This window comes from Oryctolagus cuniculus, chromosome 18 (assembly GCF_051225735.1).
Source record: "Oryctolagus cuniculus isolate XC-2025 breed Fujian yellow rabbit chromosome 18, ASM5122573v1, whole genome shotgun sequence".
Lineage (NCBI taxonomy): Eukaryota > Metazoa > Chordata > Mammalia > Lagomorpha > Leporidae > Oryctolagus > Oryctolagus cuniculus.
This window is the reverse complement of record NC_142884.1, coordinates 2,796,793-2,914,949: the sequence shown is the minus strand read 5'-3', so window position 1 is coordinate 2,914,949 and position 118,157 is coordinate 2,796,793. Positions and strand designations below refer to the sequence as shown.

Below are 118,157 nucleotides of genomic sequence, written 5' to 3'. Positions count from 1 at the left end.
CAAGTTCCCAGGAGTGCCCTGGAGGGAACCGGAGGCTTAGGGAGTGTCCTCTTCAGTGTGGGTTTCCCTGGAGGGCTCAACAGGAGGCCTGGCTGAGAATCCCTTGGTGAGATTATCCCCTGCTAGGGAGTCTTTTATTTATTTATTTAAGATTTATTTAGGGAGTCTTTCTTTATTTAAGATTTATTTATTTGAAAGGCAGAGTTAGCGAGAGAGAGATCTTCAATCCACTGGTTCACTCTCCAAATGGCCACAATGGCCAGGGCTGGGCCAGGAGCCAGGAGCTTCTTTTGGGTATCCCAAGTGGGTGCAGGAGCCCAAGCACTTGGGCCATCTTGTGCTGCTTTCCCTGGCCATAGCAGAGAGCTGGATCGAAAGAGGAGCAGCCAGGACTCGAACCGGTGCCCATATGGGATGCCTGCGCTGCAGACTGGGGCTTTAACTTGCTGTGCCACAGCGCAGGCCCCAAGAGTAGATTCTAAATTCTCAGCACAAAACAAGATAAACAGCTGAGGTGATGGACATGTCAATCAACTTTATGTAATCACTACACAATGTATGCATATAAAAAACCATACCAGTGTATGCCTTAAATATTTACAATTTGTATCTGTCAATTTAAAAAATAATTTTTACATCTTTAACATATATTATTTTAAAAATGATTTATTTATTTATTTATTTTATTTTATTTTTTTGACAGGCAGAGTGGACAGTGAGAGAGAGAGACAGAGAGAAAGGTCTTCCTTTGCCGTTGGTTCACCCTCCAATGGCCGCCGCGGCCGGCGCGCTGCGGCCGGCGCACCGCGCTGATCCGATGGCAGGAGCCAGGAGCCAGGTGCTTTTCCTGGTCTCCCATGGGGTGCAGGGCCCAAGCACTTGGGCCATCCTCCACTGCACTCCCGGGCCACAGCAGAGAGCTGGCCTGGAAGAGGGGCAACCGGGACAGAATCCGGCGCCCCGACCGGGACTAGAACCCGGTGTGCCGGCGCCGCTAGGCGGAGGATTAGCCTAGTGAGCCGCGGCGCCGGCCTGATTTATTTATTTTTATTTGAAAGAGCAACAGCTAGAGTAACAGACAGCAAAACTAGAGATAGAGATGGAGGTAGAGAAAGAGAGAGAATTCCGCTGGTCCATTCCCCCAAAGGCCTGCAACACCAAGGGCTGGGTCAGGCTGAAGCTAGGAGCCAGAACTCTATCAGGGTCTTCCATGTGGGCGGCAGGGACCAAGCACTTGAGCCATCACCTGCTGCCCGCAAGGTGCCCGCTAACAAGATCGGAAGCCCAAAAACAGGATGCGGTGTCCCGAGGCAGCTTAGCCACGGCAGCACCGCTGCCCACCGCAGTATATGATTTCTATTTGTCAGGGACACGCCAGTGAAGCGGCAGAGAAGGTACACTTGGAAGGTTCTGAGTCGTATAACAGCTGGCGCCTTCCAGATCGACCAGCAAGCCTGGGTGTGTGAAGGGTTTACCCTGGGACAGAACCGGGGCTCCGAGTTTCCTTGGCCTTTTTGTAACTCGGGCATTTTCAGCTGAACGGAGGGCCCAGAGCAAATCGGTGACGAAGGCTGGGAGCAAGGGAGAGGTGGGTGGGCCCACAATACCTCAGGCAGATGCCTGCTAATCCTGTTAATAAACTCATCAACTCCCGCTCTTTGTTAGCACCACAGCTGTCAAGAGGGAAAACAGCAGAAGCCTCAGAAGAATCACAAAAAAAAATCTTCACTACTGTTTTGCCAACAAACACACACCCTGAGGTCGGGCCTGTCGCCTTGCCTTGCCTTGCCTTGCCTTGCCTTTCTCTCTCTCTCTCTCTCTCTCTCTCTCTCTCTCTCTTTCGACAGGCAGAGTTAGTGAGAGAGACACAGAGAAAGGTCTTCCTTTTCCGTTGGTTTACTCCCCTATGGCTGCTATGGCAGGCGTGCTGCGCTGACCCGAAGCCAGGAGCCAGGTACTTCCTCCTGGTCTCCCATGTGGGTGCAGGGCCCAAGCACTTGGGCCATCCTCCACTGCACTCCCGGGCCACAGCAGAGAGCTGGACTGGAAGAGGGGCAACTGGGGCAAAATCTGGCGCCCCAACCGGGACTAGAACCCGGGGTGCCGGCGCCGCAGACGGAGGATTAGTCAAGTGAGCTGCAGCGCCAGCCTTCTTTATTTTATTTTAAACACCATATATATTTAAACAGAAATACAGATCATTAAAAGTGTATAAACATAGAACACAAAATGTAGTTTTTACTTAAACAGTTACATGAATGAAGCTGTTTTTAAGTTTCTTCATTTTATTTTATTTTATTTCATTTTAGAAAGCCTTTATTTAATGAATACAATTTTCATAGGTACAGCTTTAGGAATATAATGGTTCTTCCTCCCATACCCGTCCTCCCACTCCCACTCCCACTCCCATCCCACCTCCTCATTAAGATTCATTTTTAAGTAACTTTATATACAGGAGACCAACTCTCTACTAAGTAAAAATTTCAACAATTTGCACCCCACACAGACACACAAAGTATAAAGTACTGTTTGAAGACAAATTTTATAGTTAATTCACATAGTACAACTCATTAAGGACAAAGGTCCTACATGGGGAGTAAGTGCACAGTGACCCCTGTTGTTGACACTCTTATTTATGACATCAGTGACCACTCGAGGCTCTTGACATGAGCTGCCAAGGCTATGGAAACCTCTTGAGTCCACAAACTCCATTAGTATTTAGACAGAGCCATAAGAAAAGTGGAAATTCTCTCTTCCCTTCAGAGAAAAGTGCCTGTTTCTTTGATGGTCCCTTCTTTCCACTGGGGTCTTAATTCACAGAGACCCTTCACGTAGAACAGTTTTTTGCCACCATGTCTTGGCTCTATACCTGAAATGCTCTCCTGGGCTTTTCAGCCAGATCTGAATGCCTTAAGAGCTGATTCTGAGGTCAGAGTGCTGTTTAGAGAGTGTCTCAGTAAGCTAGTTTTTTTTCTTATTCTTCACTAACAAGTCCAAATACAGTATGCAATGCTTGTGTATTTTATAAGCACTTTATTAAATAGATTAAAGGATCAAATGCATCTGAAATACCCTAGTGGGTAAAATATGAACAAGAAGTGACACTAAGAGTGTTCTGAGACGACCCTTTTCCTAAGTAGCACAGCTATGGGATTCATAACGAACACAGATGAGATGATGCTTGAGCCTGCTGTTCTTCAGCTCCGGTTGTAAGAGTGGACGCATGCAGCGCAGAGAAGAGGAGCAGGATTCCAGGAGGAAGATCTGGACTTTGAAGAAACACTTGGGTTTGGAAGCCTCGAAGGCCAAATGGCTCACACTGCTTGTAAGCACCTGCATCATTTTCATCCCTTAAGGAGTGCAAATCTTCATTTCATTTCTAATTTCATCCAGAAATAAGGACCCAATTCACTACGTAAAGTATCTTATCAGTTTGTTTTCAAGTATTCAAGTAATGCAAACCCAAGTGTTTTCTTCTGTGGCAACAACACACTTCGGGACCGAGCTTTCAAAGCAGAGAAAAGTTCATCTAAAATAACTGAAACACTCGTCTGCCCAAAGACATAAGAACTGAGACTTGACACTGACATCACACAAATGGTATGTAGTAAGAGAAGGAAAAAGGTGGTCACTATCACCCATTTGTGGCTGGGTCCCCAGCAGCAGGATAGTCTGAAATCCGAGGAACCACAGAAGAGAAACCAGAGGAAGTTCAGTTTCCCTGCGCTTCTTCCATAAATGTTCCTCCTGTTTACTTTGGATTTCCTTTGTACTTTTACTGGAGATTTTCTGTCTTCAGCTTCTTTCACAGTGATGACCAAGTTTCTGTACGTAACACATCCTTGAGGCTGAACAAGTGGAGACAAATTCTTTCAACTTCTGTTTGTTATGGAAGCTCTTTATTTCTCCCTCATTCATACGTGAGAGTTGAGTGTTTTTTTTTTTTTCTCTTAAGACTTGGACTATATCTCACCATTCTCTCCTAGCCTGTAGGGTTTCTGATAAAAGTCAGAATCAGTCTAAAACCAGCCACCTTCCAGCACATCTGGAATGCTAAAACAGGAAAATTTACTCTGAAGTTAAAACAAACGTGCCACTGCTGTGTTTGAATGGACTTGGTGTGTCATTTGGTTGTCACAGGAGCTTCCAAAACTGCAATCTAATTATGGCCAATCCCGAGTTATTTTCCCCCACATTTTACACAGTGAAGTCCACACCCAGCCTCAGGGCCCTCAGTCCGGGGGGTCCAGCATCAAATCAGGAACTTACTCCTGTTTGAGCAAAGCTTTTGACATAGCAGTTGCAAGATGCTGGAAAAAAATTTGAAATATCACTAATACTCATTCTGTGTCAGTAACTGTACAAAATTATTGATGCCCTGGAGGCAGTATGCTGTAGGCGGGCTAAGCTGGATTAGAGCGCTGATTGGATAAAACCAGCCCACTCTGAACACAGTCCTTCCTAAGACACTCACGTCTTTGGCTTCTTGACAAAAACTGACTTCACAGAGCCACACTCCTCTGCTGTGGACGACCTCTTTTTCTCTCTTTCCTTTCTCATTTGTTGCCATTAAAAAAAAATCCCAGCTTTACTGAGACATAATGAATACAACGTGAAAGGCCCTTTGAAATCAGTGTCCAAGTGAGGTGGGCATGGCACAGTGGTTAAGATTCTGCTTGGGGCCGGCGCCGCGGCTCACTAGGCTAATCCTCCGCCTTGCGGCGCCGGCACACGAGGTTCTAGTCCCGGTCGGGGCGCCGGATTCTGTCCCGGTTGCCCCTCTTCCAGGCCAGCCCTCTGCTGTGGCCAGGGAGTGCAGTGAAGGATGGCCCAAGTGCTTGGGCCCTGCACCCCATGGGAGACCAGGAAAAGCACCTGGCTCCTGGCTCCTGCCATCGGATCAGCGCGGTGCGCCGGCCGCAGCGCGGCGGCCGCGGCGGCCATTGGAGGGTGAACCAACGGCAAAGGAAGACCTTTCTCTCTGTCTCTCTCTCTCCCACTGTCCACTCTGCCTGTCAAAAAAAAAAAAAAAAAAAAAAAAAAAAAAAAAAAAAAGATTCTGCTTGGGGACTGGGGTAAAGCCACTGCCTTCCATGCCAGCATCCCACATGGGTTCTCACTCGAGTTCCAGCCGATCCAGCTCCCTGCTAATGGCCTGGGGAAGCACCAGAAGATGGATCAAGTGCTTGAGCCCCTGCACGCACATGGAGACCCAGATGAAGTTCCTGGCTCCTGGCCCAGCTCCGGCCGTCGCAGCCATCTGGAGTGAACCAGCGGATTTTTCTGGCTTTCCCCCTCTCTCTGTAACTCTGACTTTCAAATAAACAACTCCTTTAAAAAAATGTGCTGCTTGGGACACACACAGTCCCTAATCATGTGGGTAGATTCCAGCGCAACTCCTGCCCTGCTTCTGATTCCAGTTTCTTGCTAATGCACCCTGCAACGGGCCGCTGTTGATGGCTCAGGTACTTGGGTCCCCACCACCCTCACAGAAGACCTAGGTTGAGCTCCTGGCTCCTGGCTTCACCCTGGCTCCCGCGGGTATCTGGGGGAGTGGATGGGAGCTCTCTCTTGTTCTGCCTCTCAAATAAATAAAACCAAGTCAAAAATTTAAAATATATAAATAAATATATAAATATATATATAAAAAATCCTCAGCGCTGTGGTTTTCAGTGTTGAGAGACAGAGGTGAAAACAGTGCAGATTTTTCCCTGTTCTCATGCACTCCACACAACGCAGACGCCTTCCATGGCCGCTGGTCACCAACATGAGAGGGGACTTCTCTCCCAGCAATCTCACGGCAGACCCCAGCTGGGAGTCCTCCCGTTCAGGTCCATTCTGACACAACCTGGAGATGGCCTCAGATCCCACAGGCCAAGGCCTCAGTTCCCACTGTGGACATCATCTGGGCAATAGGGAAGCCACTGGGGAACATTCTAGGAACGCGCAACAGGGGCTCCCCGAGCCAGCAGCAGTCTGCCTCAGACGGACACCTCCTAGGTCACAGTCCACGCTGCAGCAGTGGACGGCTAACAGCGGCTGCTCGCCCACGGCCCCTTGCAGCGGGCTTTAATAAACTCAACTCTGCTGCTCTGCTGAATTCTCACCACCAGTGAGGCACCCAGGGCTGCCCCTCAGCCAGTCGTGGGCTTGGGTTCCCACCACCCGCCACTGGAGGTTTGGATTTCTGAGAGCGGCTCAGAGGACTCAGGGCAGCACTTAAAGTTTGGGTTTGGGGGCTGGCGCTGTGGTGCAGCTGGTTAAAGCCCCCGGCCTGAGGCACCAGCATCCCATATAGGCGCCAGTTCTAGTTCCAGCTGCTCTTCCAATCCAGCTCTCTGCTAGGGCCTGGGAAAGCAGTAGAAGATGGCCCAAGTTCTTGGGCCCCTGCACCCACGTGGGAGACCCAGAAGAAGCTCCTGGCTCCTGGCTTTGGATCAGCGCAGCTCTGGCCGTTGTGGCCATCTGGGGAGTGAACCAGCAGATGGAAGACCTCTCTCTTGCTCTCTCTCTCTGTGTCTCTACCTCTCTCTATAACTTTGTCTTTCAAATAAATAAAAATAAATCTTAAAATAAAACAAAACAACAAATAAGAAATCCAATACTATTTCCAAAATATGCATATTCAGCAAATTAAATTTTCTCTTGATGGATGGGATCTCATTGGGAACGCCAGCCAATCAGCACTTCTTAAAAAAAAAATCTGCCCTCAAGCCAAATCATGGACCAATTAGGTAACAAAGGGAGGGGCTTGGAGCTCTATAAATAAGGAGAGATTTTTGCAGCTCAAGGCTCATTTGAGTGTGGATCCCAGACGGAAGGAGGTGGAAGCCCGGAGTCGGCAGGCAGGTGAGCTAACAGCAATATCTGGGAGGGACCTGGGGTCAGTGTGCATGGAGCGGGGGCTGGTTTCAGAAACATCGCAATTGGTCTGCATCACGCATTGGCTCCTAGGGCTGGCGGAAGAAAGTGGCTCCTCTGTAACTCATTGTTAGCTCAGACTTGTTTAACTCACCTATAATATGAGGGAACTTAAACATAATCATGGTTTGTGGCAAAAAAATTTTACTTTAAATGTTGAAAAACAGTCCAGTCTGGTGAATCTAAACCTAAACTGGTCTAAAAATTCCTGCCTGTTTCCTAAAAAAATAAATAAATAAAAATAAAAAACAAGCAAGTTTATGGTAAAAACAAAATTAAATCTTAAGTTTGTTTGGTGCAAAAAATTTTGAAAACCAAATTTTTTTTTCACAATCTATATTTTTTCACAATTCTTTGACAACCCTCATATGCATGGGCTTCAAAATTTTTAATTTGCATTTCTCTGATCATTAGTGATGACGAATGTTTTCCCATATACCCTTTGGCCACTGATATGTCTCCTTAAAAAAATCTCTATTCAGGGAGAGCCTCAGCGCCGGCTGTAGCGGCCATTTGGGGAGTGAACCAACGGAAGGAAGACCTTTCTCTGTCTCTCTCTCTCACTGTCTATAACTCTACCTGCCACAAAAACAAAAACAAAAAAAGCTGGTGCCATGGGTCACTAGGCTAATTCTCCGCCTGCGGCTTCGGCACCCCGGGGTTCTAGTCCCAGTTGGGGCGCCAGATTCTGTCCCAGTTGCCCCTCTTCCAGGCCAGCTCTCTGCTGTGGCCTGGGAAGTGCTTGGGCCCTGCACCCCATGGGAGACCAGGAGAAGCACCTGGCTCCTGGCTTCGGATCAGTGCAGCGCGTCGGCCGTAGCAGCCACTTGGGGGGTGAACCAACGGAAGGAAGACCTTTCTCTCCGTCTCTCTCTCTCTCTCTAACTCTGCCTGTAAAAAAAAAAAAAAAAAAAAAAAAAACACCAAAAACTCTATTCAGGCCCTTTACCTAGTTTTTAGTCTTTTTTTTTTTTTTTTAAAGATTTATTTATTTATTTGAAAGTCAGAGTTTCTTACACAGAAAGAGGAGAGGCAGAGAAAGAGAGAGAGGTCTTCTATCTGCTGGTTCACTCCCCAGTTGGCTGCAACGGCCAGAGCTGTGCCTATCTGAAGCCAGGAGCCAGGAGCTTCCTCCGGGTCTCCCACATGGGTGCAGGGGCCCAAGGACTTGGGGCATCTTCCACTGCTTTCCCAGGCCATGGCAGAGAGCTGGACTGGAAGAGGAGCAGCCAGGATTTGAACCAGAGCCCATATGGGATGCCGGCGCTTCAGGCCAGGGCCTTACCCGCTACGCCGCAGCACTGGCCCCAGGAGCTTAGTTTTCTTAGGGCTCCTTTGAGTTTTCTCTTCCCTGAAGCAAACAGGCATTCTGTGACCAACAAGGAAATGTGTTGGGAAATTGTTAGGTTAATAGTTCCAGTGTTGAGCACACCACATGAAATTCTTAGGTTACAGGCGTTTTTTTTTTCTCTGTACTTGTGCATAAGTATGACTAAAAATTTGCCTTGTCGTCTTGTCTTAATGGGAAGATAACAGGAATGTGCATTTTATGGCAACAGATTTTCTAGAACTTCACATAATCCTGTTATTGTTATTGTTATTGTTAAGAGCATGGGCCCTGTTTTCTGATGGGATGACTGCTTTCACATTTGCATCAGTGGGTGGTGTCTGGCATTAGCATGAATGGATTTGGAAGGGAGGGGAGGGTGGGGTAGGGAGTCAGACTGATCCGGTTCGTTCTTTTTTTCCTCCTTAGTATTCTGAACAGTGAGTCTATTACTCAAGAAACCAGAATAGACCTGTTGATAGGTGTCCATCAGACAACCATCTTCCAGGAGGCCTTTCTCAGAGCTGATTGCAAAGTGCGTCATTAAATATGGCCACAGAGCACACTTTTTCTTTGGATGGTGAGCAACCCTATGATAGCTCTGGCCCAGAGCTGCTGTCCGTCATGCCATCAGAAAACACTCCCCTTAATGGGCAAGGCGGCGACACGGAGGAATGGCATACCAGATTCAGAGCCTTCAGCGGCTCAGACTGTTCAGACCCCATCCAGGATCTGCGGACACTTGTCGAGCTGTGTCACAGATGGCTGAGGCCAGATCTCCACACGAAGGAGCAGATCATGGACCTGCTGGTGCTGGAACAGTTCATGATCTCCATGCCCCAGGACCTCCAGGTCTTAGTCAAGGAAAGCGGCGTGAGGAGCTGCAGGCAGCTGGAAGCGGTGCTGAGACGCCACAGGGAGCCCAAGCAGTGGGTGAGTGAGACCTCCACACTTGGCAAAGGGTGGGGAGGGGCAGGGGCTGCACGGTGCCTTCAGACCCGAGGTTTGTTCTCAGAGGAGAGCTTGCCTCTTAGGGAACCCCGGGCAGTATCTGGCGACTTCCTCTCACTCCAGGAGTGAGAGGAGATGGCTCCTGGCACCTGGGAAGTGGAGTCACTGCTACACACCCCGCAGTGCCCAGGACAGCTCCACAGAGGGACCTAATCCCAAATGTTAACCAGCCTGGGGCTGCAAAACACCAGTCCAGGTCCACCCACTGGGCAAAGCCATCCTTAAAGTCGTCCACGTAACACATTTCAACAGCAGATGGGTCCAACGGTGTTTGATTTTCCAATGCATGGCATAGTCCTGACATACTCATGGTGAAGTGGCTGATGCCAACAGCGTCTCTGCCCCTGGTGACGGCTGAAGAAATGGGTCTCAGGGTTGAAGACCACTCTCCAGGCAAAGCTGAGACCAGAGAGACCGCACATTTGGATACAATAAGGGACACAGGCAAGGACATTTGTCTGCAGATGAGGGGACGGACATAGAAGTGGATGTCCGGTGTCCCAGCCTTTCACAAAGGACCTGGATAAAGTCCAGAGGACAATTCCCCATTCCCTTAGGGAGCACCAGTGTTCAGCAGCCACTGACTGGCAGCTGAGGAGTGGAGTAGGCTTTGGACTAGTTCGGGATGTATCACGCTTGGTACCAGTGATGTTTGGGGGGGTGAGTTATTCTTGGCGGGCCCTGGGCCATAGTGTGGGCTGTTGAATGGCATTCGTGGTCTCTACCCCTGGATGCCAGGGGCACCTTCCAGCTGCAACAGCCAAAAATATCTCCGGACATCGCCAGTTGTCCCAGGGGCAACATCTCTCCCAGTGGAGAACTGTTAGATTAGGTGGGGTTTAAGTTGGGGGAGGGGGTGTTTCCTTTTCTTCCTGGTGATTTCAGTGTCTGAATGCTTTGAAGAGAGAGTTAAGAAAGGGAGAGGGAAGAGACAGGCAGATTTATCTGCCACCTCCCAGTGTCTGCATTGGCAGGAAGCTGGAAATGAGCAGAGCCAGAAAGCAAACCCAGGTACGCCAATGTAGGGCGCGAGTGTCTTCCAATAGGGCACTGGTTTCTTATATTTTAGTTTTTATACAATTTTTTTAAAGATTTATTTATTTATTTGAAAGTCAGAGTTACACAGGGAGAGAGGCAGAGAGAGAAAGAGAGAGAGAGAGTCTTCCATCCGCTGGTTCACTCCAAAATTGGCCACAACGGCCGGAGCTGCGCTGACCCGAAGCCAGGAGCCAGGAGCTTCTTCCAGGTCTCCCACGCGGGTGCAGGGGTCCAAGGACTTGGACCATCTTCTACTGCTATCCCAGGCCACAGCAGAGAGCTGGATCGGAAGTGGAGCAGCCGAGTCTTGAACTGGCGCCCATATGGGATGCTGGCGCTTATGGCCAGGGCGTTAACTTGCTGCGCCACAGCGCCGGCCCCAGTTTTTATACAATTTTTAAAAAGATTTTATTTATTTGAGAGTTAGTGTTACAGTGAGAGGGAGAGACAGAGAGAAAGCTCTTCCCTCCGTTGGTTCACTCTCTAAATGGCCGCTACGGCCGGTGCACTGCGCCGATCCGAAGCCAGGAGCCAGGCACTTCTTCCTGGTCTCCCATGTGGGTGCAGGGGCCCAAGAACTTGGGCCATCTTCTACTTCTTTCCCAGGCCATAGCAGAGAGCTGGATTGGAAGAGGGGCAGCCAGGACTAGAACCTGCACCCATATGGGATGCCGGCACCGCAGGCAGAGGATTAACCTACTGCGCCACGGCACCAGCCCCTTGTTATATTTTCAATCCTTGCTTGGTTGAATCTGTGTAAGGTGATCTTGATTTACTAGGAGGGTTTTTCTCCTCTTTGGATTTGGAGACCAGTTCTTCCAAATAACGCCAGATTGAGGGAGCTTTGAAAAGGCCTTGGACATGGGGCAGCTGCTGGAGATCAGAGAGCAAAACGTTTCAGCTGGGGTTTCTGTAGCTGCAGAGCTAATTCTGTGCCAAGAATTTTAAGCTAGCTTGAGCAATATGGCAGAACACATATGCGGAGTATGAAAACTACCCTCAGGTTTTCTTTTTTAAATTACTTTTATTTAATTGAAAAGCAGAGTGCAGCGCCGTGGCTCACTAGGCTAATCCTCCGCCTTGCGGCGCCGGCACACCGGATTCTAGTCCCGGTTGGGGCGCCGGATTCTGTCCCGGTTGCCCCTCTTCCAGGCCAGCTCTCTGCTGTGGCCAGGGAGTGCAGTGGAGGATGGCCCAAGTGCTTGGGCCCTGCACCCCATGGGAGACCAGGAGAAGCACCTGGCTCCTGCCATCGGATCAGCACGGTGTGCCGGCTGCAGCGCGTCAGCCGTGGCGGCCATTGGAGGGTGAACCAACGGCAAAGGAAGACCTTTCTCTCTATTTCTCTCTCTCACTGTCCACTCTGCCTGTCCAAAAAAAAAAAAAAAAAAAAAAAAAACCAGAAGCAGAGAGAAAGAGAGAAAGGAGATCTTCCATTTCCTGGTTCACTCCCCCCAAATGACCAGCTAGGGCTGGTTCAGACCAAATCCAGGAGCCTGGAACTCCATATGGACTCCAGGTAGGTGCTGGGGGCTCAAATACTTGGGCCGCCATCTGCTGCTTTCCCTGGGCACATTAGCAGGGAGCTGGATTGGAAGTGGAGCAGTCAGAATTCCAATGAGCGCTCTGATATGTGATGCAGGTGTCACAAATAGTGGCTTATGCCACACCCTGGCCAGTATACTCAGCTTCTCTCAGGGTGTCTGATGGTGTTTTCCCTTCTCTCCCCCAGACTGTGGTCGTCTTGAATGGACAGAAATTTCTTCAGCGGAATTCCGATGTGCAGATGGTCGAAGTAGAGCCCAGCGATATGAATGATGCGATCGACTTAACTCTCCAGCACCCATCCTCTGTGAGCAAGGTCCATCCCGAGGGAAGCCAGCAGATGAACCAAACTGTGCAGGACCCAACGAGGGGACCGGTGAGTGGGCTGCCCTGGTCTCTGGGGCGAGGTGGAGAAGGCACAAAAGGAAACCTGGTGTAGCTGATGCCAGATTGAGGGAGCTTTGAAAAGGCCTTGGGCATGGGGCAGCTGCTGGAGATTAGAGAGCAAAACGTTTCAGCTGGGGTTTCTGTAGCTGCAGAGCTAATTCTGTGCCAAGAATTTTAAGCTAGCTTGAGCAATATGGCAGAACACATATGCGGAGTATGAAAACTACCCTCAGGTTTTCTTTTTTAAATTACTTTTATTTAATTGAAAAGCAGAGTGAAAGAGAGAGAAAGGAGAGCTTCATTTTCCTGGTTCACTCTCCCCAAATGACCAGCTAGGGCTGGTTCAGACCAAATCCAGGAGCCTGGAACTCTATATGGACTCCAGGTAGGTGCTGGGGGCTCAAATACTTGGGCCGCCATCTGCTGCTTTCCCTGGGCTCATTAGCAGGGAGCTGGATTGGAAGTGGAGCAGTCAGAATTCCAATGAGCGCTCTGATATGTGAGGCAGGTGTCACAAATGGTGGCTTATGCCACACCCTGGCCAGTATACTCAGCTTCTCTCAGGGTGTCTGATGGTGCTTTCCCTTCTCTCCCCCAGACTGTGGTCGTCTTGAATGGACAGGAATTTCTTCAGCGGAATTCCGATGTGCAGATGGTCGAAGTGGAGCCCAGCGATATGAATGATGTGATCGACTTAACTCTCCAGCACCCGTCTTCTGTGAGCGAGATCCATCCCGAGGGAAGCCAGCAGATGAACCAAACTGTGCAGGACCCAACGAGGGGACCGGTGAGTGGGCTGCCCTGGTCTCTGGGGCGAGGTGGAGAAGGCACAAAAGGAAATCTGGTGTAGCTGTAGAGTGAGTCAGACAGGACTGTACCCATGGACCATGCACATGTCACATCCCTACACGCTTCTGAGCCATGTGGGGGCCTAAGAGGAATTGGCTTTGTCCCTCAACCACTAAGTATTTATTTATTTATTTAGACAGGCAGAGTTAGACAGTGAGAGAGAGAGACAGAGAGAAAGCTCTTCCGCAGGTTCATCTCCCAAATGGCCGCTACGGCCGGTGCACTGCGCAGATCCGAAGCCAGGAGCCAAGTGCTTCTTCCTGGTCTCCCAAGCAGATGCAGGCACCCAAGCACGTGGGGCATCCTCCACTGCCTTCCCGGGCCACAGCAGAGAGCTGGACTGGAAGAGGAGCAACCGGGACTAGAACCGGAAGTACCAGCGCCGCTGGCGGAGGATTAGTCTAGTGAGCCGCGGCGCCAGCCGACCACTAAGTCTTTTAGCATTAAGGGTGCGGAGAAAGCAGGAAAGTAGCCTTCAGGGTGCAGATGAACGAGGCCTGGGTCAACTTGCCACACAGATGGGTGAGCCACCAGTAACTCCCCCACAGCCAGTTTCCTCAAAGATACTTCAAGAATTGATTGACTAGAGGACTAATTTTCTAAAAATTGTCCCTTCCTTAATTAAGGGTGCTGCTCAGTTCTGGTGAGTGTTACCTTCCAAGGGACATTTGACAAGTTTTGGGTTTATTCTAGGTGGCAGTGGTGTGTGTGTGAGGGGAGGAGTGTTAACTGCATATGGTTGGTGGATCCAGGGAGCTTTCTCTGTACACTGCAATGTATCGGCCAGTCCCCACCAGAAAGGATTATCCAGCCCCAAATGTCAACCTTGGCCTGGAGTCATTTTGCTTCCAGAGTTCAGGGCAGGGGAAGTTGGATGATGGGAGAAATATGAGGATACTTCAAAAAGCTCATGGAAAAGTGAATTAATTGATACATTTAGGCGTGGGTATTGTGGCGTAGTTGGTTAAGCCATAGCTTACGAAGCCCTCATCCCCTGCTGGCGTGCCAGTTTGAATCCCAGCACCTCCACTTCTGATCCAGCTTCCTGGTAATGTGCCCTGGGAGGCAGCAGGGGATGGCGTAAGTGCTTGGGCCCCTGTCAAACACACGGGAGACCTAGATGGAGTTCTGGGATCCTGGCTTCCACCTGGCTGTTACAGGCATTTGGAGGAGTGAACCAGTAGATGGAAGATCTCTCTCCTCTCCTTTTCCCACTTGGCTCTGCCTTTCAGATAGACAGAAATATGTATTTTTAAAAGATACGGTTATTTTGGTGCAAAAATTTTTTTGAAGACCAAGAATAGTTTTTCTAATAATGGTTTTCCACGAACTTTTTGAAGACCACGTAAAGAAAGGAAGGGGTGGAAAGCATGGGGCTTGGTGTAGCGGTTGTTACAGGTTGGTGTGGAGACTGGGTGAGGTGCTCACGTGGGGCGATGGGTGGCCCACTGGAAGTCTGGACATATCCACAAAACTCTGTCCTTAGGAAGGCCGGGTCCCAAAAGGAAGGAAGGTTTCCGAGCTCCATGCAGCTCGGATGTATGAGTGCTTCTGCTTGGTTGCCTTTCCCAGGGAGAGGAAGCCCTGCCAGCGATCGTTCCTGTAAGCAGAGACCCACAGGGGCTGAGCCCCAAGCCAGACTTTCAAGAGGAGGACGTGAGGGCAGACAGACAAGAGGCGACAGCAGTGGAACCGGCAGAGCTGTACCTTCCGGAGGGTCCCGGTGAGTGTGGAGACTGAGGACCCCTGGAGAGTTGGCTGCGCTCTTCCTTTTCTGTGTTGGCGGGTGGGGTGGGGTACGTCCCTGGGGAGTTGGCCATCTGTGGCCAGACCTGACTGTCCAGGGCCCTACCGTCCATCTTGTAGGCTTCTGAGGTCGACGGGCAGTTCTCAGCCAACATCACTGTGTGGTTTGAGTGACTCTCGTTGCAAACGCTCTGTACTAAATGCCATGTGTGGAATTCCTTCTTCCAGCAGATTTTGGTTGTGCAGAGGATGGGGAGAGCCCCCAAGAAGAACTTCCTGTTGAAAACACGCACGCCGACCCATCTTCCACCCCAGTTTTGGAGGGAGAAGCTTCAACACCACGTCCAAGACATTCCAGAAAGCGACGGAACAGCAGCCCCACCTCGTCAAGGGAGCAAGGAGGAGCCACCCAGTCTGAAAGCGGAGAAATCCCAAGACAGGTTGGAGTGAATCCATCTGATGCACCCAGCGCTACAAAACCAGTCAGTTCTGCTCGCCAAAATGCAGCACTGTATCAGTGCTCTGACTGCCCCAAGAGCTTTAACTACAGGTCTCAGTTTGTCATACACCAGAGGACACACACGGGAGAGAGGCCTTACCAGTGTGAGTCCTGTAAGAAGGGCTTCATGCAGGCCTCAGACCTTCGAGTCCACCAGCGGATCCACAGCGGCGAGAAGCCCTACATGTGTGAAGTCTGCAGCCACAGGTTCACTCACGAGGCCAGCCTGCTCACTCACAGGCGGATCCACACCAACGAGCGGCCGTACAAGTGTCAGTACTGCGACAAGTGCTTCAGCCACAAGGGGAACCTGAACGTCCACCAACGCATCCACACCAACACGAAGCCCTACCGGTGTGACACGTGTGGCCACACCTTCCGGCAGCTGGGGACTTTCAAGCGCCACACGAAGATCCATTTGAAAGCAGAGTCCCAGGAATCCGGTCTTGGGCCTCAAAGCCAATGATAAAATGGTGTGATGTGAGCTTATGGCACACAGCAGAAGCTGTGTGAAGTGTTAGTCTCAGGCCGGCGCCGCGGCTCACTAGGCTAATCCTCCGCCTTGCGGCGCCGGCACACCGGGTTCTAGTCCCGGTTGGGGCGCCGGATTCTGTCCCGGTTGCCCCTCTTCCAGGCCAGCTCTCTGCTGTGGCCCGGGAGTGCAGTGGAGGATGGCCTAAGTGCTTGGGTCCTGCACCCCATGGGAGACCAGAATAAGTACCTGGCTCCTGCCATCGGATTAGTGCGGTGCGCTGGCCACAGCGCGCCAGCCGCGGCAGCCATTGGAGGGTGAACCAATGGCAAAAAGGAAGACCTTTCTCTCTGTCTCTCTCTCTCACTGTCCACTCTGCCTGTCCAAAAAATAAAAAAAGAAAATCTTGATGTGAACGGAATGGGAGAGGGAGTGGGAGATGGGAGAGGGAGTGGGAGATGGGAGGGGTGGGAGATGGGAAGAGTGGGAGATGGGAGGGGTGGGAGTGGGAGGGAAGTTATGGGGGGGAAAGCCATTGTAATCCATAAACTGTACTTTGGAAATTTTTATTTACTAAATAAAAGTTAAAAAAGAAAAATTCTCTTTCTTACCCTCCCTGCCCCCCACCAATAAATTTTAAGAAAAAAAAAAAGACATAGCTCACCTAGCAAGATGGAAGATTCCCCACACAGGAATGGTGGCTTGGTGCTTTTCACACCCACAGGATCAGAGGAGAACTCGCCAAAGAAGCCTGTGCTCCAGATAAGAACCAACAGGAAAGTCCCAGCGGGCCTGTCTGTGCGCCCCCGTGGACATGATTCAGCTGCCCCCTCATCGTGGGCTGGCAAGACAACATTGAGAGGGAATTGCAATGTTACGTGGGCCTGTGGCTAAGTTTTTAAATTATGGAGGGAGAACACAATGAGGCCTCATGGTGAGAAATTGTCTTGTGCTATGCACAGTGGAGAAAAACTTCCGACAGTGAGAGGTGTGCATCCTGGCTAGGCGTGAGGCTTGGAGACGCTCAGAGATGCAGATCTGTACAGCCCAGCAGATGGCAGCAGAGGGCCAGCTGCAGAGGTGTGGGTGGGCCACTGCGCGGCCACTTGATCTGAGTTTGAAACATCTGATGCTGCCAAGGTTCTTCCCACAGACCAGTGAGTGAGCATCTTTTTATGAAAAGGAGGCCTGCTGGCCGTGTGAGGTTAAAGGTGATGCTCTGTAGGTAGTGCAGTCTGCCTGCCTTTTTTCCTTTTATTACATCATGGAATATTACTGCACAAGCCACTTAATAGCCTTAACTATTACAGAAATAAAGTATTACCGTACCAGGACTTTCCAAGTACATTATAGCCAATTTAACCTTTAAGCAATTTTATGAGGATAAAATTCGTATACACATTTCAACTGTGACGAGTTCCAGAGTAAAATGCTGAAGCTGTGTCATCTCTCCTACTGTCAAAAGGTGTTGAGTGACAGAATCCTTTATATTCCGGGCATTGACCCGAATAGGACATGGTTCATTGATAATAAATTTTCTCCTACTTCATAGATTGCCTTCTCCTTGTATTGATTAAGTCTCTCCGTGGAAAAATTAAGAAGTTTCAGGGCTAGGCATTTGGCACAGCAGACGAGCTGCTCGGGACACCTGCATCCCACAACACAGTGCCCGCGTTCGAGTCAAGGCTCTGCTCCCAATCCCAACACCTACTGATGTGCACCCTGGGAGACAGCCGATGGCTCAGCACTTGGGTCCCTGTCCCTGATGTGGGAGACCCGGATGGAGTTTCAAGACTCCAAATGTAGGCCTGGCTGTTGGAGGTGTTTAGGAAGTGAACCAACAGATGGGAGAGAGCTCTATCTCTGCTTTTCTCCAGCATTCTCCTAGAATTTTACTTGAGTACCTAAGCCACAGGGACCTGCACTGTCTTTTGTGACGTGTCCCACATGTGTTGGTCTATGAATCCGCCTGCACAATCCTTCCCATCCTTCCCTGTGCCCAGGAAGCCACTGGCCTGCTTTCTGTCGCCACACACGCCTTGGCATGTTAGGATTTTCAATCCTTGGACTCACACAGTCTGTCCTCTCTCGATGTGGTTCCTTTCTCGCCCCTATGGCTCCCGGTTTCACTGATTTGTCCATTCTGTTGCAGAGTAGTTCCTGCTCACACAGACGTGACACACTCTCTGGCAGTAAGGTGTGACTTTATTATGCAGGAAGATGCCCTGTGTGTGTGCGTGTTGGGGGGGAGGGTTCACCTGTTCTGATGGTCTGCTCCATTCTCCTCACTGTTCTCACTGTTCATTCTTTTTCTAACTTCTAAAAGAGGTTTTATTGGGATATACACTTTCTCTTCTAAGTGAATTTAAGAACTCACTTAAACTCATATATCCCTTTAAAAATCTTTAGAATGTCTTTTTCTAAAAAAAAATTTTTTTTTTAATTTATTTAACTGAAAGGCAAAGTTACCGAGAGAGAGAGGGAGAGAGAGAGAGATCATGCTGCTGGTTCACTCCCCAAATAGCTGCAACAGCCAAGGCTGGGTCAGGCCAAAGCTAAGAGCTTCATCTGGGTCTCCCACACAGCTTCAGGGCCCAAGGACTTGGGCCATCTGCTGCTGCTTTCCCAGGCCATGGCAGAGAGCTGGATGGGAAGTGGAGCAGCCGGGACTCGAACCGGCACCCATATGGGATGCTGGCACTGCAGGTGGGGGCTTTACCTCTGCGCCACCCGGCCCCTGCCTTTCTTTACCACTGTGTGTCTCTGTGTTGCCTGACTGTAACACTTCTTTTTCACAACTGTACTGCACGGTGCCCTGCACCCCACAATACATGCTGAAGAGTGGCTAACTCTATGGTACATGCATATATTGAAGAGTATGTTGCCTTCAAGAAAGGAGTTCTGTGGGCCTGGCACGGTGGCTCAGCAGGGTAAGCCACAGCCTGTGACACTGGCATCTCATATGGGCACTGGTTTGAGTCCCGGCTGCTCCACTTCCAATCCAGCTCCCTGCAAATGGCCTGGGTGGGAAAGCAGGGGAAGAGAGGCCCCTGCCACCCACGTGGGAGACCCGGATGGAGCTCCAGGCTCCTGGGCTAAGGCCTGGCCCAGCCCTGACCATCACAGCCAGTGTGTGCATCTGTACATGTGTGCATGTCAAGGTCTGTGGCAAACTGGAGGCAGCGTTCCTGTGAGCAGAGGAGAACCCAGGGAGAGAACTACTGGGAGATGTGAATGATAAAATGCTTATATCATACTTAAGAATCGGTAAGTGAGTATTTAGATACCAAGAAAACCACAGCTGCGTCTCATCTGCAATTCTAAGCCCGAGTGTGGGCAGGAGCCAGCTGAGCCCTGGGGTTGGGAGGAAGCCAAGGTTCTGACCCCATGGGAGTGGGGGTGGGGGCCACAGAGAACAGGAGACTCCGGCAGCCGGCAGCAGGCAAAAGAACAACAAAACCAGCCCCAGCACAGCTCTCCGCCCGCTCCCCGGAGCTCAGTTCAGACCGATTGATTCCCAGGCGGCTCCTGCAGGCCCAGTGCTGCTTTCCCCTGTTGTCTTCACCTCCCCACCGGAGGTGAGGTCACTTTTTCTGGCCAGCGCGGAGGGAGCTGGATAAAGTGCTGGCAATTACGCGGCCTGCAAGTAGAGAGGTTCCAGGAGGGGCCATTAGCGCCGAAGCTGATGAGGCCCCGAGCCAGCACCAGGCCCCGCTCTGCTAAATTGGCTGCGGAAAGTTAACTCAGAGCACCTGGGAGACAGGGTTTGTTAATTGCTGGCCTCCAGGGTGGCTGGTTTGCTTCTGTGCTCACTTGAAAAACAGCAACGATTGCGTGTTTCTGATCATAAAGGTAATACCCGTGTGTTCCTGGCACACATCTGGGAGCAGAGGGACGATGGAGACTATTACCCATAATCCCACCATGTGGAGGCAATGTTAATACTTTCTGATTTTTCATGTGTGTGTGTTAGTCCCTCACCATCCCTCAGGGGCTGGTTCCAGGACCCCAGCAGGTACCATAAACCCTTGTATAGAACAGCGGTAGTATTTGCACAGAACCTAAAAAGGTGCAAATGCTATGTAAATCGCTTTGAGAGTGTGTCACTAAGGAACAATGACAAGGAAAGAAGTCTGGACACGTTTAGGACGCATTTTTTTTCTTTGAAGATTTTCAGTCCAGGATTGGTTGACTCTAAGGATGCAGAACACAAGTATCTACACACAAATATATACACACAGTATGTAGGTATATGTACATTATATGTGTAATACATAGTATAATGTACTTTAAAATGTGTGTATTATACATTTAAATGTATATTATACATTTTAAAGTCAGAACAATTGGGAGGACATGGAAGAGATTAGCACATACGAGTGACATTACCCCAGTTTCCCTAACGAGTCCATTGGACGGCAAATGTTTGGAGTGATGGGGGCCTACATGCTCTGCTCTGACCATGACACCATTGTGGCATCAACGCCACCCCATCCCCCCATGCATGTGTGCAGTTCTTATGTGCCAATGAGAAGCAGAGGTGCGTCAGCCTGGCCGTGAGTAGGCAGGCAGCTGTGGGAGGGCCTGGGGCAGGGACCCACAGGGAAGATGTCCTCCAGGACGTGGCCCAGGCGTGTGACGACGGGGCCAGGGGTGGGGCAGAGAGAAGCTTGCGGGCGCTAAAAAGGTGGGAAGCGCAGGCTGGGGTGGGGCTTGCGCTGCAGATGGGGGTGGAGAAAAGCCAGATGGGGGTCCCCTCCCAGGCGAAGCGGAGAAGAGGGAACTGAGCTCAGGTCTGGGGGCGCCCAGAGGGACACTGAGAGCCCACGGAGAGCGTGGAGGAGAGTGCTATGTGTGGCGTCAGGCACCAGGCGGATGGGTATGTGGCAGGCCAGGAGGACGGACGTGAGTGCCCAGGTAGGACAGCGCCACGTGGAGCGGAGAGCAGAGGCAAGAGAGCTGCTCAGGAGTTGGAGACCCAGGACCCATGTGACTGCTCAGGGCTGAGAGGACAGAGCGGGCAGCGGGGCAGACCCTGAAGTCTGGCCGCCCTGTTCCTGGGGATGTGAGCGAGGACACAGAGCACCTGTGCGTGCACCTGGACACGGTCTGCAGCGTCCCCTCTGCCACGCGGGTCACTGAGACGCGGAAACTGGGTGCCCTGTGTCCTCACCTGACTGGGCTGGCTGCCTCCCACACCTGTCTCTTGCCTGACCGCAGCGTGACCTGACAGCCCTGGGAAGGCTCTGCCAGCCGGGGCACGTGTCCAGACTTGGTCCTCACCTGCTCCTTGCTGCTGTCCCTAGGGAGTGATGGGTGCAGTGTCAGGACACCCAAGCCCACCTTTCTGTGGGCCTCCTCTGTGCCACCTGCAGAACTTTCCATATCACAGAACACCCACTGTGTGCTGGGTCGTCTGCAGGCCCCGGGGTTACTGAGAGAAAAGAGCGACGGCGCCCTCGAAGATCTCCCAGACATAGCACAGCTGCTGCAGCTCCCGAAGACGGTTATACCCTTTTTTATAGGCAGAGTTAGACAGTGAGTGAGAGAGAGAGAGAGAAAGGTCTTCCTTCCTTTGGTTCACCCCCCAAATGGCCGCTGCGCCGATCCGAAACCAGGATCCAGGTGCTTCCTCCTGATCTCCTGTGCGGGTGCAGGGCCCAGGCACTTGGGCCATCCTCCACTGCACTCCCGGGCCACAGCAAGAGGAGCAACCAGGACAGAATCCGGCGCCCCAACCTGGATTAGAACCTGGGGTGCCGGCACCGGAGGCAGAGGATCAGCCCAGTGAGCCGCGGCACCGGCCAGCATGGCAGTTTAAAACTTCCCCATCCATTAGCACATGCAGATATTCAAATGAGTTAGAATTAAGTCAAAGTGAAATGTTTCCTCAGTTACTCTACCTTCAAGGGTTCCACAGCCACGTGTGGCTGGTGGCTCATGTTGGGCAGGGCACTCCTCTGACATCCGTCTCACTGCAGAGGGTTCCACAGCCACGTGTGGCTGGTGGCTCATGTTGGGCAGGGCACTCCTCTGACTCCGTCTCACTGCAGAGGGTCCAACAGCCACGTGTGGCTGGTGGCTCCACGTTGGGCAGGGCACTCCTTGGACATCCGTCTCACTGCAGAGGCCCACTGGACAGCAGTGCCTGGGTTTGAGTCCTGGCTCCAGCCCTGATTCCAGCTTCCTGCTACTGCACACAGGCGATGGCTCAAGTGACTGGGTCCCTGCCACCCGTGTGGGAGACCCAGACTGAATTCTTGGCTCCTTCTTTGGTGTGGCCCAGCCCTGGCTGTTGCATTATTTGAGGAGTGAACCAACGGATGAGAGGTCTCTGTGTCTGTTTGTCTCTGTCCTTCAAATAAATACTTTAAAAAGCATTAGCGGTTGTTACGAGATTTTCATCTTTACTCCTTGAGAAACTGAGGTCCAAAGAGGAGAATTCATTTGTCCAGGTTCACGAATCCAGGGGATGGAGGAGCCCCCTTACCCCATTGCTTTCTGAGCTCAGAGCTGGGCTCATTCCCATGATATACTGCAGGCAAACACCTGAAACCCCTGATCATTGATCCTGCCTCTGTTCAGGGGTTTCAGGAGGCCACAAGGGCGCCTCCATCCGGGATAGGTGTGCAGGAACTGACGAGAGAGCCCCAGGACTAGGCTAGGACCCCCTGGGGGCTGCATGAAGAGGGAGGCCAGGCAGCCACGCTCAGGGCAGCACGGCTGAAGCCGGCAGATCGTGCCAGCTGAGCCAGGACCTTGCGTGGGTGCTGCCTTGTGGGAGCGATGGCTCCCGGACTGGGACAGGACGCATCCCTCCCACCAGGATCCAGCCCTGGGGTTGCCCCAGGGCCTGCACAGAGCTCTGGCCATTGGCCTCCCTGTGGACGGCTAAGCTGCTGTTGCTATGGGCTTAACGTTCACGTTTGATCAGCTTAGGTATGGTCATTGCGTTGGTACTTTTTTTTTTGTTCTGTATTGGAAACACATGATTTTATAATTGTTATTTTTAAAAACTTTTTTTCCATACTAAAAAATGTTAGATCGAAGTCAAATTCACATAACCATTTGTAAGCGTCCAATTCCGTGGCATTCGGCACACTTGCCATGCAGTTCAGGATCACCGGGGCCTGGTTCTGAACCGTCCTCGTTCCCCCCAGGCAGACGCCGCTGTCCTCTTTTTTTTTTTTTTTTTTTTTTGACAGGCAGAGTGGACAGTGAGAGAGAGCGACAGAGAGAAAGGTCTTCCTTTGCCGTTGGTTCACCCTCCAATGGCCGCCGCGGCTGGCGCGCTGCGGCCGGCGCACCGCGCTGATCCGATGGCAGGAGCCAGGAGCCAGGTGCTTTTCCTGGTCTCCCATGGGGTGCAGGGCCCAAGCACCTGGGCCATCCTCCACTGCACTCCCTGGCCACAGCAGAGGGCTGGCCTGGAAGAGGGGCAACCGGGATAGAATCCGGCACCCCGACCGGGACTAGAACCCGGTGTGCCGGCGCCGCTAGGTGGAGGATTAGCCTAGTGAGCCGCGGCGCCGGCCCGTTGCTCCTCTTTCCTTCCCTGCCATAGTCTCTGGAGGCCACCGGCGTCCCTTCTGTCTCCTCCAGGCTCCACACCTCCCTCAGCTCCACACAGACGTGCAAGAACCTCACATACATAATGCTGAGTGGGAAAAGCAAGTTGTGGGAGAAACATTCAGTAAAATACCACGCCTAAGAAATGTGATCTCCTCTCCGTAACTTCTTCCAAATAAATAAAATACATATTTTTTTAAAAAAAGAAACTTAAATTGTTTGTATTCAATTTTCATTTTATTTGAAAAACTGAGGTTAGGGAGTGTGTGTGGAGGGGAGATATTGAAGTCGGAGGCAGAGAAAAGAGATCTTGCATCAACTGATTCACTCCCCAAATTCCCAAATGTCTGCAACAGCCAGGGCTGGGCCAGGCTGAAGCTGGGAGCCGAGAACCCAAGCTGGGCCTTCCACACGGGTGGCAATGACCCAAGCCTCTGAGTCACCTGTGGCCTCCCAGGGTGCACAACGACAGGGAGCTGGACTCCGAAGCAGAGCCAAGACCTGACCCAGACAATCTCACGTGGGATGCAGGTACCCCAAGCAGCAGCTTAATCACTGTCCCAGATGCCCATATCTCAGAAGAGATTTGAAAGCACACAAAATAACTTTACACAAGTGTACTGGAGCTAGCTCATCATGAGGCCAATTGTTAAATTTTCAGGAATTTTGCAAACAGTTCAATAATAAAACCTAAATTAAATAGACTTCAAATTAAGTTTGGTCAGGTGTCACGTAACAATGGAGTTCGGAGAAATGGATCATGAGACCATTTCATTATTGTGTGACCACCCAAACTAAGATGGATACAATGTCCCTGAGGGACACAATCTACAGGGCTACTGTTTTATGTTGTGCTCCTCTGTCGGCTGAAATGCTGCTATGTGGTGCATGGCATGACTGTAAATTGTTAAAAATAAAGTGCTAAGTACTACAAACTCATCACTTCCTAATTGTAGTGGGAATTTTGGTCCCCCTGACCTGTGGTCCCTGGTGATGGCCCTGTGGCTCTGCTACCCTATGTGGGAAAAGAGACTTCACAGATAGATGTAACTACGGTTGCTAATTGACTTTAAAAGAAGGAACTTGATCTGGGTGATTCAGGTGGGCCCAATGTGATCCTACGAGCCATTAAAAATGGAAGAGGAAGCTAGAGTTGATCAGTGAAATCTGGCCCGAGAAGCACTCCGCTCGCCATTACTGGGCTTGACGATGGAGGAGGGGTCATCAGCCAAGGAGTGTGGGGGCGTCTGGAAGCTGAGACCAGCACCCATCTTGCAGCCAGAAATGAACAGCAGCCTCACTCCCACGGCCACGTGGAACTGAATTCTGTTTACCAGAACGAGCCTGACTAGTTAACGATGCTCTAACGAGTGTGTGCTGCTATGGAAAGGTAACAGGCCACAGTGGGTGAAGGTTGGGGGGTAGTATGGGGTGGGTAGAGAGAATTGCTCAGCGTTTCACTGAGATGCTCAGGGGGTCCCGGGGAAACCACGTGGAAGCCCTGGTGGCAGCCCGAGAGCCTGGATCAGACCCACTGCACGGCCCACGCGTCTTCAGCAGTGGTGAGAGTGACCCGGAAACAAAAGGCTTCCGGTGAAGCATCCACCACCACCACCCAGCCTTCAGTGCCCGTCCGCCCTCAGAGTAAATGCGACACCTTCACGACCTCAAGACATTTCAGTTCTGTCAACACTGCCCACTCCGTCTCTCCCGGCTGAGGGAGTCCAGCTGCGGCATTTGTACTGGAACCCGGATGGCTTCTCACAGCTCGCAGAACGCACTGACTGCTTCATGCCTCCAGGCCTCTGCACTTGCTGGCCCGTTTCCGGGCCTGCCCTTCCTGTCTTGACCTTGCTAACCCCAGAACCCTGAAACACCAACTTGGCCATCAGTTCCTCTGGAAAACCTTCCTGAGGGGCCTCCCATATAGTGCCCTTGCCACTCCATGTATCGCAAGGCTCCCAGTCTCCTCGTCTGCTTCTGTATTTTTTTTAAATATTTATTTGATTTATTTGAAAGGCAGAGTGTGATATAATTGTCATTTTTAGCCTTTCTTTATACTCCTGTGGGAACTGTGGTGTTTCTACTTTTTAATTGTCAAATATTAGTGTCAAAAACTAGTGCTGAATTAAGCCTGTGATATTAGAGCGGATTAAAATTATATCTTTGCGGCCGGCGCCGCGGCTCACCAGGCTAATCCTCCACCTTGCGGCGCCGGCACACGGGGTTCTAGTCCCGGTCGGGGCACCGGATTCTGTCCCGGTTGCCCCTCTTCCAGGCCAGCTCTCTGCTGTGGCCCGGGAGTGCAGTGGAGGATGGCCCAAGTGCTTGGGCCCTACACCCCATGGGAGACCAGGAGAAGCACCTGGCTCCTGCCTTTGGATCAGCGCGGTGCACCAGCTGCAGCGGCCGTTGGAGGGTGAACCAACAGCAAAGGAAGACCTTTCTCTCTGTCTCTCTCTCACTGTCCACTCTGCCTGGCAAAAAATAAAAAAAAAAATTATATCTTTGCAAAAATGAATGAAAAGAAGAGAGGGAAGGAGGAGTATTGGGAGCGGCAAAGGAGGAGGGAGAGAAGTATGGTTATCTTCTCAGAACTGTACCTATGAAATACATGAATCTGTTTTCTTTATATTAATAAAAATAAAATAAATTATTTTTCTAACTTGAAAGGCAGAGTGACAGAGAGAGGTGAGGAGAGAGAGATTGACTGATCTTCCATCTGCTGATTCACTCCCTGGCTGGGGCTGCCGACAGCCAGGCCCAAAGCCAGGAGCCTGGGGTTCCAGCTGGTTCTCCCATGTGGGTGCAGGGACCAAAGTACGTGGGACAGTTTCTGCTGCCTTCCCAGGGGCATTAACAGGAGCTGAATTGGAACTCAAATTAGCACTCTGACATCGGATGCTGGTATTGCAAAGGGCTGCTTAGCCCTCTGCACCACAATGCCGGCCCCATTTCTGAGTTTTTCTGCCCCAACAGTTGTGCACTGGTGGCTGTTCTGTCCTCCAGGGGACATCTGGAAATGTCTGAAGCATTCTGTGGTAACTCGGGAGCAGGGGTGCTGCTGTCCAGCAGTTGGATCCCAGCAATGCTGCTGTTCAGTGCCCTGTGGTGGAAAAGGACAAGATGGCCACTGATAATGGAGCCTGCCTGGCAGCAGGCAGTCCACAGCAACAGTGTCCTATAAAGAAAAGCTCGTGAGAGAGTGTGTTGGGAGAAAGAGTCTCCCATGGAGGGACACGTGGTCTTGCTGAGAAAACGACCGGAGGACAAGGCCTTGGAATTGGACTCCCTGAGGGCCAAGGAGGAGTCGAGCTCTGGCCCTCCAGTGTAACAGGAGGGGTAAGGCTACTGCGTAGATGCCATGAGGATATGCTCAGTTAAGCACCAGCGGCTGTGCAGTTGCTTAGCAAATGGCAGGGACAACAACAGGGATGGGGCAGGCATCCGGCCGAATGAGTCAGCCCCTGGCTGGGACGCCCTTATCCCACACCAGAGTGCCTCCATTTGATTCCCAGACCCAGCTCCCAACTGTGAGAAGCAGCAGATGGAGCTGGTCACCTCAGGACCAGGAGCCAGACAGCCTGAGTGTAAATCCCAGCTCCAGCTCTATTTATTTTTTTTTAAGATTTTATTTATTTATTTGGGAGGCAGAATTACAGAGAGAGGGAGAGACAGACAGAGAGGTCTTCCATCTGCTGGTTCACTCCCCAGATGGCTGCAATGGCCAGAGTTGGGCTGATGCGAAGCCAGGAGCCAGGAGCTTCCTCTGGGTCTCCCACGCAGGTGCACGGGCCCAAGGACTTGTCACCCTCCACCACTCTCCCGGGCCACAGTCAGAGAGCTGGATCAGAAGCCAAGCGGCTGGGACACAAATCGGTGCCTATACGGGATGCTGGTGCTGGGTGGAGGCCTAGCCCACTATGCCAAGTGCCGGCCCCCCGCTCTGGCTCTTGAACGAGTTTCTTTGTTACCCTGTGCCCCGGTTCACTCGTCTGTAAATGGGGCAGTGCAGTGGCCTGTGGTGCCCTCCTCATGAGACTGTGGTGATGGGAGAGTGAGCTCCTCGTGCTGAGCTTAGAGCTGTGCCTGGCCCGTGAGTGCCCAGCACATGAGGCTGTTCTCCCATCGTCCGTGCAATGTGATGCCACGCTGCCGCTAAGACACAATGACAAGACGACACAGTGCAAAACAGCATCTCTGGTGTCACCCCATTTGGAAACACTTTAAAAAGCATACCTAAGCATAGAAAGGACTGGAAGAAAACGCACCACAGCTGGCGCGGCAGTGGTCCCTGGTTCTTTGGCTGGTTTTAGTCTTTTTCTCTGTGCCCTCCATTTCCTACAGTGAATAGCTTTCTTGTTAAGAAATTAATAAACTTTTTTTTTAAGATAAGTTTTATAGCTTTAAGTCAAAGTTGAAGAGGAAGTACAGAGAATTCTCATACACCCTCTCCATGCAACTCTCCCCTATTCTTTTGCGAACTGTGTTAATGTGGAACATCTGGTACAACTGACGGGTGAATACTGATATGATGCTATCAGGTAAAGCCGCAGTTTAAGTTGGAGCTCAGTCTTGTGCTGTATCCACCACCACAGCATCACACCGAAGTTTCACTGCTCTACAACCTTTGCGCTACACTTACTTGTAAGAAGCTTCACTTTAATAATAAAAAATTAAGGGGCCGGCGCCGGGGCTCACTAGGCTAATCCTCCGCCTTGCAGCGCCGGCACACCGGGTTCTAGTCCCGGTCGGGGTGCCGGATTCTTTCCCAGTTGTCCCTCTTCCAGGCCAGCTCTCTGCTGTGGGCCGGGAAGGCAGTGGAGGATGGCCCAAGTGCTTGGGCCCTGCACCCCATGGGAGACCAGGAGAAGCACCTGGCTCCTGCCTTCAGATCAGCGCGGTGCGCCGGCCGCAGCGCGCCAGCTGTGGTGGCCATTGGAGGGTGAACCAACCGCAAAAAGAAAGACCTTTCTCTCTGTCTCTCTCACTATCCACTCTGCCTGTCAAAAAATAATAAAAATAAAAATAAAAAATTAAGGTAGGCTTACAAAACCTTGTGGTTATTGAATATATGAAGTCTTGGAGAAATGTTTGGTAGCCACCATGTGCAAATGATAAAGCAGTTCAAATACTTGATGCATGAGATGATGTCTCGAGGTGTGTATGCATGTTAGGTACCAAGTGTGTATATAACGTGCAGGTATTGCCTATATATTGTCTCCAAAAAGTTCATGGAAAACGTGACTTATAAAAAAACTGCGCATGGATTTTAAACATTTCTTGCACCAAAATAAATTTACATTTTAATTCTATTTCCATGGACTTTTGAGGCCTCTCATACGTATATTAAGTGTATTAAGTTTATGTGTATGTGTGACATATATCTGTTTCATTCTGTTTGTTTATACACACTTGGAGAATATATATATTGTTGTATGTGCTTTGCCGATAGGCACATACTGCCTCTTTTCGACAACTCTAGGAGGGAAATACCATTATTCGCATTTCCTAGACAAGGAAACCCGGGTGCAAAGTGATTAAATCACTTTCTAAGAGCACACAGATGGCAAGTGCTCCCTGTGGGCATCTGTGGAAGGGAATACATGCAAAAATGAGGCAATAACATTAGTCTGCAAGTAGAAGTATGACAGGCATTGTTTTGCTGCTTTTTTGAAATTTACAGTTTTTCTAGGATAGGGATCCACAAACTTTCTGTAAAGGGCCAGACAGTCAATATTTCAGGCTTTGTGGGCCAGATCATCTCTGCCCGAATGCACAACCCTGCCATTGTAACATGCAGGCCGTAAATACATAAATGTTTGGACATGGCTGTGACCCAGTAAGACTTCATCTACAGTAGGCACTGGACTTCACATCATATGGAACTTGTACATCATGTCTTTTTTATTTATTTATTTGACAGATAGAGTTATACACAGTGAGAGAGAGAGAGACAGAAAGGTCTTCCTTCCGTTGGTTCACCCCCCCAAATGGCCATCACGACCGAAACTACACCGATCCGAAGCCAGGAGCCAGGTGCTTCTCCTGGTCTCTCATGGGGTGCAGGGCCCAAGCACCTGGGCCTTCCTCCACTGCACTCCCGGGCCACAGCAGAGAGCTGGCCTGGAAGAGGGGCAACCGCAACTAGAACCTGGCGCCCATATGGCATGCCGGCACCACAGGCGGAGGATTAGCCTAGTGAGCCACGGCACCGGCCCCAGAGCTTGTACAGAGCCTCCGTCTGTGGAGCTGACATCCCATATGGGCGCCAGTTAAGTCCCAGCTGCACCTATTCCAACCCAGCTCTCTGCTATGGCCTGGGAAAGCAGCAGAGGACGGCCCAAGTGCTTGGGCCCCTGCACCTGCAGAGGAGCCTCGGATGAAGCTCCTGGCTCCTGGCTTCAGATTGGCCCAGTTCTGGCCGTTGCAGCCACTGGGGAGCGAAACAGCAGATGGAAAACCTTTCTCTCTGTCTCTCCCTCACTCTGGCTGTAACTCCACCTCTCAAATAAATACATCTAAAAAATGCAGAAGTCCCTTTTAACTCATGGTCCCTCCACAGACGAGAGACTGGCTGGATTTGGCCTGTGGGTTGTAGGATGACAAGCATTGTGCACAGCATGAAATTGTTCTAAAGGTTTCTTTCAGATACCGCAGCAGGTGCCAGTGGGAAGGAGCAGTTCTTTGGCTGGCAGCCGGCAGTGTGGGCACAGGTCTGGACACCCGCCAGTCCCAGGCACGCTCCGGGGCATGTGTGGGCAGTTAGTCTTGCCCTTGGAGTCTGGGAGGGTGGTAGGTAATCAGAGTCCCGTTTGCCCTGAAAGGAGCAGGTGCATCTCAAATCCTAGCCCCACTATGTGCCGACCGCTGCCGTTTCTGAGGATGTCCCTGGTCATCCTGGTGTTCCTGGGGTTGGCAGAAGCCTGCATTCCTCGGCAAGGTAATGCTTGCACCCACCCCTCATCTCCCCCGCGCTGCTCCTTAGGTTGGGGAGACACCTGTGGGTGCATTCAGAGGGCACCTATTGAATTTTGCAGTTTCTTGCTACAGGGTTAGACATTCTCATTGCCCTTGGCGGAGATGCTGGGGTGGCTGAGTCCCTATCCTTGGAGACAGACAGGCATACGTCTGCATGCCTCTTTGTGACTTTGGGGGAGAGGCACTGCCTGTGTCAGCCCTGCCGTCCTCACCTGGCCAATGAGGGTCACAAGAATCCCCAGCTCCAAGTCAATGAGGCCGTGTGTGAACAGTGCCTGAGAGTCCACATTTCACTATCACTGGAGAGTTCTAGCGAGACCCCAGACCTTGCAATGCAGACACCAGGAAGTACATTGGGAAGGGCACTTGAGTTCTGTCACAAAGCTGATGAAGACTGGACTCTTCTCCCCCACTTACTTATTCAAGTATTTATTTATATCCATATGATCTTATGGATTGTTACTTCATTAACAGACATTTTTTTGGTGAGTGGAATAACGGCCACACATTTCCCTTTGGACACACTCAATCTGAAGTGTCCCTGTAACATCGACAGGGACATCGACAGGTTGCAAGTTCCATGAGAACAGGGCTTGGAATGCCTTTTTACTCCTGTGCTAGCATCTGTCTTTCTAGTCAGCACTGTAGATGCATTCAGAGCAGAGCTTGGATCTGTTTACCTGCATCTTCAGCACCAAGTGCAGGCCAGTGCCCAGAACAGTACCAGGGGAATACTGGGTGGATGGGTAGAAGGATGAGTGGATGGGTGCATGGATACATGGATGTATGGACAGGTGGTCGAGTGGGTGAGTAGGTGGGCAGCTGGGTAGATGGACAGACGGAAGGGTGGGGGATGGATGGGCTAATCTAAGTAGTTTTGCTGATACAAAAATTGGGTGGCTTAGCTGTCCTCCGGTCCCATGTACAGCTCGGGTCCCCTTGTTTTTTGCAGTGATCTGAATCTAACACTGAATTCTCCCCCTTTTTCTCTGCCCCCTCATCCTGTCGTGAACTGGATGGCTGACGCTTTTGCCCTCCCAGTCGTTATTGAAGAAAAAAGTAAGAACTGTGGAACCCCCATGCTTGTATTCCCCTCCGGATCTTACACACTTCTGGGAATCCTGGGGAGGGGAGGGGACCTTGACTGGGTGCTGACTTCGCCCTGGGGTCGGGGTATAACTAGTAAAGATAAGTCACTGCCATCTGTGTCTAATATTGAGGTACACAATGAAAAGAAGCTTCCCTCCTCCTCTCATTTTTCTGGGGAAAGGAGGCTGAGAGGGAAGAAAGGTGGCGGGTATCCGTATCCCCTGCAGTGACACCTTGACTCACTGTCCCTTTAGCTGGGGGCTCACAAACTTCAGGATCTCAGGACCCCAGGGAGCCTTTTCCTTTCCAATGTGAATAATCTGCCTATGTATTTATCTTATTATAAATTAAACACAAATGGCCAACCGGTACACAAAAAGACATTCACCTTCATTAGTCATCAGGAACGCGCAAGTCAAAATCACAATGAGATGTCATCTCACACTCACTGGGACAGTTATATTCCAAAGATAGATGATATCAAGTGTGGACCAGAATGTGGCAAAGCCAGAGCCTCATCTACCGTCGCTGGCGATGGAAAATGGCACTGCTGCTTTGGAAGAGTCTAGAAGTCCCTCAGAAACTTTGTGCTGCCAAGCAGTTTCACTCTTGGGTATACGCCCAAGAGAAATTAAGACAGAAACAGAAAAAGTGATACTCACAGCAGGACTATTCAAAAGAGCCAGAAAGTGGAAATAATGCAAGCACCCATTGACAGATGAATGATAAACAAGATGTTACCTATGCCTGTAACAGAATATTATTCAGCCATAAAAGAACCCTCATGGCCAGCTCTCTGCTGTGGCCAGGGAGTGCAGTGGAGGATGGCCCAGGTGCTTGGGCCCTGCACCCCATGGGAGACCAGGAGAAGCACCTGGCTCCTGGCTCCTGCCATCGGATCAGTGCGGTGCGCCGGCCGCAGCGCGCCGGCCCCGGCGGCCATTGGAGGGTGAACCAACGGCAAAAGGAAGACCTTTCTCTCTGTCTCTCTCTCTCACTGTCCACTCTGCCTGTCAAAAAAAAAAAAAAAAAACCCTCATGGACGCCAAAATCCAAGGGTGCTCAAGTCCCTTCTATAAAATGTTGAGGTAGTTTCATATAACCTAGGCATATCCTCCCAAATACTTTAAATCAACTGTAGGTTATTTGTGATGCCTAACACACTATAAATGCTATGGAAGCAGTTGTTATATGCTATTGTTTATATTATAATGACAAGAATAAAAGCCTGAACATGTTCAATATAGATGTAAATTTTTAAAAAATTTTTTTGACAGGTAGAGTTTACAGACAGAGAGAGAGAGAGAGAGAGAGAGGGAGAGAGAGAGAGAAAGAGAGAGAGAGAGAGAGAGAGAGAGAGAGAGAGAGAGAAGTCTTCCTTCCATTGGTTTAGTCTCCAAATGGCTGCAATGGCTGGAGCTACGCCAATCTGCAGCCAGGAGCCAGGAGTCTCTTCCTGGTCTCCCATGCAGGTGCAGAGGCCCAAGGACTTGGGCCATCTTCCCCTGCTATCCCAGGCCACAGCAGAGAGCTGGACTGGAAGAGGAGCAACTAGGACTAGAACCCGGCACCCATATGGGATGCTGGTGCTGCAGGCGGAGGATTAACAGTGGCCACTGCACCGGCCCTCAGATGTAATTTTTTAAAAGTATTTTTTTATCCAGTAGTTGGTTGAATCATGACTGTGGAGCCTACAGATATAGAAGACTGAATATGTATGTATTAGGTTGTATCCATATATAGATAGATATCTATTTATTGGACACCTATACAGGATAACTAGATATCTATCCAGATGGGTATGTCTACTTTAGTATCTAGATAAGTAGATATTTATCTGCAAGAATAATTTTTAAAACTAAAATGTTAAAGAAGGGTTCTCAACACCTATGTCAATATAATATTACCACTGTATTGATCTCTGTCAAATTATATGTGCTGAGCTACATAAAAACAATCTCTCATGAAAGTCCCTCCCAATACGGCAACACACAAATCCCATGGAGGAGTGAAGAAAAGCGTGTGGAGCTGGACGGGGCCAGGTCATGTCAGCATTGTCCAACTCTCCTCCTCGTTTTTGTTTTCCATGTGGACTCGCTCACTGACTCCTGGTTCTGTCGCTCCTTCCAGTCAAATGTAAGTCACATCTCTTTCTCTTTAAATCAATGAGGAGCCCAAAGTAGGACCCATCAATCAGAGAAGGAAGGGACTGAGAGAAAAAGGCAAAGCTGCAGAACATCATTCTCAGATTAGAGATGCTCTAGTTTTGCACACGGACTCAAGGCTCAGAATCTTCAAATCACTGGGGTTGGACCTCAAGGAGGCCAACATGATTTTGTAAGCATGTGTAAGATTGGGAATGAAAGAGACAAACAGAACCTGTGTGGTTTCCCGGGTCTATACGTGTGCCTTTGATCAGATTTTCAGTGGGATTAAATGACCCAACATGAGTTGGGTCTGCACAATTTCGTACAATGTATTAGATTGTATTTGTTGGTGGGATTTTTATGAGAAAACCATGATACAGGGTGGATGAGCCTCTTCTTTTCCAAGAACTAACTGTGCTGATCTCCGATTGAGAAGTGGGGATGACATTGAAAATCAATGGCAGAATTCACATGGAGGGTTGAGGGGCTGGATTCTCCGGACAACTGGTACCCCTGGGGTTTCTGACTTCTGAAAAAAGTGTGTATCCAAAGGGGCCTAACACCCTAGGATAGCCCCTCCATCTGGCTCTTCCTCCTACCTCAGGACCTGGTGGGTGCAATGAGATGCAAAGAATGACTTAATTATTTTCATTTTCTCTCTGAATCTTTATTGACACACCATCTCCACTGGCCACATTCGTTCTCTTCTTCCTGCTGCTTGCTCCCGGGCAGTGCTGAAAGGTAAGATTCTCCCTCCATCTCTCCCCCTTGCGGTTCCCATTATCCTTGTACAAAAGGGGTAACTTCTGCTGGCTTTCAACAAGCCTTTTCCTGGCCGTCCAGAGCCAAGTTTCTAATCTAGGAACTAGAATAACTGAGCACTGTAACATCTCCTCTGATGAAAACAAAATATGGTCTTCCTCCTCAGCTCCCCAAACCAAGAAAAGAAATCATTACCTGGAAATACAGTGTGGGTTTTTTTTTTTTTTTTTTTTTTTTTGGTGGTCCAAGCTTCAAGATGGTCCACATATGGCTAAAGGAAACCATCGAGGTCAGAGAGCAGAACCTGGCATTGACTTTTGAATGACTTAAAGTGCTGGCAGAGTATGATTTTGTGACCTGTACAGCACTTTGAATTAACAAATTCAGTAGGATTTCTCAGTCTGCAGGAAGCCTCACCCCAGTTAATAGTCTCACTGTGAGGACCAGTAAATGGAGATTTATAGAGGAAGTTGGAGAGATTGGAGTTTGAATTCTTGCTCTTTCACTTACCAACTGCTTACACCTTAGCAAGTCATGTAATTTCTCAGTTGCACCTGTCCCCATCAGCACTGTGGGAACAGTACTCTGATCTCAGAGGACTGGTGTGAAGTAGATAGAAGGAAAGAGCTTGGCACCTCTTTATAGAGTCAATACAGGGTTGTCTTTTTATCTTTTCCAAGCATGACTGAGAAAGGGTGCATGGCCAAGCCCCTTCCCAGTTCAGTTAAGCTCTCCTCCACATGCAGGGCAAAGGGCACTCAGTAATCACAGGGTCCGGACCTCAGTTCCTAACAGCTCACCGTGGCCCACAGTCTACTTCCCATCCTGGTCGCAGAAACTGAGCTGGTTTCCGGTTTTCTAATTATGGTTTCATCTCCTTATCCCTTGGGCCCAACATTCTGTGCCACATCTGTGACCCTGGCTGCCACCTCAACTCTCCATCTGGATGGACTGCAACCAGGGATCATAGGTAAATATCCTGCCATGTTCGCAAACGACCTTGGACTGGGAGTCTGGGGGGAACCTCCAGCAAGAATGACTCAGCCTCTAGTGTGTGTCTGAACTCACGACTAAGTGATGGCAGCTCAAGAATGGATATGCAGTGCTCGCTCTTTCGAAACTCCTGGTCTGGTGGGGAACAGAGACAAATACAGTCATGCACTCGTAACGACATGTCAAGGACAGACTACACATGTGATGGGGATCCTATGAGATGTTATCCTCTGTAACTTGTAGTATTATGAATTTGCTCATTCTGTGATGTTCACACAATGACAAAGTCACCTAACAATCCGTTTTCACATCAGTAAGCAATGCATGACTGTGAGTAGAAAGCGACTTACATTAGATTCAGGGATGCCTGCTGTGACGGAGCTAGGACAAGGGTTTGGTGAGAAACTGAGGAAACCCTGAGTCATGTCTGAGGCAGCACAGCCACACTATGAGTGTTAAGTCTGTTGAGTGGAGAAAACCCCTCAGTTGGGAATACTTCTTTCTGTTGTGTCTGTGCCTCATCAGTTATGTCTCTTCCCCAGGTCTGATGAACAGGCTGTCCCCAGATGGTAAGTGTGGGGTCATCTCACTTGGTCCTGGGCTTTCTCTTGTGTACAGGTAATTAAGCTATTTGTGCTCCTATTTATAGTCTAAAAAGTTTCCAGTATTATCCAATCATATGTTTTGTTCATTTTAATGTAATGAAAATACTTATTACTACATAAGGTTACAGCTGGAATTTTACCTAATAATTGTTAGACTACGGATTTCTTAGGTTTTAAAAATATGTGGACCTGGAAAATACTCATATATGTCTATAACTTTTTGAGTTACAACGTGTGCTTCATCAATAAAATCTGACCTCTTTCCTTCAACTACTTCAGTAATACTCAATTCCTATTGATAATTTAATGAGTCTCTGGTTCATGAATATTTAGGGTTTTTTTCCTAATATAATTTTACTTGCTTTTGTTTGTTTTCATGACATTACAAATATCCTTATAGAATCACTGATTCTTTTTTTTTTTTCAAAGAAATATGTTAAGTTCCTTCAAGGTAAATGGCTGGGTTAAAGGTATCTGCATTTTAAATCTGTATACACTTCAATTCACACGCGCACAAACTGCCCATGAGAATACCTATTGCTCCATCCCTTCAGCAATGCAGGATATTATCAAACTTTTAAATTTTTAATAGTAATGCTTTCAAACGAGCCTCCATGCTTTTTCAAAGATAGACTGCCAGTTGGAGTACTAACAATACTCATGTTTCTATTTTTCTTTTTCTTTTTTTTCTTTTCTTTCTTTTTTGGACAGGCAGAGTGGACAGTGAGAGAGAGAGACAGAGAGAAAGGTCTTCCTTTGCCGTTGGTTCACCCTCCAATGGCCGCCGCGGCTGGCGTGCTGCGGCCGGCGCACCGCGCTGATCCGATGGCAGGAGCCAGGTGCTTCTCCTGGTCTCCCATGGGGTGCAGGGCCCAAGTACTTGGGCCATCCTCCACTGCACTCCCGGGCCACAGCAGAGAGCTGGCCTGGAAGAGGGGCAACCGGGACAGAATGCGGCATCCCGACCGGGACTAGAACCCAGTGTGCCGGCGCCGCAAGGCGGAGAGTTAGCCTACTGAGCCGTGGCACTGGCTCTATTTTTCTTTAAGTGAACTCAGTTTTTTTTTTTTCTTAAATAGATCAACTTGAAAAGCAAACTACTAAGTCACTTAAGTGGAAATCTAGTATCACTTGTCATCAGGAGAAAATTGCAATAAAAATAAATGTAATGGAAACAAAACCTTGCTAAATCCTAACAAGGCACTGTTTTCTGCTGAGTTTTTTCACTGAAGGCGAGTTTCTCTCTTTGGTAGAAGAGAAAGTTGGCAAGTGTTAGTGTCAGTGTTAGAGAGGTGTTAAAGATGAGTCGGCATCATGTCAAGACTTTCTTTCTGACTGAAAGACAAATGGAAAAGGAAAAGCTTTCTCACCATGTGGCACTAAGGAGTTAAAGCTGAATCCAGTCCACCTGAATCTGCTTCCTGGCCATCATGCAAGGTTCATACCCTGTTACTGGAGTTGCCTGGCAGGGTGATCATAAGCTGGGGTCCCAGAAACACAACCCAGCTCCATAGTTTATCATACACATCACCAAGGGAAAGTCCGAACACACTGCACAGGCTGGCCGTGAAAATGCAGGCGTTAGGAAGCTGGTTGAAGCTGGTTCCAATCCCTCGTCTCACTCTTCTGAGGATTCTAAAGTCCAAAGACCTCCTTGAGGTTTCTGCTTCTCCTACAAAGACAGTTCCTCAGTTTTCTTTATTTGGGTGGGTGAACACCTGTGTGCACTATTTTGTCAACCAGGAAGTCTGTTCTTATGTACAATTATTGAGTTCTGATGAAGGTCAGAGCACCAGGAACAGTCACAGCCTTGAGTGGAAGGCTCCCCTCTCACCAGTTCTACTCCTCTCCTTCCTTCTCTCCTTTCCTCCTCTGAGAAGCAAAGGATCCAGCTCCCCCTGACGCCTACCGTCAGCTAACCCACCACACCTAGAAATACCAGAATCTCCCTCCCAGGAAGGCAGCTGGACTTCACAAAATAAACAAAATGTTCTTATTGTACATGTGATGTGCCTGCCATGAAGCCAAAGATCAAGTTCACATGGGCATTATGGTGAGATCTGACGTGACCATCACTAGGCATGACGAGGGGTCTTCCAAAAGTTCGTGGAATTGCATACTATGTAAGAACTGTGCATGGGCCTCAAGACCTTGTGCAGGACAAACTTACCATTGAACTCCATTTTCCCATGAACTTTTTGAAGCCCCTTCCCTTTACATATGATATCGTGCATAATAATAATAATCCCTCGTTAACCTTCTAATACCTGCAGAGTCAGCCTGAGTTGAGAGTGGGGGAGGCAGGTGTCGTAGACCCACAGGCCTGGAGATCATGTGCACAGTACAGATGGGGAAAAGTGAGGCTCACCAGGAAGTGGAGCCTCATCGGCAAAGTGGAAACTAACAAAAACGTCAGTCAGCACCTCAGATGAGCAAGTGTACCTGCAGGTCCTCACGGGCACCACCCTGGTCCAGGGCAGTCCACCTGTCTGCATTTGCCCAGGATTTTTCCAACTTCAGCACTGACATTGAGGCATTCTGGGAGGCACTTCGGCTCCAGGATGATCTCTCAGCTATGGTTCTGATTGTACAAGGAGGAGATTGACATAAAGTTGCTGAAGACCATGGTGCCAGGATCTGAGCACGGGTCCAGATTGCTCAGTGAGGCCCTGCTGTGAAGCCCCACTGTTCTTTCTCTCTCTCTCTCTCTCTTTTTTAAGATTTATTTATTTGAAAGTCAGAGTTACAGGAGAGGCAGAGAGAGAGAGAGAGAGAGAGAGGTCTTCCATCTGATGGTTCACTCTCTAATTGGCTGCAACAGCCAGAGCTGCGCCGGTCGGAAGCCAGGAGCTGGGAGCTTCACCCGGGTCTCCCACGTGGGTGCAGGGGCCCAAGGACTTGGGCCATCTTCCACTGCTTTCCCAGGCCACAGCAGAGAGCTGGATCGGAAGTGGAGCAGCCGGGTCTCGAACCGGCGTCCATATGGGATGCTGGCACTTCAGGCCAGGGCGTTAACCTGCTGCGGCACAGTGCCGGCCCCGAGGGCCCACTGTTCTTAGGATGAATTCTGGAGTCTTTCCGAGTCCCTGTGGGGGCTGTGCACCATTACCTCCTGTACTGTCCAGCTGTGTCTGTGCCATGGTCATCTTAGACCTCTTCCAATCCTTCTGGAGCTCTGGGCTCCTTCCTGCCCATGCCCATGTTGTTCCCCCCACCAGGGGCACTTTTCTCCCTCCTCTCCCAAATTCCTTTACCTGCCTAACCCCTGCTCGTCTTTCAGGTCTCAGACACAACATCACTTCCACCAAGATGCCTACCCTGGTACCCCCACAAGGTCAGCAGCCATCCCCTCCTTACAGATTCCCACTGTACCCTGCAGGTCTACCCAGAACTCTCATCCCATAATCCCCTACTTTGGGATGTCTTTGTTGCCTGCCTCTCTGACTGGACTGTAAGCCCCCTGAGCCCACAGATCTTGTCTGTCACATTCCGTTGCATCCTCCGTACCTCGCTTAATGCCCAGCACACAGCAGATGCTCCAGAAAAGTTGCTAGGAGACCAAGTGACTGCATCAATGCGTCTGTGCCTTCAGCTGTCAAACCCGTGGGTTGTGTTTCCTCATCTCCAGTAGCACTTCCACCTCTGCTCCCCTGATGGGTCGGGGATGCTTTTCTACTGGTGTCTGGGACTCGAGTTTTAATGCCCGTTTTTCCTCTCTACTCCTCTCCTCCCCTGGAACCTGGCTGCCTGCATCTTCGCCCCCAGATAGAACAGAAGAAGAAAGTAAGTACTGACAGTCTGTGTCACTGAAATGAGACTCTCATAAGCCAATCCAGGCTTGACATTCCTTTCCAAAATTTGGGGGTAGGATTGGTCCAGGCCCTGGCACTTGGCCACTAGTTGTTGACTGGGACTACATCAGCACAAACAGAAAATGGTGAAGTCTAAACCTGTGGGAAACATGATTGGCAGCAGTTGTATTTTTTTTTTCAGAAAAAAATATTTATTTGAAAGGCAGAGTTACAATGAGAACAGGGGAGGGAGGAGAGAGAGAGATATCCTCCATCTGCTGGTTCACTCCTCAAATGTCTGCAACAGCTGGGGCTGAGCCAGGCTGAAGCCAAGAGCCTGGAACTGCATCCGGTCTCCCACACGGGTGGCAGGGCCCAGGTAGTTGGGCCATCTGCTGCTGCTTTCCCAGGTGCATTAGCAGGGAGTGGGATGAAAACGGAGCAGCTGGGACTCCAGCTGGCACTCATGGGATGCCAGCATTGCATGCAGCTGCTTAACCTGCACTACAATGGTGGTCCCAGCCACTGTCATCTTCCATGATATAAATACTCTAATCTTGGCTGACTTCATGCTGCTAACGGTTTAAGAGTTGGCATGTAAAATTCCTGCAATTGTAACAATCATCTCTTGCAAGCCATTACCAGCACATCTACAAGTTCAAGTTAGATTTCTTACTATAAGTTGCTGCAATGAGAAGGAGCCCCCCTCATTTTAGCCTTCCAGAAGGAAAAGTGAGAATCTGGAGGCGAGAAAGGAGCTGGACCCTTTAGAGAATGGAGGGAAAATCCCGAGGAAGAAGGATGGTGGAGCTGTGTCCTCGGAAGACAAAGCAGGCTTGCCGACCTTTTAGGTCCATGGCACAGGGTTGGGCAACAGAAATGTTTCTTAAAAGAAAACAATGCCTTTGCAACAACTAATCCACGTTCACATCAAAGGAGTTGAAGAAAACCAATATGGCAGCACCTTCCTTTATAGCTGAACTCTTGCGGCAGCACATGGAAGCCAAGTTCCCCACCCCCACCAAGTTAGCTGAGAATCAAAAACTTTAAAAAATAGATTTCTGTGCCTCACTTGAGCCATCTGCATGAGAGTACCACAGGCTAGGATCTATGACTGTTTTTGGAAAAGTTTCCCAGGTGCTTTTGAGAACTTGGTACAGATGGTTTGAGAACCACTGAGATAGAGCAGGTTTTGCAAACCGGTACTCCTGCTGCCTGATTTGTCAATCAAGCTTCATTTACTCACAGCCACACCCACTGATTCACGTTCTGTCTGTGGGTCACTTCTGTACTGCAAGGGCAGAGCTGAGTGGTTGCAACTGGGACCACATGGACTGCACAGCCTATAGTATTTCCCATCTGGCTCTTTACAGAGAAAGTTTGTTGATGTCTGAGCTACAGCAACACCTCTCAGCGTTTGCTTAAAATCCAGTTCTAGGGTCCCAGCTCAGACCTAAGGAGGAGGACTTATGTGATGGAGCGAGGTGTGCGTTTGTAACACACTTCCTAAGTAATGGTTCCTTCACACACTACCCTGGCCATACAGGCCAGCCAAATTCACCTCGACAGTCCAATGGTCTAGCAGGGGGCACCATCACTTTCCAGGGTGCAGCAGATGAGGAAGGAAACGGTGCTTTCCCCTTGACCTTCCCTCTTTAGCCTCAAGTCCTACTTCAAAAAGTTTGTGCAAAAACCGAGTTAAACAGGCTTTAATGCAAAAATTGAAATCCATAGTTTTTTCATATCACACATTTTCATTGGCTTTTTGAAGATCCTTTGTATTCAAGGACTTAAAAAAATTCCTTGTGCTGAAAGAAACTGATCATTTCATTTTCCATGAGTGTTCGGAAGTTCCCTCATATTCCCAGCCTGCCCTGGAGACAGAGAGGCAGTGATTTAATGGTACCCACCTGTTCTGCTTGAGCCCTTTATTTTTTATTTTTTTTTATTTTATTTATTTTTTGACAGGCAGAGTGGACAGTGAGAGAGAGAGAGACAGAGAGAAAGGTCTTCCTTTGCCGTTGGTTCACCCTCCAATGGCCGCCGCGGCCAGCGCGCTGCGGCCGGCGCACCGCGCTGATCCGATGGCAGGAGCCAGGAGCCAGGAGCCAGGTGCTTCTCCTGGTCTCCCATGGCGTGCAGGGCCCAAGCACCTGGGCCATCCTCCACTGCACTCCACGGCCACAGCAGAGAGCTGGCCTGGAAGAGGGGCAACCGGGACAGAATCCGGCGCCCCGACCGGGACTAGAACCCGGTGTGCCGGCGCCGCTAGGCGGAGGATTAGCCTAGTGAGCCGCGGCGCCGGCCTGCTTGAGCCCTTTAAACCTAAACTCCCTACTACATGCATTTCCCTCCCTTCATTTATAAAGATAATTATTATGTCAATATTTTATAGTAGCCTTCCTTTGACTATCAAATAAATATTTAGTAAAGCATCAAAAACGAGTGCATATAAGACTGGTGAGACCTAGGTAAGGCCTATAGCCCAGGTAGCTGCACTGGGCCGGCACTCGTTTGCTAGTTTTGATAGCATGCTCTGATTCCACCAGGGGCCAACCCTGGGAGAAACTGGGTGATGGGGACACAGGACTCCTCTGTGCTATTCTTCGCCCATGTTCTGTGCATCACTAATACTGCTTAGACGGTAAACTGAGGCACAGTGAGATTACAAGGAGCTTATCTGAGCAAACAATTCATGAGTTGGGAGCTCCAGGCCAAAGTGCTTTGGGAGCTCCATCAGAGTGAGGCCCTCATAGGATGGACCTGGAAGTGAAGCAGAGAAAATGTGTGATGGCCACAGCGATAGAGCTGCCTTATTTGGTTTATACTGTTGGAAAATCCTTAGTTATAGAGGGGTGTTGGCTGCTTCTGATTGGTGAACCTAAGTTCTATTTGTCTTTCATTGTAGGTATTTATAAGAAATAGCCCAAGCTAAGGTTCACTTAAGTTTGCAGATCAAGCAAGGCTGAGGTGATAGGAGGCCTAACTGAATCATTCAGGGTGGGTCTCCATTTTGGTGTGCTTTAATGGTATATTGAAAATAAAGTTTTAAATAATTTTAAAATATTTGATGAATGGATAAAGGAATGGACCAGGGACAGGAGGGGTGCTAATGCTGACCCTGTCTTTTGCTAATTTTTTCATATTGATTCCTTGATGGCTGGTTGGCGGTATGCTCCAGTGAAAAGTAAGTTATTTTTCCTTTTTTTTTTTTTGGAAACTGGAATGTTTCTAGATGTGGGGAAGGAGAGGAAACAAGAAAGAGATCTCCAGGTAGATCTTCTCAATTTAGGACACAGGTTGAGGGAAACCCTCTGTCCATGGCCTCCATCCCTGAAGGAGGCTGGGGACTGGCTGAAGACTCCCTGATCCTGTGATTGCACAGGGAGTTGTGAGATGTGCCCAGGCACATGTGGGTCTGGAGTTGCACCACACCGTGTGGGCAGGAAGGTGAGCCCTTAGCCACTCAAGTCCCCGAGTGTTGAGCAGGGTTTCATAAGGACTCTCAAGGACTGAGGACCAGAACACCAGGAAGGACTGAGGTGGGCACATCTGTGCGGAGGACATGGAATAAGGAGAACCAAGGGCAAGTGGCCCAGTCCCTCCTCAGCTTTCCCCCTCCAGACTTCCTAGGAAGAGACAACAGAGAACAATGGGCATTGGCTAATGCCCCTCTGCTCATCTCCCTAACCTCTGAAGGGCATATCTTAAGGGAACTGGGCACCTGAGGACTCTGCCTGGGGGAAAACAGTGTCTCCAGAGGAGTCAAGTGTCCTGGAAGTTTCCAGAGCCCCCTGCCCATCCCCCAGCCCATTCCGTAAGCCCTGGAAGGCACTGCCATTTCCCCTTTGCCCTGAGGACCAGCAGGGTGGGTGAGCAGGACAGAGGCATTTTGACCCTATCTCTTCCTCCTGACCTGCACGCCTGCTGCTGCCCAATGACTGACCGGATGTCCTCCTGGATGCTCGTGTGTCAACAGTACTGAAACGTAAGATTCTCGGGGCACACGTTGGCCCTTCCACTCACTCCCATTCTTCTCTGCCCCAGATCCTCCCTCAGAATCTGACCACCCTTTTCTGGAAGAATAATAGCTCCATCATTTTCACCTTTGAACAGGTGGGGTGTCTGTTTTTAACTTTTTATTTATTTATTTGAGAGGTAGAGTTACAGTCAGAGGCAGAGAGAGGGAGGTCTTCCATCCACTGCTTCACTCCCCAAATGGCCGCAACAGCTGCAGCTGAGCCGATCGGAAGCCAGGAGCCAGGAGCTTCTTCCGGGTCTCCCACACTGGTGCAGGGGCCCAAGAAGTTGGGCCATCTTCCATTGTTTTCCATAGCAGGGAGGTGGATCAGAAGAAGAGCAGCTGGGACTTGAATGGGCACCCATATGGGACGCCAGCGCTGCAGGTGAAGGATTAACCTCTGTGCCACAGCGCCGGTGCACTTTGCTGGAGGCACAAGGTGGGTGGTGGTGGACACCAGTCTGACGCTATGGCTTAACCATGTGGCTGTGTTGCTCACTGTCCTGTGCACAGCCAGACTCTCCTTCCAGAGTCCAGCTCTGGCTATCTCATGAGGCCATTGCTGAAAAAGGTCACTGTTTGACAAAGAAGTCACATGCTCTCTTTGATTTTTTTGTGGTAAAATATGTAACGTAAAACTTACCACCCACGGCCGGCACTGTGGCATAGTAGGCTAAGCCTCCACATGCAGTGCTGGCATCCCAGGTAGGCACCGGTTCGAGTCTGGCTGCTCCACTTAAAATTTAACTCCCTGCTAATGGCCTGGGAAAAGCAGCAGAAGATGGCCCAAGTGCTTGGGCCCTTGCACTCACGTGGGATACCAGGAGGAAGCTCCTGGCTCCTGGCTTCAGATCGGCACAGCTCCGCCATTGCGGCCATTTGGGGACTGAACCAGCAGATGGAAGACCATTCTGTCTCTCCCCATATGTAACTCTCTCAAATAAATAAATAAAATCTAAAACAAAACAAAACAAAAAAACCCAACCATACCACCTTTGCCACTTTATATGATATGGTAACACATGGCACAATTGCAGTGTTGTGCAACTACCACCCCAATCTAGTGCCAGGACTTCTCTTCACCCCAGAAGGAGGCCCCAAACCCATTAAGCAGCCAGTCCCACTCTCCCCCTTCCCCAGGTCCTTGGCAGCCACTATTTTACTTCCTGTGTCTGAGAAATTGACCACTGTAGGTCCCCCAACGCCACCCACATGATGCTCTGCTCCCGTTCGCTGCTGTAGTCTAACTGCTCGCTAAGATCTGTCCTAAGCCCTGTTCCAGCCACTCCCTGTCCCTCTGCCTTCTGATGGTGTGATTTTGTCTCCTGCTCTGGCCTCTCCTTCCACGGCCCTTGGGACTCAACACTCTGGACCCTGTCTGCATCCTTGACCTGTGCCCACCTCCTGGACCACACTTCCTCTGAATGGATGACATCAGAGATCCTAGGTAAGTACCTCCCTGCACACATGTCTTGGGGCTTGCTCATCAAGAATATATATTTTTTTAATTGCCTAGAATATGACAGGACCATGCAGAGTATGGGGAACCTGGAACCTTAATCTCACCTGCTCATACCTCTCCATAAACTCATAGTCTGATGGAGGAGCAGATGAGTGACAGATCCTTGTGTTATAATCTGATGGAGGAGGTTTACAAGTGACAGATCCTTTATTACATCTGATGGAGACGGCAGAAAAGACAGAACTTTGTATTATAATATAAGCCAATGGCCCGACGGAGAAGAAGTGAGGACAGTGCCAGGGAGACCAGTAGGACCTCTCAGAGTAGCAGCAGCTCTGGGCAAGGTTGCTGAACCCGTTGGTCTGCGGTATTTGTCTCATCGCCTCTTGTTGGGACTCTGTTTGTTTGTTGCTTTCTTTCAGGTTTGCTGAGCCTGCAGGTGTTGAGTGGTGAGTCTGGTGATGGCTACTGGGCCCCGTGATTCTCCCCGACACAGAAATACAGTGCTGTTCACTTTTTTCTTTTTATGTTGGAAGACTTTAAATAACATCAAACCAACCATTGTTGGCAGCAGAAAATGTTAACTTTTTCCATTCGTCCAACAAATATCAATTAATGTTAGCTACTCTATGCTGAGTCTTATTTTAGGTATCAGAGATATAGCAGGAAATAAAACAGACAGAAATATGAGCCTGAATGCAGCTTGCATTCCAATAAGAGAAAGAAAGGAGACAATAAAGAAGCAGGTTACACAGCTGTTGGGTGAGGCAGAGGGGAAGGATGTGGGAGAAGCTGAGATGTTTTTAAAGGACCAGCAGGGAAGGTGACATCTGAGCAGACTTGAAGGAGGTGAGGCAGCCAGATGTGTGTGAGGGGGCAGAGCATTCCAGGCAGAGGGAACAGCATGTGCAAAGGCCCCGAGGCAGGGGAGTGCTGGGACTAAGGAACACCAAGGAGGCCCATAGCATTTCCTTCTTTCCGCGCCCAATGCACCCAAGATCACTGATTACAGTTTCCACCTATTTCATAATTCAGTGAGTATTTTGTTTTTTCTCCCTTCTTCCCTCCCTCCCTCTGCCCCTTATTCCCTCCACCTCTTCCTCTCTTCTTCCCTCCCTGTCTCCTTCTTTCTCCCTCCCTGTCTCCTTCTTCCTCCCTCTCTTCCTCCTCCCCCATCTCTCCCTCCCTGCCTTCTCTTTCTCTCTCCTCTTGCTGCCCCTCCTCCTTCCTTCCCCATTTTAGAAGAAACAAATGACTGCAAGGAAGAAGGTGAGTGCTTGGGGCCCTGCCCTCTCTTTTTCTTTTCTTTTTTAAAAAAGATTTATGGCCAGCGCCATGGCTCACTGGGCTAATCCTCCACCCGCGGCGCTGGCACACCGGGTTCTAGTCCCTGTTGGGGCGCCGGATTCTGTCCCGGTTGCCCCTCTTCCAGGCCAGCTCTCTGCTGTGGCCGGGAGTGCAGTGGAGGATGGCCCAAGTGCTTGGGTCCTGCACCCACAAGGGAGACCAGGAGAAGCACCTGGCTCCTGGCTTCGGATTGGCGTGGTGCGCCGGCCATAGTGGCCATTGGGGGGGGGGTGAACCAACGGCAAAAGGAAGACCTTTCTCCCTGTCTCTCTCTCTCACTGTCCACTCTGCCTGTCAAAAAAAAAATTTTTTTTTATTCATTTGAAAGGCAGAGTTAGGGAGAAACAGTGAGAGAGGTCTTCTATCTGCTGGCTCACTCTTTAAATGGCTACAACAGGCAGGCGCCGTGGCTCACTAGGCTAATCCTCCACCAGTGGTGCTGGCACTCCAGGTTCTAGTCCCGGTTGGGGCGCCGGTTCTGTCCTGGTTGCTCCTCTTCCAGGCCAGCTCTCTGCTGTGGCCCAGGAAGGCAGTGGAGGATGGCCCAAGTGCTTGGGCCCTGCACCCCCATGGGAGACCAGGAGGAAGCACCTGGCTCCTGGCTTCAGATCGGCACTGCGCACCGGCCGTGACAGCCATTTCGGGGGTGAACCAACGGAAGGAAGACCTTTCTCGCTGTCTCTCTCTCTCTCACTGTGTAACTCTGCCTGTAAACAAAACCAAAAACCAAAAACCAAAACAAAACAAAACAAAACAAAACAAAACACCTAAATGGCTACAACAGCCTGGGCAGGGCCAAGCTGAAGCCAGGAGCCAGGAGCCTCCTCTGGGTCTCCCACATGGGTGCAGGGGCCCAAGCACTTTGAGCTGAATGGGAAGTGGAGCAGCTGGGACTTGAGTCAGTGCCCATATAGGATGCTGGCATTGCAGGTGGCAGCTTAACTCTCTACGGCACAACGCAGGCCCCAGGGCCCTGCCTTTTGCACCCAGAGGTGGGGGCTCCTTTGGTCTGGGTTGTGATGGAGACTCCAGAGGAGAGGGTCGCAGGAGGTCCAGGTTAGAGGCCCTGTGTCCAGAGGCTGCTCTCACGAAAGGTACCGCAGCCTGCAGACCGCCCTGTCCCCACGTGTGGCTCTAGGAGAGGAGACCCGACTGAGGTAGGCGGGCCCCACCGTGTGGCTCTGGGATAGGAGACCCGACTGAGGTAGGAGGGGCACATCTTTACTCGTCTCATGTGCTTTCTGCGGACTGCCGGACCCTCTCTTTACCTCTGGCCATTTCCAGAAGTCCTGAGTAACAGGACTGTGCAGCTGAAAACCAAAAGAAATGAAACCAGGGAAGAGAAACCTCAGGTGACCCAGATGTCGAAAATAAGTGCTTTATGATAACCAGGATTATTAAGAGGACAGGACAATTCCACCAGAAAATTATGACATGAAATATGGAAATTCTAGAATTTAAAATATGCAACCGAAATTAAGAATTCAATTTCTTCTATTGGGCTTAGCAATAGGACAACCAGGGAGCTAGAAAACAGGTCAGGAGAAAACATGAAAATCAAAGCACAATGGATAAAATTGGAAACTGTTGACAAGAGCAACAGAGACGTATGAGGCAGTGAAAAGCTGTGCTGTGTGAAATCGGAATTTCAGAAGGAGAAGCAAGAGACAATGAAGCCGAGAAAATATCAGGTGGGTTCGTGACTGAGAAATTTGCATACCGATCAAAGGCACCATCAAGCAAAAGATTTTTAAAACCCTGAGAACCTCAAGGGCAAGGACTACACAGAAAAGCGTTCCTAGAACACTGCAGAACACGGGTGCAAAGCAGAGACACCGGGATCTGTCTCCTGGGGCGGCTTCGAGGAGCAGGAACTCGCCGTCTCACGGCAATGACGCCCGGAAGTCTGGAGTCGGCGTGGGGCCGCTGTGCCGCCTTCAGAAGCGCCAGGGAGGGGGCTCTTCCTTGCCTCTCCCAGCTTCCGGTGGTCACCATCCATCCGGCATTGCTCGGCTCATCACAGCACCTGTCGTCACTGCCTCTGCCATCACACCGTGCTCTTCCTGTGCGCCCTGCATCCGAACCTTCCCTCTCTGATGGGGCACCAGTGGCTGGACTGGCACCACCCTAATCCGGTGGGATCTGACCTTAACTGACTGTCTGGAAAGACCTGCTTCCAACTAGACTCACGTTCCCAGGCACTGGGGGTTAGGACCTAACCCTGTCTCTGGGGGAGACACAACTCAGCCCACAATAGAGACATTGCCATCCAAGGAGCAGAGATGAATGACAGCAGCCCCTCAGTGGGAGTGATCAGAGACAGAAGGTGAGGGCACGAGAGGCTTCCGGAGCTGGAAGAGGACTGCTCACCTGGACTCCGCATGCTTAGAAATGGATGCAAAATACTTTCCAGAAAAAAATCCAAACACAAAATTTGTTGCTAGTTAAGGTATACTAAGGAAACACGAAAGGAAATACTTCAGGAAGAAAGAAGATATCCCATATGGAACCATGAATTCTAAGATGGACTAAAAACAATGGAAAAAGCAAATACATGGCTAAGTAAAAATGAACATTAAGGGAATGAAACAACACTAGTATCTAGCAGGAATTAAGAAAATTCATAGTAACAATAGCAAGGTTGGAGCAGGAAGATGTTAACATGTTCTTAGCATTGCACAGAGGCGTGGAAACAGTGGTAACAATAAGTAGTATTAAAGAAGTGCTGGGGGCTGGCGTGGTGGCATAGAGGGTTAAGCCATTGCCTGCAACACCAGCATCCTATATAGGTGCTGATTTGTGTCCTGGTTACTCCACTTCCAATCCAGCTTCCTGCTAATGTACCTAGGAAAGCAATGGAAGATGGCTCAAGTCCTCTGGCCCTTAAACCCATGTAGGAGACCTGGAAGAAGCTCCCGGCTCCTGTTTCTGCCATCTGGGGAGTGAACAAATGAATGGAAGATCTCTCTCCATCTCTCCCTGTCTCTGTGTAACATTGCCTTTTAAGTAAGTAGTATAAATAAATAAGTGGTAAAAGAAATAGCATTAAAACCTATTATGTTGAGGATGGATGGTATAATCTATAACCACTAAAGAATGGTTGAAGACTACATAACTTTTTTCTTAAATTTATTTATTTGAGAGACAGAGTTAGAGACAGGGAGAGACAGACAAACTATCTAATGGTTCACTCCCCAAATGGCCACAATGGGTGGAGCTGGGAGCTTCTTCTGGGTCTCCTACATGGGTGTAGAGGCCCAAGCACTTGGGCCATCTTGCACTGCTTCTCAGGCCATTAGCACGGAGCTGGAGGGGAAATGGAGCAGCTGGGAAGCAAACTGGCTACATCACCTGGCAGTCAAGGTGACCATCTGCGCCAGCTTTATCCAAAGACAAGACTCACTTCTCCCGTCTAGCAAGCAGCAGGCGGCTTTACAACTTGCAGCGAGATACCCACCAAAGCCCCTCTCTCAGGAACTGTGAGAAAAGCAGTGCTACCTTCCTCAATATTTAGGCTTCCAAGAGATGGCTCTGAGGTCCTTGAGAAAAACATCCGAGGTCATAATCAAGGTCATACTACTGGCAAAGTGCTTAGTTGGCTTTTGAAGAGATTTGTACCCATTTCAAAGAGACAAGTTTTCTAAACTGGGTTCTGTAAGAAAAAGGCAGAGGAAATTTTGTCCTAATTCTCAATAGGGAGGATTATTTATTTTTCATTTGCATTTACCTTTATACTAGTAATGTCCCACCTTTTTGATTTAGGAATTGTTTAAACAGGCATGTTTATTTGTAAAAATTTCATTTTCTAGATGTAATACTTTTATTATTTTTTAAAGATATAATTATTAATTTTTTTTGAGAGCTAGAGTTGTAGACTGTGAGAGAGAGAGAGGTCTTCCATTTGCTGGTTCACTCCCCAGATGGCCACAATGACTGGAGCTGCACTGACCCAAAGCCAGGAGCCAATAGCTTCTTCTGGTCTCCCACAAGGGTTCAGGGGCCCAAGGACTTGGGCCATCCTCTGCTTTCCCAGGCCATAGTAGAGAGCTGGATCAGAAGTGGAGCAGTGAGCCCATATGGGATGCTGGCACTGCAGGAGGTGGCTTTACCCACTATGCCACAGCGCCAGCCCCGGGTTGTAACCTTTTTTTTTAAAACAAATTTTTGTTTTTATTTGTCGAAAGACTGAAAGATAGAAATCCTGTGTCTGCTGGGTCACTCCCCAAGTGCTCACAACAGCCAGGGCTTTGCCAGGCCAAGGCCAGGAGCCCAGAGCTCAATTTGGGTCTCCCACGTGAGAGGCAGGAGCCAAATTACTTGAATCATCACCTGCTACCTCCCAGGGTGCCTTGAGCCCAGGTCCTCTTATGTGGGATGCAGGTATCTCACGTGGTGTCTAAGCCACAGCGCCCAATTCCCACTCATCCCGTTAGGTTTGAAGTGAGGAAGTGATGGTCAGCCAGATGATGGGCTGAAATCATGACCAAGAGAGCCTGGGAGGCTGGGACCATGAGGACAGGTGGTTTGGTGAGAGAGCTGGGAAACACGGAGGCAGACTTGGCAATGTTTGGAGGTGAGGAAGGAGAGAGCTCAAGAAGAAGACGGACACTTTGTCAGGGACGGTGAGCACTACTTCGCATGGGGGAAAGCCAGCAGCAGCAACAGCCAGCAGGTGGAGGTGGGGCGTGCAGCTCAGAACGAAGACTCGCAGAGGGCAGCGGCCATGCCCTCAGTGAAGCCATGCCTGTCGGTTCTCTCCAGTGAAGCTCACCCCAGCCACCACCCCTTCCAAGAGACCGTTCCCAAGGAGGAACTCGTGGAACTTTTTGAAATGTGCCTACATGATGATGACCTTCTTCTTCACGTCCTACAACAAAGGAGACTGGGTAAGGAGGGGTCCATTCCCACGGCGGTCTTTCTATTATGGAGGGAAGAGGGAGAAGTAGGGGAGGCTAGGAAGAAAGAGGAAGAGGAGGTGATGCAGACAGAAGGGGAACAAAGGGAGCCCAAGCCGTTCCAGGCCATTTAAGGTAGGAGAGAGATCTCTGCGCGGAGCACCCTCCCCTCCCACGGCTGGGATAACAGCCACTCCATTCTGCACCAGCACAGCCCTGGGGTTTTCTGTGAAATATGCCCATTCCTCATTCTCATTCTCTGTCTGTCTTCACATAAGGGAGGTTTTCCGGGACCAAGTCTTTTATGGCTGCTGGGGATTCTACTGAACAAGTCCCCTTTGAGCAGGTCTTAGTTTTGCGAGGGAGATGGGCATCCCAGGAGATGCCCACGTTAGCGAGTGGCTGTATCTCATAGGTCCTCCAGGGCTGTCAGTGCAGTAGGCGACTGCTCTTATCCCATCCTCCTCCTTGAGGAAGGGTGGGTGTGAGCTCATGGAAGCTTCCTCAAAGAGATCCCTTCATTCTCTCTTAACGGGAAGGATGGAATTAGCTACTGAGGAGCAGAAATGAGGGAAGGGTGCTCCCAAGAAGAGGGGCCACCGTGTGCAAAGACTTGTAATAAGGCAAAGTGCAAGAAAGAAGTAGTCATCTATCTGTTCCTCACACATGTGTGTAGCAGGCCCACGCAAGGTGCTGAGGGTTCTGGAGAGAACAAAATCCATGAGGTCCTTGAGCCCACAGGGTTCACATGACAGTGGCAGAAGGACTATGGATAAACAAGCACCAAGCTCCAAAACCAATGCATGAAGTCAGGGTGATATCACAGGACATGCAGGGCAGCGGGCTGCTTTTCCCGGGGAGATAATTTGGACAGAGATGTGTGGGTAGAAGGATCTTGGGTCATGAGTTGCTCAGGGACAACTACTGGGAGCAAAGCAAACATGCAAGGTAGGCTCAGAGGAAGAGAAGCACTGTGTGCAAGGGGCAGAGCTAGCACAGGGTCCTCACAGGCCAGGGCCAGGGGAAAATTCTCTTCTAAGGGTGGTGGAGAGCCATCAGCGAGATCTGATTTGAGTTGTGGAAAGATTGCTCTGGGTGGTATGTGTGCAGAGGCAGCAGGAATCAGGCCAAGAGTGGAAGCAGAGACCAAGAGGTGGAGATCCCAGTTGGGCAGGGGATCTGGTGACGGCGGTGGGGGCAAAGAGTGAGATGTGGAGGTCCCACAGTCGGGGCAGAGGATCTGGTGATGCTGGTAGAAGCAGAGACCGAAAGGTAGAGGTCCCAAAGTCAGGGCAGGGGATCTGGTGACGGTGGTGGGGGCAGAAAGACCGAGAGGTGGAGGTCCCACAGTCGGGGCAGGGGATCTGGTGATGGCAGTGGGGGCACAGAGTGAGAGGTGGAGGTCCCACAGTCGGGGCAGGGGATCTGGTGACAGTGGTAGAAGCAGAGACCGAGAGGTGGAGGTCCCACAGTCGGGGCAGGGGATCTGGTGACGGTGGTGGGGGCAGAGTGAGAGGTGGAGGTCCCACAGTCGGGGCAGGGAATCTGGTGATGGCGGTGGAGATGAGGAGACATTTACAGTAGCTCCACAAAGAACTGCTGGAGGATGTGGTGTGAAGTAAATGAGATGGGCCCCAGACTTCAACTTGAGCCCATGGAGAGACTAGCGGTTCTCAGACAGGAGTGAGTGCCACCCAGGGGCCACTTGGCAGTGTCTGGGATCACATATGGTTGTCACAACTAGGAGAGGGAGTGCTATTAACACCTAGTAGGTGGAGACCAGGGATGTTGTTCCATGCCCCAACTTCATGAGACATCCCTGGGTTAGTGGATGGTGTTGCCTATGGTGTGAGGACAATTGGCTGGAAGATGAAGTAGAACGTGAGCAGTGAGAGGTGAGGCTAGGCTGGACAGGTCAGCAGGACCACAGGAAGTCACGATAGGAGGGGAGGAGCGGAGATGGAGGAAGGCAGGAAAGGCAGGGAAGGGAGCTTACTGGCCTCACCTCAACTGCTTCTTCCTCTGTTCCCATTCCCTGCCTTGTCAACCTCCCAAGTGTTACTGCCACTACTGCAACCAAGAACTGGATATCAGGTATGCCACGCAGCAAAGGGGACTCTGCCCATGCTGGGGCTGGGCGGGCGGGGAGCAATTCATTCCAACCGCCTGGCACTTGAGGTTGGGAATGGTAGGTGGGTTTGCAAGCTCCAGTTACAGAATCCCACAGCGGCAGGAAGTCCTGAGTGCATCCCCTGTAATCCCAGGCCACTGTTCGACAAGTCCAGTGAAGCACAGTACATGTACTTCTGGAGGAACTCACACATTCTTCCACACATTTTATTGTCGATTTTCAGAAACTGTGGCAAAATGCACAAAACACAAATTTACCATTAGTTTAGTACTCACAGTGTAGGGCACCGTTACTACTATCCATTTACAGAAAATGTCCATCATTTCAAAATAACTTCTGTAGCCGTTCAGCATTCCCTGCCCCTCCCCATTTATGCTGACACTCAGAATAAGCAGGTTCAGAGGCAGAGAGTGGATCTGTAGTTGCCAGAGGTGCAGGGGCAGGAGAAAGGGAGTACTTGCTTCATGAGCCGTTTTTCTGGTTGATGAAAGTGCTCTGTTTGAAACTGGTGATGGTTGCACAGTGAGAACTGTACACTTGAAAATGCTTAAAATGGTAAACTTTATTATGTCAGTTGGAAAAACAATTACAAAAAATTTCCAAATTTGGAGCTGGCTCCCTAGAACACAGTTTGCAGACCACTAGACTGAGCCCCTCTAGGAGCAAGATGAAACCCAGTCCGTCACCAGGATTCCAGCACCCACAAGCAAACCTTATATGGCGTGAAGACACATCAAAAAGTTCATGGAAAATGGAGTTGAAAGATGTTTATTTTAATGCAGAAAATTTTGAATGTGAGGGGCCTTAAAACAAGTTCATAGAAAATATTATGAAAGAAACATGCATGGATTTCGATTTCTTTCCTATAAACTTTCTGAAGTACCCTTGTATATTTACTTCCTGCATAACTCTGCACACCTCCAGTGTGGTGGGACGAGGGACCAGCACGGCCTCCTCTGGTCTCAGGAAGCAACCTCTCGAGGGAGGTGGGGCAGTGGCAAATAAGCCATCTCACAGGTGCTGTGGACAGAGTGGGACTGTAGGGGTGGCTTCTTCCCCGAGTGGCTGGAAGAGCCCTTCTCTAAGAAGGAGACAGCTGTGCTGAGTGATGAGGAAGAGCCAGCCCTGATGAGGTCTGAGAGGGGTGTGTTCTGGCTGGTGGGACAGCCTGGTGGGGGGAGGGAAAAATAGTTGAAAGAGGATTGTGGTCCAGGGTGAAAGTGGTAAGTGGTGAGCTTGGGGGTGGTCATGCCAAGCCCTATGGGAGTAGGTGGGGGATGGCACAAGGCAAGAAGCTTGAGAATGTATGAAGGCATAAACAAACGCACGGACACATTTCTCTCCCTTTGTCCTGTTCCTTAGAAACGATCCCTGCTGTTCTTTCTAGCGAGCCTGCTCCACCTCAGCTCAACTTTCCCAAGTCTTCCACCTCCCAGGTACTCTCTGTCCCATGGCTTGCTGACGTGGAGGGAGTGGAATGGGCCCTTTGAGGAACACCACTGCCTGCCCAGAGTCATGGCAGGTGTCTGAGGGCTCAGAAAGCAGCTGAGCGTGCATCTGCTCCAGATACGTCTCTTCCAGACCACTGCCAACCGTTCTCCAGTGTTTCTATAATAAAACTCAACTTGTTGAAATGGTGGACTGCTTGGTTCTTCCATTCACCCAACACTGAGAATTAATGTGTAGGGTAGCAGGAGAATATCATTTAATTTGGGCAACAACCCTACTGGAAGGTTCTGCTGTGCTATGCTGACTCAGATGGATCAACACCTTGTCCAGGATCACATAAGCTACAGAGCTGAGATCTGACCCACGTGTGACTGTTTCTTTGTACAAAGATTTGCACCTCTCACCTAGGAAATAAATACGAGTCTGAAGACATGGCTGCTCCAGGAGTTACTGTGTGCTAGTTTTCCAGTGGGTTTCTTGGATTCCAACACCAGCTCCACCCCTTACTGTGTATGTAACTTGGGGAAGTAACTGTCTGTTAATGCCTTACTATACCATCTGTAAAAGGTGGACTTGATAGTAGAGTATAAGCTCTCATCATCACGATTAGAACCATTATTTGATTCATTCAACAAACTGTTGGTTACCATGGGTAAAGATATTTTGACCATTTTGTTTTAACACATATACATATACTCATTTGCTAATCTGTTGATAGAAGACCAACAGTTTTTGTTGTTTTTATTCCTAATGGGGTCTATGGACTTGCAATTTCCAGTTAGTCCCCTAAACAGGGAGCAGGAACACAGGCTTTCATGTAAAGCAATTTGAAAACAGAACCCTTTTATTTACTTAAAAGGCAGAGTTAGAGAGAGAGAGCGAGCGAGCGAGCGCTCTTCTAATTGCTGGTTTCCTCCCCAAATGTCTGCAATGGCTAGGGCTGAGCCAGAAGCTTCCTCTGGGTCTCACATGGGTGCAAGGACCCAAGGACTTGGGCCATCCTCTGCTGCTTTCCCAGGTGCATTAGCAGGGAGCTGGATCTGAAGTTGGGCAACCAGGACCCATATGGAAATGCTGGCACAGCAGGTGGTGGCTTAACCTGCTTATTCCACAGTGCCAGCCCCAGCAACTTTTTAGGCTAAAAAGAGGAAAATCTCATTTTTGTGCCTATCTTGGCAATTTGAATTTAACACATTTTTTCCATTATTTTTATTAATGACTGGCCTTTAACTTGTCTTCCCCAATCACTTAAGTTTATTTCAATGAAAGTAATTCCTAGGGCTGGTGCTGTTGGTGTAATAGGCCTTCGCCTGTGGCACCAGCATCTCATATGGGCACTGGTTTGTGTCCCAACTGCTCCTCTTCTGATCTAGCTCTCTGCTGGTGGCCTGGGAAAGCAGCAGAAGATGGCCCACGTGTTTGGGCCCCTGTACCTGCATGGGAGACCTGGAAGAAGCTCCTGGCTCCTGGATTTGGATTGGCCCAGCTCCTGCCATTGCAGCAGATGGAAGACATCTCTCTCTGTCTCTCCTTCTCTCTGTCTGTAACTCTGCCCCTGAAAAAAAAAAGTAGTTATTCACCTATGTACTCTATATTTTCATGGTTTATGTTAGTTAATTGTATTACCTAACTGAAACAGATCCTATTAGCATGAAAAATTGGGAATAAAATACAACCTGCTCTTGGTAATCACACAACTGAACTGACAGAAGGAAGGCAGGTGTGAGAGGATGCAGGCTTACTGGATAAGCGTTATGCTAGCCATGGGCATTAGCTGAGCCCTCCACATCCACAGGTATGTTTTACAAAGGTGCTGGAGAATCCAGAGATCACATAGAAAGTCAGGTTTGGGGCCGGAGCTGTGGCATAGCAGTTAAAGCTGCCACCTGCAGTGCCCCAACTTCTCCTTCTTTCTTTGTGTAACTCTGACATTCGAATAAATAAATAACTCTGAAAAAAAAATTCAGCCTATGAGCTAATGAGGCCATGAAGGTAAATATTAAAAAAAAAAAATAGTGAAGTCTCAGAGAGAGAGATTCTACTGAGTCAACCTCACAGGGTTAAGGTTTGAATGAGATAATAGTTATACAACATAATGCTTGGCACTGCTATTATCCGAATGTGTCCCCCCACATTCATGTTTCAGAAACCTACTCCCCTTGAGGCCAGCACTGTGGTGCAGCGGGTTAATGCCCTGGAATGAAGCGCTGGCATCGCATATGGGCGCCGGTTCAAATCCTGGCTGCTCCACTTCCGATCCAGCTCTCTGCTATGGTCTGGGAAAGCAGTGGAAGATGGCCCAAGTCCTTGGGCCCCTGCACCCGTGTGGGAGACCTGGAAGAAGCTCCTGTCTCCTGATTGGCGCAGCTCTGGCCGTTGCGGCCAACTGGGGAGAGAACCATCGGATGGAAGACCTCTCTGCATCTCCTTCTCTCTCTGTGTAATTTCTTCAAATAAACAAATAAACCTATATGTATTTAAAGAAGGGAAGGGAAGGGAAGGGAAGGGAAGGGAAGGGAGGGGAGGGGAGGGGAGGGAAGGCAGGGCAGGGCAGGGGAGGGGAGGGGAGGGGAGGAACCTACTCCCCAGTGGCACAGTGTTGGAGGTGGAGACTTTTGGGAGGTGTTCAGGGCATGAGGGGATGAATGCTAGAAAAAGAGCCTTTCTACCTCCGCCCTGTGAAAGCGCAGCAGGAAAGCCGACACATGACGCCGGCCCCTTTCTCTTGGCTCCCAAGCCTCCAGAACTGTGAAAGAATAAACCTCTCCTCTTTATAAATTACCCAGCATGAATTACTCTGTTACAGCAGCACAAAGTAAACAAAGAGAGCCCACAGTATGTTCTCAATTAAGGTTAATTATATTATCTGGGGTGGTATTGTCTAATAAAAATCTAATGGGAGGGGCTGGCACTGTGGCACAGCAGGTTAAAGCCCTGGCCTGCAGCGCCGGCATCCCTTATGGGTGCCAGTTCAAGACCCGGCTGCTCCTCTTCCAATCCAGCTGTCTGCATGGCCTGGAAAAGCAGTGGGAGATGGGCCAAGTCCTTGGGCCCCTAAGCTGTGTGGGAGACCCGAAGGAAGCTCCTGGTTCCTGGCTTCAGAAGGGTGCAGCTCCGGTCGTTGCGGCCATCGGAGGGGTGAACCAGCAGATGGAAGGCCTCTCCCTCTCCCTCTCTCTTTTTTTTTGACAGGCAGAGTGGACAGTGAGAGAGAGAGGGAGAAAGGTCTTCCTTTTGCCGTTGGTTCACCCTCCAATGGCTGCTGCGGCCCGTGCACCACGCTGATCCAATGGCAGGAGCCAGGTGCTTCTCCTGGTCTCCCATGCGGGTGCAGGGCCCAAGCACCTGGGCCATCCTCCACTGCACTCCCTGGCCACAGCAGAGAGCTGGCCTGGAAGAGGGGCAACCGGGACAGAATCCGGTGCCCCGACTGGGACTAGAACCCGGTGTGCTGGCGCCGCAGGCGGAGGATTAGCCTAGTGAGCTGTGGTGCCGGCCTTCTAACTCTGACTTTCAAATAAATAAAATTAATCTTTTAAAAAAAATTTAATGGGAGCCACAGCTGTTATAAACTAAAAGCCACATAAAAAAAAAAAAAACAAGGCAGGCACCACGGCTCACTAGGCTATTCCTCTGCCTGTGGCACCAGCACCCTAGGTTCTAGTCCTGGTTGGGGTGCCAGTTCTGTCCCAGTTGCTCCTCTTCCAGTCCAGCTCTCTGCTGTGGCCTGGGAGTGCAATGGAGGATGGCCCAAGTGCTTGGGCCCTGCACCAGCATGGGAGCCCAGGAGGAAGCACCTGGCTCCTGACTTTGGATTGGAGTGCGCCGGCCATGGCCACTTGGGGGCGAACCAACGGAAAAGGAAGACCTTTCTCTCTGTCTCTCTAACTCTGCCTGTCCAAAAAAAAAAAAAAAAAAAAAAAAAAAAAAAACCCCACAGATTAAGCAATTTAAATAATATATGATTTAACTAAAAATATTCAAAATTATCCTTCCAATATGTAAGAGATTTAAAAATTATTAATTAGGTCAATTATATTCTTTTTGTATCAAATCTGTATTAAGCGTGTATTTCTTCCTTATGGCACATCTCAATTTGAATGCTAAATTTTCTTCAAATTATGGAACACAGAATTTACAGTGGAAGAGTAGAGTCACAGTTCTAAACTGCTCCAAAATACCTGTCCAATAACTGAATGTGTCAATTTTAAATTTCAATTGAACTAAACAGCCAGTTTCTACCCGTAACCCAAGCCTTCTGAAACAAGCAAACGAAAATGAATAAATAACCATCACAGTCACCGAAATAGGAGGCGAGCAGTAAATATGTAAAAACATCCAGTGCAGAAGTCAGTAGCTAGGCATAAGAACATCCTCCATTTAATACACTAGAATGAGATAAATCTTTGAGAACAAATTTTACTGTTAACTCTCATAATACAACTCTTTGAGGACAGAGATCCTGCATGGAAAGCTAGCACACAGTGAGTCCTGTTGTTAATTTAACAGTTAACACGCTTACGTATGACGTCAGTGGTCACCCCAGGCTCTTGACATGAGCTGCCTAGGCTATGGAAGCCTTTTGAATCTATTGTACCAATGTTAACATTTTAGTTCGGCAAAAATATTGTGATGACATGAGCTATGAATAATAGGAGAGGTGGGGTTAGGGATATACAGGAGCTCTCTATACCATCATTACAACTTCTCTGTGAATATAAAATTACTCCAAATAAAAAATGTTTAACATTGAAAAAAAAACCCTTTCAGTTACAAAATTCCTCAGGCAAGCTCCTAAGGAGAGGGGTATTTAGCCCAGTTTTGTTATGGTTTCCACATTAGTTTGGGTGTCTCCCCGAGGCCCAGGACACAGAGTCCTGCCCTTGGCCTCCCACCTCCTCCCCGGCCAGTAAGCAGCTTTGAAACCCACCCTTCAGGTCATGTAATTCTTCCACCCCGGATCTGAGGGCCTCAAGGGAGACGTAGAACACAGACGCTGGCTGCCACCTGCTGGCCACATCCAGCTATTGCTCGAACAAACGCAGAAGTGCAGCTGCTTCCCCACCGCTTTCTCAAACTGAGCTCCAGGAGGCGCCCGGCAGAAGCTGCAAGGGAGACCGGCCGGGGGTCAGACAGGGCGTCAACAGGACTGTGGGAGACGGGGGAGCTACCATAAATCTCCAGCAAAGTGGATCGAGACCCAGAGTTCGTCTCTCTTGAGAGACTTTTCAAGAAACCCCAATTCATGCGGAAAGCACCTGTTGTTTAGGCATGGGAACTGCTGGTGAACACACCTTGAAGCCGAAGCTGGCTGCGGTCCACGGCCCACTAGCTACTGACTTTGTTCTGACTGGATGTTTGCACATGTTTACTGCTCGCCTCCTATTTTAGTGACTGTGATGGTTATTTATTCATTTTTGTTTGCTTGTTTCAGAAGCAGATACAGAGACGGTGGTGGAGAGCGCCCATCCACCAGCTCACGCCACAAATAAACGCCTGGGACACTTACGAGAGAAAAATGCCGATTTTACCGATGGCAGAACTTAGCCATTCCATACCTGAGCTCCTAAAACACGCACCCTTCACCTCCGGTGAAATCGGGAGGTAGAGAAAATCCTGGAAGCTCAAATAATGTGTAGTATCGGGTAAAATACGATCCCGAACGTAGCAGCCGCAGTGTAGACCCCCCCACACCCCCGCAGTCACAACCCGCCACAGTCTCGGCAGCCCAAGCGGGGCCACAGCTCACACCTGCTCGCACGAGACTCATAATCTCGCCACGGTCACTTCAAAGGCCTTCGCGGTAGGCCCCTCCGGACCCTCCCCACCACCTCGCGTCCATCCTCGGAGTCGCCTCATCCGCGAGGCCGCCAGTCAGCCCACCGGCCGCGCAGGCGCAACACCGCCCAGCGCAGCCACGGGCCGCGAGGGCTTCTGGGAAATGTAGTCCAGGAGCCGCAAAGGCTGCTGGGGCTTCTCATTCTATCAAGGCGCCGGCGACAGTCCTTACTCCCGGCCTGCAGGAACGCCCCTCCGCCCCTCTCCGGGGTCGCCTGGTCTCCGGACCCGACGGCTCACAGCCGGCGCGGCCCGCGGAACCTCACCGGCAGGTCAGAGCGCGGCGGCCCGTAGCCGCGCCTCACCCCGAAGGCTCCTGGGAGTCACAGGCTGAGTTCGTGGTGCGCATGCGCGGGCGTGCGAGTCCGCGTCGGCTCCAGGCAGGGCAGAGCCGTGGGGTCCGCAGCAAGGGCTGCTGGGGCTGTTGGGTGCGTGCGTACGAGGAGGGCCTGAGCGTGTGTCCTCGCGCCGCGGCAAGCTGTCACGCGTGAGGAGGGCGACGCCTCAGTCTCGGGGCCACTTCCGGGAGAGGGGAGGGCTGGCGCGGGCGTTCCGCGTGGGGCTTGTTTGGGGGCGGGGCCTCGCCCGCCCGGGACCGCCCTGGGGGCGGGGCCGTGCGTCCGCCTACGTGTTGCGCGTGGGAGGGGGCGGGGCCGGCGCTTGGGGCTCGGGGGTCCCGGAGGGGAGTGCGCAGGCGCAAGGGGCGCCGCGCCGCGGGGCTGCTGCCGGGCTGGTTGCGTGGGTTTTCCCGGGCGCTCGGACTGCGAGGACGGAGGTGAGCGGCTGGCGCCGTGGTCCGGCGGCCGCCTGGGGTTTGCTTTTGCGCTGGGTTGTGCGAGTGCCCTGTGGGGCGCCTCTGCGTGCTGACGCGTTGTTCCCCGGGACCCCGCGCCGGTGTGGTGCGCTCCGGGCGTGAGGTGCGCTCCGGGCGTGAGGTGCGCTCCGGGCGTGAGGTGCGGGGCGCCGCGGAGTCGGCCTGTGTGTGTGCGTCACGGCGCGCCTGCGGGAGAAGGAAGGTGGGTGGGGGTGTGGTGAGTGAGGGAGAGGGGCTGGCGCGGCGTGGGTCAGCGCGCGGGGGTCCCCGTGCTCGCTGGCGCTGCAGACCGGGTCCCCTGAGGAGAATTCCGAGCGGCCGCTCCGGGAAACGGAAACCGCCCGGTTGTTGGAGGCTTTCTTCCCGGGTGAAGGAGAAAAGCTCACCGCCTGGGGGTGGCGGGGGCCCGCGCTGGGATCCGGAGCCCGGCACGCAGTTAGCGAGCGCTGTGTCGGCGTGTAGCTGGTTCTCGCTGACCACCGACCAGGGCTCGTGGCGCAGCCCTCCGTGCCGCAGCGCCAGCCCCCCGACCCCCAGATTTAAGCACAGCTGTCTAGTGGGCCTCCCTTCAGTGTTTGCTCCCGCCTTTCCTCCTCGCAACGCGCAGTTTATTTGCCGCATAGCCGCCCCAAAGAGCTTTGTGGGAAGTTAGGTGGACTTGTGTCACTCCTCTGCTCAGCTCTCCCCCTCTTCTCCCCGCGATGTCTTGTCACGGTTGCTGTCAGATCCACACTGATCGCCACCCTCTTCCTGCCCTGGCCTCTCTCGCCCCCACCTCCTGGCTTCCTTCCACACCCAAACCTGCCCCCACCACAGGACCTGTGCGCCTGCGGTGCCTCTGCCCAGATGCTCTTGCCCTCACCATCGTGGCTCACACTCCATTTGGACCTCAGCCCACTACTGCCGCCCTGCAGAGGCCTTCCCTGACTGACCTGCCACTCCGTCTCCCTTCCTTCATAGGGATAACTTCAGCTATGCCTGTACTCTGTATGGACTCGCTTCTCCCTGCTGACGTGTAAGGTGCTTGGATTTGACGTTTTCCAACTCTGGTCTCCCAGCACCTGGTTCCCAACAGACAATCAGTAAATAGTTGTCCGATGGATGGCCAGTTGTGCGCATTGCTCTTTTGTCTCCTGATCAGTAGCCTGTTGTACTCTTGGGAACTCAGTATGTTGACTGTGCCCTTATCTGACCCCAGGAGAGCACAGGAAAGCGCCAGGTGTTCTGGCTTCTGTTTGTAGGTATGCATGCACGCACATATGTGTCCAGCTGAGAGGTCTGGAGACTCTGGGACCACCCACAGGAGAGGACCTCATGATCTCTCTTGTCCCCAGCCCTGCCCTCCTGGACACTGCTCCTCTCCAAATGTGGACCTTCAAGGGAGAGGGAAGAATGCCTGTAGTACGAGGGAAATTGAAATCCAAGGTAAGTGGTGATTCCTCTTTCTTCAGGAGCATTTTGTCTTACCCTGTAATATGTGGGGCATTTGCTGTCCATTTTTGGAGACTTCCTGCCCATTGGGCGCCCACCAACCCCTGGTCCCTTGTTTTGTCACCATAGAGGATGGGAGCTGAGAAGGGCCCAGCAGCCCAGGAAGCCACCAGCAGTCCTTTCTCTGTCCCCCTCAGTGTGTGCATGACCACCTGCCTTTTTTTTCATTTCCAGGTATCTGTCCAGGCTGGGATAAATGCTATTCCTGGAGGGCCAAGAGCCCCTGTGATTTCTGTGTGTGTGTGCGTAGGGGGGTACATGCCGAGGTGGGACTTGCTGAGGCAGGGACATTCCATGTTTGCTCCATGCTTAATGCTGTCATGTCGCTTGCTGCTTCTTATGAACCCATATTTGCATGGAGCTCTGTCTAGCTAGCACTGCACAGTCCTTCTATTGAATGGAGCCAGGGCAGTGAGGGCAGGGTCAGTCTCCTGAGACCAGTGAACCTCACCACTGGAGATGATCAAGTACTTTTCCAGAATAGGCGCCTTTAATTCAGTTTCCTGAAAGAAACACATTTGCCTTCCAAATTCTGTGCATTGGTTTCCTCTTGCTGCTATAACAAATTTACCATAATTTCTACAGCTCAGAACAGTATACATTTCTTGTGCAATTTCATGGGTCAGGGTACAGGCACCGTGGTTTAGTCAGGTCTCCAATGAAATCAGGGTGTCAACTGGCTGTGTTCTCACTTGGGGTCCTCTTCCATGCATGCTGGTTTTTGGCAGAATTCAGTTCTTCTCATGCTTTCTTTGTGATCCCTTTTTCCTGCCTTTAAACCAGCAACAATGAGTAGGCAAGCCAGCCAGGTCGAGTTCAGGGTAATGTGCCTAAGTTAGGATCAACTGGTTGGTAACTAATTACACTTGCTGAGACCCTTTTCTACCATGGTCACATGATCTTTAGAGAGTATGTGATTAGCAGCTTGAGTTGGGAACCAGATTGTCCGGGTTGAACCCTAGCTCACCAGTTGCTAGCTGTAAGGTCTTCAGTCAGTTGCCTCATCTCGCTGGGCTTCGGTTTGTCACCTGTATCATCACTCTGATTCTGTTGTTAGTGTTTCTTTGTTGGTTAGCATGAGCACTAAATGAGCCAGGACAGTTGGGTGCTTAGAAAAGTACAGTAACTTTGTAAATGCCCAATAGGTCCAAGTTGCTGTGCTTTTATGCAACATAATCTTTAATAACAGCTACACAAATCACATTGTATTGTACTTAACTTTATTTAATACACTTGCCCTTTTTGGCCTTCGAACCTCAAAAGATTCCATGTTTGAGATGAGTTCACTGTTTTTTTTTCAGCTGTGTGAAAACACAAACTCATGGTAGGACTGGACATGTGACTTTACATTTCAGGCACCAGTGACATTTGGAGACTTGGCCATCTACTTCTCCCAGGAGGAATGGGAATGGCTGAGTCCCATTCAGAAGGATTTGTATGAAGAAGTCATGTTGGAGAACTACCAGAACCTGGTTTCCCTCGGTAAGGCTTTCCTGCCCCTTAATCTAGAACTAGCCTGTCCAGGGGTATGTCAGTCAGGTCTGGTCCAGCCTGGTATACAGAAGTTACTCCAGTTTGTGTGTTTTTAATAGTCCCATTGAGCTGTAAGTCACATACTGTACAATCCCCTTGTATGAAATATATACTTCACTGGTTTTTAGTATATTTGGAGTTGTGCATCCATCATTGCGGTCTTAGAAAATTTTCAGAGTGGATGTTTCTCCCTGCAGTTAAGTTGCTTGCATCCTGTATCACAGTGCATGGATTCAGTTTTTCAGCTGTGGCTTCTGACTTCTACTTCCAGATAATATAGACCCTAGGAAGCAGCAGTGATGGCTTAAGTAATTGGGTCCCTGCCATTATCTGGAATGTGTTCCTGGCTTCCATCTTTTCCCTGCCTAGCCCTGGCCATTTCAGGCATTCTAGTAGTAAAGCAGTAGACCAGGGCACTCTCCCTCCCTGTCCCTCTCCTCCACTTCCCCCAGAAGACACTGATAACCCCTTAGCTGTTACTTTTCATTCCCTCATTCCCCCAAATTAGACAACCAGCAGTCTACTTTCTGTCGCTGTAGGGTTGACTGTTCTAGATGTTTACAAATGGAATCATAAATATATGGCTTCTTTCACTTACCATAATGTTTTTGAGGTTACCCACATTGGAGTATGTACCTCATTCCTTTTCATTGATGAATAATATTACACTGTGTGGCTAGGTCACTTTTTTTTTTTTTATCAGTTCATCTACTGATGGGCATTTGAGTTGTTTCCACTCTCTGGCTATTGTGAACACACTGCTGTGAATATTCAAGTACTAGTTTTTGTGTGTGTATTTGTTTTCATTTTTCTTGGGTAGATACCTAAGAGTGGAATTGTTAAGTCATACGGAAATTCTATGTGTAACTTTTTTTAAAAAAGATTTATTTATTTATTTGAAAGCAACATTATGAGTGTGTGTCGGGGTGGGGGAGGTTAGATAGATAGATAAATAGATCTCATCCACTGGTTCACTCCCAGGTGGCCGCTGGAGCTAGGGATAGGCCAGGCCAAAGCCAAGATCCTGAAGCTCCATCCAGGTCTCCTTCGGGGATAGAAGGGGCCCAAGCATTTGGGCCATCTTCCACTGCTTTCCCGAGTGCATTAGCAGGGAGAAGGATTGGAAGTGGAGCAACAGGGACTCAAACCAGTGCTCCTATGGAATACTGATGCAGGCAGCAGCTTAACCTACTGTGCCACAATGTTGGCTGTATGTGTAACTTTAGAAACATGAAGACATTGCTTGAAAGGTTTTTTTCTTTTCTTTTTTGTTTTTTAAGATTTTATTTATTTGAGAGGTAGAATTACAGAGAGAGGGAGAGACAGAGAGAAAGGTCTTCTGTCCTCTGGTTCACTCACCAAATGGCTGCAACAGCTAAAGCTGCACCAATCCAAAGCCAGGAGCCAGGAGATTCTTCCAGGTCTCCCACGCAGGTGCATGGGCCCAAGCACTTATACCATCTTCTACTGCTTTCCTAGGCCATAGCAGAGAGGTGGATCAGATGTGGAGCAGCCAAGACTTGAACTGGTGCCCATATGGGATGCTGGCACCACAGGCAGTGGCTTTACTTGCTATGCCACAGTGCTGGCTCCTGTGTGTAACTTTTTGAGGACACCCCAGTTGTTTTGAGAAAATTTCACAAGCAGTTGATTTAACAGTTGGTGTTAAAAGGCTCATCGTAGACACTGATGGAACACAGAGAGGGTAATTGTAGGACACTGCCACCCTCCCTGGGGCTTGAGGTACAACTGGAAGAGTTTGAGGTTTTTAAGAATTAGAAGGCTCTACAGAGCTGGGACTCAGGCTTATGAAAGGGTGGTGGGATGCGCTGCCTGGTTTGTTTTTATTTTTAAGGGATCAAGATGAGCTAGTTCTGGGAGCTTATGAAACAAAACTAGAGACCGGTGCTGTGGCGCAGTAGACTAAGCTTCCACCTGCCTCGCAGGCATCCCATACAGGAGCCAGTTCATGTCCTGGCTGTTCCTCTTCCAGTCAGCTCACTGCTATGACCTGGGAAGGCAGTGGTGGGTGACCCAAGTGTTTGGGCATCTGCACCCATGTGGGAGACCCGGAGGGGGCTCCTGGCTCCTGGCTTTGGATCAGCCCAGCTTTGGCCATTGTGGCCATCTGGGGAGTGAACCAGCAGATGGAAGATCTTTCTCTCTGTCTCTTGCTCTCTCTGACTGTAACTCTGCCTCTCAAAAATAAATAAATAAATAAATAAACAAACAAAAAATCTTTAGAAAAAAAAACTAGAAATTGAAACCAACATAGGCTGTATTAGTGGACAGTGAACAGAAGCAGCTGGTGAGGGGGAGGTGTGGATTGCAGAGCCCTAGCCCTGGCCTCATAAGACAGAGCATAGAAGGATAGGGGCAACTTTATAATCAGCCTCAAGAGTGTCTTACCCAATTTCCAGGAAAATAATTGCTTTGTAGAGTTAGAAATAAGCAACTCTACTGGCTATAACTGAATTTTCATCTTCTCTGTGTGAAATTTAAAAAACTAAATTGTTTTTCATGTGTAGTCAACCAACTAAGTATCCTCTGGTTTAATTCATTTCTGACCGTACCTGGAGATGGCATCAGATCCCACAGTTAAAGGGTTAGTCCCAAAAGACTGTCCCACTTCAAACACAAATTATAACTCTAGGCTTCTGGACTTCTGACTGACTGACAATAAACTGGCATATCCTATTACTTTTTCCTCGAGTTTGGTTATCTACTAGAGCAGCTCCCAGAGCTCAGGAAAATACTTTCCTGGGTTTAGTATAAAAGATATTACAAAAGATACAGATGAACACCAGATGGAAGAAATGCACTGGATAGAGGATGGGGAAGTGGCACGGAGCTTCTGTGTCCTCTCTGGGTGTGCTGCCCTTTGTGTATTCAGCCACTCAGAAGGTTTGGAGAGCATTTTGGGTTTGTGGAGGTTTCATTATGTTTGATTACAGCCATTGGCCCTTGGTGATCAGTTCAGTCTCCAGTCCCTCTCCCATCTTAGGAGGTCAGAGGGGGATAAAGCTTCCCACCCTTTAATCACAAGGTTGTTTCACAGACAACCAGCCCATGCTGAGGGTGTTCATGGGCCTTGACCACCAATTACTCATTAGCCTACAAAGATGCCCCTATCACTTTGAAGAGCCTAAGGAATTTGGGAGCTGTGTGCCATGAGGCAGGGATGAAAACCCAGTATATATTTCATGTTACACATCACAACATAACACTCCCCATTCTCTACCTGCCCTTTCTGTCCTGTGTACTTACGTTATGCTGATAAAACCCGTTGACACTGGGTTTGGCTCTAACTTCCGTGGTGCTCACATCTTGTCAGTCTCCATGTTTGTCCTGTTTGCAGGTCTTTCCTTTCGGAGACCAAATGTCATCACCTTATTAGAGAAAGGGAAGGCACCCTGGATGGTGGAGCTGTTGAGAAGACACCGTGGCCCTGGTGAGTGACAGAGAACCAAAGCTATGTCTTACTATAACAGAAAACCATACACCGCATGGTTTCTAAACAAGAGAAATTTGCCTCTCACAGTCATGGGCACTGGAAGTCCAAGATCCAGTTGTATATTAATTTAGTATTTAGTGATTTCCAGGTTCATGTTTCTCACATGGTGAAAGAGGCCAAGGAGCTCTGTAGTGCCTCTTTTAAAGTTTATTTGTTTTCATTTGCTTGAAAGGCAGAGCAACAGAGAGAAAGGGAGAGACATCTTCCATCTGCTGGTTCACACCCCCAAATGGCCACAACAGCAAGGGCTGGCTCAGGCTGAAGCCAGGAGTCTAGTACTCTATCCAGGTTTCCCACATGGGTGGTAAGAACTCACCCACTTGAACCATCATCTGCCTCCCAGGATGCCTTGGCTGGAAGCTGAACCAGAAGCAGAGTAGCCAGGACTTGAACTGGCACTCCAATGTGGGATGCAGGTGTCCCAAGTGGCAATTGAACCCATAGTGGCGCATGTTCTCCCATGGGGCCTTTTCTGTAAGGGTGCTAATCCCATTCACGAGGGTGGAACCTCATGACTTCAATCACCTCCAAAGGCCCCCACCTCCTCATTCCATGGCCTTGGGAGTTAAGATTTCAACATACGGAGGCTGGCATTGTGGTATGGTGGGTTAAGCCACTGTCAGAGCACTGGTTCGAGTGCCAGCTATTCTGCTTCCAATCTAGCTGCCTACTGATGCACTTGGGAAAGCAGTGGAAGGTGGCTCAAGTACTTGGATTCCTACTACTTATGTGAGAGACCTAGATGGAGTTCCTGCCTCCTGGCTTAGTCCTGGCCATTTGGGAAGTGAGCCAGCAGATGGAAAATCCCATCCTCTCCTATGATGACTGCCTTTTAAATAAATAAATATATCTTTTTAAAAATGTTTCAACATACGAATTTTGGGAGGGTATAACATTCATTCTGTTGCAGTGTGCAAATGGGAATTCTGTGTAAGAGGCAATGTGAGGGCAGCCTCTTGACATCGTATGAGAGCTCCCACACAGACTGCAGAACTCCAGGCCTGTGTAGAGTGTCTGTCTCTTCAGAATGAGTCCTTAAAGGGAGAATATCAACATTAGTCCGTCCTAACGAGGTGTTGGTCCATTTCTAAGCACAGGTTCCTTCCAGCAGCCTCGTGAGGGATGGACTGCTATTATGGTGTGTGGTATGAGGAGCAAATTGATGCTCAGAGAGTTTCAGTGAGCTGGCTGAGGTCACCTTGTTAGGTAGTGGCACTGGAGTCGGGATTGAAGCCCAGCTGATGGTCTCAGCTCTTCCTTTTTTTTTTTTTTTTTTTTTTAATTTGCCAGATAGAGTTAGAGAGAGAGAGAGAGAGAGAAAGGTCTTCCTTCCATTGGTTCGCTCCCCCAAATGGCTGCTACTGCTGGAGCTATGCCAATCCGGAGCCAGGAGCCAGGCGCTTCCTCCTGGTCTCCCATGTGGGTGCAGGGGCCCAAGCACTTGGACCATCCTCCGCTGCCCTCCCGGGCCACAGCAGAGAGCTGGCCTGGAAGAGGAGCAACTGGGACTAGAAATTGGCGCCCATATGGGATGCTGGCACTGCAGATGGAGGATTAACCTAGTGAGCCATGGCACTGGCCGGGTCTCAGCTCTTTTCACCCTCATCCTCATTACCACCTCACTGGGTGTCTGCTCTCATATTTCCCTTCAGAGAGGATATTGTTGACCTCTGATGATTATAGTAATTATGATAATGTTCAAATTTGCATTATTTTCTTAATTCTTTTAAAAAAATTTTCCATAATTTTTTTTCAGCTACTTTGCAAGGATATTTTCCCTTTACACATAAAATTCCTCTTTGGTTGGTGCTATGATTTGAATATTGAACTCAAGAGTTTAGTCCCCAAAGTCACGTGTTAATGGTGTTAAGAAAGTAGAAACTTTTTTCAATTAAAAGTAGCTACAAAGTGGGACTTTTGGAAAGTGGTTCTTGTTGGATTAGAACTTTAAAGTAGAGCCGCTGTGCTTGAATCTTGATAATGTTGTAAGAAGAAAAGACATAGACATACACACTCCCTGTCTCTTGCCATGTGGTACTCTGTACCACCTTGGGACTTTGCCAGTGAGACTGCCATCACTAGAGGCCAAACACAAGAGGCCTACCCATCTTGGACCACTGACCTCTGGAACCATGAGCCAAAATGTATCTCTTTTCTTTATAAAGTGGCCTGCTGTAGATATTTTGTTGTAGTCACAAAAAGCTAAATAATACAGATGGTCAATTTATGGATTCTTTTATGTGTTTGTTTAACATACTCTGGATGTGGGACTAGGCGATAGTATTTCTTTTTGGACGTGGGACATGCCGTGCTAGGAGACAGTGTCAACTACATGGTGTAAGCTGGGAGGAAAGGCCACCAACTCTGGCAGTTGACGTGTGACTTCAGGGTTCTAAGGGGTGTGTAATAGGAAGACTTCAGATGGCAGCATGGTGCAAACACAATGTCTTCATTGCGACAGGAGAGGAGAAGAGATAGCCTTTAGCAGAATATCTTAAGTTACAGAAGAAATGTAGCCACATTATGTAAAATTTAGAAAAAGACCAAAAGAGTGAACATAGTTATCACTGATAACTGGTTTATTTCATAAAACTGATTTGCACTGTTTTTTTTTATCATAAAGTTCATATATTCATTTATTCACATTTTGTTTTAGTAGAAATATTCTTTCTTTTTTAGATTTATTTATTTATTTATTTATTTATTTATTTGGAAGGCAGAGTTACAGAGAGGCAGAGGCAGAGAGAATGAGAGAGAAGTCTTCTGTCCACTAGTTCACTCCCCAAATGGCTGCAATGGCCAGAGCTGGGCTGATCACAGGAGCCAAGGGTTTCTTCTGGGTCTCCCACGTGGGTGCAGGGGTAATTGGGCCATCTTCTGTTGCTTTGCCAGGCCATAACAAGAGAGCTGGATCAGAAGAGGGGTGACTGGGACAGTAACTGGCACAATTATGGGGGTACCACATACAGAGGCTTAACCTACTATGCCACAGCACTGGCCCCAGTAAAAATACTCTATTAGTGATTTCTTGTATTTCATTTTTCATTTAGATTCTAATTTATTCTATTAAAATCAACATACTTATGTAAATTATTTTATCTTTTTTCTATACTATTGAGTCCCAGAAATGGGATTGCTGGACCAAAGGGTACAGCCACTTTTTAGACTACAGACACTGCTAAATTGCTTCTCAGAATTGTCAAATTGCCAGCTTCAGTACAAATTCTGCACACTGACTCTCCAATGAGCTTTACTAGTAGACAACATTTCACACATGTTGTCACAATTTATTTCTGGCTGAATGAAGCACAGACTGTGTAACTTCACGGGGACATGGTTCCTGGAAGCTTGTACCTGGTTTTCTCTGGAATTTGCCCATTAGCCTTTCCATGTACTGTCTTGCTTTCTGTCTTTCCACAATAATAAATTGTAGCTGTCACTCCCCCTCTTCGTGGAGGAACGACACAGGACCCTACGCTGTTCTTTTGTCTGCTCGGCCCTTCCCGGGTTTGCTGCTGGTTCTTCCCGGGTTGGCTGCCGATCCTTCTACCTCCGTGGAAGAGCGGTGCCCCCTGCCACTTTCCCCACTTCTGCGGGGGAGCGGCATACCGCCGGCTGGCTCTCTCGGGGGCTGCTCAGATGTTATCCGGATGTTCCCCTTAGATGTTCCCGGTGCATGTTGTCTCTCTCCTCCTTTATAGTCCTCTTCCACCAATCCCAACTCTGCTACCCACACGCCGAGTACGCTGCTCTCCTCCAATCAGGAGCAGGATCAGCTCCTGCAGGTTATTGGTCGAACTGGAGGCTGTTTCCTCCTCTCCCAGCACCATATTGTGGGAGAGCAGATGCATAGGATAAGTCTTAATTCCAGTAACTTAGTCTAGTCCGAGCTGCTCCCCACAGTTCCCCCTTTCTTTTTATTTTTTGGCATTGATACGCGCCTGTCTTCGGTGCCCCGCGGCACACACTCTGCTCTGCTTGATAGAGTTGCCCACAGGTGCTTACAAGCCCTACCAATCAGGCAAACTGAATCCGGGTCCTCTCTTCGCCATGTTGTGAGGTTTTTAGGCGCTGATGCGTGCCTGTGTTCGGTGCCCTGCAGCGCATGCTCTGCTCTGCTAGAACTGCCTGCAGGTGCTTACAAGCCCTACCAATCAGGCAAACTGAATCCGAGCCTTCTTATTGCTGTATTGTGGGGAGACTTATTGATGTTGATTCGTGCCTTTCTTCGGTGACCTGCGGCGCATACTGCCTGCAGGTGCTTATCGTCTTACTAACCAGGCAGACCGAATCCAAGCTCTCTCATTGCCGTGTTGTGGGGAGGCCTTATTTTTCTCTATTTCTCTATTTCCGGGCATTCCTATTTCTCCTATTTTACTTCTATCTGCCAGCATTCCTATTTCTCTCATTTTACTTCTATACTTCTGTTTCTCTTATCCCTGTGGCTTCCTGGCGTCCGCCCCGAGGCGGCTTCTCGGCGCCTTGCCCCGCGGCGGCTTCCCGGCTCTGCGCAGCTTCAGCCCGCGCTTCTCTCATCTGCGCGGCTTCCCGGCTTCGCGCGCGCTCCGTGGTCTCTGTGCCCTTCGCGCCCGCACCATGGCCTCCACGCCAGCCCCGCGTTCCCTATCCACTCACGCCCCGTGCGCTCTCTCCGCTTGTGCCCCGCGCGCTCCCTCTGCACTCGGCGGCTTCCACGAATCACGGCCTAGGCTCACGTTTCCTCTTCTCGGTTGGTTTAGTTTTCAGTTTAAGTTCCCCGGGCTAACCTGACGAAATGCAACCTAGCTTACGTCTCCGCCTTTCGGTTTGGCTTCCCGTCTTTTGCTCCCCGGGCTAATCTGACGGATTCCAATCTGGCTTACCTCTCTGCCTCTGGTTTTAGTTTTTCGCCTTTTGTTCCCCGGGCTGACTTGATGAATCCCAACCTAGCTTACGTCTCCGCTTCGGCCTGCCCCCGCGGCTTCATCCTCCCTAACATATTTTTCTCTACCTGGTATGTTTCCTAACTTTTCTTCCAACAATATTCCCTTCTCATTTCTCCTGACTTCTCCCCACAGTCCGTATCCGAGTCTGTTTCTTCTAGCTTTCACTTTCACTTTCACCCTGCAGTCTGTATCCGAGTCTAAGTTTCTTCTTGCTTTCACTTTCACTTTCAATCCTAGCTTTCAATTCTAACTTCTTTCCCACAGTCCGTATCCGAGTCTATGCCTAGGCTTTCGATAGCTTCTTCTGGCACCTTTTCCGTCCGGCTTTCCCCTAGGCTCTCTCTAATCTCTCTCCAATATTTTCCCACTTTTTCCCGCTTCTTCCCTCCTAGGTTTCCTATCCGAGTCACAGCACCATTATGTCGCTCCCCCTCTTCGTGGAGGAACGACACAGGACCCTACGCTGTTCTTTTGTCTGCTCTGCCCTTCCCGGGTTTGCTGCTGGTCCTTCCCGGGTTGGCTGCCGATCCTTCCACCTCTGTGGAAGGGCGGTGCCCCCTGCCACTTTCCCCACTTCTGCGGGGGAGCGGCATACCGCCGGCTGGCTCTCTCGGGGGCTGCTCAGATGTTATCCGGATGTTCCCCTTAGATGTTCCCGGTGCATGTTGTCTCTCTCCTCCTTTATAGTCCTCTTCCACCAATCCCAACTCTGCTACCCACACGCCGAGTACGCTGCTCTCCTCCAATCAGGAGCAGGATCAGCTCCTGCAGGTTATTGGTCGAACTGGAGGCTGTTTCCTCCTCTCCCAGCACCATATTGTGGGAGAGCAGATGCATAGGATAAGTCTTAATTCCAGTAACTTAGTCTAGTCCGAGTTGCTCCCCACAGTAGCCATGAGTGTAACTGAAAAGGGGGAATTATCAAATAAGCACCATGAACAAGGGGGTATGGTATCACTTGGATTTTAATACTTAATAGTATTGGATGTTGTCATTAAAACGTTTTCTTGGGAGTGGATACTTGGCCTGTAGGTTTAGGTGCTGGTTAGGATGTCTGTCCCATATTGAAGTGTCTTGTTTTGATGCCTGCTCCAGCTCCTGATTCCAGCTTCCAGTGCCACAGCACCGGCCCTTATTATCTTTTGTGTATATTTACTGGCATTTGTTTGTTTTCCGGTTTTCTTCTTCTTCTTAAATTGCTTATCTTTCCCTGCCTATCTATTGGTGACTTCTTTTTTCTTCTTTTTTCTTCTCTTGAGCTTGACCTTTAACATTGAAAAGACTAACCATTCAATACCACATTTTACTTCTAAGTATTTTCCATCCTGTCCTGTTGTTTTTATTTTTATTTACCTCTTGCTTTTCTCTTTGGTTATATGAAAATTGTTTTCATTTGTGTGGTTGAAGGTGTTCACATTCACACTGTAATTTCTCATGCTGTTTTCATGAATAGAAATTATTCTGCCTTCTAGAATTTTGGATATATTCCATATTATTTTAGTTTGTTTCTAATGGTTTTATATTTTAATATTGAGCTAATTCACCCGGGGTTAATTTGTATTACATGGTTTAGAGAACTTTCAGATTGAAGACAGGGAGATAAGCTAAAGATATTTGTTAGATTTAACTCAGAATGAGTGAGATCCTGAATAGAAGAAGTTGCAAAGATGAAGAGAAGACAGGAATTTGAGGGTTGGAAAAACCAGCAGAGCTGATGTCACTTTTGAGATATGGAACAGCCAGGATTCTAGAATAAATCATAGATCTCTTGTTTGGGAGCTGCCATTAGTATCACTATGAAAACTTCAGTTATCTTTCTTCCTAAATTCTCCATTAGGCCACACTGTGGTATCTTTACTACTAAGAATTATGATTATAGCTACTACTAGATGTTAAGCTACTGCAGGTCCACAAACCTTCTGTAGAATCCTTGGAGCAAGATGTATTTCATAATTAATCTGTTTAGATTTTATGAAGGTAAAAATACTGAATATTGCATGATATACCCAGAGAGGCTGGATTAGCACTCCAAAATCAAACACTACTAATATTTCTACAAAAAAAGTATGTGTAGTCTTCATAATGAAGTACGATTAAATTAAGGCTGTGAATATCCTCATTGCATTCAGTGGGGGTTTCCCTTCGATTTACACACATCAACAAAATAAGAAAAAAGAAGGCATCAATTCTCAGAGTTTTGGATACTAGAAAGGCAGATAGGGAAATATAGTATGTACCACAGATTTTGTACTTACTATGTGTAATTCTCAAAAAAGAAAAAACCCTTTGAGGTAAATACTTTTATTCATTTTAAAAAGCATAAGAGTATAGTTAACAGTTTATCACTCTGATATAGTTAATGGTTAACACTTCAGTAGGTTCCAAGTCTACCTTTACAGCACAGTTGTGCAATAGAAATCAAATGTGAGCTACAGGGGTTGGTGTTGTGGCATAGGAGGTTAAGTGTCCACCCATATGGCCACTGGCTTGAGACCCAGCTGCTCCACTTCTGATCCAGCTCCCTGCTAATGTGCCTGGGAAAGCAGTGAAAGCCCAAGTGCTTGGGCCCCTGCACCCATGTAAGAGACTTCAAAGAAGCTCCAGGCTGCTAGCTTTGGCTTGGCCCAGCTCCAGCCATTGGGGCCATCTGGGGAGTGAGCCAGCGGATAGAAGACACCTCCCTCTCTCCACCCCCCCCCCCACTCTCCTCTCTCTCCTTTTTCTCTCACTCTCTTCCACTTCTTCCCCTGCCCCCTCCCTGCCCCCCTCCCTTCTCCTCCTTTCTCTCCTCCTCTCTTTGAAACTCTGCCTTTCAAATAAATAAAATCTTCTAAAAAATGTGAACTACATATATGATTGAAGCTTTTTAGTATCTACATAAAATAGCTTTTTAAAAAAATTTTAATAGTATTTTATTTAACCCAATATATCCAGAATACTATAATATTTAATCAAGATTTTTACAAAATATTTTACATCCTTTTCTTTAATACTAAGTCTTCACACTTGCATCTCAAACCAGAGCAGTTGGGGCTGGCATTGTAGTTCCGTGGGTTAAGCTGCTACTTGCGTTGACAGCATTCCATATCGTAGTAACAGTTCATATCCTGGCTGCTCCACTTCTGATTCAGCTTCCTGCTAATGTGCTTGGGAAGGCAGCAGTTTATGGCCCAACTGCCTAGGCCCCAGCCTCCCATATGAGAGACCAGGATAGGGTTCCTAACTCCTGGCTTTGCCCTGGCTCAGACCTGGCTGTGGTGGGCATTTGGAGAGTGAACCAGTGGATGGAAGATATCTCTAGATATCTACCCCCTGCCCCCCTTTCTTGTTGTTGCTCTGCATTTCAAATTAAATAAATAACTTAAAAAAAAAATCAGACCAGCTATATTCTAGTGATCAGTAGCTGCACAGGTCCCGTGGCTACTGGATTGAATGTCAGAGCTCTAAAGCCTGTTCTGTTTGTAGTGCCCCACACACTCAGGATGATAATCATTCTTCCATACCAGCAGGTATTTTAAATCATTTGGGCTTTTATGCTCTACACGTTTGTCTATTTTGTTAATTAATAGATTCATTCTTTTTGGCCTACTTTTTTTTTTTATCTTTTCTCTTTATGGTTTATTCTTCTTCTCTGAGTTTGATTTTTCCCCCTTTTTTGAAAAAAATTCTTTAATGATTTCTTTATTTGAAAGGAATAGTTACAGAGAAGGGAAGAGAGAGAGTAGAGAGGTCGTCCATCTGCTGGTTCATTTCCAAATGGCTGCAATGGTTAGGACTGGGCCAGGCCAAAGCCAGGAGCCAGGAGCTTCTTCCAGGTCTCCCATATCCCATATGGGTGGCAGAGTCCCCAGCAGTTGGGCCATCTTCCATTGCTTTTCCAGGCCATTAGCATGGATTTGGTTCAGAAGTGGAGCAACTGGGACTTGAACCAGTACCCATTGGGATACCACCACCGCAGACAGCAGCTTTACCTGCAATGCCACAATGCTGGCCCCTTTGAAATTTTTTTTTTTTTTTTTTTTTTTTTTTACAGAGTGGACAGAGAGAGAGAGAGAGAGAGAGAGAAAGGTCTTCCTTTTGCCGTAGTTCACCCTCCAATGGCTGGCGCGGCTGGCGCGCTGTGGCCGGCGCACCGCGCCTATCTAAGGCAGGAGCCAGGAGCCAGGAGCTTCTCCTGGTCTCCCATGGGGTGCAGGGCCCAAGCACTTGGGCCATCCTCCACTGCACTCCCGGGCCACAGCAGAGAGCTGGCCTGGAAGAGGGGCAACCGGGACAGAATCTGGTGCCCCGACCAGGACTAGAACCAGGTGTGCTGGCACTGCTAGGCAGAGGATTAGCCTATTGAGCCGTGGCACTGGCCAGGTCTTCCTTTTGCCGTTGGTTCACCCTCTAATGGCTGCTGCGGCCGGTGTGCTGTGGCCGGCGCACCGCACTGATCTGAAGGCAGGAGCCAGGTACTTCTCCTGGTCTCCCATGGGGTGCAGGGCCCAAGGACTTGGGCCATCCTCCACTGCACTCCCGGGCCACAGCAGAGAGCTGGCCTGGAAGAGGGCGACCGGGACTAGAACCTGGTGTGCTGGCGCCGCAAGGCGGAGGATTAGCCTAGTGAGCTGCGGCGCTGGCGAAAAAATTTTTTAAGATGTATTTGTTTATTTGACTGACAGAGAGATGGAAAGATAGAGATCTTCCACTCACTGGTTTACTCCCTAAGTGGCCGCAACACCTGAGACTGGGCCAGGCTGAAGCCAGGAGTCTGGAACTCCAATTGGGTGTTTCTCTCCTCCTCTCCCCTCTCCCCTCTCCCCTCTCCCCTCTTCTCCTCTCCCCTCTCCCCTCTCCCCTCTCCCCCCTCCCCCCTCTCTCTCTTGCTGTATATATTATGTCTTATGCTTTCCTAGGCTAATTAACAGGAAGGTGGATTGCAAGTGGAGCAGCTGGGACTTGAACCAGTGCCTATATGGGATGTTAGTGTTGCGGGTGTTGTTTAACCTGCTGTACTACAATGCTGGCCACAAAAGTTTACCCCTCTAAATATTTAAATACTCTATATTGGGGTGGATATTTGGCCAGTTGATTAATCTATTGGTTAGTGCACCTGCATCATTTAATTGGAGTAGGTGGGTTGCATACCTGACTCTAGCTTCTGATTCCAGCTTCCTGCTAATGTGGACAGAGGAGAGGTAGAGGGGTTGGCTGAAGTGACTAGATTCCTCCCACTAATGTGAGAGACCTGGATTATGTTCCTGTCTCATGGCTTTTTGTCAACTCAGTCCTGGCCATTGCAAGTATTTGGGGAGTGAACCAGCAGATGGAAGATTTCTCTCTGTCTCTCCCTCTCTTCCTCCCTCTCTCAGTCTCTCTCTGTCACAGTACTCCTGTTTTCAGTGTGAATAGATTTTTTTAATTTTTAAATTTTATATAAAAATAGAGGTACAAATAAATTTTATTTATTTGAAAGTCAGAGAGAGGGATTCACTGGTTCACTCCACAAGTGGCTGCAACAGGCAGGGCTGAGTCAGTTCAAAGCCAGGAGCCAGGAACTTCATCTGGATCTCCCATTTGAGTGGCAGGGGCCCAAGTACTTGTGCTGTATTCTTCTTTTCCCAGGCCATTAGCAGGGAGCTGGATCAGAAGTGGAGTAGCCAGGACTTGAACCAGCATTCCAATATGGGATGTGGGCATCCCAAGCAGCAGCCTAACCTGTTCTATCACATTGCCTGCCCCTTGAGATTTGATTTTAAGAGTACATTTCTTTTTTTTTTTTTTTAAATACTGAATTTTTCTCTGATTTTTTTAAAAGATTTATTTATTTGAAAAGCAGAGTTACGGGGGGGGGGGGGGCTCTTCCATCCGCTGGTTCACTCCCAAGATGGCTGCAGTGGCTGGAGCTGTGCCAATCTGAAGCCAGGAGCCAGGAGCTTTTTCCAGGTCTCCCACATGGGTCCAGGGCCCAAGAACTTGGGCCATCTTCTACTACTTTCCCAGGCCATAGCAGAGAGCTGGATTGGAAATCGAGCAGCAGGGTCTTAAACCACATATGGGATGCTGGCCCTTCAGGTGGTAGTTTTACTCACTGTGCCACAGCACTGTCCCCAAGAGTACATTTCTAAAAGCTCACGAGTTTATTGAGCCATAATTTATGTATCATAAAATTTCACCCATTTTAAGGGTATAATCTAGTGTTTTTTTGTTTGTTTGTTGTAGTATTTTTTGGTTTATTTGAAAGGTGGGAGATACACACACACACAGAGGGGAGAGAGAGAGAGAGAGAGAGAGAGAGAGAGAGAGAGAATGAGAGAGAGAGAGAGAGAGAGAGAGAAATAGTCCATCTACTGGTTCACTACCCAGATGGCCACAATAGCCAGGTATGGGCCAGGCAGAAGCTAGGAGCTAGGAGTGTGGAACTCCATCTGGGTCTTGCACATGTGTGGCAGGGCCCAGGTATTTGGGCCATCTTCTGCTACCTTCTCAGGAGCATTGGCAGGAAGCTTGATCCAAAACAGTGCAGCTGAGACTCAGAGTGGCACTCCAGAATGGGATGCTGGCACCACACCACAGCACTGGCCCCTTGTACTTTTTATTTTTTAAAGATAGATTTATTTATTTATTTATTTATTTTTGAAAGCAGAGTAACAGAGAGGGAGAAGGAGGGAGAGAGTGAGAGTTTTAGGGAAATTTTATATAATAAAATAATAATAAATATAATAAATGCAAAAAAACATTTAATGAACAACCCATGAAATTGAATATGGTAGATGGTATAAAATTTATTCTATAACTAAAACCTTTATTAATTTTCAAATTGCAGATTCTACTGTTTTAGTTGTTAAATATTTCTGTAAAACCCATAATATGACAAAAAACTATGCAGAAACATTAAAATTACTATGATTGATGATGATGATAACTGCATTTATGTTATACAAACTTCATTTTTCCAGCACAGAAAAATATTTAGTTTCTTGTTGTCTTTTAGATAAAGGGTCTAAGTGTGAGACCAAGAAGTTTCCTTCAAATCAATGCAACAAATCTGGGCAAAGCATCTATCAGAAACCAGTTTCTCCACAACAAAAAGTTCCTACAGGAAAGAGGAACTGCAACAAAAATTTAATTTTAATGAAGCCCAAGAAAGAGCATACGGTGAAGAGATCCTTAAAATGTAATGAATGTGGGGAAACCTTTAGTCGAAGCTTGTCTCTTAAACTTCATCAGAACTTGCATACTGGAGAGAGGCCTTATGAGTGCAATACGTGTAGAAAAGCTTTCAGACGGATCTCCTCCCTCATTCTTCATCAGAGAATTCATAATACAAAGAAGAGCTATGAATGTGGTGAATGTGGGGAAAGCTTCAATCAGAAAGCAACCCTTAGTGTGCATCAGAGAATTCATGGTGGAGGGGAGATCATTGACTGTGGGAAGACCTTGAGCCTGTGTCCGTCTCTAAGTATGTATCACAAATTTCACATTGTTGAGAATGCCCACCATTGCCAAACATGTGGCAGAGTTTTCAGTTGTGTGTCATCCTTTTTAGGTCATAAGCAAATGCACAATAGAAGAAAAATAGATAAATGCAATAAATGTAGGAGAGGCTTCAAGAAGAAATCAGTCCTTGTCAGGCATAAAGTAATTCATACTGAAGAGAAAACCAATGGAAATAAAGAGGCCTTAAGTCAGAGTCTGCAGCACAGAACTCACCATTTAAAGAATCCTTATAAATGCAGAAAATGTGAAAAATCCTTTAATAGGATTTTACCGCTTATGCTTCATCAAAGACTTCACACTGCAAAGATTCTCTACTCATGTGATAAATGTGAGAAGGTCTTCAGGCAGCTTTCAACCCTTATTCTGCATCTAAAAATTCATAATGGGGTGAAGCTATACAGGTGCAACGAATGTGAGAGGGTCTGCAATAGGCATTCCTCCCTTATTCAACATCAGAAAGTTCATACAAAGAAAAAGAAGCTCTTTGAATGTAAGGAATGTGGGAAGATGTTTTCTGGAACTGCAAACCTTAAAATACATCAGAATATTCATTCTGAAGAAAAACCGTTCAAATGCAATAAATGTAATAAAGTTTTTGGCCGCCAGTCATTTCTTACAGAACATCAGAGAATTCATACTGGAGAAAAACCCTATCAGTGTGAGGAATGTGGGAAAGCCTTCAGTCATCGAATATCTCTTACCCGACATAAGAGAATTCATACTGAAGATAGACCGTACGAATGTGATCAGTGTGGGAAGACCTTTAGCCAGAGTGCACACCTTGCCCAGCATGAAAGAATTCACACTGGAGAGAAGCCATACACATGCAAGATATGTGGGAAGGCCTTCAGTCAGCGCATATCCCTTATTCTACACGAAAGAAGTCACACTGGAGAGAAACCCTATGAATGTAGTGAGTGTGGGAAGGCCTTCAGCAGTGGCTCAGACCTTATTCGACATCAGAGAAGTCACTCTTCAGAGAAACCCTATGAGTGTAGTAAATGTGGAAAGGCATATAGTCGGAGCTCATCTTTGATTCGACATCAGAATACACATTGTGAAGGAAAAACCTAAGGCTTTTTTATTTTTAAATCTGTAAAGCCAAAAGTAGAAACAAATGTGAAAATAGGTACAGATGGTCTTTGAATTATGTCCCAGTAAATTCATTGTGAGGTGATTATACTTATGTTGCAAATGTGCATCTCCTAACCTGCTGCACATCAGCTTAGCAGCATGGAACACTGAATATCATGTTTACCCCCATGATCACCTGGGTGACAGAGACCTGCAGCTTGTCACTACAGCCCAGCATCGGGAGAGAACATTGTACCGCATGTTGCTAGCCCAGGAAGAGATTAAATTGGAAGAATAATTTCTACTGAAAACTATCACTTTTCTACTGTTGTAAATTTAAACAATCACCAGTTGAAACATCCGAAGTCAAGGACTGTCTGTACTTGTCCATAATATAAATTTTATATATATAGGACTAATTGATGTTGTATCCCACTTTGATAGCCAAAGAACAAAAATCATTGGTTGCTTTGACCTGAGGATTTAAAATCAAATGAGGCAAGCTTAGAAGATTAGATCAGTCTTTGTGAATGAAAACAACTCATTTGATAAGAATTACTGATATTTTATTTTCAATGTAGTTTTAAAGATATTTCATTAGCCAGAGCCAACAAAGTGGAATTGTGAAGTCCCTTTTTCGTCAGTGGGGCTTTGAGCCTCATGTAGGGTCACAGGGAAGAGTTTGTCTATTCCTCAGGACTAGAACTATCAAATTTATGGAGCTTCTTGGGAAAACAAGTGCCCCTTTCACTTGACAGAAATTTGTGGGTGAGGATAAAGAGTGATTCTTTAGGTGGGTAAATATAGCTCTCACAGTGGTGTGGAGCAATGGAGACATCACTGTACTGTCTCCTTGGACATGAGGACATATGCTATTCATGGTGTGAACACCTAACAAGGCCAACATAGGTTAACAGGAAAATAACCAGGATGTACTGAAGAATGACAAAGATTAGAGCAGGGAGAAATTATTTATTTTGCATTTGAAAATAAATTGTCTATATTTATATGAATACACCTTGATATTTTCGTGTAATAATGATGTTGTGCAATAAGTAATTGGTGGAATATGTGGCATTATGGACTCCATGTTTGTTCCACTCCACAGTTTATACGCGCAAGGCCTCCCCTGCAATGTGACAACGGTATTTGGATATAGGGCTTTTGGGAGACAGGGTTAGATGAGGTCATGGGCATGGGATCTTCATTATGGAAGAAGTGCCTTTTTAAGGAGAGACACCAAGATGCCTGCTGTCTTTCTGCACTATGTGAGAACACAATGAGAAGGCAGCCATCTTCGTACCAGAAAGAGGGCTCTCAAAAGGATCTGCCCAGGTTGACGCCCTGATTTTGGACTTCTAGCTTCCAGTAAGAAGTGAAATTGTCTTGTGTAAGCCACCCAGTCTATAGTATTTTGTTGTGGTTGCTTGAGCTACCTATTGAGAAAACTCTAGATTTATATACTGGGCATTTTCCTAATCAGCTGTTCACTCTATATAGTAGCTTTCAGTCCCTCTTTGCGGCTTGTGTACAATATGTGAGAAATAAAAATCAGAGTTCTTTTTAAAACTTAGAGTATACACAGTTGAGCTCTTCTATGTAAGTTCACTTGCAGAAGCTGAATTTGAGAACACGTATGTTGCCAATTTTGTTCAATGTATGATCGTGTGGGTTAGATCATTCTAATTTTGATGAAAACAGAGAATCTAATTGACAAGAAAAATGCTTTATTTGAAGTCACTAGATTGATGTAGATGTCTATTATGACAATATTTTGCTTTTTAAGAGATGCTAATGGATTTCCACTTCTCCTTTAGCAAACATCTCTCCTGCATATTTGTTGTATATGTAACTACCTTGGACCAATCAGTAATAAACCTTGAGGACGTACAAACTAATAAGACACAGTTCATAATCCCAGCCACCTACAGTTACCAGGTAAACAGCTATGTCTAAGATGCACAGGTAGAACTGAGGAGGATGAACTCCATGATGATGGAGAGTTTAGGGGCAGGGATTGTTTGCTTTAGAGATGGTGATAGCATTACAAGAAGAATAGGAATTTACAAGGCACACACAAGTTGGAAGGCTATTCAAGGCAGGGAGAAAAGTACAGCTGCATATAATAATGACAGAGGGTAGTGGAGGATTTGCAGAGTTAAAAGTACCAACATTTGGTACAGCAACTGGTACAGTGTTAAGTGGTAAATATGCAAATATCTGAATGAATGAAAATAGTATCTGAAGCATAATCCATAGGAACATTAAACCTGAAAAAGACCCAGACATTGACATAAACTCTGGGAAAACTAGCTTTTCTCCTAAAAATAATCACTAGTGGATTTTGAAGCCTGTGGGTTAACCGTGGCAACAAAAAACCTTAATTCTATATTAAAACACACACACAAACACTATAGGTTTAATAGAAGGAAAGACATATCCTCTCAGGACCTACTTTTTCTGTTTCTCATAAGATACCTGGCTTCCCGAGGAGACAAAAGTAAAATGGCACACAGAAATGCACATAAAAATGTAAGTGGCTTAACTGTTAAGATGCTGGTTAAGACACCTGTGTCCTATATCAGAGTACCTGGGTTTGATACCTGGTTCTGGCTCTTGACTTCAGCTAGGTTAATGCTAACACTGGCAGGTAGCAGTAATGGCCCAGTAAATTGAGTTCCTGCCACCCAGATGGGAGACCTGGCTTTTGCCTGACCCAACCCCAGCCATTATAGACATTTGGGGAGTGAACTGTCTTGGTCCTTCAAGTAAATTTTTTTTTTTTTTTTTTTTTTTTTTACAGGCAGAGTGGACAGAGAGAGAGAGACAGAGAGAAGGGTCTTCCTTTTGCCATTGGTTCACCCTCCAATGGCCGCTGCGGCTGGCGCACCACACTGATCCGAAGCCAGGATCTAGGTGCTTATCCTGGTCTCCCATGGGGTGTAGGGCCCAAGCACTTGGGCCATCCTCCACTGCACTCCCAGGCCACAGCAGAGAGCTGGCCTGGAAGAGGGGCAACCAGGACAGAATCTGGTGCCCCGACCAGGACTAGAACCCGATGTCCCAGTGCCGGAGGCAGAGGATTAGCCTATTGAGCCGTGGCGCTGGCCTCAGGTAAATTTTTTAAAATTTATTTTCAAAATCCAAGAAAACACCTCCCGAGAAACAAGGCATTCCTCAGAACTAAATTCAGAAGTGACTTAACTCTTGTGGCCTATATGACACGGAATTTTAAATCCCTTTAATGATAAGTTACCAGTTGGATAAAAGTACAAAATAGGCAACATTTGGGCAGAGATACGGAAACTAAGAGGAAGACTGAGGGAAGAGGAAGGGAGGGAAGTACAGTTATCTTCTTTGAATTGTACCTGTGAAATATATTAAATCTGTCCTCTGTATATTAATAAAAACTAAAAACATTAAAATTTTAAAAACTAGAAAAATGTAACCAAATGGAAATATTAAGAAATGAAAAACAGTAATAGAAGCATGGTGTCTCCAACACATTCATCAGTATGTTTGGCACACCCAAGAAATAAGTAAGCTTGATGCTAGACTAATACAAAATATCCAAACTGAAACACCAGGGGAGGGGGAAATAGAGAAACAGTATCCAAGAGCTGTGGGAGAATACTCACTGCTAGAACACACACATAATTGGAATCTCATTAGGCATAAAGAAAACAAGGCAGAAGAAATAGCTGAAGAAGAAACTTCTTTGGCCAAGAAAGTTCCAAAATTAGTGACCCCCAGAACATAAATCTATGAAACTCAGAAACATCAAGAATGATACATACTGGGGCTGGTGCTGGGGCACACAAGGTTAATCCTCCACCTGCGGTGCCGGCATCCCATTTTGGGTGCTGGTTCTAGTCCCGGTTGCTCCTCTTCCAGTCCAGCTCTCTGCGGTGGCTTGGGATAGCAGTGGAGAATGGCCTAAGTGCTTGGGCCACTGCACCTGCATGGGAGACCAGGAGAAAGCACCTGGCTCCTGGTTTTGGATTGGCGCAGCTCCAGCTGATGCGGCCATTTGGAGAGTGAACCAACGGAAGACCTTTCTCTCTGTCTCTCACTGTAACTCTACCTGTCAAATAAAATCTTTTTTTAAAAAATAGAATGATACATATCAAAAACACAGTTGTACACTGTCTACACCTAGGCATAGCATTGTCAAACTGCTGAAAACAAAATACTGAAAGAAGTCAGAGAGGGAGAAAAAGACATATACAGAGGAACAAAGATAAAAGGACGGTGTAGTGGCATCTTTAAAGTGCTGAAAGAGGTAATAATCTATTTTTCATAGAAATATATTGCAAATTAACAGAGAAATAAAGACCTTTTCAGAGAAAGGTGAGAGAACACAGTACAAGAAGAATCACTTTATGGGAAATAGTAAATGGAGTTTCTCAAGCAAAAGGAATATGAAACAATAGGTACTTGGATATACTTGTACACAATGAAATGGAGAGACCTAGAAATGGAAAAAGTGAATGCAAAATAATTTTTCTTTAGGTAAAAGACAACTGGCTATCCAAAGAATACATCATAGGAGCTGGCGCTGTGGCACAGTGGGTTAAAACCCTGGCCTGAAGCACTGCCATCCCATATGGGTGCTGGTTTGTGAGCTGGCAGCTCCACTTCCCATCCAGCTCTCTGCTATGGCCTGGGAAAGCAGTAGAGGATGGCCCAAGTCCTTGGGTCCTTGCACCCACTTGGGAGACCCGGAGGAAGCTCCTGGCTCCTGGCTCTGGATCAGTGCAGCTCTGGCCATTGCGGCCATCTGGGGAGTAAACCAGTGGATGGAAGACCTCTCTGTCTCTACCTCTCTCTGTAACTTTCTCAAATAAAAATAAACCTTAAATACATTGTACACATTGAATACATTGTATGTTTATAGCATATATGAAAGTAAAAGATTTGAAAAGCACAAAGGATGGAAGAAAGAAAACAGGAATATATCATGTAAGATTTGTATGTGTTAACTAGTATATTGTTTGAACAAATATTCATGGGGTAGGCGTTTAGCCTAATGGTTACGATGATGTACATCCCACATCAGAGGGTCTGGGTTTGATTTCTGGTTGTAGGTTGTAACACCGGGATGCAGCAGTGATGGCTCTAGTACTTGGGTTTCTCCCTCCCTTGTGGGAGAATGGCAGTACATTCCCAGCTCCTGGCAGGATTCCCTGTCTAGTCCCTGCAGGCATTTGAGGAAGGCATCAGCAGGCGGGAGCTCCCTCTGTCTGCCTCCAAAATAATCTGAAATGAGAATGGAAAGGAGAAGAATGCAAGTCCTCGACTGTCACATTTAATATTAGGACCATGATAACTGCTATGGTTTTTTTCCCCCATTTTTCTCAGTAATTGTCTGTCTTTGCTTTTTTTTTTTCTTTTGTTGTTGTTGTTGTTTTGGACAGGCAGAGTGGACAGTGAGAGAGAGAGACAGAGAGAAAGGTCTTCCTTTTGCCGTTGGTTCACCCTCCAATGGCCGTCACGGCCGGTGCACTGCGCTGATCCGAAGCCAGGAGCCAGGTGCTTCTCCTGGTCTCCCATGGGGTGCAGGGCCCAAGCACTTGGGCCATCCTCCACTGCACTCCCGGGCCACAGCAGAGAGCTGGCCTGGAAGAGGGGCAACTGGGACAGAATCCGCCGGCGCCGCTAGGCGGAGGATTAGCCTTTTGAGCCGCAGCGCCAGCCTGTCTTCGCTTCTTTTTAAGAATAAAATTGTCTCCATCATACTGCTAAGATACTCCAACATCATATGAATTCTATTTAATGGAATGCATTCCATTCTTCATGAAATTCTCTTCATTGACTCCTAAATTCTTAGCAATAATTTGGTCTGGTTGCTCTCTCTGCTTGTTGCAGAGTGGTCATCCTAGTAATCCTCAACATCGCCTTTGTATGTTAGATCCACTATTTATTGAAGCCTGTTCTATTTTCTTCCTTTCTAATCCACATTATGCTAGAGCCTACATTTAATATCCCCAAAAAGGATATATGGAAGTAAACTGCATATTCAAAGATATCAATATGGTCTTTAATAATTATTGGCTGGGTATAGACTTCAAGGTTCAAGGTAATTTTACATCATAACTTGGAAGATACTATTTTGTATTCTCTCCTCTCCTACGACTTAAGAAAAACCAAAGCTATCTTAATTCTTAATTCTTGCTCTTTTATTTTTTTATGTGACCTAGACACTATTTGAAAGCTTTTAGAATGTTGTTCTTGTGTTAAATCTGAGATTTCACAAGCATATTTGTTTTTTTTTTTTATATATATATACCTGTTATGGTTTTCCCAATCCATCCTGTCCAAACATTGAGTTATATTCCAAGCTGACCATTCATACCTTCTTCAGTTTAGAAAGGGTCTTAATCATTTATTTGATACACCCTTGCATTTTCTATTTCCAGAAAATAGATGTTGGACCTTATTAATTCTCCTGTCCCTTTTTGTCTGTCATTTTCTTTTGTTCTTATATACTTTCTTTGGATACTCTCATTGTAGGTGTTTCTCAGAGTGGGAAAATTCACCAGTATCTAGGATTTGCAAATCCCTGAGAGGGTCCTCCAAATTCCAAAAAGAAGGCTTTAATTTAGGCAGTCAGGTCTTCACTTTAGCTGACCTAGTTCTCCACAAGTTCAATTTGTTTTCATATCTTAAACAATTTTAACTTACATTATCATTTTCTTGGTTTAGACTTTAGACAGTATAGATAGATTAGGTCTCCCTTTGACTTAGCAGCCAATCCTAGTTCCCTCTCCAGAAGAAACATTTAACATGATAAAAAATCTGAGCATTTGCATAAATGCTATATGGGCATATGGTTGTAGTCCCTGCTGCTCCTCTTCTGAGCCAGCTAGTCCCGGTTGGGGCGCCGGATTCTGTCCCAGTTGCTCCTCTTCCAGTCCAGCTCTCTGCTGTGGCCCAGGAAGGCAGTGGAGGATGGCCCAAGTGCTTGGGCCCTGCACCTGCATGGGAGACCAGGAGAAGCACCTGGCTCCTGGCTTCTGATCAGTGCGATGCGCCGGCTGCAGTGCGCCAGCCACAGCGGCCATTGTGGGGTGAACCAACGGAAAAGGAAGACCTTTCTCCCTATGTCTCTCAGTCTCTCACCCACTCTGTCTCTAAAACAAAACAAAACAAAGCAAAAACAAAACAAAACAAAACAAAACAAAAAACCTCTCTGCCTCATCAGTAGCTGCCATGTTAGTAATCATTTCCCTGCATCACTGCCAATATTTGACATTACACTGTTTAACTTTGTTTCTCTAAATACTGTTAAGCTTCCCTTGATACTAAGGTTAACCTTTTAAACACTGAAGTTGAGGGGAGGTTAATCAGGTGTTTGTTTTTAGCCATTTGTACTTTGTGAATGAACTCTAGTTTCCTTTTGTCTTTTACAACATTTAACTCTCTCATCAACTGATGACCCCTTACCCTTCTGTCCTTTTGTTTGGTACCTTTCACATGCCTATGAATGGGATCTGGGGAGAAGTTGTGTGCCTAGTTTTCCCAATGAAAATTTTGTCAGATTGCCAACCAGAAAATTTACACAAACTCATACTTTCCCACATCTATGCTTTCACAATGAAAATGTAGCAGTATACTGGAAAATGGCTATCTTATTGTTTTTTTTTTTTTTTTTTTTTTTTTTTTTTTTTCCTGATCCTAGTTTATAAGTCACACATTGCCCGTTTATGTATTTTGCCCATAGGGGTCAGAAGCTGTCACTTTATAATTGATTTGTAGGAGCACTTTTATGTTGAAGATGTGAATTTTATAGGTTATGTGTTGTAATGATTTTCTCCCATTCTGAAACTTAAAAGAATCTTGTAACTCTTTGAACATTAAAAAAATGTTTCTTATGCAATTAACCTATGAATCTTTGTGTATAAGAGGAGAGGAGGAGGCTTCTAGATCTCATGCCATTTTTAAGACTGTTCTTATCCATCACTATAAAATGTCAGCATTCTCTAATTTTTCCTTTCCACATTTAGGTACATCAACTTTAAAGTACAGAAATGGCTTGTTTTTTATACAGAACAGAATCAATTTTCCCAGTACTATAAAATCACTGATGTGAAGTCACTTTTATTCCATATTTTATGTGTATATCTGTATGAATGTGTGTGTATTGTTCACATGCAATGTTTCAAACTTTGAAACATTTTTTGGGATTTTGTTAGGTCCAAAGAATCTGCAGGTTAATTTGTGAGCTCCTAACATCTGTGTAACAGTAAGTCTTCCCACAGAGAAGAGCAAAGTGTCTATTCAAGTCCTCATTTTCATCCTTCATTAAACTTTCATCATTTTCCTTGTATCTGTATTCATATATGAACTGGTTACTGTATTGATTGCATACTCAAAGCCGTCAGGAGTTAGAAAGTAATACAAATAAAGAATAAAGCACACTAGATAGAAAGAAACATGTAATGGCTTGAACTTTGGAGAACTGGAAAACAAATGCTCTCCCAAAGGTGTTCCTGTTCATTTCAAACTCAACACATACCAAATCAAACGTGTCTGAGCAGCAGTTTATGAGTACTAGCCTAACGTTTTGCTTTCTTTTCTCCTGTAGCTATGGATCCTTGGAAACTTCTAATTTAAATGTTTGATACAGTTTTTCCAACTGGAACTAGGAAAGGGGGCCAAACGTACACTTCATTTTAAATTCTTCATTGGCTATTTGCCTTTTCAAGTTTTCAAATTTCTGTTTTGCCTTTGTTTACATGTGAATAGTGAATACATCTCTGTTAACTCTGCCTGTTCTAAAAGAAAGTCTCGCTTCTTCACATTGTTGAGTATCTAATGAGGTTGCTTTTCTTGTCAATGAAGTCAGAGTATCTATATTCATTTTGAAATAGAAGCCACCATCTAACCCATATCATCATGGAAACTAACATCAGTACTATATCAGATATCCTCATCACTGTCTGCAGAAGAGTTACTGCTGTTCCTTATCAAAACTCCTCGCAATTTCTTTCCTTAGCGATAAAAAAACCAAAAAACTTCCTACCTTTCCGACCCTAAGTTGCTTCTTATTTCTCAGGTGAGGGAATGAGATATCAACTCTTCTTTTTATACATGGTATCTTTTTCTTTACATTAATATTTATTATTTTATGCTAGGCACTCTGCTGAGTTTACATGCATTATTTACCCTTCCCACTAACTTTTGAGGTAGTACCATTATTATTTCCATAATATAAGTAAGAGGATTGAAGTTTAAAAGAACAAAATGGACCCCCTAATTAGAGGGCTACAAAATGGAAGAGGAAGGATTGGAACCAAAATCTATTTGATGTTGGAATAAGTTCTTAATTTTGGATGAGTATCCTGAAAACAAGATGGATATTTACTTGAAAAAGGGATTTAGAAGGTAGTCCAACAAAAAGGTATTGGAGGACGTTGGGGATCTTTTAGCTATTTTGAGGAATGTATGCTTTAACCTACAATTAAGGGATGCCACTGAGGGATTTTAATAAGAGGGAAATGATATGATCAGAATTACTTTTTAAAAATATAGGTTTGATGCAATGTGGACAACTGACAAAGAATTGTGAAAGTACAGAGACCAAGTAGAATGTTATTTCCATATTCTATATCAAACAGATTAATATGTATTAGACTAGGATGATAAAATGGAAATGATTAAAGGGGTCAGATTCTTAACAGATTTAAGAGATAAAACCTACAGGTCTTGGTAACTGATTGGATGTGGCAGGTGAGGAAAGAGTCAAGAACGACTCCATAGTATGAATTCTCTCGTGGTGAGCGAGGTGTGCACGCTGCCTGAAGGATTTCCTGCAGTCTTTACATTCATAGGGCCTCTCTCCAGTATGAATTCTCTGATGTAAGGTCAGAGATCCACTATAGCTAAAGGCTTTCCCACAGATGTTACATTCATAAGGTTTCTCTCCCGTATGAATTCTTTGATGCTGAGCAAGGCCTGCATTTTGGCTAAACGTTTTTCTACATTCCTTACACATATAGGGCTTTTCTCCAGTGTGACTTCTCTGGTGTTGTGCAAGTGATGAACTATTGCTAAAGGCCTTCCCACATTCAATGCATTCATAGGGTTTCTCTCCAGTATGAACCCTTTGGTGTTGATCAAGGTATGCAATCTGGCTGAAGGCTTTCCTACACACTTTACATTCATAGGGTTTTTCTCCAGTGTGAACTCTCTGATGTTGTGCAAGATGTGCGTATTGGCTGAAGGCTTTCCTGCACTCCTTACACTCATAGGGTCTCTCTCCAGTATGAATTCTCTGATGCACAATTAGGTACCCACGATGGCTAAAGGCTTTTGCGCACACGTTACATACGTAAGGTTTCTCCCCTGTGTGAATTCTCTGATGCTGAGCGAGAAATGAACCATTACTAAAGGCTTTTCCACATTCAATACATTCAAAAGGTCTCTCTCCAGTATGAACTCTCTGATGTTGAGTCAGGTGTGCAATCTGGCTGAAGGCTTTTTGACATTCTTTACACTGATAAGGTTTCTCTCCAGTGTGAACTCTCTGGTGTTGGGCAAGGTGTGCATTCTGGCTGAAGGCTTTCCTACATTCTTTACATTCATAGGGTTTCTCCCCAGTGTGTATTCTTTTATGTTGAGCTAGGTTTGCACTCTGGCTGAAGGTTTTCCCACATTCAACACATGCATAGGGTTTCTCTCCAGTATGGATTCTCTGATGAAGAGTAAGGGAGGAACTCTGGTTGAAGACTTTCTCACATTCATTACATTTCAAAAGTTTCTTTTCTACATAGGCTTTCTTGTGTTTCATTTCAACAGATTTTTTTCGGTAACTTCTTTTTTGTGGCACATGCTTATGTACTGTTTCCTTGGTGGGAAAATTCTGTTGTATATCTAGTATTGCAACCTGATGGAATGTTTGCCAAGGTTTATTATACTTATTACTTTGATCTTCAGAGAGGATTTCTTTATCATCGATGATCAATTGACTAGAATGTGGCTCCTGACTTCCCAAATGTTTTTTACACCAGTCCAAACTTTCAGAGTCTTCTTTCAAACTGCGGCAGTCAAGGCTATGACCAAGATGGCTTCTTCCCGTTGTCATTAGTTTGGATGATTCTTCAAAAATATCTTGATTTGATGAAAATTCACTGCTTTCAAATACATACTCCCAATCTAAAAGATATCAAAAACATTTTATATTTATTGATTATAATATAATAAACTTCTAAAATAAAAGTGAGTGAATAAAGTACATGTGAAGTTCAAGGATTTAATAGCTCTTAATGCAATCTAAAAAGTATGAAGTTATAACCAGTGAGAATGCAAATAGTTGATTAAGGAAAAATCATGTAAAACCAGTAAGGTAAATGTCAGAAAACATTTGAGAAGTCATCTAAAATCACATTATTTTATATTTGTTAATATAACAATCCTCAACATCATTCCTCCTTTGCTGCAGGTTATCCTGCATTCAAGCTGAATTATCTTTATAAAGCCAATTTTAAAATATGGATAATTTAGCTATAGGTATCCATTAGATACCTATACCTAAAGATACACCAGATGGCCTTAGGATGCTCATGAGACTCTATGGTTAAACTTTTGCAGTTAGAAAAGAAAGTCTTCCTAAAAACCTTTTCTATGTGATAAGTTCCACTTAAATGTAAAATTTCAGTTGACCCCTGAAGCTAAATTGCCCTCATGAAAAATAACTTTGTACCAAGCTGCTTGCTTTTATTAACTTACACAGGCTTTAATCTGGCTTTCCTGTTCCATTCCCAAATTGGGTCACAACACTCTGGCTCAAGTGGTTGTCAACACATTTATAATAGCAAAATTCTTGTCAAGGTTTACAAAATGACATGATTTGGTATCCTCTGACCTTATCTTTCTTTTTTTCTTTTTCTTTTTGTAGAGATTTATTTTTATTTCAAAGTCAGAGTTACAGGGAGAGGGAGAGACAGAGAAGCAGAGAGAGAAAGAGATCTTCCATTACTGGCTCATTCCTTAGATGACCAGAATGGCCTGGGCTGAGCCAGGCTGAAGCCAGAACCTAAGGAGCTTCTTCCAGGTCTCCCCATGGGCCATCTGCTGCTGCTTTTCTCACATGCATTAGCAGGGAGCTGCATTATAAGTGGAGCAGCTGGAATATGAACCAGAGCCCATATAGGCTGTGGGCATTGCAGGCTGCAGCCTTATCTGCAAAGCCACAACACCAACCTCCCATTTTATTTTTTATTTATGTATTTGAAAGGTAGTATTTTGGGGCTGGTGCTGTGGCGCAGCAGGTTAAGGCTCTGGCCTGAGGCACTGGCATCCCTTGTGGGCACTGGTTCTAGTCCCAGCTGCACCTCTTCCAATCCAGCTCTCTGCTGTGGCCTGGGATAGCAGTAGAAGATGGCCCAAGTCCTTGGGCCCCTGCACTCGCATGGGAGGCCCAGAGGAGGCTCCTGGGTTCTGGCTCAGACGTTGCGGCCATCTGGGGAGTGAACCAGCAGATGGAGGACCTCTCTCTCTGTCTCTACCTCTCTCTGTAATTCTGTCTTTCAAATAAATAAAATAAATCTAAGGACTTGGGCCATCTTCCACTGCCTTCCCGGGCACATTAGCAGGGAGCTGGATCAGAAGTAGAGCTGCCAGGATTTGAACTAGCATTCCCACAAAGGATCCAGCATTGCAGGTGGTACCCTAACTTGCTGCACCACAACACCAGCCCTGACCTCATCTTTCATTCCTCTCTCGCTTGCCTACTCCTCTTCAGCTATAAGGGTTAGCATTTTTCAGACGTTAAGAATAGCACACTTACTGTTTCTCTGTCTACAAAACATATCCCCCAGATATCTGCTGGACCCATTCCTTCAATACATTTTTTCATTTGAGGTTCTGCTGACATATTACGTGTTCATTATGGCCTTTTCGACCATCTAAGATAAAATATTACACCCGACCTGTTTTCCTATCTTGCTCTTCATAGTACTTGTTACTTATATTACATATTAATTTACTCTTGTATCCTCACTAGAATGTAAACTTTCACATGTAAGACTTGTTTTTTATTTTATTTTATTTTATTTTTTAACTTAAGGATACCCATTGCCTAAGATAGGCTTGGCAGGTATTTAACAATTTAATGAATAATGAATCAAGAATACATGATGTAGAACACTAATTCATCCTCTCATTAGAATGATCTGCTTACATGAATGGGGTAAATGGCTTAAATCAAGTATGAAACCCCCACTGTACTGGACATATTAACTAGGTAGATAGCCAGACCTGGTAGGAAGAAAAATCTAAAGACAGGATACTTGAATTGAAGCTGCTAACTCTTGATGCCCTACCTCAATGCCCTTCCAAACTCTACCCTCCCTCTAAACAAATAATTACAAATCACTTTCAAGAATACCTCAAAAGAAGGTCAACATGCAGATGAAATCCTAGAGCTCTTTGGGCAGGGAATATGAAGTGAATGACAGGGTGCACTGAATCTAATTAAACCCAGAAGCAAATTTATAAAAGTGTGATAAGAAAGTAAAAATGCAGGTATGGTCTTTATTATATTGATTCATCTTAGATAGAAACATTCATGCTGTAATATTACAATCATTACAGCCATGATTCTCAAGTTTTAGAGTATCAGAATTACAGATTGCTGACCTCTGCAGTTTCTGGTTAATTAGATCAGAAGAGGGGTAAGAATCCATCATATAAATTGAGGTAGAATTCTAAAAAATATTCAGACAACCATAGAGAATACAGGAAAGTGGGAACCAAGCCACAAAAAAAAAGAGCAAAGAAAAAACTGAATGATGGACTCAAATAAAATTATGTGAATAATTATATTAAATATTCATGGCGTAGACATCCAAGAAAAGGCCAACTTTGTAAGAACTGATAACAAAGGAAAGCCAGGCCATATGCTGCTTACAGAAAACATTAACTATAAGGATACAGTAACTGGAGAAAGCTGTTACATGAAAACAGTTAAGTGTAAGAAGGGTACAAGACTATATTCATATTAGATAAAATAGACTTCAAATAGAGTATTACCAAAGATTAAGAGAGTCATGTCATAATTATAAATAGATCAATTCCTCAGGAAGACATAATAACCAGAAGTGTGTAGGTAGCTAATAGAAAGCCTCAAATACATAAAACAAAATGGTTATAGAAATAAGCGGGGCCAGTGCTGTGGCATAGCGGGTAAAGCTGCTGCCTGCAGTGCCGGCATCCCATATGGGTGTCGGTTCTAGTCCCGGCTGCTCCACTTCTGATTCAGCTTTCTTCTATGGCCTGGGAAAGCAGTGGAGGATGGCCCAGGTCCTTGGACCCCTGCACCCAACATGGGAGAGCTGGAGGAAGCTCCTGGCTCCTGGCTTTAGATCAGTGCAGCTCTAGCCATTGAGACCAATTGGGGAGTGAACCAGCGGATGGGAGGCACTCACTCTCTTTCTCTCTGCCTCTCCTCTATCTGTGTAACTCTGACTTTCAAATAAATAAATAAATATTAAAAAAAAAAGAAATAGGCAATTGCATAATGCTAATGAATGATTTTAATATGCTTTGCTCAGCAATTGACAAAAACTAGACAAAAATTAGTTAATACCTAGAGAATCTCAATAGGATTAACTACCTTGATCTAATATATTTATAGAACACTATACCCAACAGTGGTGCAACTTGCATTCAAGTGCACATGGTGCCTTCAGTAAGATGACCACATGCTGGGCAAAACAGATCAGGTCTCAAGAAAATGAAAATCCTGGAATCATAAAAAGTATGTTTTCTAACCTCAACAGAATTAAATTAAAAATCAGTAGTGAGGTCCAATAAACTTGAAATCTCTTGGAATTGAAGTACATATTTCTGGCTGGCGCCGTGGCTCACTAGGCTAATCCTCTGCCTTGCAGCGCCGGCACACCGGGTTCTAGTCCCGGTCGGGGTGCCGGATTCTGTCCCGGTTGCCCCTCTTCCAGGCCAGCTCTCTGCTGTGGCCAGGAAGTGCAGTGGAGGATGGCCCAAGTGCTTGGGCCCTGCACCCGCAAGGGAGACCAGGAGAAGCACCTGGCTCCTGCCATCGGATCAGCACGGTGCGCTGGCCACAGTGCGTCAGCCGCAGCGGCCATTGGAGGGTGAACCAACGGCAAAGGAAGACCTTTCTCTGTCTCTCTCTCAGTGTCCACTCTGCCTGTCAAAAAAAAAAAAAAAAAAAAAAAGAAGAAGAAATACATATTTCTATATAATCTATGAGCTAAAGAGTATAACAGGAGAAATTAGAAAATACTTTGAATTGATTAATAATGACAGTACAACATATCAAAACTTGTGGGATACAGCTAAAAACTGTTCTTTTTTTTAAAAATAATTTATTTTCCTTAAATCCTACCTACCTAAAACAGTTCTTAAAGGAAAATTTGGAAAATTTATAGCTTTAAAATACTTATATTGAAAAGAAACTTAAACTCTGAAAATCAATACTCTAAGGCATCACCAAGCAAGTGAAGAAAAGGGTTGGTGTTGTATAGCAGTTTAAGCAGCCACCTGCAACGCCAGCATCCCACCTCACAGTGCTAGTTCCAATCCGGCTGCTTGGCTTCCAACCTGGCTGCCTGCTAATGCACCTGAGAAAGAAGCACATGATGGCACAGGTGCTTGGTCCCCTGCCACCAATGAGGGAGACCTGGATGGAGTTCTTGGCTCCTGGTTGCAGCTTGGCCCATCCCAGGGCTCTTGTGGCCATTTGGGGAGTGAACCAGCAGACAGAAAATCTCTTTCTCCCTCTCTTTCTTTCAGTGTGCCTTTAAAAATCTTTGGAAAAAAGAAGTCAGGAGCAGACTGAAACAAAGACAAAGAAAGTAGACAGAAACAAAAAAGCTAAGAAGAGAAAATAACTTAAGAGAAAACAAAAAGAAGATGAAGCCAAATCTTCTTTGAAGAGATCATTGACCAAGTCTTTTTGCTTGGAACAGATGTCAGCAACATTAGAACTGAAAGAGGAGTTATCATTAAACATCCCACAGACATTGAAAAGATAATATTATTTATAACTCATATTAGGCAACTTGTTGCCTTAGATTTCTTGAAAGCACAAATTTCTTGAAAGATATAGCCTACCAAAGCTGATTCAAGAACTATATAACTGTGAAACCTATTACATAAAAAACATTCTAGGCACAGATATCTTCACTGGTGATGTCTGCCAAACATTTAAAGAAGAAATAAAACCATTCTATCCAAACTCTTTCAGAAAATAAAAGAGGGAAAAATATTTCCTGTTTTCATAAGACTGGTATTACTTGATAATAAAACCAGATAAAGAAATTACCAAAGTAAACCTACAGCTCAATGTAGCACATGAACATAAATGCAAAATTCCTAATAAAACTGCAGCAAATCAAATCCAGTAACATGAGAAGCACAATCTTGACCATGTAGGGTTTAATCTCAGAAATGCAAGGTTGGTTTAATATTAGAAAACAAATCAATGTAATTCATTGTATTAATAGATTAAATGAAAATCACATGATGATTTCAATAGTTTTTCCTTTTTTTTTTTTTTTTTTTTACAGGCAGAGTGGACAGTGAGAGAGAGAGAGACAGAGAGAAAGGTCTTCCTTTGCCGTTGGTTCACCCTCCCATAGCCACTGCAGGCGGCACGCTGCAGCCGGTGTACCGCGCTGATCCGAAGGCAGGAGCCAGGTGCTTCTCCTGGTCTCCCATGGGGTGCAGGGCCCAAGCACTTGGGCCATCCTCCACTGCACTCCTGGGCCACAGTAGAGAGCTGGCCTGGAAGAGGGGCAACCGGGACAGAATCTGGCGCCCCGACTGGGACTAGAACCCGGTGTGCCGGCGCCGCTAGGCGGAGGATTAGCCTGTTGAGCCGTGGCGCCAGCCGATAGTTTTTGACCTATTTATTATAAAAATTCTTAGCAAACCAGGATAGAAAGGAATTTCTTCAAACTGATCAAGAGCATCTGAAAAACCTACAGCTTACATCTATGTAATAGTGAAAGAACATACGTCTCTTAAGACTGGAATACATGTATATCTGCTTTTACCACTTCTGTTCAACACTGTCCAGGAGGTCCTAGTCACTGCAATATGTAAAGAAAAAGAAGTCATAAAGATCATAAGTAAAGAAATAAAGCTGTATTTGCAGATGGCATGGTTGCCTTAGACAAATTCTCAGGAACCTACAAAACAACTACTAGGGAGGACAGTGTTGTGGCACAGTGTTTAACCACAGCTTGCAATGCAGACACCCCATAAGAGAGCCAGTTTGAGTATGGCCACTCCAGTTCTGATCCAACTTCCTGCTAATGCACTGGAAAGCAGAGGAAGATGGCTGAAGTACCTGGGCTCCTGCAACAAACATGGGAGACCTGGATGGAGTTTCAGGCTCCTGGCTTCAGCCTGCCGGAGCGCTGGCCACTATGGCTATTTGAGGAGTGAACCAGCAGTTAGGATCTCTGTGTGTCTTCCTCCATCTCTGTAACTCTGCCTTTCAAATAAATAAATAAATCTTTTAAAAAAGCAACTATTAGAACCACTACCCAATGAATCCAGAAGGCAATAAGATACGAACTTAGTCTTAAAACTAATTAATATTTTTGCATACTGGCAGCAAACTATTGTAAAAATGTAATGTTAAATAATTCTATTTATAATAGCATTCAAAATACCATAAAATAACTTGAGAATAGATTTTTTAAAGACATATAAGCCCACTCTACTGGATACTACAAAATATTCCTAAGAGAGGAATTTCTTCTGAAATGTATATGAAATGCAAATGATCTAAAATAAAATAGTCAAACCAATGTTACAAATTGTCCTTTTTATGATAAAGCTACTGGATTCCAAACTGTGGTAGTAGTGAAAGACATACATAGGTCATTGAAACAGAATAGTCGAGAACCAAACTCATGTAAATGTAATCAACTAATTTTGAGCAAAGGTACTAAGGCAATACGATGGGGAAGGAAAGTCCCAACAAGGAGTAAAGAGGCAACTGTACAGATATGTATGTACATGGAAAAAAATGAACCTCAAGCTTTACCTCATATTAAGACACACAAATTAGCTCAAAATGAATCACAGACTGTATGTAAAACCTAAAAATACATAACTCCTAAAAGAAAACCTTTGTGATCTGTCAGTAGCAAGAATTTCCTAGATAGGTAAACGAAGCTCCAACCAAAACTAATGAATAAACTGGATTTGAAAAATGTCAGGGCTGGTGTTGTGGTGCGGCAGGTCAGGCAGCCACTTGTGATGCCAGCACCCCATGCTGGGTTGCTGGTTCAAGTCCTGTCAGGGAGCTTCTGATCCAGCTCCCTGCTACTGCACCTGAAAAGGCATCAGAAGATGGCTCCGGCTTGGGCCCCTGTCATCTCTATGGGAAACATGGATGTAGTTCCTGGGTCCTTTGGTCTTCTGGGGAGTGAACCAGAAGATGGAAGACCTTTCTCTCTCTCTAGCTCTGCCTTTCAGATAAATAAATACATCTTTTAAAAATGGAAAACTTTGGCACTACAAAAGAGAGCAGCGTAAAAACGAAAAGGTAAGTCACAATTGGCAGGCATATATCCCAATATATATAAATAACAGAGAACTTATTTTAAGACTGTATACAGGTATGAGAGGGTAGGGCATTTGGTGTAGTTGTTAAGACACTGCCTGCTTGGGATTCCTGGTTCATGTCCCCACTCTGCTCTCAATTCCAGCTTACTGCTGACATGCACCCTAAGAGGTAGCAGGTAATAATTTAAGTAGCTGGGTCCCTGCCACCCATGTAGGAGACCCAGACTGAGGTCCCTGCTGTTTTGGGCTGGCCCAGCCCTGTCTGTGGTTGGCATTTGGGAAGTGCACCAGCACGTGGGAGATCTTTCAAATAAATAAAGAAAAATTTTAGAACGACTATATACACAGCTCTTGCAACTCAATAATTAGAAGGCCATCAACACAATAAAACTGGGACAAAAGATACAAACACTTTATGGAAGATATATGCATGACCAATATGCTTAAAAAAAGATGTTCAACATTATTAGTCATCACAGAGATGCATATTAGAACCATAATATGCCACTAGAATGACTAAAATTAGAAACACTACTGAAAATTACTAAGATCTGATGAAGATATGGAAACAACTGGAATTCTCATATACTGCTAGAGGGAACGAATATACGGTACAATCCTTCTGGAAGACTATCTGACAGTTTCTTAAAATAGTAAACATATGCTTAATATGACTAGTTCTTCCACTCTTGGTTATTCACTCAAAATAAATGAATACGTATGTTCACACAACGTCCTCTGCATACTTCATAGCAGTTTGCTTTATAATAGCCAAAAACTGGAAACAACCTAAATGTCCATCACCAGGCTAGTGGATGTATAAAACATTTTGTTGTGAATGGATACTATTTAACATAATACAGCTCAACTTGCATACATGCCACAATACAGATGAATTTCAAAATAATTATGCTGAGTGGAATAAGCCAAATATAACAGAATAGATACTACATGCTTCCCATTAGTTTCAATGCAAACTAATCTAAAATGACAAAGATCAGATTAGTGTTTGGAAGTAGGTGTGGAAAAGAGGATGGGCTGCAAAGAGACAGCAGTGTTATGATGGAAATGCTGTATCTGCATTGTTATGATTTCAGGGTGTATGCAAATGTCATAACTCATCAAATTGTACAGTTAATACGGATATAGTTTACTGCGTCTAAATAATTCTTTAATAATTCCATCTGTTCAAATATAGTAAAACAATCTGATCAAAATGCAATAAAACCAGAAAACTATTCTAGACAACTCTTAGATACAATGTAAATTTAAAAAATACGTATCAGAATCTTTAGAAGACAGCTGAAGATAAACTCAGGAAAATTAGTAAACTTAGTAATTTCATTACTTAAGAGAGGATGAAAAGAATAGATTAAGGTTTCATTTTAGCAACATGGAGAGCAAAATAAAACTAAAAGAATTAGTTAAGAGAAAAGCAAAAATAGTGAATTGGAAAAGAAAGAATGGAAGCACTAACAGATAAATCCATAAGCTGAGTCTTAAAAAATAAAAAATGATTTATGACAGGCAAACCCAATAAATAGATTCTTCTAAAATAGAATTATTATATAAAATAAATTAAAATTGGATATAAAAGAAATAAAAATAATTATAGGTTACTTTGCCCAAGTTCATGGAAATATGATAACCAAATGAATAGGATAAATACCTAGAAAAATATAACATTTAACCAAAGCCATAAATTCTAGAGAACACTGAGAAAGTTTTCAAAGACCCACTTCCCCATAAATGCCTAAGCATCAGGCTTTGCCTCACAAACTCTAAGGTGATCGCTCACTCACACTAATATCTTTAAATCACACTTTTTTTCTGAACCCCTGTTTTCCAACCCAATAGCACATTGCATTTCTTCCCTTGGGAATCTCCCCATCTCATAAAAATACATCTCTCATGTTTCCTAGTAAATTCATCATCTCTCCTCCTATCATTTTATTCTGGTTATTTTATTAAGTGCCATCACCTTCCAGTTACCCAGTCCTGAAAATAAAACTAGAAACACCTTTTTTTCTTTGATGGTTTAGAAATCTCTGAATAATCTTGGCAAAAGAATACGTGAATAAGTAAATGCATTAATCTTTCAATCTAAAAGAAATGAGTAACACAGGACCCAGAGAATGAAAAAAACGGGTCATCAGAGAAGATAGTAACTTAGGAGATAAAATACACAGAGAATAAATTAGGGGAGCTCATGCTAAAATTACCTCAATGTTTCTTCCCAAGCCTTGAGCTTTTAATAAAATCTATCAGGAAGAAACAATTATAAGCTGGAACCTTTCAGAATACCTGAGCTTTTTCCAGGAAATGGCTTCCACTTCACTAGTTCACTTTCACTCACCAGGGCATGTGCCTCTTGTTCCCTCCTTCACCATCCAGGGTTCTTTTCCTTGCTCCAATAATGAGATCACATCTGGCTTAGCAGAAACTCCTGTGTAGAAGAAATGAAGGGAGAATGAGCCATGTGTCGAAATCAAGAACAGTCTCTCAGACATTAGGAAAGTGGGGCATTACAAGAGGAAGTTGATGAAAAGAACGAAGAGAGGAAGTATTCTGAAGACTAGGGAAGATGAAGTTGCAGAAAATAGTCTAATAAAGCTTACCAGTTCTATACAGCTCAGCCTATTCTGGGGACCACAGAAAGAGAGATGGTAGTAAAGCATACAGAGGCTTCCCAGATACAGCACTGAAAGTTGCTTACCTAGTGACGCTAGGCTCCTGTAGTTCTCCAACATCACCTTCCTGTACAAGTTCCGCTGAGCGGGGTTCAGCCACTCCCATTCCTCTTGAGTAAAGTTTACAGCCACATCCCCAAATGTCACCAAATCCTGAAATAACATAAACATGTTCTGGCTCAATTAGGGTTCAGATCCTCACATAAGCCTAGGCCAAAGAGTCATACTGACTGCACTTGCAGAGAGAAATAGTACATAGAGTGAAATTATCTGATGGCATCTTGGGTTTTAGCAACATGTGACAAGTAACTGTTAGATGTCTTCTCTATGCTTAGTTTTGATATTTTGTCATAGGAAGTGTATCACTGCAGAGATATTTTCTACTGGTGGAGAAAACAGAACATACACAATTACAAAATCGTGCAATAACACATCACTGTAAACAATCAAGAATAGAATAATCCATTATTCAAATGAATTGCCAGAGCATTTTTCAGTATAGGGAAATCAAGACACAATGGGCAGTAAAGAAAGTGTGGGGGCAGGTCACGAGTTAAACCTCCTAAGATGTAAGTAGTCTAAACTGGTATTTTTCCCAGCTGTACAACAGCATGGTCAATGTTCTGGTGATATCAACAGGGTTATATGTAAATATATTTGATGCTTATAATGTTGACTTTCTAACATTAAATATATGTAATAGACATAGTAAACAAGTGATTTTGCAAAACTATGACTTACACAGATGTATGCGTTAAACAAGCAAGTTGAGTGACAGATCCCCCACTGTTACCCCTACTCTTATATGACTCTTCGCAGAGTCTTCCTTTTGAAGGTATATTCAAATATATTGGTCATCTTAGGCAGAAACAATTTTAATGAAAAATGAGTCAACATGTGAACTGCTAGTGTCTGAGTAATGCAAAAAATGCTAAGGAGGTGGGGCAGGCAGTTGGCATAGTAGTTAAGATACTACTTGGGATGCTGCACCCTATATCAGAGTGCCTGGCTCCACTCCTGATTCTAGTTTCCTGCTCATGCACATGGTAGGAGGCAGCAGGTTGTGGCACAAGTGGTTGAGTCCCTGCCACCCACGTGAGAGACCCAATTTTGGTTCCTGGTTCCTCATTTCAGTTTGGCCCATCGCTGAATGTCGTGGGCCATGATGGATCTCTGACTACCTTTCAAATAAATAAAATAAATAAATATTTTTAAAAGTTGCAACTAGCCATAAGGGGCAGAAGAGTATAGTCCCAAGAAATAGTTGCACGCATCAGCTGTTTGAAAAGCTGAACTACTGAAACATCTCTAAAACACTTCTGAAAGCAGAACAATCTGAGAAAGAAAGGCCTTTGAGAAAGATGGAAACATGAGTCGGGTCTGAAAAGACAAAGCCTCTGTCAGACAGGAAAGGGCACTGCCGATTATCAGTTGGAGGGAAACGCCGACACTTCCATAGCATTTTATAGGCTACAGGAAGGATGCTGCATTTCATTCCAGTAAGATAGAAAGCCAATGAAGTTTCTCGGAAGTGACATGATGGCCCCCAGCAGAGTTTCTCCAGTGTCCTTCATTATTTCCTACTTCTGTCTTCAAATCACTAACCATCATCTATGCTACTGACCCTCAAAGTATTTTACAACTTCTTAACTCTGACTCAGTCACTAACTAGTAACACAGACATATCCCTTTCCTTCCTTTACCTCTTTTTTCTCATCTGTACAATGAGTAACTCGGACAAGATCATCCATAATCTTCCTTCTGGCCTTTTCATTTTATGAGCCTAAATCTGTGCAGATACAGTAGCTACTAGTCACATAAGACTATTTAAATCTAAATTAATCTACATTGAAAATTCAGTTCCTCAGTCAGGCTAGCATATACAAGTGTTCAAAGCCACATGTGGCTAATGGCTACTGGATTGGACAGTACAAATATAAAACATTTCTATCATCAGTCATTGTAGGAAATTCTATTGGACAGTGTTGTTCTAGCTGATCCCCCCCCCCTTTTTTTTATTTGACAGGCAGAGTTAGTGAGAGAGACAGAGAGAAAAGTCTTCCTTCCGTTGGTTCACCCCCCAAATGGTTACTACGGCCGGCAGGCTGTGCCGATCTGAAGCCAGGAGTCAGGTGCTTCTTCCTGGTCTCCCATTCAGGTGCAGGGGTCCAAGCACCTGGGCCATCCTCCACTGCCTTCCTGGGCCACAGCAGAGAGCTGGACTGGAAGAGGAGCAACCGGGACAGAATCCGGTGCCCCAACCGGGACTAGAACTCGGAATACTGGCGCCACAGGTGGAGGATTAGCCTAGTGAGCGGCGTGCCGGCCTATTTACCATAGTACTTTAAAAAAAAAAAGAAGATTTATTTACAGAGAGAGAGGGAGGGAAAGAGAGAGAGAGATAACTGGTTCACTCCCCAGATGGCCCCAGCTGGGCCAGACCAAATCCAGGAGCCCAGGAGCTTCATCCAAGTAACCCATGTGGGTGGCAGTGGCCCAAACACTTGGCTACCTGCTGCTGCTTTTCCTAGGCCATTAGCAGGAAGCTGGCCTGGAAGTGGAGCAACCAGGACAAAAACTGGTGTCCATGTGGCCTGCCTGCATCACAGGAACAGCTTAACCCGCTAGGCCACAGTGCTGGCCCCTACCACAGTACTTACTACACAGTAACCATATGCAGTGAGTGAATAAATATTCTCCTTTCTTATACTTGCATTTATTTCTGGACATTATATGCTCTTTTGGTTCATTTCTTCTGGTTCCTATTCCATGTATTTTTGATGTTTTGTTATGGATTTATATAGCTTTTTAAAAACATGGACTGTACGTTTTTCAAAAAAAGTTCTTCTATTTTCTGATATTAATCCTGCTAATCTTAATTGGACGACCTAGAATATCAGAGCTGTAGCCTGCTGCTCAGAATGTCCCTTAAATGGTACCTCTCTACTCCTGGAAGTTTACTCATCAAAGCTCAGGGCACCTGGAAAACATCTCTCCCAGCTGATTCACACTTTAATACTCAAGACTCAGCACATCCCATTCCTCAAAATCATACTGAGCAAGAGACCCTGCCTATGATATGACGAAGACTGTGCAGTAAGGGGGCTGGCACTGTAGCACAGCTGGTAAAGCCTGCAATGCCGAAATCCCATATGGGCGCCAGTTTGTGTCCTGGCTGCCCCACTTTTTTTTTTTTCCGACAGGCAGAGTGGACAGTGAGAGAAAGAGACAGAGAGAAAGGTCTTCCTTTTGCTGTTGGTTCACCCTCCAATGGCCGGCGCGGCCGGCGCGCTGAAGCCGGCGCACCGCGCTGATCCAAAGCCAGGAGCCAGGTACTTCTCCTGGTCTCCCATGGGGTGCAGGGCCCAAGCACCTGGGCCATCCTCCACCGCACTCCCTGGCCACAGCAGAGAGCTGGCCTGGAAGAGGGGCAACCAGGACAGAATCCGGCGCCCCGACCGGGACTAGAACCCGTGTGCCAGCGCCACTATGCCCCACTTCTGATCCAGCTCCCTGCCAATGCACCTGGGAAAGCAGCAGATGATGGCTGAAGTACTTGTGTCCCTGCCATCCACGTGGGAGACCCAGAAGAAGCTCCTGGCTCCTGGCTTTGGCCTGGCCCAGCACTGGCTATTGTAGTCATCTGAGGAGTCAATCAGTGGATGGAAGATCTCTCTCTGTATATATCTCCCTCTCTCTAACTCTGACTTGCAAAATAGGTAAATCTAAAAACAAACAAACAAACAAAAAAACACTACCCACATCCCTCCTTTCTTGCCTTCCTTTCAAATCCAGATCTCTGGAAAAGCCCTCTGCTAGCAGTCACAACTGAATACACCCCTCACCCACAATGAATAAAGTCCCCACAGTGAAGCCTTTTGTATCACACAGGAGTATGTATCTCCCTGACAACACACTGAACTCACACAAGGTGTTGAACTATTTCTTGAATGAAGATGAAAATGCTGGCTGGGAGAAAAAAGATCACTGGACTTGTTAGGACTTCCTTTTAGTGGAATGGAAGACATGAAGAGCAGTTTACTCAATAAATGGACTTCGTTAGGCTGGGGAATTTGGAAAGAAAAGCAAAATGTTCACATAATCTGAGAAGTGAGAGGGCAACTCAGAAAATAAGTGCGTCCTTACCTTGGACATGGCTTTAAGACTAAGAATGTATGACAGTTCTTCGGTCCTGCTTCTTCAGGCTCCTCTGTGGAGAAGGGAAGAATCCTGAGAAACAGCTGGGAGAGGGGACAAACCACAAAACACCAGGCCTTTCCTGCAGCTCCCAGCATCACGAGCCTCCGAAGCTCCTTTCCTTCTCCTTCCGTTTCTCTCCCCACCGCGGAAGCAGATCTATGTGTCACTGAAGAAGTAATTAATATATAGTTTATGTTTCCTAATGCTTTACATCCCAAGAATATACATTTTCTGTGCACAGGTTGTCTGTTTATAAACAGTAACGCAATTACAGAATGGCATTATCAACTAAGGGTCTTGCAAGCTCCCACACAGGAAGACCGTTGGCGAATTACCTGAGGTGTCATGGTAATATGCAAGTAACCAAAGTGGAGACCAAGTCTGCTTGTTAGTCTTCACCAGGCGGTGATGCTGACAGGGCGTTTGTCCCTAGCCTTTTTGCAAGGACAGGAGAAAAAGCCACAGAGCGCATGCCTTGGAGAACCAGAGGGGCCCATGTCCAGAGTTAGGACAGGCCGGATCTGTTCCTGGTTAAGAAACTCTGCCTGGAAGTCCACCTGGATTCTCAGGGAGAGGAAAGGGGCGGGAGCGGCTGCCCGTGCGAACAGCCATCCCAACTTCTGAGTCTGCCTCGGAAAGTGAGTCGCTGAAGAATCCCGGGTCTGGGGATCAGGACGCCCCGCCCGCAGTCGCACGCCCCTCACACCGCCCACACACGACGACAGCCTCGCAGACGCGGTCACAGGCCCCTGCACCCTCCCAGGTTCCTCCCGCACCGTCCCACGCTGTCACACGGTCTCGCGGCGCTGCACGAGGCCTCGCACGGCCACACACGCCGTCCCACAAGGTCACACACATTCTCCCACACGGCGGCACGGCCGCCCTCGGCGCCCGTTTCCGGCGCCAGCCCCGTCCCGGGGGTGGGGGTGGGGGCTGCCCAGTGCCCGCCCGCCCCCGCCCTCCTCACCGACTCCTCCCTCCGGGTCCGCAAAGTGCGCGGAGAAGAGGGCCGGGGCCGGGGCTCGATCTCCCGTCGCCGGCCGCGCTCACAAAGGTGCCTGGGCGCTGGGGCCGGCAGCCGCGGCCTGCCGCAGGGGCCGCCGGGAAATGGAGTCCGAGGTCCGGGCCGGCGCGGCGCAGAGCATTCTGGGACTGCTAGCCCCGGGGGCGCCGGGGCCGCCGCTGGGTCCCGCGTGTCGGCTGCGAGTCGTCCGCGCTCTCGGGTCGTCTGGGCCACGCGCCGCTGCCTGCGCCGCCCACGGGACGCCGCTCCGACCCCCGGGATCCGCGGGGCCTGGCGGGCGGGCCGTGGTGGCGCATGCGCAGGGCGCGGCGGCCAGCCCGCGGGGCCGGGGTCCGGCGCCCGGGTGTGCTCGCTGTCGCGGCTGGAACGCTGACTGAACTCCCCGCCGTCGCGGAGCCCACGTAGGGTGCAAGCGCGTCCCGCTGTGGGTCGGGGATCCGTGAGGGCCCGGAGGGGGTTACGGTCGTCACTGTTGGAAAACAGCCCTCCGTGTAAGGAGTTTAAAGGAACACAGTCCGCAGACACTGTAGTTGGTTTTGTGTGAGTGTTGAAATAATTGCTTCTTCCTTTTGCGTGTTTGTCTCTTTTTTTCCTGTTACTTTTTTTTTTTTTTTTTTGACAGGCAGAGTGGACAGTGAGAGAGAGAGAAAGGTCTTCCTTTGCCGTTGGTTCACCCTCCAATGGCCGCCGCGGCCGGTGCGCTGCGGCCGGCGCACCGCGCTGATCCGATGGCAGGAGCCAGGTGCTTCTCCTGGTCTCCCATGGGGTGCAGGGCCCAAGCACTTGGGCCATCCTCCACTGCACTCCCGGGCCACAGCAGAGAGCTGGCCTGGAAGAGGGGCAACCGGGACAGAATCTGGCGCCCCGACCGGGACTAGAACCCAGTGTGCCGGCGCCGCTAGGCGGAGGATTAGCCTAGTGAGCCGCGGCGCCGGCCCCCTGTTACTTTTAAAAACTAAAACCCTATGCAAGGTAAGACATCAAAGTTCTAGGTTTTTGTTTTTTTCCCCCCGGTTTTAACAGACATATGAAGAGATTGGGTATCGGTAACCTGAAGAAGCCAGGTGGTAATATTTTTTTGTTTTCTCGTGAATTTCTTCTGTTTGTAGAACCCTCTATGAAGGTTGGTAGTCACAAGGTGAATCAGTTTATCTGATTTGCATTAAAACATTTGTCCTTCAATGAGTAATCACCGGTAGATGTCTGCCTGCCATATCCAAGTTTAATAGAATTTCCTAAGTGCAGAATCTTGAGTTGTAGAGAGGAATCGTGGAATCTTCGGGCAGAAGAGGCAGCATTTATTCCACCATCAATTATAATAAGAAAGCCTTGTTTAATTTTTCACAGGCTAGTACTGAAACAAATCTAAGCCCACAATCCATTTTGAGTTAACTTTTGTATGAGATATTTAAAGTTTAGGTCAGTGTTCTCTCATTTCTTATGGATAGATGTGCAATCGCTACAGTAGTATTTGTAGAAAAGGCTAAACTTCCCCGTTAGAACTGTTTTTGTGCCTCTAAAAGAAAAAATCGGTTGAGACATCTGATGAGGACATGCATCTAGAACGTGTAAAGACCACTTACAACTCATTGATAAGAATATAGATACTACAGATTTTTAAGTTGACAAAGATTTGAATATTCATTTCTCTAAAGGAAATATATACATGATTCCTAAGAACTTGAAACAGTGTTTAACATCACTAAGTCATTGGAGAAAGACAAATGAAAACCACAGTGGCATACTTCAAACCCACCGTGATGGCCAGGATAAAAAGATAATAAGTGCTGGCAAGAGTGTGGGGAAATTGGAATCTTCATACATTGCTGGTGAGAATCTAAAATCGTGCAGCTGCTTTGGAAAGCATTGTGGAAGTTTCTCAAAAGGTTAGTATGCAGTATATTGATTTTTTAGGGTTGCCATAACAAAATGCCACAGACCAAGTATTTTTTTTTATTATTTTTAGAATTATTGTATTTGAAAGGCAGAGTTACAGAGAGAGGTAGAGCCAGAGAGAGGTCTTCCATTCCACTGGTTCACTCCCCAAATGACCCCAATGGCCAGAACTGCGCCCATCCGGAGCCAGGAGCCAGGAGCCAGGAGCTTCTTCCGGTCTCCCACACCGGTGCAGGGGCCCAAGGACTTGGGCCATCCTCTGCTGGTTTCCCAGGCCATAGCAGAGAGCTGGATCAAAAGAGGAGCAGCTGGGACTCAAACTGGTGCCCATATGGTATGCTGGTGCCGCAGGCTGGGGTTTTAACGCACTGAGCCACAGCACCGACTCCACAGACCAAGTATCTTAAGCAACAAAAATTTGTTTTCTCAAAGTTCCAGGGGTGAAAGTTCAGGCCAAAGTGTTGGCAGCTGTGGTGTTTCCTGAGGACCTTGTTGACTTGTGATGGCTGTCTTCTCCCTGCTTCTCCACCTACTCTTCCCTCTCCGCCTGTGCATCCCTTGTGTCTGTACCCCCTTGCAAGGACAGCAGTTACATTGGATTAGGGTCTCCTATGAACAGCCTCATTTTAACTTAATTACCCACATTAAAGACCCTATTTCTAAATATAGTTAAAGTACTAGAACTGAGACTTTTGACAAATGAATTGGAGGAGGCCCAATTCAGTCCATAACCTAGAGTAACTGTATGATCCAACAATTTCAGCTCTAAGTTTATAGCTAAGAAAAGTGAAAATGGGCCGGCACTGTGGCGTAGCAGGTAAAGCTGCCACCTGCAGTGCCAGCATCCCATATGGCCGCCAGTTCAAGTCCCGGCGGCTCCATTTCTGATCCAGCTCTCTTCTATGGGCTGGGAAAGCAGTGGAAGATGGCCTATGTCCTTGGGTCCCTGTACCCACATGGGAGACTTGGAAAAAGCTCCAGCTGTTGCAGCCATTTGGGGAGTGAACCAGAGGATGGAAGACCTCTCTCTCTGCCTCTCCTTCTCTTTCTTTATAACTCTGACTTTCAAATAAAAAAATCTTAAAAAAAAGAAAAGTGAAAACATACAGAGATTGGTTGGTATTGTGGCACAATGGGTTAAGCTACCATTTGCAAAGTGACATCCCATTTAGAAGTGCTGGTTCAACTCCTGGCTGCTCTGTTTTCAATCTGACTTCCTGCTAATGCAACTGGAAAGGCAATAGAAGGTGCTGTAAGTACTGGGCCCCCACATGTGAGATCGGGTGGAGTTCTGGTCTCCTGGCTTCAGACTGACCCAGCCCTGGCTATTGTGACTAGTTGGGGCATGAGCCAGTAGACTGAAGATCTTTCTCTGTCTCTTAGTCTCTCTGTCACTCTGGCTTTCAAATAAATGTTTTAAAAGGTAAAAACACATGACACTGGCGCTGTGGTCAATGGATTAACACCCTGGGCTGAAGCGCTGGCATCCCATATGGGCGCCGGTTCGAGACCCAGCTGCTGTACTTCCGATCCAGCTCTGCTATGGCCTGGGAAAGCAGTAGAAGATGGCTCCTGCACCCACGTGAGAGACAAAGAAGCAGCTCCTGGCTCCTGGCTTCGGATTGGCACAGCTCCAGCCAGCTGTTGCAGCCAATTGGGAAGTGAACCATCGGATGGAAGGCCTCTCTCTCTCTCTCTCTCTCTGCCTCTCCTCTCTCTGTGTAACTCTTTCAAATAAATAAATAAACCTTTAATAAAAAAATAAAGTGAAAACCCAAACATGTAAAAAGTGGTAATAATTATTATTCACTGCAGCTTTATAATGCCAAAGAGTGGTGATAATTCACATGTTCATATTAACCATAGAAAATATTGAAGTGCTGATATATACTACATGTATTATACTGAGTATACTGAGTACAAGAAACTAACATTTAGAAGACCACATTTATATGAAATTCATTTATATGAAATGTCTAGAACAGATAATGACACAGAGACAGAAAGTAGATTAGAAATTGCTTAGGGTTGGTAAGAAGGGATGGAGAATGACCATTAACAGGTTCAGAGTTTCTTGTGAAGAAAATATTTTGCAATTACATTTTGGTGGTGCTTAAAAAACCTGTAAAAGTATTTTTTAAAATGAACTGTACATTTTGGCCAGCGCCGCGGCTCAATAGGCTAATCCTCCGCCTAGCGGCGCCGGCACACCGGGTTCTAGTCCTGGTTGGGGCGCCGGATTCTGTCCCGGCTGCCCCTCTTCCAGGCCAGCTCTCTGCTGTGGCCCGGGAGTGCAGTGGAGGATGGCCCAGGTGCTTGGGCCCTGCACCCCATGGGAGACCAGGAAAAGCACCTGGATCCTGGCTCCTGCCATCGGATCAGCGCGGTGCGCCGGCCACAGCGCGCCAGCCGCGGCGGCCATTGGAGGGTGAACCAACGGCAAAAGGAAGACCTTTCTTTCTCTCTCTCTCACTGTCCACTCTGCCTGTCAAAAAAAAAAAAAAATAAATAAAAAAAATGAACTGTACATTTTTGTCGCTCCCCGTCTTCATGGGGGAACGACACTAAACCCTGCCTAGGCTTCATATCCGAGTCACGGCACCATTATGTCGCTCCCCCTCTTCGTGGAGGAACGACACAGGACCCTGCGCTGTTCTTTGGTCTGCTCGGCCCTCCCCGGGTTTGCTGCTGGTTCTTCCCGGGTTGGCTACTGTCTCTTCCAACTCCGTAGGAAGGGCGGTTCCCCCTGGCCACTTTCCCCACTTCCGCAGGGGAGCGGCACACCGCCGGCCGGCTCTCTCGGGGGCTGCACAGGTGTTCCCTTCAGGTGTTCCCCTTAGATGTTCCCCTTAGATGTTCCTGGTGCATGCCGTCTCTCTCCTCCTATATAGTCCTCCTCCGCCAATCCCAACTCGGCTGCCCACACGCCAAGCACGCTGCTCTCCTCCAATCAGGAGCAAGTCCTACAGTTTATTGGCTGAACTGGAGGCAGCTGTGTAGAAGCTGTTTTCTTCTCTCCCAGCACCATATTGTGGGAGAGCAGATGCATAGAATAAGTCTTAATTCCAGTAACTTAGTCTAGTCCGGGTTGCTCCCCACAATTTTGAATATAAGAATTGCATGTTGTGTAAATTACATCTCAATGAAGCTGTTAAAAACCAGTTGAACATAATTGTGATCTTATTTTTATTTATTTTTAATAAATTTAGTTTTGAATTCCCTGTTCTGTTCCAATAATCTATGCATGTATCCCTTTGGCAATACTTCCTTGTTTTGATTATTCTGGCTTTATAGTATGCATTGATATCGGGTAGTGATTTTACCTATATTTTTTTTTGTCTAGATTATTTTAGCTATTTTGTATCCTGTCCTTTTCCATATAAAGTTTACTATATGTTCTTTTGTGTCTAGGAAAAATATTCCCTGGTGTTTTGTTAGGAATTGCATTAAACTATTTCAATTTGAAAACTGAAATTTTTTGCTGTTAGATGTTTCAATCCATGAACATGGAGTGCTTTTTCAGTTATTTAAATCTTTTAAAATTTCCTTCACCAGCATTTGTAATATTCAGCATAAGATGCTATATGTGTTTCACTATGTTAATGCCTAGGCATTTCATTTTCTTGAGATAAAATGTAAATAACATGGAGTTAATTTCAAGTTCAGCATGGTCATTGTTAGTGTGGAAAGTGATTTTCTTTTTAAGTTGTTCAACTTGCTCAACTCATTCATTAGTTCTAGAAGCATTTGCTGTCTTGCTTCCTGAAGTTTTCTGTGTGGACAGTCATGTCATCTGCAAGTACAAAGTTGTATTTCTTCCCTCCAGTGTGCATTCTTTCCCCCTTTTCCAGTATAATAACAGTGGTGAGGTAGAGCACCTTGTTCTCAATCTCACATCTCAGCCAAGTGAGTAGGAGATACAGATAGACAGCCGGATGGGTGGATTGGGGGAGGGGAAGACAGCCAGATGGGTGGATTGGGGGAGGGGAAGACAGCCAGCTAGATGGATGTGGGGGAGGGGTAGGAAGGCAAGGAAAGCATGATGATAAATGCAGGGTTTGGTAAATCTCTTTGCAGATGTGCCTTTCAAGTCTTTTTACACACTTTAAAGTGGGTAAACATTCTTTAAGATTCCATTTGAGCGATTTAAAGAACTTCATTAAGAAAATTATTTTATCTACACGTGATTTTTAAATATAATCACCAGGGTTTATAACAAAATTCTTCTATTTCCAATATCCGAAACATTAGGATCCCCTTCTTCAAAATATGCTTTGTTACTTGTTTGCTAGGAATGCATTGAAGGAGGATGATGGCTACTTGGCCCTTGACAAAATAGTTCTTAGTAGTTTTTTCTTTTTCTTTTCTTTTTCTTTTTGACAGGCAGAGTTAGACAGTGAGAAAAAGACAGAGAGAAAGGTCTTCCTTCCATTGGTTCATCCCCCAAATGGCTGCCACGGCCAGTGTGTTGTGCTGATCCAAAGCCAGGAGCCAAGTGCTTCTCCTGGTCTCCCATGCTGGTGCAGGGCCCAAGGACTTGGGCCATCCTCCACTGCCTTCCCAGGCCACAGCAGAGAGCTGGACTGGAAGAGGAGCAACCGGGACAGAATCTGGCACCCCAACTGGGACTAGGACCCGGGGTACCGGCGCCACAGGCAGAGGATTAGCCTAGTGAGCCGTGGCACCGGTCAGTAGTTTTTTCTTATCAGAATTTATTGGTATCATTAAAAATGAGCACAATATGAATGTGTTTTTTCTGATCACTATAGTGGTTAACAGTGAAGAGTCTGAGTTCCTACTGCCTGTATCCCTGTCCAGCACTGCTCTCTTACTCCTGTAGGAATCTGGACAAGTTACTGAATTTCTGTGGGCCTCAGTTGTACCATGTCTGAACTGGAGATATTACTTCATTAATAAGGTGTGTGTGAGGCCAAAAAGAGAGAGGACATCAGTCAAATACTTAGAATAAATACTGGTAGTAAATGCTAACAAACATTAGAAATTCTCATCTCCGAAAAGAGTAGAAGCCAAAACATACTGTAGAGTCATCTTCAGGGGAGCTGGGAGAGGCTGGGAGAGCAAATACCTGTCATTTCTTTACAGAGATTTTTTTTTTTTTCCTAAAAGTATCATGGTAAAGAGAGAAGGAGGGAGGGAGAAAGGGAATATATCAGGGAGCTCCACATTTCAATGACTTTCTATGCAAGGAAAGAAGACAAAAAAAGACTTATTTGGTCAAAGAAGACCCAAATAAGTACCTTACAAAAGAAAAAGTGATCAAATGCTAGAAAAATTATTTAAGCATTAGAAATATTACATTTTGGGGCCGGCCCTGTGGCGTAGTTAATAAAACTACCACCTTCAGGCCGACATCCCATATGAGTGCCAGTTCAAGTCCTGGCTGCTCCACCTCCAGTCCAGCTCTCTGCTATGGCCTGCGGGAGCAGTAGAAGATGGGCTCCTGCACCCACGTGGGAGACCTGGAAGAAGCTCCAGGCTTGTGTCTTCAGATCAGCCCAGCTCTGGAAGGTGTGGCCATTTGGGGGGTGAACCAGCAGATGGACGACTCTCTCTCTCTCTCTCTCTCTCTCTCTCTCTCTAACTGCCTTTCAAGTAAATAAGTAAGTTTTTAAAAAAAGAGAAACATTACATTTCATAGCCTATGTAGAGGTAGAGACTATTACACTACTACTCATTTTTAAAAATTCAAAACAGAAACCTTATTTTATCTTGCTCCTAAAAGGTATGCATACTGAAGAAAAAAAAAAAAACAGGAATGAAGAGGAAAATATTTAAAGCACAATTGTAACATGTAGATTCAATATGTGCACCCTGGTCTATTTGCTTTTATAGGCTTAGTTGCAGATACAGGACCCAAAGGAAAGCCAGCAGGATCTTTTAAATTGAGAACAAGTCCTCCTGTTTTGAAAACCTTTCAGTGTCTTTTCATGGGCATGGGCTCAGGCTCCAGTCCTCATCATGTCTTTGATCTGTAGAGCCCTATATCAAACACTGGAAGTCAGGCTCCACAGATTAAGCCATTCATACAGTCTATCCCAAACTTGTGGCTACCAGGGACAATATATTTTCTCAATGCTTAAGCAGTGTATTAGTCCAGTTTGCATTAACTAAAATGAAATACCCGAGGCTGGGTGACTGTACAGAAAGAGGTTTCATTTGGCTGGTGATTCTGGAGAACCATGGTCAAGGGGCTGCATCTTGGGATGGTATGTTTGCTGGCAGAGTCCTTAGGTAGTGCAGGGCATCACATGGCAGATACAGGGAGTATGTGCCTAAGTGTCTGTGTGTCTCTTCTGTCAATCTCCCTTTTTAAAAATAAAACCACCTGGCTTCAGTCATGCGGGCTGCATCCTGATGACCTTGTCTAACCCTGATTAGCTCCAGAAGATCCACCTCTGAATGCCATAGTTGGACTGAGTCTCCACAATCTTAGTAACTCACATTGGGGATTAAATTTTAGGACATGAAACCTGATGGGACACTAATATGTGGCCAAATCATGGTAGCCAGTCGGAGTCGGCTCTACCCTTCTCCCTGCCTGGATTTATCGCAATTTACACCAGTAGCATTGTAGTTAGCAGTAACTCTAGACTCCAGCTGGAAGTCAATGGAAGCAAGGAACTGGACGACATTCTTGATGTTGTCTTTGTATCACGTGTAGAGTTATCCTTTCCCCACTCCCCTCACCATTGGCAGTGAGGGTTGCTTTCTCTGCTACCAACCAAGTCCCTCTGGCCCCACTGCTGTTTTGACTGCAGAAGGAAAGGGTGACAAATCTTCATCGTTGTCTACATTAAATTATAAAAGAGGCAAGATCACCTGCTCTCATCCCTTATAATAGAGGAACTGAAGAGAGAAAAATTTTAAATTTTATGAGAGGTAGTGTGTGTGTGTGTGGGGAGAGAGAGAGAGAGAGATCGATCCTCTCTAATGGTTCACTCTGCAAATGCCAGCAACAGCTGAAGCTTGGTGAGAGTCAAAGCCAGAAGACAGGCACTCAATTTGGGTCTCCCATGTGGGAGGTAGGAATCCAGTTATTTAAGCCATCACCACTGCCTATCATGGTCTTTATAAGCAGGAAGCTGGAATTGGGAGCCAGAACTAGGAATCAGATCCAATCTCTTAATCACTAGATAAACACCCACTCTGAACCACCCACTCTGAGTTTCTTTAAAATTCATGTATTTTTACACCTCAAATTGGAGACAGTTTGTGATATAAGGTATAGGTTCAATTTCATAAGTTTCTGTAATTTTTGCTTTACCCATCTGAAAATAATATGCTTTTTTCTTTGGCCTTTTTTTAAAAGAAGATTTATCTATTTTATTTGAAAGGCAAAGTTAGAGAAAGAGAAAGAGAGAGAGAGAGAGAAAGAGAGGGAGGGAGGGAGGGAGGGGGATTGAGAGAGAGAGAGAGAGAGAATATTCCTTCCACTGGTTCACTTCCCAAATGGCAGAAACAGCCAAGGTTGGGCCAAACTAAAGCCAGGAGCTTCATCCAATATCCCATAAGGGTTCAGGGGCTCAAGGACTTGGGCCATCTTTTGCTGTATTCCCAGGTGCATTATCAGGGAGCTGGATCAGAAGTGGAGCAGCCAGGACTTGTAACAGTGTCCCTATAGAATGTGAGCACTGCAGGCTGTGGCTTAACCTGCTATGCCACAGCACTGGCCCCTGATGAAGTTTTCTTTGTGTGCATCTTGATTGGTGTACGCTGAGTGTCTTGAATCTGTGAGTTTATAGTTTTCAATGAATTTGGAGAATTTTGGCCATTATTTCTTGAAATATTTTTCTCTCAGTACTTTCTTCTTGAACTTCGATCACTCATACAAGTATGTTAGATTACTTAATGGTTTTTCCATGGGTCATCGAGTCTCTATTCTTTACTTTTGCAGTCTCTTCCCCTTCTTCTTACTTCATCAGGATACATTATTGCTGTATCGTTATTTTATTCATTTATTTGCATTTTACTCAAAAGGCAGAGTGTCAGAGAGACAGAGATCTTCCATTCACTGGCTCTTTCCCCAGTGCCTGCATCAGCCATTGCTGAGC

General features: G+C 46.9%; 4 protein-coding genes and 1 long non-coding RNA gene across 38 annotated transcripts; 3 read left to right on the top strand and 2 right to left on the bottom strand.

Moving 5' to 3' along the window:
- The first annotated feature begins 6,784 nt into the window (after positions 1-6,784).
- On the top strand, positions 6,785-15,803 carry ZSCAN5B (zinc finger and SCAN domain containing 5B). Of its 7 annotated transcripts, none has more exons than XM_089319969.1 (6): positions 6,785-6,849; positions 8,678-9,181; positions 12,030-12,218; positions 12,828-13,016; positions 14,651-14,801; positions 15,056-15,803. In XM_089319969.1, the coding sequence occupies exons 2-6, from the start codon at positions 8,798-8,800 to the stop codon at positions 15,787-15,789; spliced, it is 1,647 nt and encodes a 548-aa protein (XP_089176095.1). In that variant the 5' UTR covers positions 6,785-6,849; positions 8,678-8,797; the 3' UTR covers positions 15,790-15,803. The 7 variants fall into 7 exon arrangements, with proteins under 7 accessions (XP_089176095.1, XP_089176094.1, XP_089176096.1 ...); XM_089319968.1 differs by having other exon boundaries at positions 15,053-15,803; XM_089319970.1 differs by lacking the exons at positions 6,785-6,849; positions 8,678-9,181 and adding an exon at positions 10,149-10,270 and having other exon boundaries at positions 15,053-15,803.
- A 14,328-nt stretch (positions 15,804-30,131) lies between these two features.
- EDDM13 (epididymal protein 13) lies at positions 30,132-55,222 on the top strand. The gene is made up of 9 exons (XM_089320099.1): positions 30,132-30,307; positions 31,387-31,642; positions 44,894-44,942; positions 45,065-45,200; positions 45,638-45,664; positions 46,458-46,484; positions 51,324-51,448; positions 53,514-53,551; positions 54,951-55,222. The coding sequence occupies exons 1-9, from the start codon at positions 30,223-30,225 to the stop codon at positions 54,973-54,975; spliced, it is 768 nt and encodes a 255-aa protein (XP_089176225.1). The 5' UTR covers positions 30,132-30,222; the 3' UTR covers positions 54,976-55,222.
- Positions 55,223-59,391: 4,169 nt separating this feature from the next.
- LOC138846769 (uncharacterized) lies at positions 59,392-60,950 on the bottom strand. Its single transcript, XR_011384308.2, has 2 exons — positions 60,789-60,950; positions 59,392-60,142 (listed from the first exon to the last, which is right to left on the bottom strand). It is a non-coding gene; the product is annotated as an uncharacterized LOC138846769 (long non-coding RNA).
- Positions 60,951-60,997: 47 nt separating this feature from the next.
- Positions 60,998-82,721, top strand: ZNF667 (zinc finger protein 667). Of its 17 annotated transcripts, none has more exons than XM_089319946.1 (6): positions 60,999-61,147; positions 62,650-62,709; positions 63,024-63,114; positions 64,536-64,662; positions 68,048-68,164; positions 80,129-82,721. In XM_089319946.1, the coding sequence occupies exons 3-6, from the start codon at positions 63,055-63,057 to the stop codon at positions 81,706-81,708; spliced, it is 1,884 nt and encodes a 627-aa protein (XP_089176072.1). In that variant the 5' UTR covers positions 60,999-61,147; positions 62,650-62,709; positions 63,024-63,054; the 3' UTR covers positions 81,709-82,721. The 17 variants fall into 17 exon arrangements, with proteins under 17 accessions (XP_069919533.2, XP_089176072.1, XP_089176073.1 ...); XM_089319947.1 differs by having other exon boundaries at positions 60,999-61,216; XM_070063439.2 differs by lacking the exon at positions 60,999-61,147 and adding an exon at positions 61,185-61,303 and having other exon boundaries at positions 68,072-68,164.
- A 7,073-nt stretch (positions 82,722-89,794) lies between these two features.
- Positions 89,795-112,226, bottom strand: ZNF583 (zinc finger protein 583). Of its 12 annotated transcripts, none has more exons than XM_089319963.1 (6): positions 108,133-108,795; positions 107,501-107,599; positions 107,112-107,175; positions 102,992-103,118; positions 102,632-102,721; positions 89,795-92,865 (listed from the first exon to the last, which is right to left on the bottom strand). In XM_089319963.1, exons 3-6 carry the CDS (start codon positions 107,118-107,120, stop codon positions 91,394-91,396), a joined length of 1,698 nt encoding a protein of 565 aa, XP_089176089.1. In that variant the 5' UTR covers positions 107,121-107,175; positions 107,501-107,599; positions 108,133-108,795; the 3' UTR covers positions 89,795-91,393. The 12 variants fall into 12 exon arrangements, with proteins under 12 accessions (XP_089176089.1, XP_089176086.1, XP_089176087.1 ...); XM_089319960.1 differs by having other exon boundaries at positions 107,112-107,331; positions 108,133-108,792; XM_089319961.1 differs by lacking the exon at positions 108,133-108,795 and adding an exon at positions 107,942-108,113 and having other exon boundaries at positions 107,112-107,331.
- Between the last annotated feature and the right edge of the window lie 5,931 nt (positions 112,227-118,157).

What these genes read in the sequence shown, in the direction of transcription:
- EDDM13 (XM_089320099.1), top strand. Translation starts at nt 30,223, where the DNA reads ATGTGCCGACCGCTGCCGTTTCTGAGGATGTCCCTGGTCATCCTGGTG. An exon ending in TGTCTGAGAAATTGACCACT is followed by an intron (nt 44,943 to 45,064) that starts GTAGGTCCCCCA and finishes GCCTTCTGATGG; the next exon opens with TGTGATTTTGTCTCCTGCTC. An exon ending in AACCAAGAACTGGATATCAG is followed by an intron (nt 53,552 to 54,950) that starts GTATGCCACGCA and finishes CCTGTTCCTTAG; the next exon opens with AAACGATCCCTGCTGTTCTT.
- ZSCAN5B (XM_089319968.1), top strand. Translation starts at nt 8,798, where the DNA reads ATGGCCACAGAGCACACTTTTTCTTTGGATGGTGAGCAACCCTATGAT. An exon ending in AGGACCCAACGAGGGGACCG is followed by an intron (nt 13,017 to 14,650) that starts GTGAGTGGGCTG and finishes TGCCTTTCCCAG; the next exon opens with GGAGAGGAAGCCCTGCCAGC. An exon ending in GTACCTTCCGGAGGGTCCCG is followed by an intron (nt 14,802 to 15,052) that starts GTGAGTGTGGAG and finishes TCCTTCTTCCAG; the next exon opens with CAGATTTTGGTTGTGCAGAG.
- ZNF583 (XM_089319959.1), bottom strand. Translation starts at nt 103,136, where the DNA reads ATGTTTATGTTATTTCAGGATTTGGTGACATTTGGGGATGTGGCTGTA. An exon ending in CAGGAGCCTAGCGTCACTAG is followed by an intron (nt 102,722 to 102,991) that starts GTAAGCAACTTT and finishes TCTTCTACACAG; the next exon opens with GAGTTTCTGCTAAGCCAGAT. An exon ending in AACAAGAGGCACATGCCCTG is followed by an intron (nt 92,866 to 102,631) that starts GTGAGTGAAAGT and finishes GATATCTTTTAG; the next exon opens with ATTGGGAGTATGTATTTGAA.
- ZNF667 (XM_089319942.1), top strand. Translation starts at nt 63,004, where the DNA reads ATGATCTCTCTTGTCCCCAGCCCTGCCCTCCTGGACACTGCTCCTCTC. An exon ending in GAGGGAAATTGAAATCCAAG is followed by an intron (nt 63,115 to 64,535) that starts GTAAGTGGTGAT and finishes TTTACATTTCAG; the next exon opens with GCACCAGTGACATTTGGAGA. An exon ending in CCAGAACCTGGTTTCCCTCG is followed by an intron (nt 64,663 to 68,047) that starts GTAAGGCTTTCC and finishes ACATCTTGTCAG; the next exon opens with TCTCCATGTTTGTCCTGTTT.